Source organism: Oncorhynchus mykiss, chromosome 22, assembly GCF_013265735.2.
Source record: "Oncorhynchus mykiss isolate Arlee chromosome 22, USDA_OmykA_1.1, whole genome shotgun sequence".
NCBI classification, from domain to species: Eukaryota; Metazoa; Chordata; class Actinopteri; order Salmoniformes; family Salmonidae; genus Oncorhynchus; species Oncorhynchus mykiss.
The window spans coordinates 5022668-5166846 of NC_048586.1; the positions used below are offsets into that span (position 1 = coordinate 5022668).

Genomic DNA, 144179 nt, shown 5'->3' on the forward strand with positions numbered 1-144179 from the left:
GTGACAGCTGCGGCCTCTACTTACAGCTACTCTTTTAGGCTTTTTTTTCTGCAGCCATTCTTCTCATTGGCTTAGATTTTAACATTTCGTACATTTTTTGGGATGTTGTGAATTGCTTAAATTATCATAATGCAAGTTCAGAGTGAAATTAAAGCAGTTACATTATATCATGTATTTTGTATATGCACTTTTACCTTGCATGAATTATTGGCAGCCTGCATAAACTTCCCAGAATTAGAGGTTGGAATAAATTATGAAATAGTATTTGGAGTATTGCAGTCTTTTTTAAATTGTCAAAATGGGGCCCTGGAGGTTCTGCCCTGTCGTTTCAAGAAGTTGCAACAAAAACATTACAAAGCATTATCAGGAACTTGTGTACCAGTATATGACTGTATTTTAATTAGGTCCATGGCATTGTATGGTTCTTTTAGCAGACTTTCACTAGCAGCAGTATTGCATTTCCATCTGGTGCCATACTATTTCATTAGTGCTCAACACTGTCTTGCACATTCCTGAAGAACATCTTGACACTAAGCAAGTGTAATCATCTAATTTGTGGGGGCTCCAAACCAAGGTCTTGGCAGACCAACAAATCATCCATCCACATTCTGAAATGTTGTGCACAGTCAATGGCCCTGGAATCATTTTCACAGCACGGGACCTGTTTATTCTCTCTTCTTCTCTCTCCCTATCCCTCTCACCCTCTCTCTTTTACAGAGTGAGAACCAGCTGAACCAAGACCCAGAGGTAAGACTCTGTCCCAAGTTTCAAAGAGCCTTGTCATTCCATTTATCATGGCTAAATGAGAGGGAATCGCTAGTGGTGTGTCACATTAAAACCACATGCCAGTTACTTAAACTGCTTGCAAACTTGACTCAACTTTGACATCAAGAGAAAAAACAAAAGAGTAGAGTGATAACTTAATGATGCTGTTTTGGTGTTGTTGTTTTTTCCTTTTGAAACAAATATCCAGATCTCCAGGTTGCCAGGTTAACCAAAAGGGCCCTGCAGCGTTGGAGGAAGAAAAGAAAGGAAGGAGGGGAGGGGAGAATCCTGCTCTAGGTTTGTGACATCACATCTAGATCAAACAGGGCTGTGCATCTGGTTCTTGTTTAAGACTCCTTTTTCTCTCCCCTACCCCTCCTCAATATTTTCATTTTTTCCCTCTTTGGAGAAAGTGGGAGGAGGAAAAGAGGGGTGGCAGTGCTCCAGTAGGTTGGGAGTTTGTTCCATCTCAACCTTAGAGTCAGTGCCACAGTTCCTCTGCAGAGTGATCGGGAGGGTGTCAGTCTGTTTTTGAAGTGCTGAGTTTCAGTGTGTGCCGATAACCAAGGCTCCTCTGCGGTCTATCAGCCCATCTCCACCACGCTCATCCGCCTTCCTTCGGGGGAGCTGGACAAGCCAGCTGCACAGAGAGGAAATACCAGGAGGATAATGACCTAAAGGCCTTTGTCATTTTGCAGATTTTTGTTTTTACCAAAGGCTGTGGAATACAGCTATTTCAGCTCAGGGTAAGTGATAATTTTGAACTTATGTTTGCCTGAAACTGGCCATGGTAGGTTGCCTCATTATAACATGTGAGCATGCAAGCACATCTTGCATAATAATAGGTTTTGTCTGACATGTTGAGTTTATCTCTCATAAATATCAGACACCATGTATTTGAAGGCAGAGTGATAGCTACACTTAGAGTGGTTGAAGAGTGGAAGGTTTAGACGTGAGCTGCAGTTACAGTGGGGCAAATGAGGAGTGCTTAAAGGGCAATTCCGTCACTTCTCAACCTCATATTCATCATCTCCTGCACCAAACCAGTGTCTGCATATGTGGAAACATAACTTTTCTATGATCTATAGTCGAAAAGATAAGGTCATAACATTTTTTGAGACATCAAAGGGTAGAATTAAAAGTAAAAACTGTGAATTTTCAATCTTTACAGCCCAAGGGGGGGGTATTTTCTTGTTCTCCACATCACCGTGAATCTCATTGGGTAGAACTTTTTAACTTTATATATTTGTTCTACAAAACTTTGAAATTCACCATTTTCACATATGTTGACATTGGTGTTGTGCTATATATAATGAAAATTAGGTTGAAAAGTGGTGGAGTTTCCCTTTAATGATAGGGCAAAATGTAGATTTCTGCCTAAATATAATTGGAATGTTACTATATTTAGAAAGCATTCCAAACAAATTATTGTTCATGAGCTGGCCATAAACAATAACTGCAATAACTGGTAATGATGAATAGTTTTAGAAAAGTCTGGAATTCACCTTTCTGGTATTTAAAAAAACATATTTAAATTAGAGGTGTAGTCACTTTTGAGTACACAAGCTCAAGTTTATAGTACAAATATTATGAAAATTTAAAAATCATTAGATTTTTTTTTCTATTCATCAAAAGTGGAGCAATTGTTCTCGAAATGACTGAAATGCTTTCTAAATATATTAACATTCCAATTATAAACAATTTACTATAAGATTCCACCTTTCTTATAGCTGTAAAAATAAATATGATCATACTTAGTGACAGTACAATATTGGCACCATTTCATATAACTGACAGATATTTTTCTTCCAAACGCCCACTGAGTGGAGCAGAGACACATTTCAAATGTGTGCAGACTCGTTAGAACGTCAGCTTTAAGCTGAAGCTTTGTCCATCTGTGAACATGGAGAAGTTAACTTGTTTAAAATTATTGAGTATTTTTTCATGTTGAGAGCGCTAGAACCAGATGTGAATATCACAGGATTTGCTAGACTGACACATTTCATATGCTGTCTCCCAAGCTGGGCTCCATCACTCACAGGAAGAGCAAAACAATTATTTGTATGGCACTCCCAATGCAAATGTGTGGTCTAAAACCTGACACTTCAAGTCTGCTCCGCAGAGAGAGTAGTAGTGGAGAGCAGCCAGATGGATCTTTCTGGCACTATAAGGCTCAGGACCCTACAACGTTCACAGATTGCTTTGTTCACCAAAATGTCAGTCGGAACTGGTCCAGAACCGCTAAAATGCATAATCTCTGCAACTCGACATTGGGTGCTTGTTTCAAACTTGTTTTTTTTGTTGCTCACATTGGAAAAACCCTGAAATACCTGCATCAAGATGAAATCCAAGTCCAGATCATTTACCAGACCAGAGTTGTGAACATATAAGGGACTGCATTCCACAAAGTTGGGCAGTCACGCTCTCCTCCACGGACGTGTGGTGTATTTGAGAAGTGTTTGACCTAATTCCAATGTAGTGTTCATTTAAGGCTTTATTGGAGCCCTGTGTAAACAGGCATATCACAATAGCAGCACTGAATTAAATGTGTTCTCCAAGAAGCTCATGTCAAAGTGTCCCAGAGTCACTTGTTCATTGTTTGCTTTTTTTAATATGCATATTATTTTAGCATTTGTCCATTTAGCGTAACATAAGTGTCCTCCAATAGCTGTTAGTATAAATAAATACACTGTATTCCAGACTGATAGAACTGGCTTGACATGGAAACGTCTGGAATACGTTTCACAATCTATTACTGGAATAGATTGTGTCCCTACACTGGCGATTCAACACCACCGATCGGTGGCGGTTGAGTGTAGAGATGTTTTCAGCTCCAGCTCCAAACCACACCCTCTGTAACGAATGGGATAGTGGAAAGTGTGAAGAAAGAGCATTTTCCACACTACCAGCCAGATGGACTGAGAAACCTGGGGGAGTTTGGTCCTTCCATATGAAATCTAGAGTCGGGGAAAACCAGGTGTACATCATTAATCTTTACCCTCACATCCATGGCTGTCCAAGTGTAGACACTGGAATTCAGCTCTGCCTTCATCACAGTGTTTTATGACTTGCTGAGGGATATGGTCCGAAAATACATTTTATTCCTTCCCGCAAGTGAATGCAGAATTGAGTTACACTGAAAATAGTCATAAATAGTTGTGTTATGCGCTACTGCACTAGGACTGTTTGATGCAACCATTTCTATGATTTAAGAAGCAACATATTGTTGAAAATGTATTTCAGCAGAGGCACGAAGAAAAAACGTATTGCTGTATTTCAAAAGTGAAGTCAGTGAAGTTAGTCATGAGTATGTTTTTGTAAGTGCTTAATCTTTTCCATTTCACTCCCGAAAATGTACTCCCTACACAGTTGTACTCCCACAGCCAGGCTTTTGGAGAAGCTCTTATCATTAAACACTGGCAGAGCAGCAATAGGAAAATATTTTTGAAGGAGTTGCTTTGTAAATCAGGCTAGCTGTACTTTATTGCTCCTCTGTGCTCTCCAACAAGGTCTTAGTTTTTTTTCCACGCTGCAGCACAGACATTTGGGGGGGTTTGGAGCCATTTTTAAGGCACATATGAAAGAGTTTGTCCTCAAGGGTAATTTATTTCAGAGTGAGCATTTTCTCCGAGTTTCATGACTTCATGATTCACTACAACTGATGCCATTACTCATCCGAATGGTTAATGTCTAGATCCATGTGTGGCTAATTAGTTGTTCCATCAATGCTTTGGAACTCTTTGAAACTATACTTAGTTGCTAGATCATGTGCTGCGCTTTTGTGTCTTGTGGAAGGGAGTGTCGTTGTAATGTAAACTTTGCAGTCATCACAAAGTCTTGAGAAACCATTTGCCAATGCCTGTATTCACAAAGAATCTCTGAGTAGGCGTGTTAATCTATTATGATCTCTATAAAACATAACTTGTTCTAGATTAGCTTTCCTACTCACGTGTTTGGGAATACGAGTCCAGATTTTGATAATGTGCAAAGAACATGGAGTTTCTTGGTGATTATCACCTACTTGAACATGATGGGACTGTTTATTTCTATCATACTTTGTTCGATTTCTCGTACAAACTTAGTTTGTTCAATAGCAGTGGCTGGGGTAAGGGGTCAAAGTCAGCGAGCCTGAAGCATTAGGATACACATCTGCTAGGTGTCAGACAGGCTAACAGGGACCATCTGTGTGAAACTCGCCTGCCTGCATGCCTGGCGCCTGTCCTCTTTTAACTTTAATTGATACTTCATCTGCAGCACATACTGTATGTCATATCCTGCCAGATGGTTGGAGAGGCCTTTTGGCCAGTGTGCCCCTTTGATTGGCTCATTCACAGGGGACAAACTTCAGGTGTTCTTAGTTGGCACAGTTTGAGGTTAATGTTGAGAAATAGAATGCAGAGAAGACATTTAATTTGGAAAGTAGCAATGTCCATTCTAGACCCTCAATTTCTACCTGAAACTTTTCTTGTTTTTATTTTCTGTTGTGCCAGCAGAGTACACCTCAGAACTCATTGTAGCCAAGAGGCCTGATTAAGCATGGGGCTCTGTCCTAGAGTTATAGGTTCTATACAGTAAGATCACATTTGGATAGCTGCTGGTGTAGTGTTAATGTGTGAACCCCACGTTACATTGACCTTGCATCATGATTTGTGGGAGACAAGCAGCATGTGGGAGCAAGGCCCTGTATTGCACAGATCATGGCCATTTAGTGTAATAGAGCCCCGTGGGCCGCTTAGCTCCAAAAATCTGAAACAATCATATTTTTTTGTGAAAAGCACAACATTGTAAATGTAGATGTATGTACCCTGAAAAGATTTAGATATGGAGCCAACCCAGATTTGGCCCCAGAGGGGGTGTTGCCGCAATTTTTCTAAATTGTAACTAGAGCTGTGTGTTCAAATACCCATACTAACTGCACTATTTATGCTGTATATTGAGTATGTGGTATGCTTGTTGGTCATAGTATGGATATGGTTAGTATGCCAAAAGATCCCGGATGTCGTACTACATTCACCAAAGTAAACAAGCAGTGGACCCTATTGCTGTGCTTTTAGGGCCGATAATGCATATCCTCAGAAAATGACTACACAACATTTTCAGATTGAAGAATGTGGTGGAAAATATGCAGCCGAAGTCCAATGAGAAAGGATACAAATTCATTGCTTTAACTAATTATGACAAATGTAAGCAATATAATAAAGTAATGACTTCAAATAAGTTACGTTACATGTTGTGTTGGCTGACAATTGTTAGCTACGCTGGCTACATAGCATATCATTACAGCAATTGCTGGTATGTTCCGGTAATATAGCTAGATACCTAACGTTAGTTGGCTATTAATATATAAAACTTGACAGTATTGTAACTACTGTATATGCTATCTAACTAACTACCCAACGTTTATTGACTTGATTATTCACGTCATTCTTAGCATAGCCAAGTTGTATATTCATTGTGTGTTCTCAATGGACATTGTTAATGAAGTTGTAAGATGTCTAGTTCGTAATTTATTAGCTATGCTAACAAGCTAGCAAGATTTTGCCTAGCAACATCATCTACTTCCGGTAGACAGGCAAAGCGCTAGAACACTCAACTGAAAGGATACTGTTTGTTTACATTATACTAAGATGATAGTATGTGGTGTATACTCATTTAGTATTTAGTATACAGTATATTAGTATGGGTATTCGGACACAGCTACTATATTTTGGTATTCAGGTATCCAAATTTCACCATTAGGTAGATTTATGGACCCCGAAAAGATTTAGACATGGAGCCCCCAGAGATTTGGCCCATGTGGGCCTTGGCAATTATCTTACGAAATGGCCACAGACTGTGTTGTAATTTGAAGTTCAGAAGGAATATTTTGAGATTAATACACCATAAACGGCCACGGTTGGTAATACAATTTTAGAGTTCTGAAGGCTTTTTTTGAGATAAACACACAAAATTTGTCACATAGGTAGATTTATATAGCCTGGAAAAAATTACATATGGAACCCCCAGAGATTTGGCCCATGAGGGTCTTGGCAGTCATCTTATGAAATGGCCACAGACGGTGTTATAATTTGCAGTTCAGAAGACATATTTTCAGATTAACACACCATATTTGGCACAGAGGCAGATATGTGGAGCCACCACAGATTGGCCCATGAGGGCCTTGTCAGCTATTTTACTAAAATGCTGCAACCTGAGCCACTATTTTGCAAACTTTTAATCTACAAAAAGTAATTCCTATCATTGTTTGATTTTAAAAGTAATGTATTTCTGCCATATACAGTACTTCTTGCCATGAATCACAGAGTATATTCAAATTAGTACAGAGTGAAATGTAACATTTCTGGGATGAGTGTAGCGGAGGGGAGTTTAAATGTTCTATTGATGAGGTAGCCCTGCCTGCGACTTAAGCCACCCTCGGCCAAAGACGGAATATTTTTGGGGTCTAATTGTTAAGACGTTTGGTTATGGAGCAGGAGACTGGGGGGTTCACATCCTACCAGTTACATGAGCATGTAAACAAATGGCTACAAACGCTACTTTGCAATGCCCATATAAGGAGCAAATTCGGACTAACTACAGCTGTAACTGGGAGAATATAGCAGCCATTAGGGTGGAATAGTTCACAATTGCTGTGGAAAATCCTCTCAAGCTGTGTTTCAGTTAGAACTGTGCCTAGCAGACAGAATGTTTTACTTTCAACCTGTTTCATGAACAAAGGTATGAAAACTTATAATCCTGTAATTGGAAACAATTAAAGGCCATGTCACAGTTTAGTATAGAACCAACTCAGTGGCATTGTGGTGTGTCTGCCCTGAGATTGTAAGTTTGGGAGTTCGATCCACAGCGGAATCATACCAAAGACTGTAAAAATGGGAAATGGTCCTTTTGAATTCCACAATAGTGTTACCGTTTTGAAAATGTCTGCCCTTTTAGTCAACTAAATGGCCTTTAATTTTAGAAATGCCATGAATAGAGTCGACACTATTCCTTATTCAACATGTCAGAAAGGCATGTTTGTTCTACATAACATATTTCTATCTACATATTTCTATCCTGCTGAACGAGCCCCAGGTTGTTAGCTATAGCTAGCTAATGAGGTAACATGACTGAACAAGGTGTAGCCTAATGGGCTGGTCCGTAAGTAGCCTAGTTTTAGTACGGCCCGTGATATGCTTTATGAATGTAAAATGCGACCAAAATCTATAGTTAGATTGAAGACATTTTCTCTGAGGACAGATGGAGACTAGGCTAGTACGTTGGCTACAGAACCTGTCTACAAAATACAACGGGGAAAGTGCGAGGGTTGAGCGAGATTACAAATTCAAAAAGGGGAGAAAAACATAGCTAGACGGTTGTTTTACTATTAAACTTAAAGCTACATTACTAGTATGTAACTTTTTGGGTGACCAGGCCAGATTCCCATAGAAATGTGAGTTATTGATCTTTCGTTCATGTTGAAAGCAAGTCTATGAAGCAGTAGATCTGTGTGTGCGATTTTTATTCTTCCCGATCAGAAGTTTAGTTTTTTGCGTCTTATACTTTCGATTTTGTACACCAGCTTCAAACGGTTGAATAGACAATATTTTTGCTTGTGGTAAATATATTCCACAGCGGATTAGATGGTACAATGACTGCTTGTTTTGTCACATAAACTGAAATTAGGCAAACTACTAAACTATCAACAAGGAAATGTTGGAGTGATTTCTGCATGGTGCATCTTTAATGTTTTTTTTATTTTGTAAAGCAGCTTGTGTTTCTTAATAAGCAGGCACATTTTACTAGAAGACTGGTGATGACTGGATAGCTATGGGGAAGCAAGAGAGTTGCGTGCACGATGTGTATAATCAGAGGCAGAGCTGAAACGGAGCCTGTCTGCCCACACTCATCGCTTGCTCCCCTACAGTTCACCAGCTGATGTAGGCTAGGCTGTGTGTCGGATCCTTCCCTCTGCTGAACAGAACTGCACAGCGCATCTGTGCTGCTAATATTAATTGTGCTTATCACTGTAAAGCTCTCAATCTCTCCAAAAATGATTGTCCAGTTCATTTAATGGTCAGATTTTAGTCACAGAGATAATTTAGTCTCAACTCTTTTTTTAATAAAATTAAATAAAATCATTTTTGTTTAGTTATAGTTTTTTCTGGGTCTATTTAGTCAGTTATAGTCTAGTCAATTGCCACTGAAAAATAGGTGTGTTTGACTCATCCTGAAAAACATGAAAGGTCACTTTTTGCTCTCCACAATACGGTGCACTTATCTCAAATTGAAAGCTAATTTGAGCAATCTGATTATGTCAGTTAAGTGGTTATGAAGATAAAGTATGAGCCAAAAGTTGTAGAGGCACTAAACATCAGTTTTGAACTAAAAATGGGTTTCGTGGCAGAATGAATCAGAGACATGTTTGGGAACTGGTTTGTGAATGAAGGCAATAATTGTGCTTTTTTTCTATCCCACACTGTTTTATCTCTATATTCAGCTTGTTGTGTTTCTGGCTCATGATGACCTGTGCAATATGGAAATGAGTGTGCTCCATGTTTTTCTTTGTGCAGCTAGGCAGAGTGAAAGCCATAGTGATGACATGTTGGTCAGCTTAGCTGCCTCGGCAGAGACACTTCTCGGCAGAGACACTTCTCGGCACAGAAGTGGCTTTCGAGTGACCCTGAAAAAAAGACTTCAGCACATGAATGGAGAGCACAGCTTATAAGCCTTTTTCTCAGTATTTTTATTTGAAGTTGGAAGTGTTTGACCTTGTCTAGACAACTTTGTCTGCTTAGACTGGAGGCCTCAGAACACACTGTAGTTGTAGTATGTATTGTAGTTGAATACTGTACCTACTGATCACTAGTACCGGACAATAACAAATTAGACTTCTGTGAGATCGCATGTATAGCAAAAAGCATCAATCACAAAGCACTCATCTTTTCTGTTACCCATCACTACAGCGAATTCCTTTGAAATGAAAAACAGCCTCTATCTCAAGGCCATCAGACTGTTAAATACTCACCACTAACCGGCCTCCGCCCAGTACCCTGCCCTAAACTTTACTCACTGTTACTCACTGGCTACTACCCGGTACTGAACCTTGCACCTTAGAGGCTGCTGACTATGTACAGTGCATTCGGAAAGTATTGAGACCCCTTAACCCTTAATTCCATTCTTTGTTACTTTACAGCCTTATACTAAAATGTATTAAGTAGGTGCTTCAATAAAGTATTGCATAAAGGCTCTGAATACTTATGTAAATGTGAAATTACAGTTTTTTTCATTGTAATAAATTAGCAAAAATGTCTAAACCTGTTTTCACTTTTTCATTACTGGGTATTGTGTGTAGCCTGATGAAGGATTACAAATATATATATATTTTAGAATAAAATTGTGGAAAGAGTCAAGGGGTTTGAATACTTTCTGAGTGCACTGTATGCTATTCTATACTACTATTATATGCTATTCTATATTACGTATTCTTGAGGTATATTACACCCCCTGCTATAATGTGGATAAAGAGTTACTTGCCTAACAGAATACAGAGGGTGTTCTTTAATGGAAGCATCTCAAATATAATCCAGTTAGAATCAGGAATTCCCCAGGGTAGCTGTTTAAACCCCTTGCTTTTTTCAATTTTTACTAACGACATGCCACTGACTTTGAGTAAAGCCAGAGTGTCTATGTATGTGGATGACTCAACACTATACACGTCAGCTACTACAGTGACTGAAATGACTGCAACACTCAACAAAGAGCTGCAGTTAGTTTCAGAGTGGGTGGCAAGGAATAAGTTAGCACTAAATATTTCTAAAACTAAAAGCATTGTATTTGGACCAAAACACTCACTAAAACCTAAACCTCAACTACATCTTGTAATAAATCATGTGGAAATTGAGCAAGTTGAGATGAATAAACTGTTTATAGTAACCCTACATTGTAAACTGTCATGGTCAAAACATATTGATGCAGTAGTAGCTAAGATGGGGAGAAGTCTGTATATAATAAAGCGATGACTTCATCACTACTTTTATTTACGAGAGGTATTGACATGTTGAATGCAATGAGATGTCTGTCTAAACTACTGGCACACAGCTCAGACACGCATGCGTACTCCACAAGACATGCCGCAAGAGGTCTCTTCACAGTCCCCAAGTCCAGAACGACTATGGGATGCACACAGTATTACATAGAGCCATGACTAAAAATAACTCTATTCCACTTCAAGTAACTGACGCAAGCAGTAAAATAAGAAGGGCTATATAAATACATTTGATTTGATTTGATTATGTCTCCTAGAGATGAATGTACTTTGGTGCGAAAATTGCAAATCAATCCCAGAACAACAGCAAAGGACCTTGTGAAGATGCTGGAGGAAACAGGTACAAAAGTATCTATATTCACAGTAAAACAAGTCCTATATCGACATAACCTGAAAGGCCGCTCAGCCAGGAAGAAGCCACTGCTCCAAAACCGGCATAAAAAAGCCAATCTATGGTTTGCAACTGCACAATGGGGACAAAGATTGTACTTTTTGGAGAAATGTCCTCTGGTCTGATGAAACAAAAATGTAACTGTTAGGCCATGATGACCATCGTTATGTTTGGAGGAAAAGGGGGAGGCTTGCAAGCCGAAGAACACCATCCCAACCATGAAGCACGGGGATGTCAGCATCATGTTGTGGGGTTTCTTTGCTGCACTTCACAAAATAGGTGAGGAAGTAAAATTACGTGGATATATTGATTTAACATCTCAAGACATCAGTCAGGAAGTTAAAGCTTGGTCGCAAATGGGTCTTCCAAATCGTCAATTAGCATACTTCCAAAGTTGTGGCAAAATGGCTTAAGGACAACAAAGTCAAGGTATTGGAGTGGGCATCACAAAGCCCTGACCTCTATCCTATAGAACATTTGTGGGCAGAACTGAAGAAGTGTGTGTGAGCAAGTAGGCCTACAAACATGATTCAGTTACACCAGCACTGTCAGGAGGAATGGGCCAAAATTCACCCAACTTGTGGGAAGATTGTGGAATGCTACCCGAAACGTTTGACCCAAGTTAAATAATTTATAGGCAATGCTACCAAATACTAATTGAGTGTATGCAAACTTCTGACCCACTGGGAATGTGATGAAAGGAATTGTGAAAAACTGATTTAAATGTATTTGGCTAAGGTGTATGTAATTTTCCGACTTCAACTGTATATTAATTGAAATGCTAATCCTTTGCACATGAACGCTCACTCATTCGGGAGTATTTGCAATCAATATATATTTACGCCCAGTGTGTCGTTGTGATCTCTGTTGGAATCGTCAGTCTGCGGAGAGTCCGTTCATCAGAGCGTCTCTCTCTCTGCTTCCCTGAAGTCTTGGGTGGTTAGAATGAATACTTCAGAGTACCGTTCTCATAGAATAGATGTTTCGGTGGTTGTCGGTCTTCGCATCCCAGGTTGACATAATTTCTAGCTGCAGACTAGTAATTATTATTTATGATTTGTTCTTATTCGGTACGGATCGATAGTCTCAGAGTTTAACCATTTCCAGCCATGTAGCCAATGCTCCACGTATGGTATGGTTAGGAATTCGACAACCATTACAACCTTAGCTAATACTGAGGTGTTCCCTCAGTGTCCATCGAGGTACACGTGGTCTGAAGAGGATTTCCTCAGGAGGGGTTTTTATTCGTAACAGTAGAAAAGGGATGTTCCATGACGCCAGATCATGTCTGTGCTCATGGCGGCGGGCCAGTGATTTAGTCAAACTTTAAAGGGAATACAATTCTCTCACATTAAAGGTTTAACATCACATTACATCATTTCACAAATAGTTTCATCTTTACTCATTCATTTTATACAATAATTAGATGCAAACACCATAATTGAGAAATGTACATATTCAGAGGTTTAGTCATGTGTGTTTCCTGTCCTCTCTGAGGTCACCAAATGAAACACACTCATCATACCTGTCCCTTAAGTGTCCACGGACCATTCCCACCTTCTCACAAGTGGACATTTTCTATCAAATCCCTATTTTGTGGATTTAGGAGTTCACCATGTGAAATCCTTTGTTCTCTCTTTGTGTCTCTTTCTGCATGGCCAGGGGGAGAGAGTCTCCTCCAGAAATAAATGTATGATCTGAGATAACAGAACCTGGGTGTAGGAGAGAGAGAGGGGGGGAAGCCACGAGCTATACACAAAAAGGGCCACGTCATGACACTACTTTGAAATATCTAAAATATTAAATATTTTTAAATTTGTTTTACACTTTTTTATTTACTAGATGTTTCTATGTGTTATTTCATAGTTTAAATTATTCTTTTAAAACCCTTGAATGAGAAGGTGTGTCCAATTACTTTACTGGTACTGTATAAATACTGTGTATATATACACTGCTCAAAAAATAAAGGGAACACTAAAATAACACATCCTAGATCTGAATGAATGAAATATTCTTATTAAATACTTTTTTCTTTACATAGTTGAATGTGCTGACAACAAAATTACACAAAAATTATCAATGGAAATCAAATGTATCAACCCATGGAGGTCTGGATTTGGAGTCACACTCAAAATTAAAGTGGAAAACCACACTACAGGTTGATCCAACTTTGATGTAATGTCCTTAAAACAAGTCTAAATGAAGCTCAGTAGTGTGTGTGGCCTCCACGTGCCTGTATGACCTCCCTACAACGCCTGGGCATGCTCCTGATGAGGTGGCAGATGGTCTCCTGAGGGATCTCCTCCCGGACCTGGACTAAAGCATCCGCCAACTCCTGGACAGTCTGTGGTGCAACGTGGCGTTGGTGGATGGAGCGAGACGTGATGTCCCAGATGTGCTCAATTGGATTCAGGTCTGGGGAACGGGCGGGTCAGTCCATAGCATCAATGCCTTCCTCTTGCAGGAACTATTGACACACTCCAGCCACATGAGGTCTAGCATTGTCTTGCATTAGGAGGAATCCAGGGCCAACCTCACCAGCATATGGTCTCACAAGGGATCTGAGGATCTCATCTCGGTACCTAATGGCAGTCAGGCTACCTCTGGCGAGCACATGGAGGGCTGTGCGGCCCCCCCAAAGAAATGCCACCCCACACCACGACTGACCCACCGCCAAACCGGTCATGCTGGAGGATGTTGCAGGCAGCAGAACATTCTCCACGGCATCTCCAGACTCTGTCACGTCTGTCACGTGCTCAGTGTGAACCTGCTTTCATCTGTGAAGAGCACAGGGCTCCAGTGGCGAATTTGCCAATCTTCGTGTTCTCTGGCAAATGCCAAACGTCCTGCACGGTGTTGGGCTGTAAGCACAACCCCCACCTGTGGATGTCAGGCCCTCATACCACCCTCATGGAGTCTGTTTCTGACTGTTTGAGCAGACACATGTACATTTGTGGGCTGCTGGAGGTCATTTTGCAGGGCTCTGGCAGTGCTCCTCCTGCTCCTCCTTGCACAAAGACGGAGGTAGCGGTCCTGCTGCTGGGTTGTTGCCCTCCTACGGCCTCATCCATGTCTCCTGATGTACTGGCCTGTCTCCTGGTAGCGCCTCCATGCTATGGACACTACGCTAACAGACACAACAAACCTTCTTGCCACAGCTCGATGTTCCATCCTGGATGAGCTGCACTACCTGAGCCACTTGTGTGGGTTGTAGACTTCGTCTCATGCTACCACTAGAGTGAAAGCACCGCGAGCATTCAAAAGTGACCAAAACATCAGCCAGGAAGCATAGGAACTGAGAAGTGGTCTGTGGTTATCACCTGCAAAACCACTCCTTTATTGGGGGTGTCTTGCTAAATGCCTATAATTTCCACCTGTTGTCTATTCCATTTGCACAACAGCATGTGAAATTTGTCAATCAGTGTTGCTTCCTAAGTGGACAGTTTGATTTCACAGAAGTGTGATTGACTTGGAGTTACATTGTGTTGTTTAAGTGTTCCCTTTATTTTTTTTGAGCAGTGTATATATATATATATATATATATATATATATATATATATACATACATACACACACATACTCCGGACTCCGACATTGGTCATCCTAATATTTCTTAATTCCATTTGTTTACTTTTTTAGATTCATATGTATTGTGCATTGTTAGATATTACTGCACTGTTGGAGCTAGGAACACAAGTTTTTCACAACACCCACAATAACATCTGCTAAATGTGTGTATGATACCACAAAATGGGATTTCATTTGAGGACCTGACCAGTTCACCAGCATTGACATTATCAACACTGAGTGTTAGACTACACTGTCAACTGTGCAGTGGGGTCTGGATAAACAGTAGGCAAAGTTGAGTGTAAACAAGTCATCCAGATCCTTCCCTCAACGCTCAGTGTTGCATTTTTTTATGAGAGGGTAGTGTTTATGCTTTCCTTATTGCCGGGTATTGTGGATGGCTTAGATTCAAAACTCTGCTGACCTAGGCTTTAGGTCTCTGTGAAAGGGAGTATTTTAGCCTATTTTACAATTACAATTCATTTAAATGGAATTGTGGATCAGATTTTGTGGGATTGGATGGAAACTGGGTCCAGAAATTAAGACGGCAACTTTTTTTCCATGAACAGTGAGAGCCAGAATGGAAACAGTGTTTTCCAGTACTTTGGCCCAGATTTACTTTGTGTTTCTTTAAAGTGCATTTCAGCCTTTAGCTCACCCTGATTTTAACCTTTTGAAAGAGATAGGTGCTAAACTAGAGGATAACAATTCCTGTGTAACAAAAGTAGCTCCACTGTAAGTCTGTCTTCGCATTACCTACTTTGAGTTTCAGGTTCTTTATTTGCTCTCTTCAGAATTTCCTCCTCTTTATGCTTCGTGCTTGTAGGTATAAATTCCTCCATGTTTCAGCAATGAAATGCTTAATTAAATCAAGACAGGAAACTTGAGTATTGGCATCAGCTGATATTGCACCATTTATATTAATCCCTCTGATTTAGTATGGCATTCTATTTAGTCATTCAGGTTCTGCACACACATTATCTGATGAATGCGCTTTTGTTCCTGGTAGCATGCTATGGCAGTAACGTATATGTACACTAGGAAGCAGGTGCGTAAGGGGAGTTTAATACAGAAAATAAGCAGCTAAAGAAAACAGGAGAAGAGTACTGAACGTGAACAAAACCAATACTGCCTGAAAACAGAGGCTACTGATTTCTCAATAAAGGGAGAGTAATCAAGGTAATGATGAAGTCCAGGTGTGCATAACAATGTGTAGCAGGTGTGCGTAATGATGGTTGCCAGGTGTGCGTTATGTGGGTTGCCAGGACCGGAGGTTAGTAAGACCAGCTGCCTCAAAAGCTGGAGAAAGGGAATTGGAGTAGGCATGACACTAGTTTCTGGTGTCCCCACACATTGACTCTGTACCGTTACCCCCCCTGTATATAGTCTCGCTGTTATTTTACTTCTACTCTTTAATTACTTGTTACTTTATTTCTTATTCTTATCTCTATTTTTTAAAACTGCATTGTTGATTAGGGGCTCGTAAGTAAGCAGTCCACATTCCACCTGTTGTATTTGGGCGCATGTGACTAATACATTTGATTAGATCACTGTCACCTGCTTTTACATGCAGATGTGCACAGGTTTTCCAGGTGGAAATTGATCAACAGGGTTTATGTACTGAGGCGTGAAATCCAGGCATTTCTAACCCAAAATAAATAAGATCTAGCTCTGCACCTGCATGCAAGATGATGAATGATTTCCGAAACTGGCATACTTCTCTGATATACTTGACAATTTCGACCATTTCAACCAACACAACCTATCTATGCAGACATTTTCCCCAAAAACTATCAAATTGGCAATTTCAAGCATAAATTGTGGTGTCTGGAGAGACCTTGTAGATAGAGGCATGTTCCCCCTATTCTCAACTCTGGCTGACGAGGGTGATGTGGACATGGATCACATGCGTAAATTGACTGGGTCACATCTGAGACAAACCTTTCCTCAAATTCGAGGATTACTTTCTATCACAATCTGCCCCACACCTGAGGAAAGCAGTGGATGTGTACAGTTGAAGTCGGAAGTTTACATACACCTTAGCCAAATACATTTAAACTCAGTTTCACAATTCCTGACACAATTCCTAATCCTAGTAAAAATTCCCTGTCTTAAGTCAGTTAGGATCACCACTTTATTTTAAGAATGTGACATGTCAGAATAATAGTAGAGAGAAGGATTTATTTCAGGTTTTATTTTTTTCATCACATTCCCAATGGGTCAGAAGTTTACATATACTCAATTAGTATTTGGTAGCATTACCTTTAAATTGTTTAACATGGGTCAAACATTTTGGGTAGCCTTCCACAAGCTTCCCACAATAAGTTGGGTGGATTTTGGCCCATTCCTCCTGACAGAGCTGGTGTAACTGAGTCAGGTTTGTAGGCCTCCTTGCTCGCATACACTTTTTCAGTTCCTCCCACAATACCTTGACTGTGTTGTCCTTAAGCCATTTTCCCACAACTTTGGAAGTATGCTTGGGGTCATTGTCCATTTGGAAGACCCATTTGCAACCAAGCTTTAACTTCCTGACTGATGTCTTGAGATGTTGCTTTAATATATACACGTCATTTTCCTTTGTCATGATGCCATCTATTTTGTGAAGTGCACCTGCAGCAAAGCACCCTCACAACATGATGCTGCTTCACAGTTGGGATGGTGTTCTTCGGCTTGCAAACTTCCCCCTTTTTCCTCCAAACATAACGATGGTCATTATGGACAAACAGTTCTATTTTTGTTTCATCAGACCAGAGGAAATTTCTCAAAAAAGTACAATCTTTGTACCCATGTGCAGTTGCAAACCGTAGTCACCTTCCTGAGCGGTATGACGGATGTGTGGTCCCACGGTGTCTATACTTGCGTATTGTTTGTACTGATGAACGTGGTACCTTCGGGTGTTTGGAAATTGCTCCCAATGATGAACCAGACTTCTGGAGGTCTACCTTTTTCTCTGAGGTCTTGGCTGATTTCTTTAGATTTTCCTGTGATGTCAAGCAAAGAGGCACTGAGTTTGAAGGTAGGTCTTGAAATACATCCACAGGTAAACCTACAAATGACTCAAATTATGTCAATTAGCCTATCAGAATCTTCTAAAGCCATGACATAATTGTCTGGAATTTTCCAAGCTGTTTAAAGGCACAGTCAACTTAGTGTATGTAAACTTCTGACCCACTGGAATTGTGATACAGTGAATTAAGTGAAATAATCTGTCTGTAAACAATTGTTGGAAAAATTACTTGTGTCATGCACAAAGTAGATGTCCTATCCGATTTGCCGAACTTTGTTTGTTGACAAGAAATTTGTGGAGTTGTTGACAAACGAGTTTTAATGACTCCAACCTAAGTGTATGTAAACTTCCGACTTCAACTGTAATTCATTCACTAGCACAGAAGATACTTTCATCTTGTTCTTGCAACCTGGTCTCAGTGCATTTTTCATTATTTTGTATGTTAATCTGAGACAACCATTTAGTATGATATGTTATGTTTCATATGATATGTATTAATTTAATTTGTGGATTACCCATTCCGTCTGATATGTTACAAAGTACAATTCATATTATGTGTTACGGATTTGCAAAACGTAAAATACATTCCATAATTACAAAATGTATGATATGTTACAAATTCTAGCTAGGTAGTGAACATCAGATAGTTGGCTAATATTAGCTAGACTTGGGGTTAGGGTTTAGTTTAGGATTTAGGTTAAAGGGTTAAGATAAGGGTTATCTAAAAGTGTTAGGGTTAGAGGAAAGGTTTGCTAAAATGGTTATGGTTATGGGGAGGGTTAGCTAACATTCTAAGTTGTTGCAAAATAGCTAAAAAGTAGTTAAGGTTGCTAATTAGCTAATATGCTAAAGATGTCGGTGATGAGATTCAAATTTGCAACCTTTGGGTTGCTAGACGTTTGTTTTAATCCAACCCCTCCACCTTGACCAACCACCCTACTTTTGTTTTTGCCTTAAGTAACCATCTGTCTTATGTAACCATACCAAATGTAACATACTGTATCATACTAATTTGAGTGATGCAGATTTATATTTAATATGTTACGTTTAGTCTATGAGACCAGGCTGGTTCTTGAGAATGACCACTATGACCATGGTCTGTGAACATGTTTTAATGAGACAAGCTTTCCACATTCTGGCTGTTCAGCATTCGAGATTACCCGCAACACCGCAAGATGGCAGTGAAGTTGTTAATATCTTTCCAATCTACCTACTTACTCTATGTGAGACCAGCTTCTCCTCTCTTGCTGCAACATAGTCTAAATATTGCAGCAGACTGGCTACTGGCTGCTGAAAACACCTTGAGAGTGTCCCTTTCCTTCTTTCCGAGATTTGACCTGATGGTGTCCGAGAGACAGGCACACCCATCTCATTGATTGTGTGAGTCAATCATGTACAATTCCATTTTTTTATAATATATATATTGAAAGAATTAAAGATTATTTGTTCATAAAGATTCAGTTGTTGTTATAGTTTTTTTACACTGACAGACCGACCATGAGTTCAACAGACAGACCGACAGATAGATAGACAGTCTAATACATAAAGTAGAAAGTAGGAGTAAAAGTTGTTTTTTTTAAAGAAAACGTGATTGTCAGTTATTTTTTACCAAAGCGGTCCATAGAGGATGAAGGTCATGCCTTGCTGGTCCCTGGCACAAAAAAAGTTTGAGAAAGCCTGGAGTAGAGTGAAGTAGGGTTCAATACATTATTCTATTGTATTGTAATACAATACATTTTTCCTCACCGTAATGTACAGTACTGTGATGTACTCTATAGTCCCGAGAACTGTGATATGCCTTTCTCTGCGCTCACCACAAAAAGGAAAAGCAATTGCCCAGCACTGGGAGTGAACTTGTGATGCTCAGAGCCAGAGAGCACTGCTGAGACCACTGTGCTACAGTAGTCCTCAATGCTCAAGTAACCTGCGAGAATACTGACAATACCTGATGGTAGTTTGGACTTAACCACTTGGAATTAATACCTAAGCGTAACCCTTTGTGTCGTTTCTTTTTTAACGCAGAATTAATGGCGTCAAAAATTAACCATCCATAATATGTCATATGATTGGTTCAGATTCGATTAGGTCAGCACCAAATATCAACGTCTGTGGACATTGAAATCGAAGCTGTTACTGACCACACCAAATAAGAAAAGGGGGAAAAATGGCAGCTGGTCAGGATGGCATCGGTCCATGATTAGTGGGATCAGTAATGACTTGCTCAGACTTAACCAGAAATCACATCTGATTGGGGTGAGAGTGTTTGACCTTCTAAAATGCATGATTATTTCCTTAAATGTCTTAATTTTCACACTTAAAGAAAAGTATGAATTCCCCAACTCCTGAATTTTGCCCCATTGTGTAACTGCCCTATATACCAATACATTTCAATTGTTCTTAATATCCTCACGCACACTTTTCCTTCTGTAATCTGTAATCTGTGGATCATTCAGCTGCCGTCCGATGTGAGTTGGCTGCAGTTGCTGCCAGAGCGCTGTCTGAGGGCACTTAGGACTGTAAAAAGAACTCAACTAAGGGCATATGACTGCGATCACCTTCATCATTATGTTAATGTTGGATACCTTTCCAGTCATGGGCCATCTATGCCAGCCCGAAGCGATAGCATTTTTGGGGCCCTTTTGTTTGGTGACAATCTTTATTTGTCTAGGCGAGAATTTCCGTAATTACAAAACAGCTCAGTTGCCAGTTGGGATTGTAAATATTGGTTTCTGGTTGGATTTTACAGTGAAAGGGGGCTGAGGTTGGGTGTCATGCAGAAAACAGCAAAGTCAGCATGGTGCTGTATATAGCTCTTTCTGTCCCTAAATGTCCGCAGCATGAACGTGACATTATCGATAGAAGTTCCAGAGTTTAGAATACCTCTTGAGTTTGCTAAGGTTCCCCACCATGCAGTATCTATGCAGGCCTTCTATTAAAAAGGAACTCTGCTTTTAAAAAAATATATATATATTTTACCTTTATTTAACTAGGCAAGTCAGTTAAGAACAAATTCTTATTTTCAATGACGGCCTAGGAACAGTGGGTCAACTGCCTGTTCAGGGGCAGAACAACAGATTTGTACCATGTCAGCTCAGGGGATTTGAACTTGCAACCTTCCGGTTACTAGTCCAACGTTCTAACCACTAGGCTACCCTGCCAACAATAATGGATCGACAACACCAGCTCTGTGTGAATGGTGCTAAAATGAGACCCTTGGTGTGAATGGAAGTGCTCTGACAAGTTATCCACTGCTTGGGGGATGTGTGCGTGTGTGTGAATCTCGGGTTGGTCAGCAGCCTACAAGGCATATGATTACTGTGTTTGTAAACACATTCTCAGAGATCCAATAATTCCTGAGCTCAGCCAATTTGGCATATGTCCTTCAGCCATGGCATTTTCATGATGGGCTACTAGAATGCAGACCTGAGTTCAAATATTGTTTGAAATCATTTCAGATACTCTGTCTGTGCTTGATTGAACTTGTTTGGCTTAAGGGACCAATATAATAGTTACAAAATGGTAAACACCGCCCATCTGGCACTGTAGACAGGCTAGAGCAAATGCTCAAAGTATTTGAAAGATGTCAAATAGTATTTCAACCCAGGTCTGCCAGAATGGTGGCTGGATGACTTATCACTGGCAAACACAAGGAGAAGCCAAGTGTGCATGAATACCCTTTTTGGTTCCAGGTAGAACCCTGTTTAGTTCCATGTAGAACCCTTTTCACAGAGGGTTCGACATGGAACCCAAAGGAGTTCTACCTGGAACCAAATTTCTTTCTTTAATTTATTTTATATTTAACCTTTACTTAACTAGGCTAGTCTTACTGTGAACACTGAGGCTGTACCAGTTAAAGTTGCAGTTTTAACAGGGGTCAAGTAGGCTACTGTGGCTATGTGATCATAACATAGCCTACCAGAGTGGCTTAGCATCAAAAACAATGGAGAAAGTTCATCCCATGATTTTATTTATTTTTCCCCCCTTTTTTCTCCCCAATTTCATGGTATCCAATTGGTAGTAGTTACAGTCTTGTCTCTTCGCTGCAACTCCCGTACGGACTCGGGAGAGGCGAAGGTCGAGAGCCATGCGTCCTCCGAAACACAACCCAACCAAGCCACACTACTTCTTGACACAATGCCCATCCAACCCAGAAGCCAGCCATACCAATGTGTTGGAGGAAACACCATACACCTGGCGACCGTGTCAGCGTGCACTGCGCCCGGCCCGCCACAGGAGTCGCTAGTGCACGATGAGACAAGGATATCCCTGCCGACCAAACCCTCCCTAACCCGGACGTTGCTGGGCCAATTGTGCACTGCCCCATGGGCCTCCCTGTCACGGCTGGCTGCGACATAACCTGGACTCAAACCCAGAATCTCTAGTAGCACAGCTGGCACTGTGATGTAATGCCTTGACCACTGCGCCACTCAGGAGGGTCATCCCATAATGTTTTATTCACACCCCTTGGAATGTTCCTATTTTGTTGCCTTACAACCTGGAATTACAATCGATTTTTGGGGGCTTTGTATAATTTGAGTTACTTAACATACCTACCACTTTGAAGATGCAAAATATATTTTTTGGTGAAACAAACAAGAAATAAGACAACAAAACCTGCATAACTATTCACCTCCCCCCCAAAGTCAATATGTTGTAGAGCCACCTTTTGCAGCAATTACAGCTGCTAGTATCTTGGGTTATGTCTCTATAAGCTTGGCACATCTAGCCACTGGGATTTTTGCCCAATCATCAAGGCAATATTTAAGTCATAATACATATTCTCAATTGGATTGGGGCCTGGGATTTGACCCCTTAACCACTCAAGTGTTGCTTTAGCAGTATGCTTATTGTCCTGCTGGAAGGTGAACCTTTGTCCCAGTCTAAAATCTCTGGAAGACTGAAACAGGTTTCCCTCAAGAATTTCCCTGTATTTAGCGCCATCCATCATTTCTTAAATTCTGATCAGTTTCCCAGTCCCTGCTGATGGAAAAACATCCCCACAGCATGATGCTGCCACCACCATGCCAAAACGCTTAATTTTAGTGTCATCTGACCAGAGTACCATCTTCCATATGTTTGGGGAGTCTCCCACATGCCTTTTGGCAAACACCAAATGTGTTTGCTTATTTCTTTCTTTAAGCAATTACTTTTTTTCTGGCCACTCTTCCGGTAAAACCTAGCTCTGAGAAGTGTACTGCTTAAAGTTGACCTATGGACAGATAGTCCAATCTCCGCTGTGGAACTTTGCAGCTCCTTCAGGTTCATCTTTGGTATCTTTGTTGCCTCTCTGATTAATGCCCTCCTTGCCTGGTCCACGAGTTTTGGTGGGCGGCCCTCTCTTGGCAGGTTTGTTGTGGTGCCATATTCTTTCATTTTTTTTATAACGGATTTAATGGTGCTCCGTGGGATGTTCGAAGTTTTGGATATTTTTTTACAACCCAACCCTGATCTTTACTCTCCACAACTTTGTCCCTGACCTGTTTGGAGAGATCCTTGGTCTTCATGGTGCGGCTTACATAGTGGTGCCCCTTGCTTAGTGGTGTTGCAGACTCTGGGGCCTTTAAGAACAGGTTTTTAATAAATGTGACACTTGGATTGCACACAGGTGGACATTGACAAATTATTTGACTTCTGAAGGTAATTGGTTGCACCAGATCTTAATTAGGGGCTTCATAGCAAAGTGGGTGAATACATATGCACGCACCACTTTTCCGTTTTTAATTTTGGAGAATTTCTTGAAACAATACATTTTTTTAATTTCACTTCACCAATTTGGACTATTTTGTATATGTCCATTACATGAAATCCAAATAAAAATATATTTAAATTACAGGTTGTAATGTAACAAAATAGGAACGCCAAGGGGGATGAATACTTTTGCAAGGCACTGTAGCAAAGGATATGAACAAATGTGCACACGTCGCTACATGTAGCTCTCGCTTTGATCTCAAAATAAGTGCATCTACTCACGACCGCTCATGCTGTAAACACAATCAAGTTCAACGTGAATGGCACAGATCCATATATGGCAATTCTATTCTATTTGCATATAGGCCTGCAGATCTGATTGGTTATGGAACACCCGTCTGTAGAGTACGGGCCTGAGTGTTCCTGTCAATGCTACTACGATGCGTTCCTCCTACAACAAAATCTCTTGCATAGTTCATTTTGCATACTAAATCTTGATAATTTGTTTTGTTTCAGTATGTTGCATCTAAATTGACAAATATTGCATTGACTTGATCACAATTCCCACAGTAAAAGGAAATGTTGATCGGTGTTAACTAATGGGGAAAACTCTAGAAAGTTAAGTGATGTTCAGGTCAATCTCGTGCTTCTCTGCGTGGACTGATATTCCTTCTGCATGGCATTCCCATTGAGCTAGAGGGATAATTGCACACACTTTTTCCTATGAATATTTGGTTGAACGTTTCGGTCAGTGTGACTTTTTCATTTCCCTCGACATTACGTATCCACTTAAGGATTGGACCCTTTTTTTCAATTTCTGCCTAAAATGACATACCCAAATCTAACTGGATATTATTGATACCATTTGAAAATAAACACTTTGAAGTTTGTGGAAATGTGAAATTAATGTTAGAGAATATAAGACATTAGATCTGGTAGAAGATAATACAAACAAACAAAAAATGTTTTTTTCTTCATCATGAAAGAGAAAGGCCATACGTTCAGATAGGAGTCTAGGTGTGATTTAGATTTTGGCCGCCAGGTGGCAGCAGCAAATGTGCAAAGTTTCAGACTGATCCAGTGAATAATTACATCCTTACACAATATGTTATATCAAGTCTGCCGGGAGTTTTCCCAAATGTGCCAAATTGGTCAATTGATACATTTTCAAGTACATAACTATAGAGAACATGCATAAATGCTATGGTAATAAAATGTTAAGTTTACACACTCACAGGAATGTCATACATGATGGATAATTAGCTTCCCTACAGAAAAGACACTGACCTTCACATGTCTTGATGGCCGGGCCGGGCCGGGCAGGGTGGGTGTGTGGCCAGAGACAGCACGGGTTCAAACTGTAGAACCCAGTTCCTACATTTGAATATAAAATTGGTTTTATGTAGCTATGCTATATTTTATCTCTGGGAACCTTAGGATGACAAATGAGAGCAAGATTACTCAATGTAAGTACATAATTTACTTTCAGAGGTGAATGTATCAAACCAGTTTCCATGATTAAAGTGTTTTGTTGTTGTGCACTCTCCTCAAACAATAGCGTGATATTTTTCACTGTAATAGCTACTGTAAATTGGACACTGCAGTTAGATTAACAAGAATGTAAGATCTCTGCCTATATAAGAAATGTCTGTCTCAGAAAGTTAGCTGTTGTTTACAACCTCATTCTAGTCACATTAGCGCAGGTTAGCAACAACCGTCCAGGTTTAGGGACACCAATTCCGTTAACATCAATCTTAGTAGCACCTGGAAGGCCTACTTATTTTTGTATTTTTGGGGGGTACTTTTTACCGGATCATCCTTGTTGGTTTCAGCACAAATAATAAAATTGTCAAAACATTTCAGACATTCAGTCACTCAGGCCGGGGGCTGTCGAAGCCAAAGAAGTGCCTCGAGACGTGACAGGTAATAACAGGGGGCCTGTGTCTCTACCATACTAATGCCCACATTATCATAAGAGAAGAAAGTAGCTACACATGTGTGGCCATGTCTGGATCGAGTCCTCTATTAACACAATTAAGGGGTATTTAACACGATAACCCTCATTTATCATCCACTGTCCGGCACCCATTAACATCACTGTTTCTCATCATATTCTCAACACACAAATAAAGGTAAAAAAAAAAATATATATATTTTATTTGCCCGTAACACTTTAAGATCACCACCCAGGTTTGCATGTGATTGACACTGAATGCTTCTCAGAAGAGGGCTTCTGATGGTTGCTATGTCTCTTCCAAGCCAGATTGACCAAATTTATAAAGCTTGCGCATGAACTGAGAACATACCATCTCAGTCAATGGGAATATCCATTGCTTATTTGATATGGTAAAGACATATCGCTCTTCGTGTGCCAGTTTAGTTTGTTACAACAACATTGACTATGTAACAGTTACAAGCCGGATATTCAAACAATTCAACGTTCGTGACAGACTGCTACAGAAGGATTATCATCTATTTACATGACAAAGTAACAGGATATTCAATTATATAATCTATTTTTTCTCTATAATCAAATAAAGACAGATATGCAAAACACCTTCAGTCCATTATATGTGCCCTACAAAAATCACAAATGCTTTTGTCTGATTTTAAACAAATCTCCAAGTATCAGCGCCTTATAGCTTAGATCTTTGAAAAAGCGAATCAATAGCGGTGACAAGCTGTTCCAATACGGCCTCCCGAAACACGGCACAGCTTTTAACAATGTCTAACCACCCACCCACTGCTTGTGTGTCTTGTTAATGTTTGTTTGTGTTTAGTCTATGTTTTATCAGTAACTGTCAAATATGTGCTTACTATTCTACAACTGAAACAGTGATGAACCTGCCCTGGACTCATCCTTGACTTTGCAGCAGAGCCTAGATCGAGAGATTTAAAAGACAACAGCTTAGCACAATGTATGAAACAAATGTTATAGAATAGTTATTTATTCTCTTGATTAGTGGTAAGGGCTCTTAAGCATCAAGGATGGGCCACAGGGTCATGACTGGTACTTATTATCTCTGAGGTCTGGTCCCTGCAGGAGCTCAGAGGGATTTTCATGGCATGAATGAAAAAAGGGGTCTACTCAGGAATCACTGTTGCCTTAGAACGCAAGTCCAGTGTCATTTTTGAGCCCTGTCCTCACAGTTCTGCCTAGTTAAACACAAACCTCTAAGTGAATCTGGACTTTCCAGTCCAACAACTCTCCTATGAACACAACAGTAGATCAATACTAATGTGGACTGGCTTTTTGAAGGTGGTTTCAATCATGTCATTCTAGGCTCTGCAAGTCAAAGTTCAAGCTCCAGTTCGAGCTCAATATCGCCCATGCTGCTACTTATTTGGACAGAGAGAAAGTAAACACCAATGACAGCACTCTGAGAAAGACATAAGCTGTCGCTGTTGATTTGAACCCTGAACTGGAGGTATTCGCTGGCAAGTGCCTGTTGTTGATGTGGTTAAGGGAGAAAGCCATTGAAAAAGCCAATGTTAGAGTCTTGGCAAGCCCTAGCTGACATTGTGGTAGCAGTGGATCACATATTTCTGCATATAGCTCCATGTGATGGTAGTATGAGGTATTTTTTTCTCCAATGGTGTGTTAAAGAGTAAAAATAACTCTAAACATGCTGTTGACATTAGGAATTTAACTTCAAACCATGTGATGACAGTGGGAAAGGGTGGAGAACGAAAACAAGAAGGAAAACAGATATTTGGAGCAACTCCAGAATTCTGGAAGATTGGATTTGCAGGCGAAATGGATTTAATCTGAAATACTACTTTACACTTAGTTTGCTTCAATTGCCCTGAGTTCTTCTTCCAAAAGTTAATATGGCAAGGACATTGCAGACAAGCCTTAATTCTTTGCTCAAACTGATTTGGGATGGTATGTGTGTGTCAGAGTTTGTGTGTGAGATAGTGGTCTATGCCAGACCTAAAGGTCACAACTTAATTTAGAGTATTCAAGGAGCTTTATAATGTCCCTGTCAGAATTAAACTAACTCAGTCATTTGCCTTTATAAGTCCTTTCATTTTGAAATATATGCCAATTTCACAATGATGATGGATGATTATGTTGCATTGTATTTCATGAATTAATACTGATGTTATAAAGTTTTGATGATGGAAATGTTAAAGGGAAACGGACACATTTAGCACTACTTCGCAAAATTGCAACATTCAAGTCTTTCATTGCTTTCCCTAGTGTGATGTCATAGAAATGATTTTTTTTACATTTTTTATACCTGCCATAGATACTGTTACCTGTTGTGATGCTGAAAAGAGCATAAACATTTTCTGTTCTATTTCATTTGCAGGTGTTCTTTTTGGTGCTAGGTAGAAGATGAGGAAACACCGGCTGTTACCGCTGTGCGCTCTTCTGGGTGTCCTGTTCGCAGGACTGCTGCCCAAACTTGATGCCCAGGGTCAGGAAGGTAAGCTTGACTCACTGTTTTTGTCTTCAATTCAACTTGCAGGCCCATGTGGGCCACTCTTAAGCCCTTTTCAAAAATTATGTTTTCTTAGCCATGCTCAGTATCGTTTTTTATTTCACACTTCAGATATCCATTACTCTTAGTAGCACCTGGAAGGCATACTTATTTTTGTATTTTTGGGGGGTATTTTTTACCGGATCATCCTTGTTGGTTTCAGTACAAATAATTAAATTATCAAAACATTTCAGACATTTAACGAAAAGTAGGAATGACAATGCTAATATTGCTGTTAAGCTGGAGTTGTATTGATATTTATGGGTTGATTTTCCGCCTTCCTTGAAACAATAAACGTTTGGGAACAAGTCAAAAGTGTTTAGTTCCCTGCAGGAACTCAGAGGGATTTTCATGGCATGAATGAAAAAAGGGGTCTACTCAGGAATCACTGTTGCCTTAGAACGCAAGTCCAGTGTCATGTTGGAGCCCTGGCCTCACAGTTCTGCCTAGTTTATGGTAGCATTTTGGCAGGTGAGGTGAACTAAGGTGTAATATTTTAGCACAAGTTAATTGGCCTAGTTTCCAGCGGTATTGTTGTTCGGTACATTAACAGGTTACAGCCATACCACTGGACTTGCCTCTGTCTCGGCACGGTGAGAGTCCTCAAAACCAGGTTTCTTCTTTTGAAGATTGCGCACAAGGCCTGGCTGCCGATATATACTTTCTTGTGGATTCGTCCTGGAGCATGGGACAAGAGAACTTTGAGCACATCCGACAGTTTCTGTACAGCGTGGTTAAAGCACTGCACGAGGGTGGCGGTGGAAGATTTCAGTTCGCCCTCGTCCAGTACAGCGGCTCGCCCAAAACTGAGTTCCAATTGAACACATACCCATCTCCGCTGGGGGCCCTGGCCCATATCCGGGCCATGGCGTACCGGGGGGGTGGCACCCGGACGGGTCTGGGCTTGGACTTTCTCATCCGGGCCCACCTGAACGCAGCGGCTGGTAGCCGCGCTGGCGAGGGTGTGGCCCAGGCGGTGGTGATCCTGACAGACGGGCGCTCCCAGGATGACGTGGCTGAGCCGGCGCAGGTGCTGCGGCTAGCAGGGGTGAGCATGTTTGCGGTGGGGGTGCAGGACGCCGTGGACTGGGAGCTCAGGGAGATGGCTAGTGTGCCACAGGACATACACATATTCAGCGTAGACTCTTTCCAGGCCCTGAAGGGTATTATCCAGGACTTAGTGGTGGGCTTGTGCGGTGCAGTCACTCAGGCCGGGGGCTCCCCGATGGCTGTCGAAGCCAAAGAAGTGCCTCGAGACGTGACAGGTAATAACAGGGGGCCTGTGTCTCTACCATACTAATGCCCACATTATCATAAGAGAAGAAAGTAGCTACACATGTGTGGCCATGTCTGGATCGAGTCCTCTATTAACACAATTAAGGGGTATTTAACACGATAACCCTCATTTATCATCCACTGTCCGGCACCCATTAACATCACTGTTTCTCATCATATTTTATTTGCCCGTAACACTTTAAGATCACCACCCAGGTTTGCATGTGATTGACACTGAATGCTTCTCAGAAGAGGGCTTCTGATGGCTGCTATGTCTCTTCCAAGCCAGATTGACCAAATTTATAAAGCTTGCGCATGAACTGAGAACATGCCATCTCAGTCAATGGGAATATCCATTGCTTATTTGATATGGTAAAGACATATCGCTCTTCGTGTGCCAGTTTAGTTTGTTACAACTACATTGACTATGTAACAGTTACAAGCAGGATATTCAAACAATTCAACGTTCGTGACAGACTGCTACAGAAGGATTCTCATCTATTTACATGACACAGTAACAGGATATTCAATTATATAATCTATTTTTTCTCTATAATCAAATAAAGAAAGATATGCAAAACACCTTCAATCCATTATATTTGCCCTACAAAAATCACAAATGCTTTTGTCTGATTTTAAACAAATCTCCAAGTATCAGCGCCTTATAGCTTAGATCTTTGAAAAAGCGAATCAATAGCGGTGACAAGCTGTTCCAATACGGCCTCCCGAAACACGGCACAGCTTTTAACAATGTCTAACCACCCACCCACTGCTTGTGTGTCTTGTTAATGTTTGTTTGTGTTTAGTCTATGTTTTATCAGTAACTGTCAAATATGTGCTTACTATTCTACAACTGAAACAGTGATGAACCTGCCCTGGACTCATCCTTGACTTTGCAGCAGAGCCTAGATCGAGAGATTTAAAAGATAACAGCTTAGCACAATGTATGAAACAAATGTTATAGAATAGTTATTTATTCTCTTGATTAGTGGTAAGGGCTCTTAAGCATCAAGGATGGGCCACAGGGTCATGACTGGTACTTATTATCTCTGAGGTCTGTAACATGAGTCTGCATGGGGTGGCTGAACTCAATGGAGTTGGCAGGAGGTTATGTTTAGGTGCATTATCATAGAACCCAAACTGATATAAGACAGATAAAAGGAGAAACGGACATTTTACAATGCACATTATACATTGTGTTATACATATGTTTAAAAAAAACCCTATGAGTATATTATGAGTACAGTGCTAAATTGGTAATGTTCTGTTGGTGTAGTTCATTTTCACACCGCTCTTCAGTTTTTTTTAGATAATCATAAATAACACATTTAGCAGAAAAATACATTTGTGGGGTATTTTAGCAAGCTACAGGGTCATGCTCAGAATAATTTGCATCCATCATCCTTTGAGCTCCAGATCTAATCACTCCTTGGTTCAGCCTACATGCAGTATAATGTGCTTTTGTGATGTTTTTTTAATGATTGATTGTGTTCATCATGAATGTCACATGCAATGATGCGCCAGCACTTTCTCTTTCTCTCTCTGTTTCTCTGTTTTAACGCTTTCACGTTGCATTTTGTTTCTGTTTTGTTTCTCTCTCTCTCTCTCTCTCTCTCCCTTTTAAGCACAAGAGTCAGCTGACCTTGTACTCTTAATTGACGGATCTGAGAACGTTGGAGCGGCCAACTTCCCCCGCGTGCGCGATTTGGCTATGAAAGTCATTGAGGGCCTCGATGTGGGCAGGGACACAATTCGGGTGGCTGTGGCTCTGTACAGCGCGGACCTAGAGATTCAGTTCTTTCTAAATAGCTATGACACCAAAGCCGCTGTCCTGGACGCTGTGAAGGCCCTTCAGTTCACAGGCGGCGATGAGGCTAACCTTGGAGCCGCCTTGGAGAATGTCGCTGGGAGCCTGTTGAGTCCAGCATCAGGGGGCAGGGCAGAGGAGGGGGTGCCCCAAGCTCTGGTGGTGATCAGTGCCGGGCCGTCCAATGACGATTTCAGTGCGGGTGACAGGGCTCTTAAGGCAGCAAGCGTTATCACGTTTGGCGTGGTGGTCGGTGGCGAGGCTACAGCCGAGCTGGAGACTATCGCAACAGACAAGAGCTTTGTTCTGTCGGCCCCCGATTTCAGGGCAGTGGCAAGCATGGGTGACCAGTTGCTCCCATATGTTAATGCAGTGGCCCAGCGCACCATTGTCATTCAGAATGAATTCACAGAAGGTAGGTAACTTCAATGCAAGGTAGGATTGGGTGGGGATTCATGAAACAAATGATTAAGTGTGTCTTCTAGCTGCTTCCATGCTTGAGGTAAGAATAATACATCGCTGACACCTAATTTGAAGGGGGTATACTTTTATAACACCTTAATTACACATTCATCATTGTTCAAGAGACATTTAAAAAATGAAAGTCCCTTTGAATAGCTCTTTAGTTTGTTCAACTTACCGACGCAGTGCCCAACTCCCTGGCACCACACACACAACAGGCTGAGAGCAGCACAGGGTCAGCCTCAGAGCATTAGGCTGCCCGTTGATATTGCTTTGCTCAAGGCCACAAATGGCAACACAACAAATAGTAATTTAAAGGTGTAATATGTAGACATAGCCCTGCCATTTCCTGGTTGCTAAAATGTGCTTGATTTCAGTTTGTGCCAAAACAAGCAATATAGTATAGTGTATATAGTGTAAGGAATCATTGTCATATCTTAACCGCTGTGAAATATATTTTCAGCTGTTTGAAGCTGGTGTATAAAACCGACAGTAAAATGACAAAAATAGTTTAAAATATTGCACATGGAACGGATCTACTGCTTATCAGCTTTGCTTTCAATGAGAATGACAGATTAACTCACATTTCTATCTGAAGTCTGTCAGGTCCTACATGAAGTTGAATAATGGATCTGTAAATGTATCAAATATTTTTGTTGTGCTTGATTGAGCTATCCTGGCAAAATGGAACCAAGAGAATAGTCCTAAATGTGGCACACATATAACATCTACAAACACCTGGCTCACTTCCACAAGATCTCCTATTAGCCATTGTATTTGAACCATCAACATTCTACTTACTGGTTTTAGGCTACCTGACACACTTTGGTTCTCATTATTGATTTATCTATTTGGATGGAAAAATATTTTTGTACTGTAATGGAAATTGACTTTTCTTTTAAAAACACATCTTGCATAGATGTGTTATGAATGTTTTGGTCGTTATGAATACAGGTGTATACCCTCTTCAAGTAAGGCGTTAATAAATCATTGTACTTAATCTAATTGTAAGACAGCACGTGCTTGAAATTTGGGGGTTGAGTGTTGATCTCAATCTAATAGTTCAAGATAATACACTGATCAAAAAAATAAAGGGAACACTAAAATAACACATCCTAGATCTGAATGAATGAAATATTCTTATTAAATACTTTTTTTTTTACATAGTTGAATGTGCTGACAACAAAATCACACAAAAATTATCAATGGAAATCAAATGTATCAACCCATGGAGGTCTGGATTTGGAGTCACACTCAACATTAAAGTGGAAAACCACACTACAGGCTGATCCAACTTTGATGTAATGTCCTTAAAACAAGTCAAAATGAGGCTCAGTAGTGTGTGTGGCCTCCACGTGCCTGTATGACCTCCCTACAACGCCTGGGCATGCTCCTGATGAGGTGGCAGACGGTCTCCTGGGGGATCTCCTCCCAGACCTGGACTAAAGCATCCGCCAACTCCTGGACAGTCTGTGGTGCAACGTGGCGTTGGTGGATGGAGCGAGACATAATGTCCCAAATGTGCTCAATTGGATTCAGGTCTGGGGAACGGGCGGGCCAGTCCATAGCATCAATGCCTTCCTCTTGCAGAAACTGCTGACACACTCCAGCCACATGAGGTCTAGCATTGTCTTGCATTAGGAGGAACCCAGGGCCAACCGCACCAGCATATGGTCTCACAAGGGGTCTGAGGATCTCATCTCGGTACCTAATGGCAGTCAGGCTACCTCTGGCGAGCACATGGAGGGCTGTGCGGCCCCCCAAAGAAATGCCACACCATGACTGACCCACCGCCAAACCGGTCATGCTGGAGGATGTTGGAGGCAGCAGAACGTTCTCCACGGCGTCTCCAGACTGTCACGTCTGTCACATGTGCTCAGTGTGAACCTGCTTTCATCTGTGAAGAGCACAGGGCGCCAGTGGCAAATGAGCTGCACTACCTGAGCCCCTTGTGTGGGTTGTAGACTCCGTCTCATGCTACCACTAGAGTGAAAGCACCGCCAGCATTCAAAAGTGACCAAAACATCAGCCAGGAAGCATAGGAACTGAGAAGTGGTCTGTGGTTATCACCTGCATAACCACTCCTTTATTGGGGGTGTCTTGCTAGTTGCCTATAATTTCCACCTGTTGTCTATTCCATTTGCACAACAGCATGTGAAATGTATTGTCAATCAGTGTTGCTTCCTAAGTGGACAGTTTGATTTCACAGAAGTGTGATTGACTTGGAGTTACATTGTGTTGTTTAAGTGTTCCCTTTATTTTTTTGAGCAGTGTATTAGTATTGAAATGGTTAACATTTCACAAATATGTTGTGAGGACTATGCATTGTGAGGACAGTTATAACAATAGAAAGACAAGATAGCATCTTGACCTGATTTCTAACATTAACCAGCTTGTTAACAACATACCTGCATTACAAAACTAACAAAATGAACTGAATACTGAAAATATTTTATTAAATTTGCTGACATGAAATTTGCTGACATACAAAAAAGCAACATGATATAGTAGGTTTGGTATAGTTTTGTTATCTTGCTGTCTTACTTATATGTAGATGTCTGTGTATACGGTTTTCTAGATTTACTATTAATCTTTTCATCTCTTCCTGTGAAGCAGAAACTTAATTTTATTGCATCAGGTTTTCATTTCATTGGTGGGCCCTATTTTAAAGTAGAAGCTATTCATTTTTTAAAGTAAATTACAGTTACCCCCTTCTCCTAAACAAGTATCATAAAATGCCATTAATTTTCAACACCTCCAAATTAGCACCATTCTTTAATTCCCAGAATGCCACACAGTTGTATTTGTATAATTTGCAGCAATTCAGATGCCATTTCATACTTCTTCAGATGTTACAACTTTACTAATATGAATAACTGTCCTAAAAAGAAGTCATTTGTTAGTGCCTTTATTAAACATGGAATGCTTTGTGAATGCATTCAGTCATGTTAAATATGGCATTAATTATTAATTAAGTACATTTGTAAGAGGCTAAGCACAGATGCAATTAATCCGAGAGTATCACAGCTTTAGTAGCTTTTTATAGCTAATAATAGCTAGCTTTTACATAGATTATTCTAACACGTTACTGTATTTTCTCTTTCAGCCTTCGAAGTGGGAAAAAGGGATATCATTTTTCTCGTTGACAGCACTATGGGTGCCACATTGATCAACTCTCTTCGTGAGTTTATCAAAAGGTTTGTTGACACCATGCCGATCGGACCGGATCAAGTGCAAGTGGGTGTGACCCAGTTCAGCAACACTGCCAGGGATGAGATTGAGCTGAACGCATATGGATCCAAGGAAGACCTGAGTGCAGCCCTGGGCAGACTCAAGCCAAGACCAGGACAAGTGGTGAACATCGGGGCGGCCCTGGACTTTGTGAGGACCAATACACTGAGGGCTGACAAGGGGAGTCGTATTAAGCAGGGCGTGCCCCAGCTGGTTCTGTTGTTGACCAGTAAGAAGTCCAGCGACAGTGTGGGGCAGGCTGCTGAGGCACTGCAGCGCATGGGGGTTCTGACCCTGGCTGCCGGCTCTAAGACGGCCGATGAGCAGGAGCTGAAGCAGATTGCCTTTGATGAGAGCTTGGTGTTCATGCTGAAGGACTTCCGCGCATTGATCCGCAACCCCAGGTTGATTGTCTCTCCCCTCTCCACTCTATCGGGGACTGTGGTGATTGAGGGACCGACAGAGCCAGGTAATGCTCCTATCCTATCGTCACTATGCTTGATACTAGCTACTTAAATGTAATTTACCCCTAACATGTAAGGTGATATTTTCTTATCCCAAGACTCCATAAGGCATTTAAAAATCATTGACATCTAATATTTGTGACTTGAACATTAGAATAGATGTAATGATGTTTTTTCCCTCCTCTGTTTTCCTCAGTGGTTGAAATTACAACAGTGCAGACCCAGCGAGTAGTCAGAGACATCGTCTTTATGGTGGATGGCTCTAGCTACATTGGGGGTGCCAACTTTCCGTACGTGCGGGATTTCATTGCCGGTGTGGTAAACCAGCTGGACGTGCGGCCCGACAGGGTGCGCATCGGTCTCATGCAATTCGCAGAGAACCCAAAGATTGAATTCTATCTGAACACGCACAACACAAAGCAAGATGTGCTGGCTAGCCTGGGTGAGCTCAGGCTAATGGGAGGGTCTGCTTTGAACACGGGAGCGGCAATGGATTACGCACTTACCAACATGTTCCAGGCCTCGACTGGGTCACGTAAGAGGCAAGGTGTCCAACAGGTGCTTCTCCTGATCACTGGAGGCCCATCCCAGGATGAGGTTAAAAGGATAGCAGACAAAGTGGCCGTGGCGGGTGTACTGACCTTCACAGTCAGTGCTGGCCAGGCAGATGAGGACTACTTGAAGACGGTCGCTTTTGTTCCAAACTTGGCTTACCATGAAAGCAGATTTGCTGACCTGCCAAGTGTTGTTGAACAGATCATGACTCCTTTGACTACTGTGGTTGGAGATACAGACATCACAGAAACAGAAATAACCGAGGAACCTGGTGAGCTTTATGTTGTATTTTAGCTTTGTTGCTACATGTTGGGTTAAACAGTGGATATTAAGTATTAAAACATTTTAAATAGAACAAACTGCATAATAATGCTATTGACTGAGAGAACTGAAGGTGGTGTTCCCTTTCCTCTTTTCTTGCAGCAGTCGTTGGAGGCGAGAGGGATGTTGCATTCCTGATTGACGGCTCTGATAATGTCCGAGCAGATTTCCCCTACATCCGGGACTTTATCATCAAAGTCATTGAGCCTCTTGATATTGGACAAGATAGAGTGCGGATTTCAGTTGTCCAGCATAGTGAGAGGCCAGCTCCCAATTTCTATCTGAATACATATAAGGATAAGGCTGAAGTTTTAAGGGCTGTTAATGATCTAAGACTGTCTGGTGGACGGAGTCTGAACACCGGAATGGCTTTGAAATTCATGAAGGACACCATCCTGTCCCCAGTTCATGGTAGTCGGGCGGCTCAAAATGTACCCCAGTTTTTGATTGTTTTGACCGGGGGCAAGTCTAAGGATAGCGTGAAGGAGTCTGCTGGTGCTTTAAAGACCGATGGAGTGGTACCGTTTGGCGTTGGTGTCAAGGATGCAGACCCTAAGCAAATCGAGGCTATTTCTCACAACCCATCCTTTGCTTTCAACGTGAAGGAATTCAGCCAGCTCAGTACGGTCCAACAAAAGCTCAATAGCTATGTGAGCCTTTCCAAGGAAAATCTGAAGGTCGTCTTGGAGGAAGGTAAGCAAAAGCTTTTCTCATGTTCTATGTTGTGTGACACGCCTGTCATTGTCTTTGCTCTTGATGATGCTCTTTGTGCTGTGCTGTTTGTTTCTTCTAAATGTGCCTTATTGTTGTGTCTCAGCCTCAGTTCATGCTGATGCTGTGAAAAGAGATATTGTATTCCTGCTGGATAGTTCTGATGGCACAAGGAGTGGATTCCCAGCATTGCGAGACTTTGTTCAAAGTGTAGTGGATAAACTCTCTGTGGAGGAAAACAGAGAAAGAGTTTCTCTGGTTCAGTACTCTGACAAACCAGAGGCCCATTTCTATCTGAACTCGCACAAAACAAAGGATGCCGTTATTCACGCCATAAGTAATATGAGGCACAAGGGTGGAAGGAGCCTAAACACTGGGGCAGCTCTCCAGTTTGTGAGACATAACATCTTTACTGCCTCCTCTGGCAGTAGACGACTGGAAGGTGTACCTCAGGTCCTGATCCTTTTGACTAGCAAGAAATCCAGAGATGATGTTACGGGCCCTGCTGTAGCTCTTAAAGATCTGGAAATTGTGTCAATAGGGGTCGGAGTTGGGGACGCCAATTTCCGTGAGTTGGAAACAATTTCCTTCCAACCTGGTTTCACATTCCAGGTCTCTGAGTTGTCTGAGTTGCCCTCAATCCATCCACAGTTTGTTGCTCTTCTTAAAAGACTGTCAAAAGACACAGAAGAAGCTGTGGCTCCTGTGACTCATGGAATTCCTGATTTAGTAGGTAAGAACTACAACTTGGATATGAGTATGCTAAATACAAGAAACATACCGTATTCTTTTTATTTGGAACAATGCTGAAATTGAAGCATGATAGATACATGGATGCCTAAGACTTTGGTCAACATAGTCTCAGTAGAGTATTTCCTACAATGTCGATACATTGTGCATTTTGGTAGAAAAGTTCTAGTATTTAGTTGCATGGTTGAGAAAACCTTTGATTCAGAGCATTTATTGACTTTTTATTCTGTTAAAACAAAATCATTTCCCCCTATTTCACTCTATTCACTCTATTCCTCTCTTACCTCAACCATGTATGGATAAACTATGCTAAACTTCACATTTTTTGTTGAAAAGATGGTTCCATGTTGTTCTGCTTGTGATGATACTATCTCAGAACCGCACTCACAAAACCTGCCTACAGTGTTCCAGCATCTCATTCACCCTTGCAGATATGCATGCAAATATATACAGACAACTAACCACAAGCATAATCTTGGATTAATTTATTCTGTCATTTATATTTTTTCACTGTCTTGTGTACATATTCAGCTTCAAACATTCTTAACAATGTTTGGTTGTTTTTTACATCTTACATTCCTTTTCTATAATATAATTGTTAGTCAATGTATCCCATTTTTATCTATCTTCACCACCTAGTGGATACAGTGAGCAGCAAAAGGGACATAGTGTTTCTCCTTGATGGTTCAGACGACTCCAGAAATGGATTGCCTGCCATTAGAGAGTTTATACGAAGAATGGCAAATGAACTTGACATCGATGGGGACAATGTTCGAGTTGCTGTTGTGCAATACAGTGACGACGCTGCGGAGTACTTTCACCTGAAAGCTCACAAAACAAAAAGGGCTGTCATCTACGCTGTTAGAAGCCTAAGGCATAAAGGAGGAAGACTCCGCAACACCGGGGCAGCTCTTCAGTATGTTAGGGACAATGTTTTCACTGCTTCGTCCGGGAGTCGACATCTGGAAGGGGTTCCTCAGATTTTGTTTTTGTTAATTGGTGGAGAGTCCAGTGATGACGTCACAGCTGCTGCATCTGATCTCAAACGCCTTGGGGTTCTTTCGTTTGCCATTGGGATGAAAAATGTCAGGCAAGAGGAGCTGCAGAGCATTGCCTACTCTTCCAGATTTATTTTCAACCTACCAGTCTTTGGTGAACTTTTGTCCATACAGCCAGAGATCCTTGCCTTTGTCCAGTCAAAAATGGGAATTGAGCCCCCCACTATTGTCGGTAAGAACCACCATGACTCTGAGTCAACAATTAAGTTGACTTTCCCAGATGTCATTAATTTTTCTTCTATCAAATATTGGTCTTGACTGGTTTGATTACTTATGTAACTGCGCCATTCTTTGAAGAAAGTTTATGGATCAGTTTTACATTCCCTCAAATTGTCTGCTTTGAATAGAGGCCAGCATCTTTGAATGGTTACGCTATAAAATCCTACTTTTATGAACAAAACACCAGAGATGGTGCTGGGATGGTTACTGTTCTACTTGCATCAAATACATTTCTATTGGCATAAAAATGCCAAATCCTCTCTTTCTTGTTCCACATTCCAGAAATGTAATTCTATTCTTGATTGTTTAAAATCAGGAAACTATGCTTTTCTGGTCCTTTCAGCTTAAGCTCTTTTTTGAGCCAATGATACAGTACATCATTGTCTAGTTATTTTAAGCTAGTTTAGATTCTCATCTGACTTATGCATACAATCTTCCCCTTTCTTCATGGAAGGAGTGTTTGATTTCACATCTCAATTTTTTTCCTTAAAACTCAAGCTCTTTATCTACAAACTTTCTTAAATGTTTTGACATTTGAGACCATTTGAACTCACTTTACTTTCACTTAATATTTCTTTGCATGTTGCATAGAGCTATGTAATGATGTGATAGTCATCGTAGTTCAAATATATTATGGAGAATATTTCAGACCATTTTGCAATGTTTTGGTCTACTTTACAACATTCTATTGATATGCTGCCCCTGTGAATGCATTAATGCATATATTTATTGGTGTTATTATTAAATAGGTCCTTCAATGTTTTCTTAGTTGAATTAGATGCTGCACAGAGAGACATAGTGTTCCTATTGGATGGGTCTGATGATAGTAGGAGTGGATTTCCAGCCATGTGTGGATTTGTTCAAAGATTGGTGGAGAACCTCAATGTTGGAGAGAACAAAGATCGAGTTTCTGTGGTTCAGTACAGCAGAAATCCAGAGGCCCATTTTTTACTGAACACATATCCAGAAAAACAAAGTGTTCTAGGTTCTATTCGAAGCCTACAGCACAAAGGGGGTAGACCCCTCAACACCGGGGCAGCCCTCCAGTACGTAAAGGACAATGTCTTTACTGCCTCCTCGGGAAGCAGAAGTCAAGAAGGCATCCCTCAGATACTGATACTGCTAAGTGGTGGCAAATCTCAAGATGATGTTGGAGGTGCTGCTGCTGCTTTGAAACAGGACAGAATTGTACCATTCAGTATTGGTACGAGGAATTCAGACATTCTAGAGCTCCAAATGATAGCACATATTCCCTCCTATGCCCTTTCTGTCCCTCGGTTTGATGACCTTGAAAGCATTCAACAGCAGCTTTTGTCATTTGTTAAAAGGGTCCCTCGTCAGCCAAGAGTGTATCAACCAACTGTAGTAGGTAAGGAGTAATTTTTCTACCTCTCTTCATTATGCACTTTAATCTGTTACATTTCAGGTTACTACATTCTTGCTGAAAATTCAGCACATTCATGATACTGCTTTATGCATGCCTTTTGAAATATGTTGGTATCATTTGCTAGTCACAAATATACATGATCTTTCTTGATCATTTTACCTGAGAATTTCATTTAATTCATGTGCATTTCTAGATAACACTGAATCCAAACAACTTGATGTTGTATTTTTACTGGATGGCTCTGATGAAACTCTAAATGGATTTGAGGCAATACGTGACTTTGTTCAAAGAGTAGTGGAGAAACTCACGGTGCAGGAGACTAGAGATCGAGTCTCTGTGGTGCAGTATAGCAAAGAACCAGAGGCCCACTTCTATCTGAACACTTACACAACAAAGCAAGACATTGTTGACGCTGTAAGACAACTGAGGCACAAAGGAGGGATCACCCTCAACACTGGGGCAGCTCTCCAGTATGTCAGGGATAACATCTTTACTGCCTCCTCTGGAAGTAGACGCCAAGAGGGCATCCCTCAGATTCTGGTTTTATTGAGTGGGGGAAGGTCCAATGATGATGTCAGAAATGCAGTGAAAAACTTGAAAGCAATTGATGTGATGGCAATAGTGGTGGGAATGAGGAATGCTGATACGCTTGAGCTTCAAACTATTTCAGATGAACCCAGCTATGCTTTCTATGCTCCAAATTACAATGATCTTCCAAACATTCAACAGCAAGTGTTCTCTGCTGTTCAGAAAGTTGCAATGACTACTCCTAACTTGCCAACAACACTAATAGGTAAGAATGCAACCAATGCAACAGTTATGCTGTAGTTGGTCATTTGAGTTAGCACTTAATTGATGTATTTCATTTCACAAAACACAGAGGTGTTTGTTGAATTCTTTATATATATATTTTATAAGTTATTCTTTACCATTAACCCATTTTATGAATGGTTATAGATGCAACAACGGACGACAGGAGGGACATTGTATTTTTACTTGATGGTTCTGATGATTCCCGAAGAATATTCCCAGATATTCAAGACTTTATGCAGAGAGTAGTGGAGAAACTCAATGTAGATGGGAACAAAGATCACGTGTCTGTGGTTCAGTACAGTGACACAGCAGAGGTTAATTTCAACTTGGGTATGCATTCAACAAAAGATTATGTTATTGATGCTGTTAGAGGTCTGAGGCACAAAGGAGGAAGCCCTCTAAATACTGGAGCAGCTCTCCAGTATGTGAGGGATAATGTCTTTACTGCCTCCAGTGGAAGTAGAAGCCTGCAAGGTGTTCCACAGATACTAATACTGCTGAGTGGTGGAAGATCTACAGATGATATCAGAACTCCTGTCACAAAGCTCAAAGAAATGGGAGTCATTTCAATCGGTATTGGCACAGGAGATGCAGACACACTTGAATTGCAAACAATATCTCATGAACCCAATTATGCTCTTTCCATTACTGATTTTGAAGACCCCACAATTCAGAAAGAATTGCTGTCATTGTTAACAGAAGCATCCCATCAACCAGAGCCAGGTGCTCCTACCATGCATTTTGGTGAGCTGTGGCCATTTGTATTTTGCTGTAGTGTCACGTGTTTTCTGCATTTTGGTAAATTATCTTATCTATGTTATTGCATGTCTTTTGAAGAAACCATATACTTGCGTCCAAGATATTTCATCTTTAGAGAATAAGATTATTGAAATTTCAGTTGGACAATGGTTTTATGCTAGCAACGACCTTGATATCACTGCAGTTGCTTTCTGTGCCCTCTCTGAAAAAAAGTGCCTTTCCCTTTGCAACTTTTCTTTACCTTCATTTCAGAATCTGACAAAAAGGATGTTGTATTTCTCATTGATGGATCTGACAACTCTAAAACTGGTTTTGAGGGGATTCGTCGCTTTGCAGAGAAAGTAGTGGAGATTCTTAATGTGGAGGAAAATGGCGACCGGGTGGCCCTTGTTCAGTACAGTGGGAACGCCACACCCAATTTCTATCTGAATTCATACTCTTCTAAAAATGATGTGCTTAATTCAATAAGATCCATGAGGCACACAGTTGGAAGACCTCTCAACACTGGCACAGCCCTGAAATTTGTGAGAGACACCGTATTTACAGCTTCAGCTGGAGGCAGACGTGCTGAGGGTGTGCCTCAATATCTATTTGTCTTCAGTGGTGGGAGATCTAGTGATGATATAATGGGACCAGCACAGTCATTGAGAGGGGATGGAGTAAGAACATTTAGCATTGGAACAAGGAATGCTGATACGTTGGAGTTACAAATGATATCTTTTAAACCAGGAGACTCTTTTTCTGTTTCCAATTTTAACAACCTTGACAGCATACACTCTTCAGTGACAGCTGTAATAAATGGTGTTCAGGAAACACCTGAAATGTCAACTGTCATTGGTAAGATTATTAAGATAAAAGTTTATATCACTTAATGCCTTTTAAAATCACAAATTCACAGTCATTCACTGAGAATCTATTCCAAATCTTACTATTAGAGGGCAGCGTTGTCATACAATTGAATACAAAATTGTGATTTCAGTACAGATGTGCAGTATATATGGACCTGTTGGTTGTGCAATTATTATTTTTGCTCATTTCAGACAATTCCACTTTGGTGACATCTGATATCCAGAGGGTGGATGGGGTTGATGTTGTATTTCTACTTGATGGATCTGATGAGATGCAAAAAGGTGTCCAATCAATCTGTGATTTCCTTGGCCAATTTGTTGAACATCTTGACATCGGGCCAGACAAAGCACAAGTTGCTATGATCCAGTACAGTAACAAACCTACCACTCATTTCCTATTGAACACGTACTCATCGAAGATTGATATCATGGCAGAAGTACGCAATATCAATCTTGAAGGAGGAAGGTCCCGCAACACTGGGGAAGCTCTTGATTATGTTAAAAACAATGTCTTTAATACCTCCTCAGGAAGTAGACGCCAAGAGGGCATCCCTCAGATACTGATACTGATAAGTGGGGGAAAATCACAAGATGATGTTCTGGTTCCATCTGAGAGTCTGAAGGCAGAAGGAATAGTGCTTTTGACTGTTGCGGTCAAATATGCAAATGGAGCGGAGATGCAGAGCATTGCATACAGTCCTAATCATGCATATTTGCTAAGAGAGTTTTCTGACCTTTCTCTTGTTAGACAACAGTTGCTCTCAGCAGTTGTCTCTCATAAAGACACAGTAAGACCGGGCTTAGGTGAGTGAAAAAGAATACAATAATAAACAATTTAATTGAAAATATGTATAAAAGAGAAGTTATATTTTTCAATCATTTTCAAAATGTGTAGCTTATACTGTAGCTTGAAATGTGTATAATGTACCATGCACAATTAGCTGATTTAGTTCAATTTTCATCCTAGTTCAAGGCTCCAGTGTGAAAAGAGACATTGTTTTCCTCCTTGATGGATCTGATGATGTAAGGAGTAGATTTACAGATATACGAGAGTTTGTTGCGAAAGTGGTGGAAAAGTTTGATGTAGACAAGGGAAAAGATCAAGTTGCTGTTCTGCAGTACAGCAACAGTGCAGCAGTGAACTTTAACCTGAATGCGTACAAGACAAGAGATGATGTGCTTTCAGCAGTCAGAAATCTGAGGCCAAAGGGTGGGAGGCCACTATATACTGGCACGGCCCTCCAGTTTGTGAAGGACAATGTCTTTACTAATAATGCTGCAAGTCGACGTCATGAGGGTGCTGAACAGATCCTAGTGCTTCTGACTGGTGGCAGATCTAGAGATTCGCCTCGAGGTCCTTCCAGGGCCCTCAAGACTTTGGGGGTTGTAACATTTGCTATTGGATCAAGGATGACCGATTTGGAAGAAATGCAATCAATATCATCTCTTCCAAATTATTCTTATTCAGTCCATGATTTTGCAAACCTTCAAAACATCCAGCAAAGTTTGGAGACAAATCTTGCTCAAGTAAGACCACAGGAGGTAACTAGAGTTGGTAAGAAAATATTAAACTTTTATACTGGAAATGTTGATTCCCGACTAGAATTATTAATAAAGAACCAGATAGTTTATTGACATAACAGGTCATATGTTTTTACATATATTAATTTTTTTATTGTGTATTGGACAGTGGAAAGTGATGGAAGTAGGAGAGATATCGTGTTTCTTCTGGATGGATCAGATAACACCAGAACAGGATTCCCAGCTATTCAGGAGTTCCTCCACAAAATCATTGAAAATCTCAATGTGGAACAAAAGAATGACAGAGTGGCTGTGGTTCAGTTTAGTGACGGTGCAGTGGCAAACTTTTATTTGAATTCATTTCTGAGAAAGAATGACATGTTGAATTCTGTGAGGGCACTCTCACACAAAGGGGGAAGACCCCTTAATACTGGAGCAGCTCTTAAGTTTGTGAAAGAAAATGTATTCACAAGATCCTCTGGGAGTAGACAATTGGACGGTGTGAAACAAATGCTAATTCTCCTCAGTAGTGGACGGTCAAGAGACAATGTGGATGCACCAGCCTCTGCTCTCAAGGAGCTCGGGGTGTTAGTTTTTGTAATTGGAACAAGGAGCTCTGACAGCAGAGAATTACAGAAGATATCCTATGACCCCAGTTATGCTCTCTCCGTGTCTGAATTTACTGACCTCCCCAACATCCAACAGCAGCTTCTTTCTGCCATGAACACTGCCATTATACAGGAAACAACCATGACACCAACAGTACCAACAATACTTGGTAAGGAAAAGGTCTTGATAATTTCCATTTCCTCTTTTACATTAGCATGGAGTAGTTGACAGCTTTTACATTTTTGGTACATGCCCATAAGGTCTTTCATGTTCTTTTCACTTTATAAATATGTTGCAATTTTCGCAATAGCTCTCCACTCACATATAACCTCTTACTTTGAATAGCTGTTTCAGATTAGGGAAAGGAGTGGCATGCATGTGACAGAAGCAAAAGTGTCCTGTTTTTTCCCTGTGTATACAACATTCAACATTACTCTCTTTTTTTAACCTCATATTCCCTAGTTAAGAGTCGGGCTCTCAAAAGGGATGTTGTGTTCTTACTGGATGGATCTGATGGCACTAGGAGAGTTTTCCCAGCCATGCGTGACTTTGTTCAAAGACTGGTGGAGACACTCAGTGTGGATGAGAACAAAGATCGCGTTGCGGTGGTCCAGTACAGTAGAGATCCAGCCGCCCAATTCTATCTGAACACATACACAACAAAGGGAGAGATTCTCAACACTGTAAGAGGTCTGAGACACAAAGGCGGGAGACCTCTCAACACTGGAGCAGCTCTCCAGTACGTGAGGGACAATGTCTTTACTGCCTCCTCCGGAAGCAGACGCTTGGAAGGCGTTCCACAGCTACTGATTCTGTTGAGTGGTGGAAGGTCCGTTGACAATGTTGACACGCCAGCCTCTGCTCTGAAGGAGCTTGGGGTTTTGGTCTTTGGAATTGGAACAAGGAGCTCTGATAGCAGAGAATTGCAGAGGATATCACATGATCCCAGTTACGCTCTGTCTGTCTCAGACTTTACTGACCTTCCGAGCATCCAGCAGCAACTTCTGTCCTCGGTGGAGGCAGTGGTTATTGATGTTACTCCAGAATCACCAACAGTTTTAGGTATGTGTTATCACTGTGAATTAAGAGTCAGGATGTGTTAGCAAAATGGCCGCAGAGTCTTAGAAACGACTGTATAATTTGGCCAAAAACACCACATTTGATCAGTTTGATTGACATAATCTATTTATTTTCTCAGTTGATCATGACACCGCCAGAAAGGATGTGGTATTCCTTCTGGATGGTTCTGATGGCACAAGGAATGGATTCCCAGCAATTCGTGATTTTGTTCAGAGAGTAGTAGAGAAACTCAATGTGGGAGGAGACAAAGACCGCGTTTCTGTGGTCCAGTATGGTAGAGATCAAGAAGTTCATTTCTATCTGAACACATACACCACGCAGGGCGACATTCTTGACATCGTCAGAGGTCTGAGGCACAGAGGAGGTAGACCCCTCAACACTGGGGCAGCCCTCCAGTATGTAAGGGACAACGTCTTTACTGCCTCCTCAGGAAGCAGAAGCCAAGAGGGTGTCCCTCAGATGCTGATACTGCTGAGTGGTGGGAGGTCCAATGATAATGTTGATATACCAGTTTCTGCCCTCAAAGAGAGTGGGGTCTTGATCTTTGGCATTGGAAACAGAAATTCTAGCAAAGAGGTTCAAAGGATTGCCTCTGACCCCAGTTATTCCCAGTCTGTTTCTGAATTCTCTGATCTCCCCAGCGTCCAGGATAAGTTTTTCTCCTCACTCATTACTGTACACGTTGGCGCCACACCCATTTCCCCAACAGTCATAGGTAAGACCGGATGCATTATCTTGGAAAACTAAAGCAACAAACACATATTTCAGGTTTGATGAAGCAATGTTGACATACGTTTTCTGTTTTGTTTCTGATACTCTTAGTGGACCTAAGCATCGCCAGAAAGGATGTAGTATTCTTGCTGGATGGTTCTGATGGCACTAGGAATGGCTTCACAGAAATGCGTGACTTTGTTCAAAGAGTAGTGGAGAAACTCACTGTAGGGGAGAACAGAGATCGAGTCTCTGTGGTACAGTATAGCAGAGAACCAGAGGTCCACTTCTATCTGAACACTTACACAAGAAAAGAAGAGGTTGTTGACACCGTAAGAGGGCTGAAGCACAAAGGAGGGAGACCCCTCAACACTGGAGCAGCTCTCCAGTATGTCAGGGACTACGTCTTTGCTGCCTCCTCTGGAAGTAGGCGCCTTGAAAGTGTTCCACAGATTCTGATACTGCTAAATGGTGGAAGGTCCTTTGACAATGTAGATAAACCCGCTTCTGCTCTCAAGGAGCTTGGTGTCTTGGTGTTTGGAATTGGAACAAGGAGCTCTGATAGCAGAGAGTTACAGAAGATATCCTATGACCCCAGTTATGCTCTCTCCGTGTCTGAATTCACTGACCTCCCCAACATCCAACAGCAGCTTCTTTCTGCCATGAACACTGCCATTATACAGGACACAACCATGACACCAACACTAATACCAACAATACTAGGTAAGAAACATATGGTTTTGACCTGTTCCATTTCTTCTTTTACATTAGGATAGAGTAGTTGACAGCTTAGAACACTTGTGTAGAGTCCCCTGAGGCCTTTCAAGTGGTTTCTTTTCATACATCTGTACCAATGTTCCCTATGATATAACTCAGGGCAATGCACAAATTGTCACTTTCTTTGAATAGTTGTTTGTGATAAGTGAAAGGGATGACTTTCATGTGACAGAAGCAGCTTTGTCCTGTTTTCCCTTACCTATGCCACATGTAATATGACTCTTTATCTGAACCTTCACATTCCCTAGTTGAGAGTCAGGCTCCCAGGAGGGATGTTGTGTTCTTGCTGGATGGATCTGATGGCACTAGGAGTGGATTCCCAGCCATGCGTGACTTTGTTCAAAGAGTGGTGGAGACACTCAGTGTGGATGAGAACAAAGATCGCGTTGCTGTGGTCCAGTACAGTAGAGATCCAGCCGCCCAATTCTATCTGAACACATACACAACAAAGGGAGATATTCTCAACACTGTAAGAGGTCTGAGACACAAAGGCGGGAGACCTCTCAACACTGGAGCAGCTCTCCAGTACGTGAGGGACAATGTCTTTACTGCCTCCTCCGGAAGCAGACGCTTGGAAGGCGTTCCACAGCTACTGATTCTGTTGAGTGGTGGAAGGTCCGTTGACAATGTTGACACGCCAGCCTCTGCTCTGAAGGAGCTTGGGGTTTTGGTCTTTGGAATTGGAACAAGGAGCTCTGATAGCAGAGAATTGCAGAGGATATCACATGATCCCAGTTACGCTCTGTCTGTCTCAGACTTTACTGACCTTCCGAGCATCCAGCAGCAACTTCTGTCCTCGGTGGAGGCAGTGGTTATTGATGTTACTCCAGAATCACCAACAGTTTTAGGTATGTGTTATCACTGTGAATTAAGAGTCAGGATGTGTTAGCAAAATGGCCGCAGAGTCTTAGAAACGACTGTATAATTTGGCCAAAAACACCACATTTGATCAGTTTGATTGACATAATCTATTTATTTTCTCAGTTGATCATGACACCGCCAGAAAGGATGTGGTATTCCTTCTGGATGGTTCTGATGGCACAAGGAATGGATTCCCAGCAATTCGTGATTTTGTTCAGAGAGTAGTAGAGAAACTCAATGTGGGAGGAGACAAAGACCGCGTTTCTGTGGTCCAGTACGGTAGAGATCAAGAAGTTCATTTCTATCTGAATACATACACCACGCAGGGCGACATTCTTGACACCGTCAGAGGTCTGAGGCACAGAGGAGGTAGACCCCTCAACACTGGGGCAGCCCTCCAGTATGTAAGGGACAACGTCTTTACTGCCTCCTCAGGAAGCAGAAGCCAAGAGGGTGTCCCTCAGATGCTGATACTGCTGAGTGGTGGGAGGTCCAATGATAATGTTGATATACCAGTTTCTGCCCTCAAAGAGAGTGGGGTCTTGATCTTTGGCATTGGAAACAGAAATTCTAGCAAAGAGGTTCAAAGGATTGCCTCTGACCCCAGTTATTCCCAGTCTGTTTCTGAATTCTCTGATCTCCCCAGCGTCCAGGATAAGTTTTTCTCCTCACTCATTACTGTACACGTTGGCGCCACACCCATTTCCCCAACAGTCATAGGTAAGACCGGATGCATTATCTTGGAAAACTAAAGCAACAAACACATATTTCAGGTTTGATGAAGCAATGTTGACATACGTTTTCTGTTTTGTTTCTGATACTCTTAGTGGACCTAAGCATCGCCAGAAAGGATGTAGTATTCTTGCTGGATGGTTCTGATGGCACTAGGAATGGCTTCACAGAAATGCGTGACTTTGTTCAAAGAGTAGTGGAGAAACTCACTGTAGGGGAGAACAGAGATCGAGTCTCTGTGGTACAGTATAGCAGAGAACCAGAGGTCCACTTCTATCTGAACACTTACACAAGAAAAGAAGAGGTTGTTGACACCGTAAGAGGGCTGAAGCACAAAGGAGGGAGACCCCTCAACACTGGAGCAGCTCTCCAGTATGTCAGGGACTACGTCTTTGCTGCCTCCTCTGGAAGTAGGCGCCTTGAAAGTGTTCCACAGATTCTGATACTGCTAAATGGTGGAAGGTCCTTTGACAATGTAGATAAACCCGCTTCTGCTCTCAAGGAGCTTGGTGTCTTGGTGTTTGGAATTGGAACAAGGAGCTCTGATAGCAGAGAGTTACAGAAGATATCCTATGACCCCAGTTATGCTCTCTCCGTGTCTGAATTCACTGACCTCCCCAACATCCAACAGCAGCTTCTTTCTGCCATGAACACTGCCATTATACAGGACACAACCATGACACCAACACTAATACCAACAATACTAGGTAAGAAACATATGGTTTTGACCTGTTCCATTTCTTCTTTTACATTAGGATAGAGTGGTTGATAGCTTAGAACACTTGTGTAGAGTCCCCTGAGGCCTTTCAAGTGGTTTCTTTTCATACATCTGTACCAATGTTCCCTATGATATAACTCAGGGCAATGCACAAATTGTCACTTTCTTTGAATAGTTGTTTGTGATAAGTGAAAGGGATGACTTTCATGTGACAGAAGCAGCTTTGTCCTGTTTTCCCTTACCTATGCCACATGTAATATGACTCTTTATCTGAACCTTCACATTCCCTAGTTGAGAGTCAGGCTCCCAGGAGGGATGTTGTGTTCTTGCTGGATGGATCTGATGGCACTAGGAGTGGATTCCCAGCCATGCGTGACTTTGTTCAAAGAGTGGTGGAGACACTCAGTGTGGATGAGAACAAAGATCGCGTTGCTGTGGTCCAGTACAGTAGAGATCCAGCCGCCCAATTCTATCTGAACACATACACAACAAAGGGAGATATTCTCAACACTGTAAGAGGTCTGAGACACAAAGGCGGGAGACCTCTCAACACTGGAGCAGCTCTCCAGTACGTGAGGGACAATGTCTTTACTGCCTCCTCCGGAAGCAGACGCTTGGAAGGCGTTCCACAGCTACTGATTCTGTTGAGTGGTGGAAGGTCCGTTGACAATGTTGACACGCCAGCCTCTGCTCTGAAGGAGCTTGGGGTTTTGGTCTTTGGAATTGGAACAAGGAGCTCTGATAGCAGAGAATTGCAGAGGATATCACATGATCCCAGTTACGCTCTGTCTGTCTCAGACTTTACTGACCTTCCGAGCATCCAGCAGCAACTTCTGTCCTCGGTGGAGGCAGTGGTTATTGATGTTACTCCAGAATCACCAACAGTTTTAGGTATGTGTTATCACTGTGAATTAAGAGTCAGGATGTGTTAGCAAAATGGCCGCAGAGTCTTAGAAACGACTGTATAATTTGGCCAAAAACACCACATTTGATCAGTTTGATTGACATAATCTATTTATTTTCTCAGTTGATCATGACACCGCCAGAAAGGATGTGGTATTCCTTCTGGATGGTTCTGATGGCACAAGGAATGGATTCCCAGCAATTCGTGATTTTGTTCAGAGAGTAGTAGAGAAACTCAATGTGGGAGGAGACAAAGACCGCGTTTCTGTGGTCCAGTACGGTAGAGATCAAGAAGTTCATTTCTATCTGAATACATACACCACGCAGGGCGACATTCTTGACACCGTCAGAGGTCTGAGGCACAGAGGAGGTAGACCCCTCAACACTGGGGCAGCCCTCCAGTATGTAAGGGACAACGTCTTTACTGCCTCCTCAGGAAGCAGAAGCCAAGAGGGTGTCCCTCAGATGCTGATACTGCTGAGTGGTGGGAGGTCCAATGATAATGTTGATATACCAGTTTCTGCCCTCAAAGAGAGTGGGGTCTTGATCTTTGGCATTGGAAACAGAAATTCTAGCAAAGAGGTTCAAAGGATTGCCTCTGACCCCAGTTATTCCCAGTCTGTTTCTGAATTCTCTGATCTCCCCAGCGTCCAGGATAAGTTTTTCTCCTCACTCATTACTGTACACGTTGGCGCCACACCCATTTCCCCAACAGTCATAGGTAAGACCGGATGCATTATCTTGGAAAACTAAAGCAACAAACACATATTTCAGGTTTGATGAAGCAATGTTGACATACGTTTTCTGTTTTGTTTCTGATACTCTTAGTGGACCTAAGCATCGCCAGAAAGGATGTAGTATTCTTGCTGGATGGTTCTGATGGCACTAGGAATGGCTTCACAGAAATGCGTGACTTTGTTCAAAGAGTAGTGGAGAAACTCACTGTAGGGGAGAACAGAGATCGAGTCTCTGTGGTACAGTATAGCAGAGAACCAGAGGTCCACTTCTATCTGAACACTTACACAAGAAAAGAAGAGGTTGTTGACACCGTAAGAGGGCTGAAGCACAAAGGAGGGAGACCCCTCAACACTGGAGCAGCTCTCCAGTATGTCAGGGACTACGTCTTTGCTGCCTCCTCTGGAAGTAGGCGCCTTGAAAGTGTTCCACAGATTCTGATACTGCTAAATGGTGGAAGGTCCTTTGACAATGTAGATAAACCCGCTTCTGCTCTCAAGGAGCTTGGTGTCTTGGTGTTTGGAATTGGAACAAGGAGCTCTGATAGCAGAGAGTTACAGAAGATATCCTATGACCCCAGTTATGCTCTCTCCGTGTCTGAATTCACTGACCTCCCCAACATCCAACAGCAGCTTCTTTCTGCCATGAACACTGCCATTATACAGGACACAACCATGACACCAACACTAATACCAACAATACTAGGTAAGAAACATATGGTTTTGACCTGTTCCATTTCTTCTTTTACATTAGGATAGAGTGGTTGATAGCTTAGAACACTTGTGTAGAGTCCCCTGAGGCCTTTCAAGTGGTTTCTTTTCATACATCTGTACCAATGTTCCCTATGATATAACTCAGGGCAATGCACAAATTGTCACTTTCTTTGAATAGTTGTTTGTGATAAGTGAAAGGGATGACTTTCATGTGACAGAAGCAGCTTTGTCCTGTTTTCCCTTACCTATGCCACATGTAATATGACTCTTTATCTGAACCTTCACATTCCCTAGTTGAGAGTCAGGCTCCCAGGAGGGATGTTGTGTTCTTGCTGGATGGATCTGATGGCACTAGGAGTGGATTCCCAGCCATGCGTGACTTTGTTCAAAGAGTGGTGGAGACACTCAGTGTGGATGAGAACAAAGATTGCGTTGCTGTGGTCCAGTACAGTAGAGATCCAGCCGCCCAATTCTATCTGAACACATACACAACAAAGGGAGATATTCTCAACACTGTAAGAGGTCTGAGACACAAAGGCGGGAGACCTCTCAACACTGGAGCAGCTCTCCAGTACGTGAGGGACAATGTCTTTACTGCCTCCTCCGGAAGCAGACGCTTGGAAGGCGTTCCACAGCTACTGATTCTGTTGAGTGGTGGAAGGTCCGTTGACAATGTTGACACGCCAGCCTCTGCTCTGAAGGAGCTTGGGGTTTTGGTCTTTGGAATTGGAACAAGGAGCTCTGATAGCAGAGAATTGCAGAGGATATCACATGATCCCAGTTACGCTCTGTCTGTCTCAGACTTTACTGACCTTCCGAGCATCCAGCAGCAACTTCTGTCCTCGGTGGAGGCAGTGGTTATTGATGTTACTCCAGAATCACCAACAGTTTTAGGTATGTGTTATCACTGTGAATTAAGAGTCAGGATGTGTTAGCAAAATGGCCGCAGAGTCTTAGAAACGACTGTATAATTTGGCCAAAAACACCACATTTGATCAGTTTGATTGACATAATCTATTTATTTTCTCAGTTGATCATGACACCGCCAGAAAGGATGTGGTATTCCTTCTGGATGGTTCTGATGGCACAAGGAATGGATTCCCAGCAATGCGTGATTTTGTTCAGAGGGTAGTAGAGAAGCTCAATGTGGGAGGAGACAAAGACCGCGTTTCTGTGGTCCAGTACGGTAGAGATCAAGAAGTTAATTTCTATCTGAACACATACACCATGAAGGGCGACATTCTTGACATCGTCAGAGGTCTGAGGCACAGAGGAGGTAGACCCCTCAACACTGGGGCAGCCCTCCAGTATGTAAGGGACAACGTCTTTACTGCCTCCTCAGGAAGCAGAAGCCAAGAGGGTGTCCCTCAGATGCTGATACTGCTGAGTGGTGGGAGGTCCAATGATAATGTTGATATACCAGTTTCTGCCCTCAAAGAGAGTGGGGTCTTGATCTTTGGCATTGGAAACAGAAATTCTAGCAAAGAGGTTCAAAGGATTGCCTCTGACCCCAGTTATTCCCAGTCTGTTTCTGAATTCTCTGATCTCCCCAGCGTCCAGGATAAGTTTTTCTCCTCACTCATTACTGTACACGTTGGCGCCACACCCATTTCCCCAACAGTCATAGGTAAGACCGGATGCATTATCTTGGAAAACTAAAGCAACAAACACATATTTCAGGTTTGATGAAGCAATGTTGACATACGTTTTCTGTTTTGTTTCTGATACTCTTAGTGGACCTAAGCATCACCAGAAAGGATGTAGTATTCTTGCTGGATGGTTCTGATGGCACTAGGAATGGCTTCACAGAAATGCGTGACTTTGTTCAAAGAGTAGTGGAGAAACTCACTGTAGGGGAGAACAGAGATCGAGTCTCTGTGGTACAGTATAGCAGAGAACCAGAGGTCCACTTCTATCTGAACACTTACACAAGAAAAGAAGAGGTTGTTGACACCGTAAGAGGGCTGAAGCACAAAGGAGGGAGACCCCTCAACACTGGAGCAGCTCTCCAGTATGTCAGGGACTACGTCTTTGCTGCCTCCTCTGGAAGTAGGCGCCTTGAAAGTGTTCCACAGATTCTGATACTGCTAAATGGTGGAAGGTCCTTTGACAATGTAGATAAATCCGCTTCTGCTCTCAAGGAGCTTGGTGTCTTGGTGTTTGGAATTGGAACAAGGAGCTCTGATAGCGGAGAGTTACAGAAAATATCCTATGACCCCAGTTATGCTCTCTCCGTGTCTGAATTCACTGACCTCCCCAACATCCAACAGCAGCTTCTTTCTGCCTTGAACACTGCCGTCATACAGGACACAACCATGACACCAACACTAATACCAACAATACTAGGTAAGAAAAATATGGTTTTGATCTGTTCCATATCCTCTTTTACATTAGGATAGAGTAGTTGATAGCTTAGAACACTTGTGTAGATTCCCCTGAGGCCTTTCATGTGATTTCTTTCATACATCTGTACCAATGTTCCCTATGATATAACTCAGGGCAATGCACAAATTGTCACTTTCTTTGAATAGTTGTTTGTGATAAGTGAAAGGGATGACTTTCATGTGACAGAAGCAGCTTTGTCCTGTTTTCCCTTACCTATGCCACATGTAATATGACTCTTTATCTGAACCTTCACATTCCCTAGTTGAGAGTCAGGCTCCCAGGAGGGATGTTGTGTTCTTGCTGGATGGATCTGATGGCACTAGGAGTGGATTCCCAGCCATGCGTGACTTTGTTCAAAGAGTGGTGGAGACACTCAGTGTGGATGAGAACAAAGATCGCGTTGCGGTGGTCCAGTACAGCAGAGATCCAGCCGCCCAATTCTATCTGAACACATACACAACAAAGGGAGAGATTCTCAACACTGTAAGAGGTCTGAGACACAAAGGCGGGAGACCTCTCAACACTGGAGCAGCTCTCCAGTACGTGAGGGACAATGTCTTTACTGCCTCCTCCGGAAGCAGACGCTTGGAAGGCGTTCCACAGCTACTGATTCTGTTGAGTGGTGGAAGGTCCGTTGACAATGTTGACACGCCAGCCTCTGCTCTGAAGGAGCTTGGGGTTTTGGTCTTTGGAATTGGAACAAGGAGCTCTGATAGCAGAGAATTGCAGAGGATATCACATGATCCCAGTTACGCTCTGTCTGTCTCAGACTTTACTGACCTTCCGAGCATCCAGCAGCAACTTCTGTCCTCGGTGGAGGCAGTGGTTATTGATGTTACTCCAGAATCACCAACAGTTTTAGGTATGTGTTATCACTGTGAATTAAGAGTCAGGATGTGTTAGCAAAATGGCCGCAGAGTCTTAGAAACGACTGTATAATTTGGCCAAAAACACCACATTTGATCAGTTTGATTGACATAATCTATTTATTTTCTCAGTTGATCATGACACCGCCAGAAAGGATGTGGTATTCCTTCTGGATGGTTCTGATGGCACAAGGAATGGATTCCCAGCAATGCGTGATTTTGTTCAGAGGGTAGTAGAGAAGCTCAATGTGGGAGGAGACAAAGACCGCGTTTCTGTGGTCCAGTACGGTAGAGATCAAGAAGTTCATTTCTATCTGAACACATACACCACGAAGGGCGACATTCTTGACATCGTCAGAGGTCTGAGGCACAGAGGAGGTAGACCCCTCAACACTGGGGCAGCCCTCCAGTATGTAAGGGACAACGTCTTTACTGCCTCCTCAGGAAGCAGAAGCCAAGAGGGTGTCCCTCAGATGCTGATACTGCTGAGTGGTGGGAGGTCCAATGATAATGTTGATATACCAGTTTCTGCCCTCAAAGAGAGTGGGGTCTTGATCTTTGGCATTGGAAACAGAAATTCTAGCAAAGAGGTTCAAAGGATTGCCTCTGACCCCAGTTATTCCCAGTCTGTTTCTGAATTCTCTGATCTCCCCAGCGTCCAGGATAAGTTTTTCTCCTCACTCATTACTGTACACGTTGGCGCCACACCCATTTCCCCAACAGTCATAGGTAAGACCGGATGCATTATCTTGGAAAACTAAAGCAACAAACACATATTTCAGGTTTGATGAAGCAATGTTGACATACGTTTTCTGTTTTGTTTCTGATACTCTTAGTGGACCTAAGCATCACCAGAAAGGATGTAGTATTCTTGCTGGATGGTTCTGATGGCACTAGGAATGGCTTCACAGAAATGCGTGACTTTGTTCAAAGAGTAGTGGAGAAACTCACTGTAGGGGAGAACAGAGATCGAGTCTCTGTGGTACAGTATAGCAGAGAACCAGAGGTCCACTTCTATCTGAACACTTACACAAGAAAAGAAGAGGTTGTTGACACCGTAAGAGGGCTGAAGCACAAAGGAGGGAGACCCCTCAACACTGGAGCAGCTCTCCAGTATGTCAGGGACTACGTCTTTGCTGCCTCCTCTGGAAGTAGGCGCCTTGAAAGTGTTCCACAGATTCTGATACTGCTAAATGGTGGAAGGTCCTTTGACAATGTAGATAAACCCGCTTCTGCTCTCAAGGAGCTTGGTGTCTTGGTGTTTGGAATTGGAACAAGGAGCTCTGATAGCGGAGAGTTACAGAAAATATCCTATGACCCCAGTTATGCTCTCTCCGTGTCTGAATTCACTGACCTCCCCAACATCCAACAGCAGCTTCTTTCTGCCTTGAACACTGCCGTTATACAGGACACAACCATGACACCAACACTAATACCAACAATACTAGGTAAGAAAAATATGGTTTTGATCTGTTCCATATCCTCTTTTACATTAGGATAGAGTAGTTGATAGCTTAGAACACTTGTGTAGATTCCCCTGAGGCCTTTCATGTGATTTATTTTCATACATCTGTACCAATGTTCCCTATGATATAACTCAGGGCAATGCACAAATTGTCACTTTCTTTGAATAGTTGTTTGTGATAAGTGAAAGGGATGACTTTCATGTGACAGAAGCAGCTTTGTCCTGTTTTCCCTTACCTATGCCACATGTAATATGACTCTTTATCTGAACCTTCACATTCCCTAGTTGAGAGTCAGGCTCCCAGGAGGGATGTTGTGTTCTTGCTGGATGGATCTGATGGCACTAGGAGTGGATTCCCAGCCATGCGTGACTTTGTTCAAAGAGTGGTGGAGACACTCAGTGTGGATGAGAACAAAGATCGCGTTGCAGTGGTCCAGTACAGCAGAGATCCAGCCGCCCAATTCTATCTGAACACATACACAACAAAGGGAGAGATTCTCAACACTGTAAGAGGTCTGAGACACAAAGGCGGGAGACCTCTCAACACTGGAGCAGCTCTCCAGTACGTGAGGGACAATGTCTTTACTGCCTCCTCCGGAAGCAGACGCTTGGAAGGCGTTCCACAGCTACTGATTCTGTTGAGTGGTGGAAGGTCCGTTGACAATGTTGACACGCCAGCCTCTGCTCTGAAGGAGCTTGGGGTTTTGGTCTTTGGAATTGGAACAAGGAGCTCTGATAGCAGAGAATTGCAGAGGATATCACATGATCCCAGTTACGCTCTGTCTGTCTCAGACTTTACTGACCTTCCGAGCATCCAGCAGCAACTTCTGTCCTCGGTGGAGGCAGTGGTTATTGATGTTACTCCAGAATCACCAACAGTTTTAGGTATGTGTTATCACTGTGAATTAAGAGTCAGGATGTGTTAGCAAAATGGCCGCAGAGTCTTAGAAACGACTGTATAATTTGGCCAAAAACACCACATTTGATCAGTTTGATTGACATAATCTATTTATTTTCTCAGTTGATCATGACACCGCCAGAAAGGATGTGGTATTCCTTCTGGATGGTTCTGATGGCACAAGGAATGGATTCCCAGCAATTCGTGATTTTGTTCAGAGAGTAGTAGAGAAACTCAATGTGGGAGGAGACAAAGACCGCGTTTCTGTGGTCCAGTACGGTAGAGATCAAGAAGTTCATTTCTATCTGAACACATACACCACGAAGGGCGACATTCTTGACATCGTCAGAGGTCTGAGGCACAGAGGAGGTAGACCCCTCAACACTGGGGCAGCCCTCCAGTATGTAAGGGACAACGTCTTTACTGCCTCCTCAGGAAGCAGAAGCCAAGAGGGTGTCCCTCAGATGCTGATACTGCTGAGTGGTGGGAGGTCCAATGATAATGTTGATATACCAGTTTCTGCCCTCAAAGAGAGTGGGGTCTTGATCTTTGGCATTGGAAACAGAAATTCTAGCAAAGAGGTTCAAAGGATTGCCTCTGACCCCAGTTATTCCCAGTCTGTTTCTGAATTCTCTGATCTCCCCAGCGTCCAGGATAAGTTTTTCTCCTCACTCATTACTGTACACGTTGGCGCCACACCCATTTCCCCAACAGTCATAGGTAAGACCGGATGCATTATCTTGGAAAACTAAAGCAACAAACACATATTTCAGGTTTGATGAAGCAATGTTGACATACGTTTTCTGTTTTGTTTCTGATACTCTTAGTGGACCTAAGCATCACCAGAAAGGATGTAGTATTCTTGCTGGATGGTTCTGATGGCACTAGGAATGGCTTCACAGAAATGCGTGACTTTGTTCAAAGAGTAGTGGAGAAACTCACTGTAGGGGAGAACAGAGATCGAGTCTCTGTGGTACAGTATAGCAGAGAACCAGAGGTCCACTTCTATCTGAACACTTACACAAGAAAAGAAGAGGTTGTTGACACCGTAAGAGGGCTGAAGCACAAAGGAGGGAGACCCCTCAACACTGGAGCAGCTCTCCAGTATGTCAGGGACTACGTCTTTGCTGCCTCCTCTGGAAGTAGGCGCCTTGAAAGTGTTCCACAGATTCTGATACTGCTAAATGGTGGAAGGTCCTTTGACAATGTAGATAAACCCGCTTCTGCTCTCAAGGAGCTTGGTGTCTTGGTGTTTGGAATTGGAACAAGGAGCTCTGATAGCGGAGAGTTACAGAAAATATCCTATGACCCCAGTTATGCTCTCTCCGTGTCTGAATTCACTGACCTCCCCAACATCCAACAGCAGCTTCTTTCTGCCTTGAACACTGCCGTTATACAGGACACAACCATGACACCAACACTAATACCAACAATACTAGGTAAGAAAAATATGGTTTTGATCTGTTCCATATCCTCTTTTACATTAGGATAGAGTAGTTGATAGCTTAGAACACTTGTGTAGATTCCCCTGAGGCCTTTCATGTGATTTATTTTCATACATCTGTACCAATGTTCCCTATGATATAACTCAGGGCAATGCACAAATTGTCACTTTCTTTGAATAGTTGTTTGTGATAAGTGAAAGGGATGACTTTCATGTGACAGAAGCAGCTTTGTCCTGTTTTCCCTTACCTATGCCACATGTAATATGACTCTTTATCTGAACCTTCACATTCCCTAGTTGAGAGTCAGGCTCCCAGGAGGGATGTTGTGTTCTTGCTGGATGGATCTGATGGCACTAGGAGTGGATTCCCAGCCATGCGTGACTTTGTTCAAAGAGTGGTGGAGACACTCAGTGTGGATGAGAACAAAGATCGCGTTGCAGTGGTCCAGTACAGCAGAGATCCAGCCGCCCAATTCTATCTGAACACATACACAACAAAGGGAGAGATTCTCAACACTGTAAGAGGTCTGAGACACAAAGGCGGGAGACCTCTCAACACTGGAGCAGCTCTCCAGTACGTGAGGGACAATGTCTTTACTGCCTCCTCCGGAAGCAGACGCTTGGAAGGCGTTCCACAGCTACTGATTCTGTTGAGTGGTGGAAGGTCCGTTGACAATGTTGACACGCCAGCCTCTGCTCTGAAGGAGCTTGGGGTTTTGGTCTTTGGAATTGGAACAAGGAGCTCTGATAGCAGAGAATTGCAGAGGATATCACATGATCCCAGTTACGCTCTGTCTGTCTCAGACTTTACTGACCTTCCGAGCATCCAGCAGCAACTTCTGTCCTCGGTGGAGGCAGTGGTTATTGATGTTACTCCAGAATCACCAACAGTTTTAGGTATGTGTTATCACTGTGAATTAAGAGTCAGGATGTGTTAGCAAAATGGCCGCAGAGTCTTAGAAACGACTGTATAATTTGGCCAAAAACACCACATTTGATCAGTTTGATTGACATAATCTATTTATTTTCTCAGTTGATCATGACACCGCCAGAAAGGATGTGGTATTCCTTCTGGATGGTTCTGATGGCACAAGGAATGGATTCCCAGCAATTCGTGATTTTGTTCAGAGAGTAGTAGAGAAACTCAATGTGGGAGGAGACAAAGACCGCGTTTCTGTGGTCCAGTACGGTAGAGATCAAGAAGTTCTTTTCTATCTGAACACATACACCACGAAGGGCGACATTCTTGACATCGTCAGAGGTATGAGGCACAGAGGAGGTAGACCCCTCAACACTGGGGCAGCCCTCCAGTATGTAAGGGACAACGTCTTTACTGCCTCCTCAGGAAGCAGAAGCCAAGAGGGTGTCCCTCAGATGCTGATACTGCTGAGTGGTGGGAGGTCCAATGATAATGTTGATATACCAGTTTCTGCCCTCAAAGAGAGTGGGGTCTTGATCTTTGGCATTGGAAACAGAAATTCTAGCAAAGAGGTTCAAAGGATTGCCTCTGACCCCAGTTATTCCCAGTCTGTTTCTGAATTCTCTGATCTCCCCAGCGTCCAGGATAAGTTTTTCTCCTCACTCATTACTGTACACGTTGGCGCCACACCCATTTCCCCAACAGTCATAGGTAAGACCGGATGCATTATCTTGGAAAACTAAAGCAACAAACACATATTTCAGGTTTGATGAAGCAATGTTGACATACGTTTTCTGTTTTGTTTCTGATACTCTTAGTGGACCTAAGCATCACCAGAAAGGATGTAGTATTCTTGCTGGATGGTTCTGATGGCACTAGGAATGGCTTCACAGAAATGCGTGACTTTGTTCAAAGAGTAGTGGAGAAACTCACTGTAGGGGAGAACAGAGATCGAGTCTCTGTGGTACAGTATAGCAGAGAACCAGAGGTCCACTTCTATCTGAACACTTACACAAGAAAAGAAGAGGTTGTTGACACCGTAAGAGGGCTGAAGCACAAAGGAGGGAGACCCCTCAACACTGGAGCAGCTCTCCAGTATGTCAGGGACTACGTCTTTGCTGCCTCCTCTGGAAGTAGGCGCCTTGAAAGTGTTCCACAGATTCTGATACTGCTAAATGGTGGAAGGTCCTTTGACAATGTAGATAAACCCACTTCTGCTCTCAAGGAGCTTGGTGTCTTGGTGTTTGGAATTGGAACAAGGAGCTCTGATAGCAGAGAGTTACAGAAGATATCCTATGACCCCAGTTATGCTCTCTCCGTGTCTGAATTCACTGACCTCCCCAACATCCAACAGCAGCTTCTTTCTGCCATGAACACTGCCGTTATACAGGACACAACCATGACACCAACACTAATGCCAACAATAATAGGTAAGAAACATATGGTTTTGATCTGTTCCATTTCCTCTTTTACATTAGGATAGAGTAGTTGATAGCTTAGAACACTTGTGTAGATTCCCCTGAGGCCTTTCATGTGGTTTCTTTTCATACATCTGTACCAATGTTCCCTATGATATAACTCAGGGCAATGCACAAATTGTCACTTTCTTTGAATAGTTGTTTGTGATAAGTGAAAGGGATGACTTTCATGTGACAGAGGCAGCTTTGTCCTGTTTTCCCTTACCTATGCCACATGTAATATGACTCTTTATCTGAACCTTCACATTCCCTAGTTAAGAGTCAGGCTCCCAGGAGGGATGTTGTGTTCTTGCTGGATGGATCTGATGGCACTAGGAGTGGATTCCCAGCCATGCGTGACTTTGTTCAAAGAGTGGTGGAGACACTCAGTGTGGATGAGAACAAAGATCGCGTTGCGGTGGTCCAGTACAGTAGAGATCCAGCCGCCCAATTCTATCTGAACACATACACAACAAAGGGAGAGATTCTCAACACTGTAAGAGGTCTGAGACACAAAGGCGGGAGACCTCTCAACACTGGAGCAGCTCTCCAGTACGTGAGGGACAATGTCTTTACTGCCTCCTCCGGAAGCAGACGCTTGGAAGGCGTTCCACAGCTACTGATTCTGTTGAGTGGTGGAAGGTCCGTTGACAATGTTGACACGCCAGCCTCTGCTCTGAAGGAGCTTGGGGTTTTGGTCTTTGGAATTGGAACAAGGAGCTCTGATAGCAGAGAATTGCAGAGGATATCACATGATCCCAGTTACGCTCTGTCTGTCTCAGACTTTACTGACCTTCCGAGCATCCAGCAGCAACTTCTGTCCTCGGTGGAGGCAGTGGTTATTGATGTTACTCCAGAATCACCAACAGTTTTAGGTATGTGTTATCACTGTGAATTAAGAGTCAGGATGTGTTAGCAAAATGGCCGCAGAGTCTTAGAAACGACTGTATAATTTGGCCAAAAACACCACATTTGATCAGTTTGATTGACATAATCTATTTATTTTCTCAGTTGATCATGACACCGCCAGAAAGGATGTGGTATTCCTTCTGGATGGTTCTGATGGCACAAGGAATGGATTCCCAGCAATGCGTGATTTTGTTCAGAGAGTAGTAGAGAAACTCAATGTGGGAGGAGACAAAGACCGCGTTTCTGTGGTCCAGTACGGTAGAGATCAAGAAGTTCATTTCTATCTGAACACATACACCACGAAGGGCGACATTCTTGACATCGTCAGAGGTCTGAGGCACAGAGGAGGTAGACCCCTCAACACTGGGGCAGCCCTCCAGTATGTAAGGGACAACGTCTTTACTGCCTCCTCAGGAAGCAGAAGCCAAGAGGGTGTCCCTCAGATGCTGATACTGCTGAGTGGCGGGAGGTCCAATGATAATGTTCATACACCAGCCTCTGCTCTGAAAAAAATAGGAGTTATGATATTCAGTGTTGGATCTCGAGCCTCAGACATTAATGAGTTACAACGCATTTCCTTTGATCCAAGTTATGCTCTTTCAGTGTCTGAGTTCAGTGATCTTCCAAACATCCAAGAGCATCTACTCACAAGAGTTGAAACTTTCAATGTTAGTCTTATGGGTAAGATTCATTAAATGAATGAACATGAAGCCAAATTCATAGTTGCAATATTAATTGTTCTGGAAAATATACCAAATGTCTTTTTCTGAAATATTAATCTAGGGAATCTGTTTAAAATGGTCAAAATTCACTTGCTGCATATATTAAACTATTAATACCTTACACTGCTATTTTTTGTTTTTAAAATCTTTAGTTTAAGATCATAATTGCTATTCATACATATTTTATTATCTCGTATATCAAGGTTTGCTTCATTAGGCACAAATGTAATCTTTAGAAATAACTTCTTTATTCATGTTTTACTAGGAGAAACTATGATGGGACATAGAGATGTTGTATTTCTTCTGGATGGTTCTGATGGCACAAGGAATGGATTCCCAGCCATGCGTGATTTTGTACTCAAAGTAGTGGAGAATCTCAATGTGGGAGGAAACAAAGACCGCATTTCTGTGGTTCAGTATAGTAGAAATCAAGAGGTACATTTCTATCTGAACACATATACCAAAAAGGAGGACATTCTTGACAGCATAAGACATCTGAGGCACAAAGGTGGTAGACCCCTCAACACAGGGGCAGCACTCCAGTTCGTTAAAGACCACATCTTTAAAGACACCTCTGGAAGCAGACGTTATGAAGGTGTCCCTCAGATATTGATTTTGCTGAGTGGTGGACAGTCAAATGACGCTGTTAGCCAAGCTGCCTTTGATATGAAAGGTCAAGGAATTCAGAGTGTTGGCATTGCCATTAGACAGGCCGACACTAGAGAAATGCAGTCAATTACGTCTGATCCACAGCTCATCCTTGTGGCACGAGACTTTTCAGATCTGTCAGCAATGCATCTGGAGCTTTCATCATCAATTGCTCAGGTTTCCAGTCCTGGTTTGATAGGTAAAACTTTATTTTGTTCTCTCAGTCTATTTAACCAATTGATTTCTCTGTGATGTTAAAATCTGTTAGATCTACTGGTATAGTCATCTACTCTTTCCTAGCAAGATGTTTGCTACATTCTACACAATAATGTGTTGAAATATTTGAACAGTTTTAGAAGTGTTGAAGCTGCTCATTCATTAAAGTGTCATCAATGAAAATGGGTGACCATGGATTGTTTAATAGCATCCTCACCTCATTTGTCAAATCCTACAACATCTTGATTAACCCTTCTTTCATATTGCTCTCTCATTCATTTTTGCTTCTACATTTTTCTTTCAAAGATTTTTCTTGAATATTCAGAGTGAATCCTTCCACTTTGCATTCATGCTTATGCTTGGTATTATTACCACCTTTTTTCCTAGAAAACTTTTTCATTCTTTATTTAATTGTTCTCTTCAAATTCTTTCAGCATAGTCTTACTAAGGGTCTCTTTTTTGCAGCAATTGAATTTACTTCAACTCTCTGGAATGCATTCGCTTCAATCAGCTGCAGTTGCTTACCAGCGATATAGTATATTAATGTATTATCTTATAAAAACATCATTCCTTCGTAAGTTATATTTACATTCATTGAATATCTGTTCCCCACTTGAAGTAAAGTACCAAAAAGAGGCATTGTATTCCTTCTGGATGGTTCTGATGGCACCAGGAGTGTATTCCTAGAAATGCGTGATTTTGTACAAAAAGTTGTGGACAATCTCAATGTGGAGGAAACCAAAGATCAAGTTTTGGTGGTCCAGTACAGCAGAGATCTAGAGGTCCACTTCTATCTGAACACTTATACAACAGTACATCAAGGACAATGTTTTCACTGCTTCAGCTGGAAGTAGACGCTTGCTTGGTGTTCCACAGGTTTTAGTCATTTTAAGTGGAGCATGATCCAGAGACCCAATTAGCAATGCTGCTCATGCTCTGAAACAACAGGGTATCATGGTCATCACCGTCGTTTCAACAGCTACAGAAATCGAAGAGCTGCAAACTCTTTCTTTCGATCCTTCTTTGGCATTTACATTTTCAGAAAACTTTGATCTTTATAGATTGGATAATCAGCTTTTATCCTCAATGAGAATCACAACTTTGAAATGTTCTGGCATTCTGGGTAAGGGATGTCAGAAACACTTTTCCGATAATAACTTATTGAAACTCGTGAATCCCATGTGAATAATGTAATTGCCCCGCCTTTGATTGGCATTGTTCTCCAACGTAAGAACAATGTGTAATTTTCTTCTCCTTAGGAAAATCAGGCTCAAATTGTTTATTTTCTTTTGATGATATCACTTTTCCCTAAGACAAGACAAGATTGTAGAATCTTGGTGGTGTATTTAGAGACTTAATTTGCCACTGTCCTCAACACAGAGGACAATGTGCTCTGTTCGCCTGCAATATATAGCATGTGATGGTAATTCATCTGTGCTCCTTTCTTATTTGCTTGACTTTTTGCTGCATTTTAAAACAAAATGCTGCGTATTTTAAGATTCGTGCATCACATCTTTTAAAGTGTCAATCCTCGCTTGACTCTCACCACTCTATGCTGGAAAAAAAAATTATTCATTTGTTTCACTGGTTCTTTTTTTGCTATGCCAAATGGTTATAGCATGTCAACCCCCTGTCCCCCTTTAGTACTGATATGACGAGTTGCATCTTGTTAAATCCACATGTACTATTCTCCCTAGTGGAATCGCGGATTGGACGACGTGATGTTGTGTTCCTCATCGACGGCTCAGACAGCAGTCGGAGTGGGTTTCCTGCTATGCGAGACTTTGTACGAAGAGTTGTGGAAAATCTTGACGTTGCCAAAGACAGAGACAGAGTAGCAGTGATCCAGTTCAGCAGTGACGCTGTAGTGTACTTCTACTTGAGTTCCTTTTCATCCAAGGACACTGTCATCAGCAAGATACGATCATTAAGACATAAGGGAGGAAAATCACGCAACACTGAGACAGCTCTACAGTATGTTAAGGACAATGTCTTTAGCACCATCTCTGGAAGCCGCCACCTTGAAGGTGTTCCACAAGTACTGATACTGCTCACAGGAGGACCCTCCAGCGATAGTGCTAGGCAGCCGGCTTCAACACTTAAAGATCTTGGCATTTTGAGCTTTAGTATTGGCACAGACTCAGTTGGTCTTCCCACCACTGCTCATAATTTTGTTTTTCCAATCACTGACTTTGGAGAGCTTCCAGACATCTTATTAGATGTACTGTTCACTTTAAAGCATACCACTCGTATTGGTAAGTAACCTTATTTTTCTAAGTGTCACTTGTCTATTCTTTTCATGTTGGAAAGACAATTTGGTGACATCCAAAGAACTATGGAATAATCGAAAGTTAGTCAATTAGTTAATTTGAAAATAAAACATGAGTCGTTATGCAAAACACAGCCTATATTTATTGTAATTTCTAGCTCAACCTGAAGAAACCACCAAGAAGGATGTTGTCTTCTTATTTGATGGATCTGATAACATTATAAATTAGTTCCCAGTTATACAAGACTTTATACTGAGAGCTGTTGAGAAGCTCAATGTGAATGAGAACAAAGACCGAATTTCTGTGGTCCAGTACAGCAAGGATGCCATGGTCAATTTCTATTTCAACACTTATGCATCCAAAAACAAGGTTATACATGCAATCAGAGGCATCACACTTAAAGGAGGGAGACCCCTTAACACTGGAGCAGCTCTTCAGTATGTCAGGGACAATGTCTTTACCTCTTCCTCTGGCAGCAGGCACATGGAGGGTGTTCCACAAATACTAATTTTGATTAGTGGTGGGAAGTCTAGTGATAGTGTTGAACTCTCAGCGATTGCGCTAAAGCGTATTGGTGTGGTCACTGTCAGTATTGGCCTTAGAAATGCTGACAACAGGGAGATGCAGTCAATCTCAAATTCCCCTAACAAAACATTTTCTGTCCGTGCCATGCGGAACCTCCAAAACATCCAGACAGAGCTCTTTTCTGCTTTGTCAAGACTTGTCAAAGCCAGGTATCCTGATCCTACCATATTCGTTAGCTCGGGAGGTAAGACACTTAGAAGCAAAGTCCTTCAGCTGAAGTGTTCAATCATTGTTTGCAAAAGGATATTGAACATTGTTTTAAAAAATACCTTTGAAATGTATTAGCCCACCTACTACAAACGGAGCAGTGGTTTATTAAAAATGTTTGTTCTCCCTTCCTTTTAGCTGAGTCTCAGGGTCCCAAGAAGGATATCGTCTTCCTTGTTGATGGCTCAGATGGCGTCGGAAGGGAGTTCCCCATCATCCAGGAGTTCATCAGCTCAATCGTGAAGAACCTCAACGTGGGCGAGAACAAGATCAGGATTGGTGTGGTGCAGTATGGTGACTCCCCCAATGCAGATATCTACCTAAACTCCCACACAACCAAGGAGGGTGTTATGAATGCTGTCAAGGGACTGAGGCAGCGAGGCGGCCGGGAACGTAACCTGGGTCAGGCAGTGGAGTTTGTCAGCAGTGAAGTGCTGAATGTTCGACGTGGCGGCAGGAAGGAGGAGGGTGTCCCACAGTTCCTGATTGTCGTTTCTGGTGGAAGGTCCACAGATGATATCCGTCGACCTGCGACCTCACTGAAGAAGTCAGGCGTTTTGCCCTTCAGCATCGGGACCAGAGATGTAAACTCTCAGGAGCTTCAGGTTGTTTCCTATGTTCCCAACTTTGCATACACTGTGGATGACCTCCCTGGCCTGTACACAGTCCAGGACAAACTGATCTCCACGCTCACAGAGATGTCCGATGACGACATTGCCAGGCTACGCCCTGTTTTCCCAACTCCGGATGGTAATGCCCTCTCTTGCTGTCATTAATGTGTTTTATAGGATTAATGTCTGACTGAATTTCATTCACAATATTTTTGCACATTTTATGGAATATTTGGACAACACTTCACGGTAGTGGCCAGTGGTTGGCTAATTATCAGGTCGCGTATGTGTCAAATTGTCATAAAAGCATCATGATTGATTGTTGCTCTCATGAACCCAAAGCAATCTGCCTTATCCCAAGGGTTCTCAGCTATAAGCACCTCTTACCGGTGGGACCATGTGAGCAACAATCCTGACTCTCATTTAGAAACATCAATAATCATCACTTGCGATAGTTTTTAAAACATATGTATCTTTCATATCAGTGAGAAATAATCTTTAAAATAAAAAGATACACTTACTTTAGCAGCTTTGCACAGATCCATACGGCTGTCTCTCTCCATCCGAAAAAATACACTTCCTCCCCAGTTACACTTACACACAGGTGTTTGAGCATGCTAGATAACTAATTAGCACAGGTGGTTGTCTCTGTCTTCCATCTGTCTTCCGTAAACAAACGCTGTAACATGGCAGTGTGGGAACACTAAACCTATAAAAGTGTAATTTAGTTTTTTTTTTTTTAAGATTATTTCTCGATGATATGAAAGATACGTTCCTTATGTTTCCAAAACCGTACTGCAAGCGATGCGGTCAGAAGATGTCTTCATGAATAATCGCTAAAGGGAGTTAGCTTCTATGAATAGGCTAGATGGATTGTACATAATCAAACATTTTTTTTGCCAAGTTTTCAAACTTTCTTGAGAAGAGGCCTATTTAACACCTCATGAGTACGCATATCACTGTAAAGTCCACAGGTGTTGTATTAGGGGTTGTGTTCGGTGCATGTGACCAATACAATTTGATTTGACTGAATTGACGAGTGCCCAATTACATATATATTGTATATTAGATTTTTTAGCAATTAAACAAACACTTTACATCTGAGTGTATAAGGTATTATTGGAAATGCCTGGGTCTTGTGCTTCGAATGAATACAATTTAGCTGCCCTCCAGGGGATAGTAGGGGTACTACACCCCAAAATGATGTCACCAACCATGCTACATTTTAACTGGTTTAAATGGACCTACACTGACTTTAGCATTACTTATGTCTTTTGCTGTATTGTTTTTCCATGTCGGACAGAGGAGGCCAACGCCACAGTGGAATTCATGCATGGAGTAGTACAGAAATTGCACCATTTGGTGATTCTTTTTTTTTTTTTACCACCACTCATAACTTCATAATACATACTATTGACTTCTATCCCGGTATAGCAAATATTGGTGAATAATTGCTTCAAGGTGGTCAGCTGAGAGGTTTTACATTTTTGCATGGGAAACCCTAATCCACTAATTACTGCACGTGGCGCCACTTTGTTCTGAACAGGATAACTGTCCGTTTAGAACAGGCTCATGAGGTATCGGCAGGGGCACAAAAATAATTATCTCTTAGCTAACACACAAGTTCAACCAAACAAAGTGCTGGTACAATACTATTTCTTGAAGGCAATACAGTCTCCAGAGACCCAAAACAACAATTCTGCTAAATGTGCTCATGTGGTAGAGTGTTTACAGCTTTGATTGATGTTAGCTACCAGTGGGTTAAAATGGAAAACAACAGGTTATTTTACTGGGGAGTTTGTCAAAACAGCACTACAGAGCTAGCTGTTTTTCATTCGGATTCACTGTTAACGGGTTTCAGTCATCGGCATCACCACCCGTGATACTGTAGTCTAGTTGAATATCAATTAAAACTGTTTCTCAAATGTTACCACTAATAATGTATTAATAATAATAATGATAGATTAAAACTAGATCATATCTTTTGACTCATACAAACAGATCCGTAGTCAAAAGGATCGATGCAAGGTGAAACCATAGTTATTATGAAGTACAATTAGAACATAAAATATCACCATAACGAATTTGGTTTATATCTATGCCCTAATGCAGCTCAATTTGTGTTGCTAACAAACACATTTGATGTGCTTGTCTTCTCCCACAGACATAGTACCCACTGGCGGAGAAAAGAGGGATGTGGTTTTCCTCATTGACGGCACAACAGCTGTGCGCAGCGAATTCCCCGCCATCCGTGACATGATCGGGAGGGTCGTGGAAAAGCTGGACGTGGGTCTGGATCGGGTGAGGGTGTCAGTGGTGCAGTACAGCGACGATGCCAAAATGGAGTTCCTCTTGAACGAGCACTCCACCAAAGACGAGGTCCGCCAAGCCACGAGGAAGATTCAGAGCAGGGGTGGAAACCGTCTAAACACTGGCCGTGCCCTCGATTGGGTCTCCAAGAACATCTATCAGAGATCAGCCGGTAGCCGCATCGAGGAGGGTGTGCCTCAGTTCCTCATTCTAGTCACGGGGGGAAAGTCCAACGACGACGTCTCTGGACCAGCCAACCAGCTGAAGACCAACCTGGTTGCCCCTCTTGCCATTGGGGCAAAGAATGCCAACCCCAGCGAACTGAGGCAGATCTCCCTGAAGCCAGAGTTTGCCTACTCCATTAACAACTTTGGGCAGCTTCCAACAGTGGAGCAGCAGCTTATTGCTTCAGTCAACACCATGACCACCACTGACATCTCCAGTAGTTTTGTTCCTCCTGTTTTGGATATTGGTAAGAGATTCTACATTATTTAACCCAATGCAGTTTCTAAATAGTGCTGATCCATCAAATATATTTTTGAATGTAGCTAAGTTTCCATCCAATTGGTGACAGATTTGAATTTTCTAAAATCTGCATAAAACAATATGAAAATGTTCACACCCGAGTGTGGTGCAGCAGTCTAAGGCATTGCATCTCAGTGCTAGAGGCGTCACTACAGACCCTGGTTCGATCCTAGGCTGTATTGTTTTGTAACAAAACAAAATGCATTATATAGTGAATGTGCCCACTTTGGTCTTGGCACGTGCGCTCTAGCCAACAGCTCCCAGATACAGTGCGGGTATAGCCAGTGCGGGTATATTTTTCAAATGGCAGCCAAGACTCGATCATCATGTCACCAGAATAAGACTCTCAATATTTATTGGAAAGGAGCATCAAGCTCATCACTGTGTACTTTCACCACCATGTGAAGTTCATCATAATTTATTTAATCTGTAGCTTAATAAACAACATGCTTTCCCGAGTCATAGTGGAAGGACTACACAACATATATAATCGCGTGACTCCAAGTTTACTTTTGGTATGATGGTTATATCAATACTTGCGCGTAAAGGTCAACTTCCACCTCCTTTTCTCAAATAATACATTTTACAGACAGAAAGATCCCACCCTGACTAGCGTATTTTGTTTTGTCGACATTTGGAAAGTCTACCGACAAAATAGCTGTTTCCATCAGGCCTGTTGTGACATGTTTTATCCAACATGTACTTTTCCCTGAATAAAAAGGTTGGATGGAAACCTGTTTTTTATGTTTTGTATGGTAACTGTTACAATCCCCTTTGTTTACATTTTTAAATACGTTTTTGCCAACATAAAAAGTAAAACCCCACTTGCTTGACCTTTTTTTCTATTCTACTTCTCAGCTAACCTCAACATGGGGAGGAAGGACATCATCTTCCTCATAGACGGCTCGGACACCACAGGGTCCAGTGGCATCGCCCACATCCGTGACTTCATCCTAAACATCGTTCAGCAGCTGGATGTGCAACCTGACCAGGTTCGGGTCGCTGTCGTCCAATACTCTGACAAGGTCAAGACGGATTTCTCTCTCAATTCCCACAACAACAAGCCAGCTGTGCTCTCTGCCATCAAAAGACTACGCCAGCAGGGTGGCAGATCGTCCGATCTAGCCAAAGCCATCGAGTATGTGATCAGGAATGAGCTGAAATCCTCAGCGGGTGTCCGACTTGCGGAGGCCTCCCAGCATCTAGTGGTCCTCACCGGCGGAAGGTCCCCCACTGACGTGTCTGTGTATGGCCCTCTGCTCAAAGGCTCTCGGGTCAACTGCATTGGCATTGGGGCTGGCGGAGCAGACTCCAGGCAGCTCAACCAGATTGCCACCAGCTCTGCCGATGTTCTTCAGGTACCTACTTTCCCCGGCTTGCCTACCATTAAGGAGAGGTTCATTGCCAGGCTCAATGGGACAATCCCCGAGGAGGCCCCTACAGAAACTGATCTCCCAAGTAAGTGAAACCACAAAGAATGCATTCTCGCCTTATTCTGTATAATAAATGTACTGATAAATATTGAATAATAGCCAAATAAATACTGTGAATAGGATTCAACATGGCACCTCTCTTTTACTCTATCCCTCTCCGTCACTCTCTCTCTCTGTTTTCTCTCAGCTTCAGGACTCCCGAAAGCCAAGGCTGCTGACATCGTGTTCTTGGTGGATGGCTCCATCAACCTTGGCAAGGACAACTTCAAGGAAGTGATGGAGTTTATCCTGAACCTTGTAGACCTCTTCTTCACCGAGCGTGACAACCTGCGGATTGGCCTGGCCCACTATGCCACCGACGTCACCGACGTCTTCTACCTCAACACCTACAAGACCAAGGATGACATCATCAGCGCCCTTAGTCGCACAGAGTACAAGGGTGGCCGCAGGATCAACACGGGTGCTGCCATTCGCCACGTGCAGGAGAACCACTTCATCAAAGATAAAGGCAGCAGGAAGGAAGAGGGCATCCCCCAGATCCTGATGATCGTCACTGGCGGAAAGTCATCCGACGATGGCAAGACTGCCGCTCTGGGGTTGAAGGCCACCGGTGTCCGTATCTACGCCGTTGGCGTGGGCGACATTGAGGACGAGTTGAACAACCTGGCAAGCGAGGCCTCCACGGTGGCCAGGGCGAGCACGTTCATGGAGCTCTCTGAGCTCAACGAGCAGATCTTGGAAACATTGGACGACGAGGTGAAGGGAATCAAGCTGTGCACTGGCGTGAGCCAGGAACCCTCAAAAGGTGAGGATCACAGATATTTGACCCTATCTTTCCCCTAGTGTTGGTGTTAGGAGGACATATCTTGGCAGATCTATGTCAATTACTCATGCTTGTTTTACTTACATCCTTTACTTTCATATAGAACATTGATTTAAAAAAAATTGCTATGCTTTAGAATGACTCAGGTAATAGCAGACCGCATATAGATTGTAAACATCTGGTAAACATCTACATTACAAAACATACTACAGAGAAGCTCCAAACACCAACCACCAATCAACCTCCCCGTATCTTCTCTCTCTCTCTCTCTCTCTCTCTCTTTCAGCCTGCAGTCTGGAGGTGTTGGTGGGCTTCGACGTGTCCTCGCAGAACATCTTCCAGGCCCAGAGGATCCTGGAGTCCAAGATGGGTGCCATCCTCCAGAGGATCACCAAGATGACGGGCATCAGTTGCTCATCGGGACAGATCCCCTCGATCCAGGTGGGCATCCTGGCCATGGATAGCGCCTCGGAACCTGTCCACCTGGAGTTCACCGACAACGCCGACATGCTGTTTGAGGCATTCCGGGCCCTGCGCAATCGCGGCCCCTATGTCCTCAATACCAAGACCATTTCCGCATACGGTTCGAGGTTCAAAAGCCGAGCCGCAGACGCAGTCAAGGTGTGTCTGCCTGTCTCTTTTTTAAATAAATGTAATGAATATCTTCACACACAGGGAAAGGTATGAGTAGAGTAGATTGAAGTCTGTCATTTATCTTTTTTGGTTTAGTTCGACTTGAGAGTGAAGCAAACTTATTGAAATAAATGCCATTCATTATTAGTAAAATTAAATTATATGATTGCATACCCCCCAACCACGCATAGGTTGTGATCCATCTGACTGACGGTCTGGATGGCCAGTATAACGAAATGAAGAGAGGAGTTGAAGAACTTAAGATTTCAGGTGAGGATACGTCTTATGGCTGGATTATTGGATTGCTATGGCTGTTGAAACTACTGAGAAAGATCCTGGACAAAGATTATTAAACATGTGTTTTGTGCCATGTTAGGTGTGAACAGCTTCATCCTGGTGGGTCTGGAGCGGGTACCCAGGTTTGAGGAGGCTGTGCTGCTGGAGTTTGGCCGAGGCTTCAGGTACACCAGACCTCTCCGAGTCAATGTCATGGACCTGGACTACGAGCTTCTGGAGGAACTGGTGAGTGCTGTCACTGTCACTCACTACAGAAACGGTACATGTTCTCGTACTTGTACCTGTACCATACAGTCCAACTCAGCCATGTAACCCAACTGTGCCACACACATGCTTTTAGGAATGAACCTGGAGAAAGTCTAAGGACTAATCTACTGTACAGTATGACCACGTTGAACATTAGGAAGATACTTGAAGTCGTAGTCAAGTCACAGATATGCAGTTTTGGATTGAGTGGATAATCAACCAATTTTGGCTGTACACAGAAAATGTTTTGTCCCATCTTAAATTCCAACTTTATATTTATTCCAATTTACAGGACAACATTGCTGAGAGGGAGTGCTGTGCAGTGCCATGTAAATGCACCGGCACAAGGGGAGACCGAGGAGCAGTCGGGCTTGGAGGATCCAAGGTTACTAATGTGCTTTGTTATTATTACTTGAACTTAACTACGGTACACTAAGACACAATCTTAGGAAAAAGGGTTCCAAAAGGGTTCTTCAGCTGACCCCATAGGATAACTATTTTTGGTTCCAGGTTGAACTCTTTTGAGTTCCATGTAGAACCCTCTGTGGAAAGGGTTCTACATTCAACCCAAAAGGGTTCTACCTGGAACCAAAAATAGGTATTCAAAGGGTTCTCCAATGGGGACAGCAGAAGAACCCTTATTGGTTTTAAATGTACCTTTCTTTCTAAGAGTGTACTTAAGTGTGTAAAAATGTCTTGGGAAATATAAATGCCTTGTGAAAGACTATTGTGATGAGTTAGTTATACAGTGCAGATTTATGCATAATACGCTTCTTATCTTGCAGGGCAGCCCAGGTGGAGCAGGCGGAGCAGGACATCCCGGAGATGAGGGGGGACCCGTAAGTCAGATTTATTTTCATATCTGAAACAACTTTAACCTCACAAATATCTGTTCAGCTTTCTTCCTGTCTTCTTTAGTAAGACTGTACCCTCAGGCCACACTATGCACCTGCTCTGAAGTTTAAAAATAATAATAGTTGGATTTCTAGTATATAGAGCCTTTCCGGTGCTCAAAGTGCTGTAACACATTGCTACACATTTCACCACCAATGTGTAGCACCTTAGGGTGATGAACGGCAACCATCATCAACCTCAATGCTATTCAATATAGTGTAAATGTTGTGTAACAGGACATCTCTCTCTCTTCTCATCCTGTGACAGGGAGACAGAGGTCCTCCTGGTGTCAATGGAACACAAGGTTTCCAGGGCTGTCCTGGACAGAGGGGCATCAAGGTAAGTACCCACTTAGCACTACTGTATCAATCAAAAGGCTAGCTGATGTGAAATCAAAACAGAATGTAATATATTTTTGCATAAAATATGTAAGAATGTATCTCCTTTTTCTCAATTGATCAGGGTGGTCGTGGATACTCTGGAGAAAAGGTGAGTTTAAAAAAAATATAAAAATCAATACTTTACTTCAAATGATAATAGATAATATATTGATCACATAATAGCTTGTTTAAATGTTAGTGATGAGCATTACCCTCAATAACCCTTGTCTTCTGTCAGGGGGAATATGGAGAGATTGGCCTGGATGGCATAAACGGAGAAGAGGTAAGAAAAACACAATTTATTTTACAATAAGATTTGTTTTTCTATGGCATTTGCTGAAAATGTATCCTAAAGTTAGAAGGTCATACAGAACTTTACGTGAACAGTTACAGCTTTTGACATATTGGCCTCATGTCAGAAGTGCTTTTGAAATCCTCCCTTTAATTCACAACTTTACAAAGCAAAATGTACAGTAAATCTAGCTTTGAATGCTTACGCTTACAAGACAGACCCACAGTAGTAAAGGCGAATATAATGACTTACGATTGACTTTTAGACCACTCTTGAATGTGTGGCTGACTGATGTATTGCTTTCCACCAGGGCAAGAGTGGAGTCGCTGGACCCCCAGGAGACAGAGGGCACCCTGGGAGAAGGGTGAGTCCTCATGTGGTCATTGCAACCTCATAAACATCATTTTCTGGCTACTTTTCCATGCATTCATTCATTTTAATTATTCTGATGTGCTTACCACTCACAAATGTTTGTTTCTGTGTTCAGGGACCCAAAGGAACTAAAGGACATGCAGGAGACATCGGGGATACAGGAATCAGAGGAGATCCTGTAAGCATCTGTTAACATCTGAAATACAGTACAGCCTTATTCCAGATTACATTTTACATTTCAGTCATTTAAGCGATTTACAGGAGCAATTAGGTTTAAGTGCCTTGCTCAACAGATCAGTGCTTGTTTTCATTACAGAATGATTTAGTTCAGGGCCAGGGATGGGAAAACTGATACTGGTTCAGTCTTCAGTTGGTGTTACCTTATAATGATAGCAGGAATCCCAATCATTGGGATTCATATGGTAGATATAACAGAGAAACCAACCAAATTTGTCAACAAAGTATTTTGTACTACATCATTAACAGCCAAACTGATTCTGAATCTGATTCCATTTGCTTTCTGTTTGCTAGGGAACCACAGGTCAAGATAACAATGTGGCTGGACCTAAAGGAGACCCAGGCGATGCCGGCCCAGTGGTAATGTCTTCCTCTCACCAAGCTAGTGTGTTAACTGCCTGTGGGGATTACAGTGTTTGTATAGGAAATTAACCATAAAGTAACCTTCTATTCTTAATGTTTTGAGTGCTGATTTGCAATTGCACAGTGAGTAGGAGTGAGCATCTTCACACCTCCTTTCCTGTTTAAGCCATCACTCTGTTTCTTTCACTGGTGTCACTTCCTGTTATTGTCATTGATGTACTTTGTCTTGAATCCTAGGGAGAGCCAGGGGAGGATGGTAAGAAGGGAGGCCCCGGTGAACCAGGCAGGACGGTATGACTACTCTTCTTCTCTATTACTAAAAACGGTGTTATCTGATATTTGGCTTAATATTTCTTTATACCGAATAGTTCACTTATCTATGCCCCACCACATTATGAGGGAACTCAGTAATAACTGTATCTGTATAATGTATTTATTCCCTGTTTGGATTGTATTAGGGTTCTGATGGTAGAAGAGGCCCACCTGGACAAGCTGTAAGTGAACCCTGAACCTTACCTCTGAACATACCCAGTCTTGATGCCTTGCATTAGCAGGCCTAATGTTGCATAACCAGGCTACATTACTGTGCCTGATATCAGGGTAACCAGCCCTTCCACACCCAATTACCCATTGCCATCTGCACATTGACAGCACTTCCCATGCAGTCATCAGACTTAAATCATGGCCACTGTTAGGGTTCGTTCCTTTCGTCCTTGTCAATCATTATTGGCTCATTGGTGAAATTAGCATTATGACAAGATCTTTAATTAAATCATTCAAAAACCTTTATTAATGCAATTTCAGACAGAAGTTGACAATCAGGAACATAGCACGCATGTTTAAGAGTTAGTTCTGCATCAAACAAAAGGTCTCCAGTTGTTTTATTAAACCCTCAGTCTAGCCTGGTGGTCACTACCATTTTACTCCTGAGAACAAAACCCTGCCTACCAAGCTATATAAACAATGGCTTTTAGTGCTATCTAAAAACTTAGCAGTAAACGTCCACTCCCCAAAGTTGATTTATTGTGGAATGTTTGACTAGTCTTATCTCCTTCACTCCTCTGCAGAGCTCCTTCTTCACAGTCACACATTTCTCAGAGGGACCTCTTTATAATGAGGCAGAGAGAGAGAGAATTAGAAAATAACTGTGGAAAAATATTAAAACCTCGATGCATATGTATTGTTAATCTGTAGTCTAGGACCCTATAAATGTAAGGAGAGAGGGGTTTTATAACCCTTAATACAACATAAGTATAATCAATTATTCTAATACATCAAACATTTTGGTACAACCCTTATCATGACCCCTAGGTGAACCCGACACCAGCATAATACACATACATGTACTATAGTGTGGGGCCACCATAATTAGCAGACATAGCATCCCCCTCTCCATTACTTTCTATGATCAAACTTAGCATATATAGCTAGTGACTGTCCTTTAAATACACTACTCATTTATCTACAGTAAACTCACTTCATCTAATCTCAATAAACTGATCATGTTTACTGAGGTCTAATCGCATATCGTATTTAACCGAGACATGGGTTTCTCCTGTGTCATAGGGAAACCCTGGCAAACCCGGAGGCGATGGTGTGCAGGGAGAGCCTGGTATTGGAGGATCCAGAGTAAGTGCCTCCATACACTGTGTTTCTAGACTTGTTGACAGAACATTGTGTAGTTTGCGTTGTGCATGTTTATCGTCCCTTGCCAAAAAATCCATTACTGTCATTACACTTTTATTGGTATCAGTCATTACATGGGCTTTCATAGTAGCCATGTTTATACTGAAGCTAAGGGGCTGAACTAAGTCCAACAGGCAGTTGAACTTCAGATTCAAATCACACTCACTCTGTAACTAAACACAATTTTTTATCCACCAAATCTATTGGTCACTTTGATTCTACAGGAGACCCGTCTCTGATGTAGACGTGTGTTTGTGATGCTTTGTCCTATTCAGGGCCAAGCTGGACCAATCGGTGCACCTGGAACCAGAGGTGAGGACGGGAACCCTGGACCAAGGGTAAGTGCACTACCAGCGCCATTTTAAATGTGGCACACTTCTGATATTGAAGGTTCTGCAGCATGTTAAGACCTCAGTCTCTTCTTTGTATCAAGACATACAGATAGATGTAGGATCTTAATTTGAGACAGTTTGCTACAGCAGAAAAATAATCCTTTAGCAACAGGAAATGTGAATTATTATGTGGATTATAATTAATGGACTTTTTTTTGTAGGGGTTGAAACATTTGTCGTTAGGGCAAATTAAGTCTGACATTTTAAAGTGGAAATTCCGAATGTAAAAATTCTCAATAACAAAAGATTGAACACATGTAGGCTTCTCAAAGGAACAGTGCCAATATAAACCCCTAAAACTTTGGTCCTAGTTATAGTGGATCTATCTAATCATTCATCTTTAACCTAATTGTTTGTGCCACAGAGTGATGAATTACCATAGGGTTTCGTGTCCTCTTTGATATAAGACGTTTTTTTGTTTGTTGACATTTAAGTTTGGACTTTGAGATGTACTGCACAGCGCCATATAACTTGATGAAAAGGCATCTAATTGGGAATCACAGTAAACACAAGCAATATGCGGTTGGAAAGAAGTAACACATGTTCTGTAGGAAACGCAGACAAAATGAATGCATGTGCTTCCCAGCTGACATACAGGAAAAAAATGCTGACACTGTTAGAGCACATTTCACATGTAGGTTCTGTAGGAGTGAATCTGCTTTGTAATCATGACATACGACAACACGCGTTGCTTCAGCATCTCTGTAACCTGACAGTGCCATGGTGTCAATGGTGAGAAGATTTTCTCTGATTTGTTTGTTTTATTCCAGGGTCCAGGAGGAGCCCAGGGAACCCCCGGAGACAAGGGCAGGAGAGGAGCTCTGGGTCGCAAGGTACAGAACTGATCATCATTGGCAACGCTCTAGTCTAGCCTATGCCTCACAGTCATCCCAGCCTTGTTTAGGTTACAGTATATTCACAATGGCCTAAGCCTCCCACTCTCCCGTTACTGGACACACATACACGGCCTATTAGAGTCAACACAGAATGATCCCTAACAAAACTTCCAGGCCCTGTGTCACATTTACTTCAAGTAAAGGGGGTGAATGCAATTAAATCTGGAGGAAATCTCTGCGCGACTCAGAAGGAATGTTTTTTTGAAGTGTGCTCTCTCTCTCTCTTTCTCTCTCTTTCCCTCTCTCTGCTTCTCATTCCTTGTATATCTGCATTATAGGGTGAGCCAGGAGAGCCCGGACCAAAAGGCATCGTGGGACCTCTGGGACCTCGTGGTGAGCCTGTAAGTCATTACATCACATTCTGTCAGCTAAACGCAATTGACACCTAGGGAAGATTAACAAACAGACTGACTATTAATCAGATCGTAGACTACACACGTGCAATACATCATAATTTACAGTATGTTATTGGAGTTCGAATCATCTTTTCCCCTTCTTATCCTATTTAGTGGATACATTTCTGAGATTAATTGTTTCTATTGTAGCCCTATGACATTTTGTTAATATGAGCCCAGGCTTGTGACAGTGTGAGACACAGATTCTCTACTCTTCTCCTGAAGTGTGCACTTGCACACTCCCCACTACAGATTTGAGCATAGTGTAAGTAAGGAATAAACATTGGTTGTAGGGAGTGTCCATCAATGTTAAAGGGATAGTTCACCCAAATTACAAATGTATATATATTGGTTTATTTACCCTGTAAGCAGTCTATGGACTAGGTAAGACAGAAATCCATGCTTTGGTTTTGTTAACCTGGTCACGGTCCAGTGTTAAATCCATGAGAGGGAATGTGCAAGGAGTCAACTTTAGACATGCTCCAGTCTCTTGGGCTTTCTGATGGCAATCTGGACATTATCATCACGGCCAGTTCAAAGAGCGGCACGATTTATGTCTGTCTCTGAACTCCTCTCACTTCTTAGAACCTGGAGCATGTGTCTTTAATCTCTTAACTGGTATCATTTTGCCGAAGTGCTCGTACGTTCTGTCTCATTTCATTAGCCTCATACATGATCATGTCCCAATGCAGTGACTTAGTACATGGTACTAGTGCATAGTGTCCTGGTACTGGAATGATCATTTTAGATCAGTGCATACAGTTCTACTTCTCAACTATTATCTCAGTCTGTACATTAGACCTGGGTTCAAATAGTATTTCACAGCTTTCAAATAGATTGAGTGTTTGCTTGTGTCTGCCTGGAGTGCCAGATGGGTGGGGTTTGAACTTTTGGAACCATACCATTGGACCGTTCCTTTGTGCCAGGCAAGCTCAATCAAGCACAGCTTAAGTATTTGAACGATTTTTAATACTATTTGAACCCCGGTCAGCTGTACATAGTGACATTGTTCATTGTTTAGCACACATGGTACTGTTAACTAAGATTGGGTCATTCGCTTTGCGGTAAGCTCAGTATTCTCTTCTTACAGGGCGAAGATGGTCGAGATGGATTTGGTATCGCAGGGCCCAAAGGAAGAAAGGTAAATTATCATACATTTGACAAAATACAATGTGTCTGTTTGTCCCTCATATTCATCTGTACTGGTCCAATCTGCACCTACATAATTAATGCAATCACTAATATCCAACAAATTCAACCAATACATCAATGTTCGATGTTATAACGAGCTTGCATGATGTTAAATTGCCATTACCAACCCATGTTCAAATGAACTGACAAATGTCTTCCTTACAGGGTGATGAGGGCTTCCCAGGATTCCCAGGACCAAAGGTAATGTCAAGTACATCATCACCGTCACAGCTTACTCAGTTCAATTCAAGGATTGCTGAAATGAAGAAAAGCGCATCATTCAAATGATCTCAGGTGGAAATATAACATTTTCAAAATCACCAATTTTCATATTGGTCAAATTCAGATAGGTGTCTGTCTTATTGTTCCATGTGACAGTTCCCACACTGATGTTTCTGTCACCATGCAGGGGGCGGCAGGTGATGGAGGAAACAATGGCGGACCAGGACCCATAGGAAACCGTGGCCAGAGGGTGAGTGCTTTTGCTGGGATGGGAGACTGGGATGAGGGGTGCTGTGTGCAATGGGTGTTTCTTAACTGATAATATTACTAAAACAACCACTGTGGTATGTGTTTGTTTCACCTAACTGAGTTGAATGCACTGACTGTAAGTAACTCTGGCTAAGAGTGTCTGCTAAATTGCCAAATAGAAATGTAAAAATATCAAGGTAGAGTGTACCATACAGTATGGGTAAATTGATGCATACATTTGGGATGAAATCAATCTGACTTTTAATGCTGCTGTTGTTTTGCTTTTTCTAGGGTGTTTCAGGTGAAATCGGTACTCCGGGTCAAAAGGGAGAGGTTGGATACCCCGGGCCTTATGTAAGTACTGACTTTTACAGTGGGTCCCTTTCTCAGACCCATATTTAATCATGGTCCTGGACTAAAAAGCACGTCCAATTGAGATTCTCCACTTATAATGCGTTTTAGTCCCGGCTTAATCTGGATCCAGGAAACCAGCCGCATGTGTTCACAACACTTTATAAACCTTATATTTTCTCCTTGGCCCTGCATAATAATCCATAACTGTATAGATATTCATAGTCATGACTTTATAGTCTAAGACATTGCTAGCAGTTTAATTCAGCTCTAGGAAGAGGCTATCAATATTTACCCATAAAATTAAATATCTTGACCTCCCACATAATGTCACATTATAAAATCTCCATACGTAATTTTGTAACATTCACAGTCTTTGGAGGTATTGTATATAACGTCATTACAAACTGTTCACTGTTTATATAATGGACACAAATAATGGTGTTGTTATCTGGAGCGGTGCCAGGCCTGAGAAAGTAGCCTAGTGCTTTGTCTCCTTCCAGCTGTGTCCATCTGTTCAACTCTGCTGTTTGTCTTCCCACAGGGCCAGAAAGGACCGAGAGGACCTGGCGTTGTGGTAGGAATCCATTTATCAGACAGAAGACATTTTGTATAGGAAAATTGACCAAAGTTTACATGTGTGGAATATGTACTGTACAATGTCTTAACATTGGTTTGAAATTGTCTGTTTTCTCCTTAGCAATGTGACCTTGTGAAGAAAATCAGAGACAACTGTCGTAAGTACAAAATGTTTACACTGTTCACCATGTAATATACAATATTTAATGTATTAATTGGCACTAGAAGGGGAGGTAAGGGGCACCCACAACCGTATGTCGTGTAAAACCACCTCAGATACACACTGCATAACCGACCTCCCTCCCTAGCCCTAAAACGTCAACATTTATTGACATATGAGTACGAATGCCCCTAAAATTGTTTTTCTTTTTCATTTATTCTCAGCTTGCTGCTATGGTCAACAGGAGTGCCCTCTCTACCCCACTGAGCTAGCCTTCGCCCTGGACGCCTCAGACGGCGTGGGTCGGCCCGCCTTCAACAACATGCGTGACGCCGTGCTCCGCCTGGTCGGCAACATCACCATCTCCGAGAGCAATTGCCCACGCGGTGCCCGCGTGGCCCTCACCCTCTACAACAACGAGGTGACCACCGAGATCCGCTTTGCCGATGCGCTGAAACGCCGCTCCCTGGTGCAGCGCGTGGAAGGCTTGCAGGCATTACAGACGCGCAAACAGCGCAGCCTGGAGACGGCCATGAACTTCCTGGCGCAGAACACCTTCAAGAGGGTGCGCAGCGGCTTCCTCATGAGGAAGGTGGCCATATTCTTTGTCAACGGGCCAGTGAAGGATCAGCGGGCAGTCAGCGCCGCGGCCCTCCGTCTCTATGACTCCGGCATCGCCTCGGTGTTTCTGGTCAACAAAGAGGATGGCCAGCTTACCAGAGCCCTGAAGGTAATGTAAAGGATGCCGAAATAAACCCCTCTTCCATAGAGTAAAGTTTTGCTCTGATACCATAACACAAAGTAGGGAATAATTTTGGCTTTGCTCCATTATCTACACTACCATAATATTTAGAAGAAAGTGTTGGCATGCAATATGGAAGTATAGATATTGGAATGTAGCTATTGCTCTGGTACCTGAAAGCAGTGTACAACACTTAAAAATGAATTTACAGAGCTGTCTTATTGTCAGCTGACCTGGCCATGTTTTTGAATTGTCATTGCTTCCTCCCTGTGTGTCAGATGAACAACACTGGGTCAGCACTGGGTCAGGTGATCGTACTGCCTAATCCCGGAAGTGCACAGTACAACTCGGCTATCCAAAAGGTCATGAGCTGCCACATCTGCCTGGGTAAGAGCTTTTCTCATATCTTCAGAGATTGACTTCACACAAATGCTGCATTGAATTGTTATTTATATTTATATTCAACACCCAAGACATTGTGCGTTCTTGTGTTCTACATTTTTTATTTATTTATGATGGTGTAACTGATTTGTCCACACTTTCTTTCTGATCATAGTTATTCTATTGTAAGCTTATTGGATGCACATTGCCTCTTGGTGCCATTGACAGTTACATACAAAACGAAAATAGCGTTCCAAACAAATCCAGTAAGACATAATGAAAACCATAACAAGTCAAAATGCTTGAGACAATTTCTGTGTTAATTTATTCTCCAGACTCCTGTGCTCCAGACCAAATGTGTGACTACGTCCCCCCTCAGCAGTCGAGAGACAGGAGGTCCTCCACCACTGACGTGGACATTGACATGGCCTTCGTCATGGACAGCTCCGAGACCACCTACCCCACTGTCTTCACCGAGATTAAACGCTATGTTGCTCACATTGTAGAGCAACTTGAAGTCTCGTCAGACCCTATGGCATCCATCCACCACGCCCGTGTGGCTGTGATCCAGCAGGCACCCTACGAGTTCCTGCGCAACAGCAGCGGCTCTCCGATCCGCGTGGACGTGGGTCTGACCGACCACCGCTCGGCCCAAGACATCCGCAACTTCCTCCTGGACAAAACGCCCCAACTGGAGGGTGGGCGGGCGCTGGCGGCAGCCATCGAGCACACGGTGGAGCAGGTGTTTGAAAGGGCGCCCCACCAGCGTGACCTCAAGGTGCTGACATTGTTCGTGACAGGCCCAGTGGAGGAGGATGAGGAGCGGCTGGTTGCCGTGGCCACCGATGCCAAGTGCAAGGGCTATTTCTTGGTCATCCTGGGCGTTGGCGAGAAACTTAGTGCTGGGGACGCCCGCGTGATGATGCGCATGGCCAGTGAGCCCTCCGACGTCTTCTTCAAGAGGCTGACCAGCACCTCACACTTCTACGACAAGCACATTCAGAACTTTGGCCGACTGCTGCCCAAGTATCTCAGCAGTAAGTGCTTTATTTCACACTGTTGCCGTATTTTGAGTACCTCTTAATGTCCACCTTTTATGTCCACCTTTTATTCACTGATAACAGGTTTTTCATAGAAAAAGCTAATTCAATAATTCGTTTGAATGCACATACTTGTTAACACATTGACAGTCGTTCAGGTTGACATTGTGGAAACCACTTACAAACACGTGGTAAGGGCCTTTTAGTCAGGTTGACACTATAGGTGAAGATTGTCCTTTTCCTCTTGTGTCTGCAGTTGAGAACGCTTTCTACATGTCCCCTGAAGTCTCCAAAAACTGTCATTGGTACCAGAGTGACCAGCCATTCCCCAAGTTCCCCTTCCCCAAATCACACCACAGCCAAGAGTGAGTATTCAGATCATGTTACATGATACATTTGTATCATATTATGACATTGCTCATCATGATTGTCATGTAAATCACTATAGTTTATGGGCTGGAGACCCACGGCATAGGCGCGGACCACACGGAGACAACAAAGCGTGTTTCAAAAATCGTCTAATTTAATAAAGACATTTGTAGTAAAATATAATGGGGAAAGGGAATGAGAAGGCTCATTACAGTGTTGGGAAGGGATCACAGAGGTGATTTAATGAGGGTATGAGGCATGAGTTGGTGTTCAGAGGCATGACTTCAGTGCAGGACATGGGGTTGAGGTGTTGAGGCTTCAGTGCAGGACAGGCTCATCATGGATTTTACGGTGTTGGAGAAGAGCTCAACTCTTCCACTGAGGGCAGGACAGGATTTGACTGAGAAGACAAACAACAATAACACAACACAGACAAAAGAGCTAAGAATGAGTTTGTCCAAGCAAGGAGTAAAATCATTGATGTGTATGATGTCAGGAATCATGAATTTGCCCAAGGTGTGGAAATGCTGGATACAAGGATTAGGTGAACAAATTCTATATTTTAAAATGTTTATTAGACAAACATACAGACAGACAGACAGGTGCACCAAGAGACAGACATGATCCTCCGAAGTGTCTCGCATTGATGTGTAATAATGTGAATGTGTTTGTCTATGTGATTGACTCTATGTACAGTAATGAGAGAAAAATGACAGGGCTACTCACAGGGCTTGGAAAGGAAACATTCAATGTGCTAGTGGATGAGAGGGAATATGAGACATGACTTCTGTTCATAACAAAGAGTTGACACTGGTAGTGGAGTGGTCATACCCTCTTAATCAGGGAACAGAACTTAGAAGTAAATACAAATAGAAGATTAATTCCATTGCAGTAGTGCCATCATAGGTTTGGGCAACACGATTCACCATGAAGTTAAACACAGACATTTAAGAATTAACAAAGTCAAACACAGACTGCACATTTCACCCACTTGACACTTGAAAGTAGCCCAACAAACTGGATGAAGCCCTGATCATCCACATACTTAATGATAACTAACTGTGAGTGACAGGTGATGTCTGTGGTCTCATCCATTTGCCACTTTCAATAGTTGATTATTGGGAAGATTTCAAATCATTCTGAATTGATTTTGAAAATCCAGAGAAGACTGTAGAAACGTCTGTATGTTCACCAAGTAAAGCACTGTAATGTGAAATTATCTTTGCAAGCTCCTTATCGTTGCCCTTGTTAGCGGAACTTTCCCTCTTATTGTGCCCCCTTGCTTCATCCCGTAACGAGCCATTGTTTACAATGGCCAACTCTTACATGCCCCAAAATGCTGTATCCCTGTTTCTTCTTACCTTCTTGTTGTGTTGCGCAGTTTGAAGATGCAAACCTTCATCCATTACATGATCGATGCAGGTTTATTCCAGAAGCTTGAAACGGATCTGGGCACGAAAGGGGTTCTTCAATAAGAAATCCACTTCATTTTCATTAGCGTTAGCTAGCCATTCTGGCAGAGAAAACGACACTCTGGTAGCTAGCTAGCTAACTACCTGCTTGCTACTAAAGTTTTAAAAAAATAGTTTTAAAACCAAGAAAACAATATATAATCTACCTCCTCCATCTCCTAATTTGAATTGAATAATATCCCCCCCAAAATCAACTCTCAATCTCAATCTGTCCAACAATGTCACCAACTCACCAAGCTTCTAAACCACACATACATAGTACTAAGTTCACTCTCTGATGGACAACATGTCAGTTCATACTGCAAAGGCTTTGATTGGTTGGAGGACGTCGTCTGGAAGTCGTCCTAATTACCATAGGTCTGTGGAAGGGGGTGAGCAGCATGAGCAATATATGTTTTGTATTGAAGTCAATGTAGCCAGAAGAGGATGGAAAATAGCTGTCCTCCGGGTACAACATGGTGCTACCCTAGAGGGTGCTGTTGAGACTACTCAAATCAAAGCAAATCAAATGTATTTGTATAGCCCTTCGTACATCAGCTGATATCTCAAAGTGCTGTACAGAAACCCAGCCTAAAACCCCAAACAGCAAGCAATGCATGTGTAGAAGCACGGTGGCTAGGAAAAACTCCCTAGAAAAGCCAAAAACCTAGGAAGAAACCTAGAGAGGACTACTGTAGACATTAATTTCAAAACAGTGTCTTTTAATCAGGTATTTGGCAACATATATTTTGTATAGTTTTATCTTAAAAGGATAACTTTTTAAGGTTTCATTATATTACATTTTTTAGAAATTCACTGAGTAGCATGGTCCTCCCCTTGCTCCTTTGAGGAGCCTCCACTGGTAGAATGTTATATATTCTGTGTCAATTATCCACTCTATGTGTAGGAAACATCAAAAACACCACGAAAATCACCAGGCAGTCCATCCAAGAAAGCACAAAGGTAAGTCACCTGTGGTGGTTCAAAGACTAATCAATTGTCAATGTGTCTTTTGTTTATTGACTGTGATTTTATTGTCTGCTTGTGTGTAATTTTTGCGTGTGTGTTAATACCACCCGGTTTGACCACTAGACCAAGAGGAGTTGCACGTAGCCAACACCACTTCCAGTGGCCTGACCCTGCGCTGGGCCAGCCCGGACCCCAAGCTCATAGCCTACTTCGAGGTGGTGGTGACGCGCCTGCGCGACCACACACTGGTGCTGAGGAGGAATGTGACAGGCACGGAGCTCACTGTAGGCGGCCTGGAGAGCGCCCAGACCTACCACGCCGTGGTGACCACACGCACCGCCCAGGGCCACGTTGCGGCCACACACAAAGGCATTATTACCACCAGTAAGTCCATGAACACACCACAGGGATTGTCTGGTGTGCTTAGGTTACCTGTTTTACTCTGCAATGGTGATGTCAACCTGAAATCCATAGTCAATGATCACAGTTTCGCCAGAGCGATTGATTGTTATGTGTATACTGTACAGTAGGCCTTTATTATTCTGAAAAATAAGATTTCAAAATGATTGTTATTATGATAATTAAATGACTATTGGTTTATTGTTGTGGGACATCCAAGCAATGATTAAAGGGGCTTTTCCTGTTTCGTCAATATCTTTTTGGCGTTCATATATTTCATTGGAATTTGTACCTTTTTGTAATGTAGGACAAAACAAAACAAGTCACCTGTTGGCAGACAAAGCCACACAACATCCATAAATATTGTTTTAAATGAATCCACTGACCATTATTATGTAATGTCTGATTGGACAGAAGCAGCAGCAGAGCATAATATCGCTGCTCCCATGGAGGTGACTGGTATCATAGCCACTACACCACTGGACAAACCAGAGATTGGTGAGTGACACTTGTCATGTGTGTGTGTGTATTTGTGTGTGTGCGAGCGAGCGAGAAAGATGGTTGGCGTAATTTAAACCAGGATTTCTTTAAACAGTTAGCTGATTTATTAGGCGTTGAGGATAATTGATTTGTCCCATGGGAACTTGCAATTCAAACTCTAAAAGAGCCAGCCTCTAATTTTGAGAAGCTTTCCACTTTGTTTCTATCTAATGGTCTCTAATGAGAATTCATTGTGTTTGGATTTTCATTGGCAGCATTGTTGTTACTACAATTAATCCAACAGTATGGAGCAGCATCACTCTTCAAAGCACATTAAGCTTTATCACACATGATGCTCCATTATTTTCAAGTTAAAAGCCCACTCATATATGATTAGTTTAAAATATGAAATATGTCTGTAAATATCACAGAGTGGGCCTTAAAGAAAATAACAAATGGGCTTTTAATATACACGGAATGTACAAAACATTAGGAACACATTCCTAATATTGAGTTGCACCCCCTTTTGCCTTCCGAACAGCCTCCATTCATCGGGGCATGGACTCTACAAGGTGTCGAAAGCGTTCCACAGGGATGCTGGCCCATGTTGATTCCAATGTTTTCCACAGTTATGCCAAGTTGGTTGGATGTCCTTTGGGTAGTGGACCATTCTCGATACACATGGAAAACTGTTGAGCATGAAAAACCTAGGAGCGTTGTAGTTCTTGACAGGTGACATCGATAAGGGATCATAGATTTCACCTGGTCAGTCTATATCATGGAAAGAGCAGGTGTTCCTAATATTTTGTATACTCAGTGTGGAGCCAAGAAGTCCAGAGGAGAATATTACTTAATAAACAACAGAACTGTTCACTGACAGACAATATCTTCAGTATTATTTTAGTGCCTGTAGCTTTTACTGTGAGAGACTGAAAACGGTCTTAAAATAAGTAGGTTGCAGGACCATCAGAGCTGTAAACTTGCAATATCTGCAGTCTATTTTTCAGTGCAAAACCTACAAAGTCTAACATGTCTTGTGGAAAATAACTTCATTGATGAAGATTTATTGCTCACATGTTGAGCCTTGGTGTGAGGCCACTGCAAGCGCTCCCTTATGGTATAAATATAAGGTAGTAATAGCTAAGAGGCGAGGAGGTCATCTACAATAGTTGTCATAGTGACTGCTGATGTTTTATTTATAGACATACTGTATATATTAATGATCTATGTACATGTCATATGATATATACTGTATATATTATATAAATACACTACCATTCAAAAGTTTGGGGTCACTTAGAAATGACCTTGTTTTTGAAAGAAAAGAAATTGTCCATTAAAATAACATCAAACTGATCGGAAATACAGTGTAGACATTGTCAATGTTGTAAATGACTATTGTAGCTGGAAACTGATGATTATTTGTATAATATCTACATTGGGGTACATGGAGCCCATTATCAGCAACCATCACTCCTGTGTTCCAATGGCACGTTATGTTAGCCAATCCAAGTTTATAATTTTAAAAGGCTAATTTATCATTAGAAAACCCTTTTGCAATTATGTTAGCACAGCTGAAAACTGTTGTGCTGATTGTCAATAGGAACATGCTATACTAGTACTAAGTAATGTGCAAAGCAGAAAGGACTTTATCGTAGCGTGGTTTTGACAGGTTCGCTTGAGTCCAAGACTGTGGATCAATTCATGTACTTTCTCAGCATTACCCGAGAGGTACTTGTGGAGTTGGCTCAACAGGATTAGGTACAGATGGTGGTTTCGCAGCATATCACGGAGATCACACAGCCACAGACCTAATAAATGACTAAAATCTACTAACATTAACATGTATTAACTCTGATAGCAACATCGTTAATGGAAGAGCAGTTTATTGATTATGGCTATTATTCTTTCATCTCAACAATTCACCAATAGAAACCTATGCTACTGTACAACTTCTACCTTTTCCACTCGACTCACAATGAACAATTTACTGTTCAAAACTACTCACAATATTAATTGCAGATGTTCAACCACTGTAATGTGCAATAGTCCCACTAATTGATTTTCACGAGTTTCATTTACCAGCAATGAGATACATTTAATTTCCTAACAAATGTTCTGCTTTCACTTTTCAAACACTTCTAGCCATTAACAATTTCATTACTTATGAATTACTTACTGTTTAGTGATGGCTGACAACTGGCTCACAGTAACTCAAATATGCTTTTAGATGGGTGATGTTCATCATAACCATACTAATACCTCTCTCCTCTCTCTTACCCCTCTTGTGACTGGTCTTGTTTTTGCATGTTCTAGCTAACGAGCTCACAGACCCATGCTCTCTTGACTTTGACCCTGGATTGGCGTGCAAAAACCATCAGGCTAAGTGGTTCTTTGACAGAAAGAATGGGATCTGTACCCAGTTCTGGTATGGTGGTTGTGAAGGCAATGGCAATAGGTTCGAGACTGAAGCCCAGTGCTTGAAACGCTGCATGAGGTCAGGTGAGTGGTCCTTGTTGCCAGGTTTTCTGAAAGCTTGTAGAGGCTCTTTGCACCTGACTGGTCTAATTTGACAAACTAACTAAGTAGCCAATTGTTGATTGTCTTTTGCCTAATAACAGCTGTTTTAAGCAGTCCTGATAGCTCATGTCATGCTTTTGAAAGCAAATGCATATTATGTTACCTGGTTAGCTAGCTGATAAGCTAACCATGGTACTTTTGTATATTGTTACTTGAGTGTTATTTCATGTGACATACACCAGTCACCTATCATGACTGTACACAACATCTATTATATCATGCTATCACACTGTAAAAACAGCTCCATGACATATAGTTCAATTAAAGTGTTATGGGTTGTTGTAGATCAGTTGGTAAAAGGTTGACTTCAGAAACTCTTTTTTTTCTTATTCTACATCACCAGAACCTCAGCAACAAGTGGAACAGCTTCAGACTGAGATCCTTTCAGCTCCCGGTAAGTAAAGCCATTAATATACACTGAAAAAAATATATAGAAATGCAACAATTCCATAGATTTGACTGAGTTAGAGTTCAAATATGGAAATCAGTCAATTTAAAAAAAAAATGAATTAGGCCCTAATCTATGGATTTCACATGACTGGGAATACAGATATGCTTCTGTTGGTCACAGATACCTTAAAAAAAACAGGTAGGGGAGTGGATCAGAAAACCATGCAGCACACAACACATCTTCTTCGCATAGAGTTGATCAAGCTGTTGAGTGTGGTCTGTGGAATGTTGTCCCACTCCTATTAAATGGATGTGCGAACTGGATATTGGCGGGAACTGGAACACACTGTCATAAACGTGGATCCAGAGCATCCCACACATGCTCAATGGGTGACATGTCTGGTGAGTATGCAGGCCATGGAAGAACTGGGAGATTTTCAGCTTCCAGGAATTGTGTACAGATCCTTACGACATGGGGCTGTGCATTATCATGCTGAAACATAAGGTGATGGCAGTGGATGAATGGTACGACAATGGTTCTCAGGATCTCGTCACGGTATCTCTGTGCATTCAAATTGCAATTGAAAAAATGCAATTGTGTTCATTGTCCGTAGCTTATGACTGCCAATACCATAATGCCAACACCACCATGGGGCACAAATCACTCGCCCACATCACTCGCCCACATCACTCGCCCACATCTGCCATCTGCTCGGTACAGTTGAAACCGGGATTCATCTGTGAAGAGCACACTTCTCCAGCATAGCCATCGAAGATGAGCATATGCCCACTGAAGATGGTTACAACGCCGAACTGCAGTCAGGTCAAGACCCTAGTGAGGACTATGAGCATGCAGATGATGGTTTCTGACAGTTTGTGCAGAAATTCTTTGGCTGTGCAAAGCCACAGTTTCATCAGCTGTCCAGGTGGCTGGTCTCAAACATTCTACAGGTGAAAAAGCTGGATGTGGAGGTCCTGGACTGGCGTGGTTACACATGGTCTGCGGTTGTGAGGCCAGTTGGACGTACTGCCAAATTCTCTTTAAATGATGTTGGAGGTGGCTTATAGTAGAGAAATTAAAAATACATTACCTGGCAACAGTTCTGGTGGACATTTTTGAGCTGCCAATGTTCACGCTCAACAGTTTCCCATCTGCTATCAAGAATGGTCCTCCACCCAAAGGACACCCAGCTAATGGCAGGCCAGTAGTCAAAGAGGGTCATTGAAGAAAGAGGAAAAAATAGGCTGAAAAAGCAACAGACTGGCTACAGTTAGTCAACTGACAGTCCAGTACAACATTGGTGCCCAAAGACCCATAAAATAATATCTTTACACAAAAGCGGTATGGCAGCCCACGACCTTACATAGTTCCACTTTTTTCAGCAAAAAACAAGGAATTGCAGTTGCAGTGGATCGAAAACACTGGACATGGAGGTGTGTAAAAACATTGCCTGGTCTGATGAATCCCGGTTCCTGCTGTTTCATGCTGATGGGAGGACTAGGCTATGGAGAAAACCACATGAGTACATGCATCCATCATTCCGCATGTCAACATTGCAGGCTGGTGGTGTGAGGGTGTTGGGTATGTTTCCATGGCACACATTGGGCCCCTTGATAAAAGTGGAGCAACGTTTGAATGCCATAGGATATCTGAACATCACTGCCAGGTGCATCCTTTCACGGCAGCAGTGTATCCATCTACAAATATATTTTTTTTCAGCAGGATAATGCCCCATTCCACAACGCTAGGATTGTCCAGGAATGGTTCCACGAAAATGACAGTGACTTCAGATTACTGCAGTGGCCTTCCCAGTCACCAGATCTCAATCCAATTGAGCATCTGTGGAATGAGATGGAACGAGCTATTCGGAGTAGAGATCCACAACTAGCCAACTTGACACAACTGTTGGAAGAATTGGAGTCAACATGGGCCAGCATCCCTTTGGAATGCTTTTGACACCTTGTAGAGTCCATGCCCCGATGAATTGAGGCTGTTCTGAGGCCAAAAGTGGGTACAACTCAATATTCCTATTGTGTTGTACATATGCCATTTAGTAGATACTTTTATCAAATGCAACTTAGTCGTTAGTGCATACAATTTACACATGGGTAGTCCCAGGAATCGAACCCACTGCCCTGGCATTACAAGCACCAGGCTCTACCAACTGAGCTACAAAGGACCACTATTCTCAGACTATGGTGGAAAAAACATGCCTCACATTTAGTTGTGGTCTCTCATCTTAATACATTACAGCCTGATCCATTCCAACTACCTCTGTAGAACATATGACCGGCTTTGATCGCTGTTGAGTGCGTCATCCAAATGCTTTGCGGTTCAGCTGACATAAACATGAAAGCATTTCCTCCTAACCAACATGTCTAGGTTTCAGGCAGACAACTCTGACTCTCAACTGAAACATGATTTAAATTCAGTCCTTTTGCCCAGATCCGTTGAAAACAGTGATATATAATCTCTACTGTAGCAGGTTATATACATTGCGTAACACAATTTCCTCGGTCTGTGTTCACTTTGGAAACAAAGATTCCCTTTGTGTCTGGCTATAAACCCTCCATTGCCTCTGAATGAAGTATGGAATGAGTGAAAAGCCAAGCATGGAGAAAGGGAAAGTTATACTTTAGTCTTCCCTGAGACTGGGCCAAGTCATAAGCGTGGAGCAAATTAATGAAGAGGGCTATTCTTTGCATGGTTCATTGTGTTTTGGACTAGAGAACTTTGCAAAAATGAGCCTGATTAAGTGGTTCATTGTCAGACTTAGTTTTCCTAGGTCTTGGCCTAAATGGGCAGCAGAGAGTTCTTATTATGATCTGTGGTACTGTAAACTATATTCGAGATCTTGAGTTTGAAGAAGGAATGGCTTGTGGTGGCTTTCTCTCAAGTTGTATGTCATATTCACCTCTATTATGTTGCAATTAATATCCATTGGATCAACTATTGGATCATACAGGCATCCCCAAAAACACGTGGACAAATATTCAACATAAACAGATGTCATGTCAATGGATAACAGATGTCCCTGTTTTGTGTTATCCTGAAATGAATTCCAACATGTCTCCACAAACAAAAACTGACAACATGTTTATTGACGTTGGATGTCATTCGATGTTCATTCCCACTGCATGAAGCATGTTCTGTACACACTACACCTGCAAAAACATGTCCTTAGCTACACCATTGTATTATATCCTAACAGTGTACCTTTTCAGAGCAGAGTGTTCTGCGGTGTCCTTGCTTTCCTATGTGCACAATGCATAGGCTTTGGCTAAACGGCTTAACCCTGGTTTTCGAACCATGTCGGACACATATTCATTGGCCTGCCTATTCTCGCCTCCCTCACAGCGGCCTTGACAGGAGTGGAAATCTGTCAGCTCCCCAAAGAGGAAGGCGCATGCGCAAAGTTTGTTCTCAAGTGGCACTACGATGCACTCGGCAAGAGCTGCACACGCTTCTGGTACGGAGGCTGTGGCGGCAACCAGAATCGCTTCGAAACTCAAGAGGAGTGTGAGAAGACCTGTGGAAAAGCAGGTGGGTCTAGCTAGTCATCATATCTGTGTGTGTCTTTGTCTGTCTCTGCTATTGCCTGTCCATCTATTTTTCCATTCATTCATCTAGTCTGTCTATTTGTACAATAATTATATTTAGTTGCTGGTGTCTGTCGAACTGTCGATATGTCCATCTATTTAGTCATTGGTCTGTATACACTGAGTATACAAAACATTAAGAACTTGTTAAATCCACTTCAATCAGTATAGATGAAGGGAAGGAGACAGGTTAAAGAAGGATTTTTAAGCCTTGAAACAAGTGAGACATGGATTGTGTGTGTGTGCCATTCAGAGGGTGAATGGGCAAGACAAAAGATTTAAGTGCCGTTGAACCGGGTGTGGTAGTAGGTGCCAGGTGCAACTGTTTGTGTCAAGAACTGCAACGCTGCTGGGTTTTTCACACTCAACAGTTTCACGTGTGTATCAAGACTGGTCCACCACCCAAAATGCAACACCATTTTAGGAAAGTGTTCATAATGTTTCGTATACTCTGTGTATTTATCTAGTAATATAACCGTCGGCTGTCAACTCACCTCCTTGTAGTTAGATATACACTATATATAAAAAAGTATGTGGACACCACTTCAAATTAGTAGATTTGGCTATTTCAGCCATACCCGTTGCTGACAGGTGTATAAAATCGAGCACATAGCCATGTAATCTCCCTAGACAAACATTGGCAGTAGAATAGCCTTGCTGAAAACCTGTTCCATGTTCCATCTGTCAATCCACCTAAAACTCATTTCTCAGGGACAGACATGCTATTGCAAATATTCTGTATGTGTAAATAAATGCTCAGTGGAGTTTTCCTTCAATCTTGTCCTGAGGGCAGCTCTGCCTCGAGGGCAAAAGGCATGGGATTGGTTGGATGAAAGCCGCGCAAACCCCGAGCGGCACTCACAGCGACGAGTGAGAATGAAAGGAAAGAGAAGAAAAGGCTCGCTAGGTGGTAGGTTGGTGGTAGAATGGGGGCGTAACAAAGGTTTCTATATGCAAAGTTGCTCTTTCGAATCTTACCACAACCCCTAACCTTTACCCATAACATTTATTTTATAAACTTAACCCAACACCTAACCCTAACCTTAGCCAATTGGGATCACGTTCCTAAACTTAACCAGTTACATTTCATGACTAACGTTAACCAATCACATTTGATTCTGCCCTCGAGGTAGACCTGCCCTCAGAACAAGATCAAATAAGGGAAACTCCAAAATGCAGGGAGAATTGGTGTTGTTTTAAAATCATGTTTGTGTTCTTTCCTGCTTTTCACCGACAGCACCTGTCAACCAAGGAGTCATTGCCGCAATACGAACATAGGAGGACATTGATTCATTGTCAACGTATTCCTCTTCTGAGATTCGGAAGAAAACCAATTCAAATGGCCAAAGAAAAGCTATACCAAAGGAAAGGTGGCTGCACTGGATTCCATGAACAGGATTTGATCAAAAACAATCTTGAAGTCTTTTTCACAAAATGAAAGCAACACAATTTGCTGCATGATTTTTCCTACTGGTGCTACATAGTGTTTTTTAGTTCTCTGAAGGAGTTGCAGAGTACATCCAGTGTTTGTAATGTAAAAAATTCTGCAACAGTTACACCATATGTTTATTAACATAAAATAATAAACTCATGAGAATAAGGTTTTATAATTAAAATGTATGTGTATGACCATCTTGGGACAGAGATCATCAATAAATCGTTATTTACACACACACACACACACACACACACACACACACACACACACACACACACACACACACACACACACACACAGGTCCACAATGACTTTGAAAGGGTCATCATAGGTTTATTTTACTTCACTATAGAAGTAAGTAAGCATTTCACTGTTAATCTACACATGTTGTTTACAAAGCATGTGATGAATAACATTTGATTTGATATATCCCCCAATTTACTTTCCCTCACCATGCCAAATACTCTCCTAGTTGCAGAGTTCACGCTGATGCTAACACAAGTCCTACCTGGCAGTGTGTATATAATGAGTTAAACCAATTTCTCAGCGTCAAAAGGAATTCATCATGTAACGTCAATGCACTTCTGGAACCACTGCCTCAAACACATGTTCCAGTTTTTGAATATGGAATGTACTTGTCAAGCTGTTTTTTGTTTTGTTTTACTAAACTTTGTGTTTCATCTGGGAACGGGGGAAATAAAAATGAATTAGACTTTCTAATAAACTCGAGCATTGAATTTCTTCTTTTTGATCTCTTGAATCACCAACTATGCAACACGCTGTGTATCTAACATCAAAACATAGAATCAAAGAGCAAAAGACTGGAGAAAATGCAGAGGGAAGGAATTAAACCAATGAAACTCTATTTGTGAACATGGGAATGAAATGGACAGGACTGTGTAAAAGAGGAAATTCTGGGCTGTAAGGCTGAAGGAAATCTGGTACATGACTCAGTTTGAGAGCAAAGCCCTTGTAAAGTACTGACTGTTCCTTCGGGGCCTGTGAAATGTCAGAGTGACCAAGAAAGAGACAAAGGCCAAAAGTGAAAAAGGAAGATCTTAAGCCCCAACAAATTCTAGCATATTGCATGATTTGGATTTGTAACATATCACACAATTTGCAAAATGTGTATGATATCATACAAATTGTTACATTCATATCACACCAAATGAATGGTGTAGTACACAATTGGATGACTTAGTAAACAAATAAAGGGGGCTAGTTTTGGCTCGTGAGCACCCCTTTCAAAACGACTGTCTGAAATTATACAAAAGTTTGAGAGTGCATCTTTAACAGAGTGAGAGATCCTGTACTGACAGTATGTGTGTGTGCATCTGATACTGACACAACATAGGGTCATTTTGTATAATTTGTGAGAGGAGTAGGAAAAGGTCAAGCAAAGCACTTACAGAAGTCACTTGAGTTTAGGGATTGATCATCTAACCAGAAAAGAAGTTGAGATGGGACTACTAGCACCATTTAAGTATTATATTTCACTGTTGAAAATAGAATTGCCGTGGTATGATTGGCTTACTACTGTACTCATTAAGTTGATGCATTCATCTTCTAAGTGATCAAATGCACGTTCATTGTAACGAGAAAGTATTTATCTGTGGTCTATTATTGATCTTCATTACAACATCAACTTGTCTTGACCTGTCTCGCTAAGTAGGACTGGTACACCATACTTTTTATGTCTCTGTGTCCAGTATGAAGGAAGTTAGAGGTAGTTTCGCAAGCTAATGCTAACTAGCATTAGCGCAATGAGCAGATACCCATAGACTTCCAGTCACTGGGCAAATGCTAGTTAGTAATCCTCACGCAGAGACATAAAATTGGTATCCACGACTTCATCTGACTCCTGGAAAGTAGATAAAAACTGCCAAAATCCCGAAGTATCCCTTTGTGTGTATGAAAGCGACACTGACCCTTTCATGTCATAGTCAGGGATAATGGTGGCCTTGTCCAAATAGTTTACAGTGAGCCTCTCACCTTTGAAACACTGTAAGTCTGCACATTTTGTCTTGCACTTTCATGCTGGCTATAAAGAATACCCTGAACATTCACAAGTCACGTCCAAGGAGCTCAAACTGTTCCGGGGACTGTGGAGGAAGAGGTGAATTATGGATTTGGACTTAGTACTGTTAGGGGGTCACTGGCCCCCTTCTCCAGCACAGTATCTCCAGATGTCCTGCCTCTGCAGTAGTTTTGATGGCCAAGACAGGACTGTACCCTTCACAACTACGTTCCTAAAGTCATATGCAAATGAGACATTTGGATCAGGGAGGGAGAGAAAAGCATTTAACTACCGCAATCTTTTTAATGTTGATCGCCATGCTAACTCGTATCAACAAGCAACAGCGTCCCAACTTTTTGACTGAACGTTCCTTGAACCCCTTTGGGAGTATTTGCTGTATCAAAAGACAACCACTTTTTTGATTGGGCCATGCAAGACTCAAGACAAGCCCATGTTTGATTACGATTTTTGACTAGGATGACCACATTTAGACTACCCGAATGTGGGACAACAGGATGATTTTGTGGGACAGTGAGTGAATACATTTTTTGGGAAGCATTTCCATAACTTTAGAAAACATTCCCTTAAGAGGGAATTTCATTACAGTAGGTCATTTAATAACGCTATCTTTGGAATGTTTCCAAGATGTGCAAGGAATGCTTCCTAGAGATCATCCCCTTAATGTCAAATACATCTTATCCAGAACACGGTTACCATGTTCTCAGAATTTAAGATATTAATGTTCTAGAACGATGTTAATGTTCATGGGAACGTTGCAAGAACAGTCATGTGTCCAATTTTCTGTGGGTTGGGAGAATATTCCATCGACACCCCACCAAACATACACAGAACATAGTTGCCATGTTCTCAGAACATATTGTCAATATTAACGTTCTAGACACATTTCATGGGAATGTTGCAAGAACATTCAAGTGTCCAGTCTTCTGAGGGTTAGGAGATTATTTCACCAAACATACACAGAAGATAAAATACGAATGTTCACACATTTTATGGGAACATTTCTGTGTATCAGTTGTCAGGACATCGCCTAATGGTCCCAAAGACACCCCCCCCCCCCCCCCAAGAAGTGGTTCATTACACATTGTAACTGTTGCTAAGCCAGTCAAGACCCTGATTGGTGAACCAGTGACATCTCTTTGTCTGTTGGCAAGGTTAGGGATACCCTCACACACTATATATTTGACACACATGTTTACATTGTGCATGTATACAGTAATTATTATTCAACATCCTCACCTGGGATTTGAACATCAAAACCACCCGGTTCAAGGTATTCCGATCTTCCCACTACACCACAATGTCTGTGTCAGGTATTGGTTAATCTGATTATTCTCATAATTGATTTGATTTATTTATTTCAGCAATTGAAGGGCTGTCTGTATAGTTGTCTAATGTTGGTGGGAAATTGTAACCTGTTTTAATTATACTCCTAATTCACTATGATCAATAAAATAGCTTTTCTTCAGTGTACTTTTAACAGAGCAGAGATTTACTTCAAAGTGCATTCACTCTACTCCTTACACCTCTCAAGTAGTTATACGTACATAAGTGACTAGGGATGAGGGGTTAGGGTTTATTCTGGACAGGGCCTAACTATACTGCCCCAATAAGCACATCCCCGAGAGATATTGTCACACCCTGAACATAGAGAGTCTTTTTAAATCTCTATTTTGGTTAGGTCGGGGTGTGGCTAGGATGGGTAATCTAGGTTGTTTTATTTCTATGTTGGCCAGGTATGGTTCACAATCAGAGGCAGCTGTTTATCGTTGTCTCTGATTGGGGATCATATTTAGGCAGCCATTTCCCCACTGTGTTTTGTGGGATCTTGTTTATGTGTAGTTGCCTGTGAGCACTCCATAGCTTCACGTGTTGATTGCTCTTTATTGTTTTGTTGTGCGGTTCACTTCTAATAAAAAATGACGAACCGATTTCACGCTATGCTTTGGTTCGAATGTTCTTACGACGATCGTGACAGAAGATCCCACCACACCAGGACCAACCAGCATGCCCAGGAGGAGAAGGTATCCTGGACTTGGGACGAGATCATGGATGGGAAGGGATCCTGGACTTGGGAGGAAATCCTGGCAGCAGACGCAAGGAGAGAGGGAGGACAGCGACGACACCGGTGTTCGCGGCCACAAAGAAAGCCCAAAAGACAGCCCAAAAAATGTTTTTTTGGAGGGGGCATACGGAGACGAGTGAACCGGAGCCAATCTGGGAGAAGATGGAGAAATTGGAGGAGAGTGAACGGAGAGAGTCAGAGACCGTCAGTGGGTTGATGGAGAAATTGGGAGGGAGAGAAATGAGAGAGTTGTTGTGTTGGTGACTGAGGCACGATATTCGCATTAAGGAGCGTGTTATCAGTCTGATGCCACCTGGGTCAGCTCTCCGTACTCATCCTGAGGAGCGTGCTCTCAGTCTGGTAAAATCTGTGCCGGCTCCACACCAGGTCTCCAGTAAGCTTCCCCAGCCCTGTACGTCCTGGGCCAGCTCTGCACACTCGCCTTGAGGTGTGTTTCACCAGTCCTGTACCACCTGTGCCAGCTCCACGCACTAGGCCTCCAGTGAGCCTTCCCAGTCCGGTACATCCTGTGCCCGCTCCTCGCACTTGCCCTGAAGTGTGTGACACCAGTCTGGTACCACCTGTGCCGGCTCCACGCACAAGGCCTCCAGTGCGCCTCCCCAGTCTGATACGTCCTGTGCCTGCTCCTCGCACCCGCCCTGAAGTGCGTATCACCAGTCCGGTGCCACCTGTGCCGGTTCCACGCACCAGTCCAGAGCTCCCTGCGACGGTCCCCAGTCCAGAGTTTCCGGCAACGGTCCCCAGTCCAGAGTTTCCGGCAACGGTCCCCAGTCCAGAGTTTCCGGCAACGGTCCCCAGTCCAGAGTTTCCGGCAACGGTCCCCAGTCCAGAGATTCCGGCGACGGTCCCCAGTCCAGAGTTTCCGGCGACGGTCCCCAGTCCAGAGCTCCCGGTGACGGTCCCCAGTCCGGAGCTCCCGGCGACGGTCCCCAGTCCAGAGCTTCCGGCGACGGTTCCCAGCCCAGAGCTTCCGGCGACGATTCGCAGTCCGGAACCTCATACGACGGTCCACAGTCCGGAACCTCCTACGACGGTCCACAGTCCGGAACCTCCTACGATGGTCCACAGTCCCGAACCTCCTACGACGGTCCACAATCCAGAACCTCCTACGGCGGTCCACAGTCCGGAACCTCCTACGACGGTCCACAGTCCGGAACTTCCTTCCTCTGCGCTGATGTCCTGAGTCATTAAAACTTGTTTTTCAACTACTCCACACATTTTTTGTTAACAAGCTATAGTTTTGCAAGTCGGTTATGACATCTACTTTGTGCACGACACAAGTAAAATAGAACTGTTGGGCCATAATGACAATTGTTATGTTTGGAGGAAAAAGGGGGATGCTTGCAAGCCGAAGAACACCATCCCAACCGTGAAGCACGGGGGTGGAAGCATCATGTTGTGGGGGTGCTTTGCTGCAGGAGGGACTGGTGGACTTCACAAAATAGATGGCATCATGAGGAGGAAAAGTATGTGGATATATTGAAGCAACATCTCAAGACATCAGACAAGTTAAAGCTTGGTCGCAAATGGGTCTTCCAAATGGACAATGGCCCCTAGCATACTTCCAAAGTTGTGTCAAAATGGCTTAAGGACAACAAAGTCAAGGTTTTGGAGTGGCCATCACAAAGCCCTGACCTCAATCCCATAGAAAATGTGTGGGCAGAACTAAAAAAGCGTGTGTGAGCAAGGAGGCCCACAATCCTGACTCAGTTACACCAGCTCAGGATGAATGGGCCAAAATTCAACCAAACTTATTGTGGGAAGCTTGTGGAAGGCTACCCAAAACATTTGACCCAAGTTAAACAATTTAAAGGTAATTTAAAGGTAATGCTACCTAATACTAATTGAAATTAGAGCTGAAATAAATCATTCTCTCTACTATTATTCTGAAATTTCCCATTCTTAAAATCAAGTGGCGATCCTAACTGACCTAAAACAGGGAATATTTACTAGGATTAAATGTCAGGAATTGTGAAAAACTGAGTTTAAATGTATTGGGCTGTACTTGTGTAATTCTAATGGCATGGAATCAGACTTGCACAAATACACGAACACTCACAAAAAAACGTTATGCACTCTGACACATATACACATACTGGATACAAGCTCCATTCTGTTTTTCGCGCTTGCTCGGCATGCTCTTTGTTTGTAAAACGATCACAACATATCCATCCCCGTCACAATTACAACCCATTAACCTGCAATCCACTGTTTGCATTGATTAACACTTTAAGCTGTGATAAATAACCAGCACACATTCCAAGTGTCACCTCGTATCACATATCTAAGAGGGGCTCACACAGCTTAACATTAACATGGCTCCCAGTGCGGTTATGTGAACTTGATAAGCGGCGTGTGGATTTTAACACCTTCTCCTCTGCTACCACAGCCGAGTTAGGTAGCTTCTCCATGATTCTCCAAGAGGTGTGGTTCATCCTGGGAGAGAAGAACTCTGGCAGTGCAAACTTCTAAGTTGTCAGCCATCCATGTACAACAGAAACGAGGGCCAGGCCAGACTGGCACCAACTGTGTCAGAGTTTCCGTTGGGCACGAAGAGTGACTAAGTGGCGTACTGCAGGGCATTCAGCATGGGCCAAAGAAAACGTCCCTTTCCTTGCCACTATGATACCACCATCTGCCGAATTAATTAACTCCATTTACCACACAAATCATGGTATTGGTTTCCATTTAACAATAAAAGTGACAGGGGTCACAAAGAACCCTGTCTAAAACCATACATTTAGTTTAAAAAATTATGTCTAAAACCATGTAGGTGTGATGAGTTTGTGTATTCATGCTGTCACAGAGCTCCACATTTTGGTAATTTGGTAAAGGCTGTGATTAACTTTGGTAGGGGACAAATGACACTAGGCTACTAAGTAGTTACCAACCTATTGGTTAATCAACAGAGGCAGTAGCTAGGCAAGTCCTGTAATGATACAAACCTGGCATGAACAGACTCAAGTCAAGTAAAGAGAGCGCGGATCAGTGGAACAACATTTCTGGGTTTGTGAACCACTTGTATTTGCCTCATTACTATGTTGTGTTTGAAGGCTTGTGGCTCAGCGTGTGATGTCACATGACTGAGACTAGGAAAGGACAGGGCTTTCTCACAAATTGAACCAAAGAAATGACATTGGTCATTCAGTTGAAGCAAGGGAATTATTTTATGTATAAGTATGGTTCCAAGTTTTTCCTGACCATGTGACCTGACCAGGAAAAATTATGGCACCTAAATATAAGTATGCTCAGTGCTCAAGTTCTGTCTGCACGTGTCGTTTTCCTTTTGTTCACCGTGACAGATTCTTTATTGAAACCATTTAGACTGAGTATAAGAGAGATCTCATCAAACTGACTCTGTTGGCTCTGCAGTATGCTGGCTATGCCAACACAGTGGTCTGTTCCCCTCTGCTCAGCCTGATGAGTCATAGAGTGTCATGAGACTGTGTAGACATTGTTAGAGGGAGGGTCAATGATATTTCAGTTATAGGCCAAGAACTTACAGTACTGAAGCAGATCTCTAAGGTTACGTGACTTGTGCAAACCTAAGGTTTGATCAAACAGTGTCTTTCCTCAACTTTTTGATTGAGGCTGGAGCATCCACATAACACTCCTCTAGGGCGCAGAAGTGGAAAGAAGCAATGTCGTTGCACTGAAGGAACTTGCGTCAAAAGGCCATTAAGCAATACCGTGCAGCATCAAGGTAAAAGTCCTCGTGCACTTGTGGTATGTCAGTGTCAGTCCATGCTCCAGATGATGAATGTGTCGAGGTTAAACGGAGAGTGTGGGAAGAGATCTTCTGCCTTGGTAGTAATGTCTGTGGTTGAGTGGGAGTGGGAAAGAGAGAAATAAAGAAAGGAGGAGATAGCTCTCCACCACTATGCTCAGCAGCACCACACATGCCAAAGCTACAACGGTCGGTGGTGATTCATTCCTCTGGCTCGCCGTCTTTCCAAAGGAGCCATAAAAGCCTGGACCCTTAATGGGTTTCACATTGAGCAGCCTAGCTGTAAATACACTTAATTTATCTGCAGGGCTGAGTCACAGTGGAAACTCTCTCTAGACTCCAAACTGTTTCTTTCTCTCATCGATCCCCTTGAGGGCAGGCATCCTGTGGCACAACCAAAAACAGTCGGTCAGCCGCCATTCTCCTCCTGGACTTCCCCGATGCTGAGTGTGCAAGTCGGCAAATCTCCCAGGACTGGCCACTGCCATAACTCTGCCAAGTAAAACAGTAAGATGTGGGGAGGGCTTGGAGATCTGAGGCAAACGAGGCAGTGAGGGCCACTGTACTGTTAAAAGTCAAGTGAAAGAAGATTCTGACTAGAAACTTCATACAGAGAAAAGGAATGCTATATTCCTTTGTGAACGTACAACTTTGTAATAGTAATAATATATGCATAAATACAATGCAACCATACACCTGGAATGATATGTAACCGTGACACTTGTTGCAATTGTGTCAAAATAAGGTAACATTTTTGTCATTTTGCTCACCCCCGATTTTGGGGGGTTTCAAAAACGTAATCTCAGGCTGAATAAAATGAAGAACAGATGTTTTGTCTGTTCTTCATTTTATTCATCCTGAGAGTTTCACCATAGCAGGTTAGGTATTCACTTAGGTTTTTGAAACAGTGTACTGCCCCAAAATCGGGGGTGAGCAAAATTACAGGTATTCATTCACCTGTTGAGTAGAGCTCAGCGAGAGAGAGAAAGAGAGGGAATTGTATCAACCATAGCAAGTTTTATCATTGAAGAACCTTGAGCTTCAACTAAGGTATCGTATCTTGTCATCTGGGGAAGAATCCTGCTGAATCTCTAGAGCCAGGGAAAGAGTTTAAAAACACATTCTGATAGGAGGAAATCATTACTCATTACATTCTGCAGTGTCTCCTGAGAGAAGCTCAAATGTTTCCACTCAAATGGTATTCTTATCATCAGACCACCTGAAATATTACCTAAAACGTGGAATTATTTTAGAGCCTTTGTTTATTTTGAAAAGATTCACAAACTGTACAGCCTATGAATAATAGTAGACAGAAGATTTAATGACAATGGATGTTGGCTGGTGTTGAATAATTTGTTAATAAAGGGGGTGTAGGGTCCTTTCAACGCATATACAATGCTTATTTTCAGCTGAATCCATTCCGCGTACATGTTCTGACCCTAATAATCAGAAATGCTGATCCAGGCGCATCCCAAAGCTATAAACCCACATCATAGGTCTGTGTTTTTACCCCAAAGCCTAGGTTCTGTAAGGGAACGAGACCTACTTAGCATTCCTTCCAGATTGAGTCACCCAAGGGTTTACAAGCATACTCAGACTTGATTTGAATCAAATTGAAGACATGACCAGACACAGATAATCTGATAAATTCGTATCTCCTCTCATCAGAGGGACAATATTGGAAGAATTGTTGTTAGTATAACAATACTAAAAAAACATGTTAGCTCATAGGATATTCATAGTACAATGTGTATTATGAGATATACACTATATATACACAAAAGTATGTGGACACCCCTTCAAATTAGTGGGTTCGGCTATTTCAGCCACACCCATTCCGGACGGTGTACAAAATCGAGCACACAGACATGTAATCTCTATAGACAAACATTGACAGTAGAATGGCCTTACTGAAGAGCTCAGTGACTTTCAATTTCCATTATAGGATGCCACGTTTCCAACAAGTCAGTTTGTCAGATTTCTGCCCTGCTAGAGCTGCCCCAGTCATATGTAAGTGCTGTTATTGTGAAGTGGAAACTTCTAGGAGCAACAATGGCTCAGGTTCTAGGAGCAACAATGACTGAGCCTCAAAGTGGTAGGCCACAAAAGCTCAGAGAACGGGACCGCCGAGTGCTGAAGCGTGTAGCGCGTAAAAATCATCTATCCTCGGTTGCAACACTCCCTACCAAGTTCCAAACTGCCTTTGGAAGCAATGTCAGCACAAGAACAGTTTATCGGGAGCTTCAAAAAATGAGTTTCCATGGCCGAGCAACCATGTGCAATGCAAAGCATCGGCTGGAGTGGTGTAAAGCTTGCCGCCATTGGACTCTGGAGCAGTGGAAACGCTTTCTCTGGAGTGATGAATCACACTTCACCATCTGGCAGTCCAACAGACTAATCTGGGTTTGGCGGATGCCAGGAGAACGCTACCTGCCCCAATGCATAGTGCCAAATGTAAAGTTTGGAAAAAGGAAAATATTAATGCTACTGTCACGCCTTGACCTTAGAGATCCTTATTATTCTCTATGTTTGGTTTGTTTGTTTCTTTGTGTTTTTGGCTGAGTATGGTTCCCAATCAGAGGCAGCTGTCTATCGTTGTCTCTGATTGGGGATAGGTTGTCATTTTCCTTTTGGGTTTTGTGGGATCTTTTTTTCTGTATAGTTTATTTTTGCCTTACACAACTGTGCGCTTTCGTTTTTGTCGTTGTTATTTTGCTCTTGGTGTCATCAATAAAAATAATGATGTACGCCTACCACGCTGCACCTTGGTCCGGTCATTCCACAAACGAGAGCCTTAACAGCTACAGCATGCAATTACATTTTAGACGATACTGTGCTTCCAACTTTGTGGAAAGTGCAGGCCCTTTCGTGTTTCAGCATGACAATACTCCCGTGCACAAAGTGAGGTCCATACAGAAATGGTTTGTTTAGAATGGTGTGGAAGACCTTGACTTGCCTGCACACAGCCCCTGACCTCAACCCCATCAAACACCTTTGGGATGAAATGGAATGCCGACTGTGAAAAACGCATAATCGGCAAACATCTCTTCCCTTTTCATCTGTGCTATGATCATACGGCTGGGGTTTTTCTAGTCAGGTCATGTGAATTGGAAATACTCCTGGCCTAAGGTGGATCAAACCATTCCTGAATCAGATATTGAAAGAGCCAGAGAAAACAACTTCAATGGAAAACATACTCGGTAGTATAGTGAACTACTATTGCAGGGCTGAGCATGATGCAAAGAATGGTTACACTGTCTTTAAAGGCTCAGTGCAATCAAAAACATTACTTTCCGTATTTTTTATATATATTTACAAAATAGGAAGTTGAAATAATAAATTCTGATAATGCCCTTTTAGTGTAAGAGCTGTTTGAAAAGACCGCCTAAAATTTCAACCTGTTTTGGTGAGATGTAGTTTTGACCTACCTGGTGACATCACCAGTTAACACAACAATAAGAAAGAGAGTTCCAAACATAGGATTAGGATCTCTATGGTTCCAAACCTCTTGCCACTAACAGCTAGTTTTATGTTTTCCCCTCCCCACAGACCACTCCCAGACAGTCCTAGAAAAATTATTGCATGAGAAATTGCTCTTTGTTAAGAAGCCATTCATGTTTTTATTGACCATTTAATTGAAAACAATCACAGTAAGGAACGTCCTTAATTGTTACCCAGAAATGATTTGATATTGAGATAAAAATGACTGCATTGGACCTTTAAATAGAAATTTCACTCTATACATACACAATGTTAAGTAGTGGACGTTGAAAAATAAAAAAGATGCTAGGTTTTGAATGTGGAAAAGTATTTAAATTGTATGTCATAAAACCTATTATTTGTTCATCTGATTACAGTGTATGGCAGGGTTACATTTAACACTATACATAGTACACTTTGTAACAAGGCAGGGTTACATTTAGCACTATACACAGTAGACTTTATTACAAGGCAGGGTTACATTTAACACTGTTGATAGTCAGTAGACTTGTAACAAAATGTTTTATATGTGTAAGTTATAAAACCTCTAACCTTGTGTTGTTAGGGTTAGTACAGCCGGCTGACCCTGAGCAGGACATTTCCTACAGCACTGTGAGTCACACTAGAGGACCAGCACAACAGGCCCTAAACCCTGAAAGCCACAGTGACTTGAACAGCACCCATTTCCTGATGATGCAGCGACATACAGCACTGTGGTCACCAAGAACAAAACACGAATAAATGCAGCAGAACCAGATGATGTGATCTACAGCACAGTGGCCCCACACCAGAGATAGCAGGAGAGCAATGACTAAATAAAGTCCTTGATCCCAAAGATCTCAGTGTACTACGGAATCAGAACAAAAGTGTCAAGAAATGTTATTTTATTCCTCAACCTTTGTTATTATTGATTTTTTTCTTCTCATTTGCTTGTTAATATTTATCTTGTACTTATGGTAAACTGTCCCAATTATGCCCACATTGACACAACTGTACATGTGTGTTTCTTCAATAAAGAATAAAAAATAAATAAACAGAATAAAATAAAGAAATTAAACTTTGTGTTGTTCCGGTCTCCATCTGGCCCACCAGAAGTTGGTTCCCTGGCGCTCAATGTAGGAACTGATTGCCTGTAAAATCCATATACTCAATCGTTAAATCAACTACATGTTATTCAATGTTCATTGACAATAATACCCCCCCCCCCCTTTTCATGAAGTAGATTTTATTGAGTGTCACTCATTATATTACACTCTATTCTAACCAAACCTTCATTACCAGTTCATATCAGTAGGTGTCAAAATGCACTAGCTAGTCGAAAAAGACTCCATGATGGCTGCTTGTCTCTGTATTTGTGAAAGTTATTGTAGGGATAAAATTAATAAATTATCTCTTTCTGCATTAGCCATCCATCTTACAGTTACACAAATGTGTTAATATTGTCTGTGTAGATGGCTCTGTGGCGGAATTTTCATCCCAAACATTTACGCATAATCACCAGTAGTGGAAATAAAATAATAATGTGTCAACATTACTGGACTAACAAACTGGCTAACTAACCTTTCCAGGAACTTCCAAATCCCTTGGCCTTGGGTAGCAGCAACACGCCAAAGACATTTATTCAGTGATTCTTAATTATTAATGTTAGCTGCTGGCTGCATGATTGCATCAACCTAACTAGCTAGCCAATGTTAGTAGTTTTGTTAGCTAGCTATAGATTGGCTCATTCTAGCTAGTTTTAGAGGATGACTAAGCTGCTTTTATTAACTGCTTTTATTTACACATACCTTGTTTCCCATTAACATTTGTGTCGCTCTCTCAACAGGCATGCAGTAGAGGAGTGTGAGCGAAGAAAGAAACCAGGTGCAGAGTCAAACAACGAGATGTTGGTGCAACCAAACATAGTTCTTGATAGGCATTGTTGATGAGGTTTTGTAGGCTGTAGCTAGGAGATAACTGTGACTGACAAGTGAATCCATCTGTTTCATCCAGTGTGGGAGTTACCGCGTGAAATCCCAGGATCAGGGTTGCATTCATTAGACAAAACTGGGGAAACAGGGCTGAAATTGGGGGAGGTACTATAATAACTTGTCCAATAAGAAATGCATGCTTTCTTTCACAATGCAATACGTGAACTAATGAATATGTCTGGTAAACTTGTTCTGTGCTGCTGCTTTGAAAGTGGTGCAGTGGCGGCAGACCAGATTGAAAAGTACTAGGGCAAATGTTGTCTCGTCACACATTTTCCAGCGGCTCTGTCTTTAAATGTTAACTTGGATAAGTGCAAGGTCATATTGCCTCAAGGCTCTTCGTAGATCATCAAGACAATATTATTTATTCATGTGGGTGGAAATGCCCTTGATCAGAGAGGAACCATAGTCTTTGTAGTCTTATAAGTTTCCGATTCTTACATGACCAGCAAGCACAGTTAGATTTGTTTTGTGATTATTTCTTTATTCACTCAGAATTCATCATCTATATAATTTTTTTCTGATGCAGGGACATAGATATTGCATCGGTTGTGAATAGGAACCTACCTAATACCGACTGTATTTGATGACACATTGAAAGAGTTATGGAAAGTAAAGATATTCAACAAAAGTCTGCAAAAGATGACAAGAATATGTCCGGTTGGCCATAATTGAAAAACCTTTTAAGTTCACATGACTGGACACATGGCGGTGTAGGCCTAATACCAAAAACGAATGTATGTTTACTAAAAGAATCATGTAATGAAAATTTAATCAAAACAAAGCATTCAAAGCTGAAGGTGTGCCATTGCTTCTTTCATGTGTTGGACAGAATCAGATAAGCTCAGCAGGATGCAGTTAAGTAAATATGTTACAGATACAGCACATCATAAATTACACACTCAAAGCACCTTATAAATGACTCACCACCTCTCCTTTAGACTTCCACTGGGTGCCGACTAACACAGACGCTTCAGCCTTGAAATACATGAGATTGGGTTAGGTCAGAGTTTCCCAATTCAGTTCCTGGGGAACCCCCAACAGGGGCCTTAGCACTACACACCTGATTTAAATAATGACATTTGATGATGAGTTGTTCATTTGAATCAGGTGTAACGTAATAATGCTAAGGCAAAAACCAAAATGTGCACCCTTTGGGGTCCCCAGGACTAGGACTGAGAAACGTCACGTTAGGTGATCAATGGAGATAGAGCATGGGGGGTGATGGGGATTGAAAACCTTCACAAGCCCTGAAAATATTTTCCACTCCTCTTCCTCCCTACTACAGAGCTATTCCCCACCAAAATAGGGAGCTGGTTTGCATGTGCTGGATGAGTTTTCAGTAGTTTGTTTCACAGGGCCTCAAATCCTGTCAAAATCATCCAGCTCGACAGTACCGTTTAATCTGATATAAATTAGTGTTCTCTCAGCTAATCTCCATGAGACTCTTTACCGCCAACACTGTAGACCCTGAGTGGGTTGAGTCACTGATGTGATCTTCCTGTCTGGGTTGGCGCCCCCCCCCCTTGGGTTGTGCCGTGGCGGAGATCTTTGTGGGCCATACTCGGCCTTGTCTCAGGATGGTAAGTTGGTGGTTGAAGATATCCCTCTAGTGGTGTGTGGGCTGTCCTTTGGCAAAGTGGGTGGGGTTATATCCTTCCTGTTTGGCCCTGTCCGGGGGTGTCCTCGGATGGGGCTACAGTGTCTCCTGACCCCTCTTGTCTCAGCCTCCAGTATTTATGCTGCAGTAGTTTATGTGTCGGGGGGCTAGGGTCAGTTTGTTATATCTGGAGTACTTCTCCTGTCCTATTTGGTGTCCTGTGTGAATTTAAGTGTGCTCTCTCTCTAATTCTCTCTTTCTTTCTCTCTCTGTGCCCTAGGACCATGCCTCAGGACTACCTGACATGATGACTCCTTGCTGTCCCCAGTCCACCTGGCCGTGCTGCTGCTCCAGTTTCAACTGTTCTGCCTTATTATTATTGGACCATGCTGGTCATTTATGAACATTTGAACATCTTGGCCATGTTCTGTTATAATCTCCACCCGGCACAGCCAGAAGAGGACTGGCCACCCCACATAGACTGGTTCCTCTCTAGGTTTCTTCCTAGGTTTTGGCCTTTCTAGGGAGTTTTTCCTAGCCACCATGCTTCTACACCTGCATTGCTTGCTGTTTGGGGTTTTAGGCTGGGTTTCTGTACAGCACTTTGAGATATCAGCTGATGTACGAAGGGCTATATAAATACATTTGATTTGATTTGATTTGATTTAGACCACTAGAGATGGGCAGTGTACTGTATTTTACTATATACTGCTATTGATGCACAGACCGGTTTGGGATTTTACTTGACCTTCTATAACGGTATTTCAATATTTGGTTTGTTAAATGTGATAAGCAACTCCGGCACATGTAATGTCAGTGTTTATAGTTCACTCCGTTTGCTACTTGAGTCATCTTTTCCCGCTCCTGCTGCTGCATGCTGCTTCCCAAACCAAGCCTTGCCCCCTGTCACTCAAGGAGAGCAGTTGGAGCACTTTCTTGCCGTTTACTCTGCAGTCTGCATTGTCAGATCAAATCAAATTGTATTGGTCACCTACACATGTTTAGCAGATGTTATTGTGGGTGTAGCGAAATGCTTGTGCTTCTAGCTCCGACAGTGCAGTAATATCTAACAAGTAATATCTAACAAGTTCACAACAAATACCAAATACACACAAATCTAAGTAAAGGAATGGAATTAAGAAAAAATAAATATATGGATGAGCAATGTCAGAGCGGCATAGACTAAGATACAGTAGATAGTATAGAAAACAGTATATACATATGCGATGAGTAATGCAAGATATGTAAACATTATTAAAGTGACATTATTAAAGTGACTAGTGTTCCATTTGTTAAAGTGGGCAATGATTTCAAGTCTGTGTATGTAGGCAGCAGCCTCTCTGTGCTAATGATGGCTATTGAACATGGCCTTTAAATAGAAGCAGTTTTTCAGTCTCTTGGTCCCAGCTTTGATGCACCTGTACTGACTTTGCCTTCTGGAGGTAGATAGATGCAACAAGATGTTGGTGACATGCTGGTTTCCACAAGCATTCTATAATTACACTATTTGTCTATTTGACTGTCTGTACACTACTGTAAATCAGAGAGAAATAGGCGAAGCATGAATATGTTAGCTACAGGGAGCTTGAGCAGATCGAGGAGCGTGCCCAATTTGACAAGAGCGTGGAGCGAGATTCCCAAAGGCTGGAGCCTCGGCCTTCTTGCCTGCTCCAATTTCGCACCAGCAAAGCTCCAGTAGTTCTGTCTTTAGGAGCTCAGGGCATGCCCCCCCCCAGCATGAATTTGTAGTCTACTTGTGCGCTGCCAATAGCCCCTCGCTTTAATTTCTGTAATGGAGTTTCATATAGAAACCAATTAAAAACCCAGGTGCTAGATCAAGGTATTTGTATTTATTATGGATGCCCATTAGCTGCTGCAAAGGCAACAGCTAATCTTCCTGGGGTCCAGCTAAATTAAGGCAGTTACACATTTTTTAAAACATTACAATACATTCACAACAGATTTCACAACCTATTAAGTGGGTGCCCTCAGGCCCCTACTCTACTACCACATATTGTCACACCCTGACCATAGTTTGCTTTGTATGTTTCTATGTTTTGTTTGGTCAGCTGGTCTCCAGTGTGTCTCCTTGGGCCGGCTTACATGGCACCAGCCTTGCATAGCCCAGTGCATAGCCCAGTGCGGGCTATTCCACCTCGCGGCACTGGTAGGGCGACCGGGAGCATTCAACCAGGTAAGGTTGGGCAGGCTCGGTGCTCAAGAGCTCCAGTGCGCCTGCACGGTCCGGTCTATCCGGTACCACCTCCACGCACCAGCCCTCCGGTGGCAGCCCCCCGCACCAGGCTGTCTCTCCGTCTCACCCCTACAGCTGCTCCCGTCTGTCCAGCGCTGCTGCCGGAGTCTCCCGCCTGTCTGGCGCTGCTGCCGGAGTCTCCCGCCTGTCCGGCGCTGCTGCCGGAGTCTGAGGCGCCAGAGCCCCTCAGCCCAGAGGCGCCAGAGCCCCTCAGCCCAGAGGCACCAGAGCCCCTCAGCGCCAGAGCCCCTCAGCCCCGAGGCGCCAGAGCCCCTCTGTCCCGAGCTGCCGCCCCTCTGTCCCGAGCTGCTGCCCCTCAGTCCAGTGGGGTCATTTAGTAGGGTCGCCGTGGTTAGGAGGCCACGGAAGCGGACAAGGTGGTGGACTAAGACCCTGGTGAAGTGGGGGCCACGTCCAGCACCAGTACCGCCACCACGGACAGATGCCCACCCAGACCCTCCCCAATAGGTTCAGGTTTTGCGGCCGGAGTCCGCACCTTTGGGGGGGGGGGGGGGGGGGGGGGGGGGTACTGTCACACCCTGGCCATAGTTTGCTTTGTATGTTTCTATGTTTTGTTTGGTCAGGGTGTGATCTGAGTGGGAATTCTACGTTACATGTCTCGTTTGTCTATTTCTATGTTTGGCCTGATATGGTTCTCAATCAGAGGCAGGTGTTAGTCATTGTCTCTGATTGGGAACCATATTTAGGTAGCCTGTTTGTTGTTGGGTTTTGTGGGTGATTGTTCCTGTCTCTGCACCAGATAGGGCTGGTTTAGGTTTGCACGTTTCTTGTTTTTGTTAGTCTATTCATGTATAGTTTCTTCATTAAAGAATCATGAATAATCACCACGCTGCGTTTTGGTCCGCCTCTCCTTCAACTCAAGAAAACCGTTACACATATCTACAACACAAAATCCATGTGTACATTTGTGTGTATGTTATCGTGTGTTTGTTTGCATGTGTTTGTGCCTATGTTTGTGTTGCTTCACAAAGTGTCCCCACTGTTCCATAGGATGTATTTGTATCTGTTTTTTTAAATCAATTTTACTGCTTGCATGAGTTACTTGATGTGGAATAGAGTTCCATGTAGTCATAGCTCTATGTAGTACTGTGCAACCCCTAAAGTCTGTTCTGGACTTGGGCACTGCGAAGAGACCTCTGGTGGCATGTCTTGTGGGGTATGCATGGGTGTCTGAGCTGTGTGCCAGTAGTTCAAACAGACAGCTCGGTGCATTCAACATGTCAACACCTCTCACAAATACAAGTAGTGATGAAGTCAATCTTTCCTCCACTTTGAGCCAGGAGAGATTGACATGCATATTATTAATGTTAGCTCTCCGTGTCAGCTCTTAACCAACCATGCTATTTTTTTTGTCTTTTCGCGTTGTTCTTAACTTTTTTCTACATAATGTTGCCGCTACCGTCACTTATAACTGAAAAGAGCTTCTGGACATCAGAACTGGGATCAGAACTGGGATCAAATTGGACTAGGAGTTCTTCTTCAATGAGTCGGACACGAGGGATATAGTACGGACGCCTGACCAGGCCCAGATCCCTGTGATTTGCTGGAAAGGAAATGTAGGTTTTGCAGAAAGACATCAGGATGCCTTGTGAGGATCAGGCAACGAGTGGCTAATCTGCCCGTGCCTTCTGTTCTGCTAGCTAACGTTCAATCGTTGGAAAAAAAATGGGACGAACTGAAAGCAAGTATATCCTACCAACGGGACATTAAAAACTGTAATATCTTATGTTTCACAAGGTCGTGGCTGAAAGACGACATTAAGAACATACAGCTGGCGGGTTATACACTCTATACGCAGGACAGAACAGCAGCCTCTGGTAAGACACGGGCGGGGGCCTATGCATTTATGTAAACAACAGCTGGTGCACGATATCTATGGAAGTCTCAAGGTTTTGCTCACCTGATGTTGAGTATTTCATGATAAGCTGCAAATCACACTATCTCCCGAGAGAGTTTTCATCTGTATTTTTCGTAACTGTGTACATACCACCACAGACCGAGGCAGGCACTAAAACCACACTCAATGAGCTGTATTCAAACGCAAACAGGAAAACGCTCATCCACAGGTGGCACTCCTAGTGGCCGGGGACTTTAATGTAGGGAAACTTAAATCAGACCACCGTGGCGGACTGAAGATGGTGGACTGAATGTAGTTATGTAGAGCACCTCAAGATTGAAATGTAATATTCAATATCAGTAAATTAGACTAAATATTAGCACTACACAATCTGGTGGGTGATAACCTTCAATCTGGATAACAACACAAAACAAATCTTAAGACTAGGAGAAATGTATCGACAAATATTACGAAAACAAGCAACACCCAAACATGACGGATAGTAAGACAGGGGAATTCGATTTTACCTGGATTTTGTTGGAGAGGCCTCTATTAAAGAACACCCTCTGTATTATGTTAGACAGGTAACTCTTTGTCCACAATATAGCAAGGGTGTAAAGCCATAACACAAATGTTTTTCCAGCAACAGACTATGATCGTTAATGTCAAAACCGCACTGAAGTCTAACAAAACAACCCCCACAACCTTTTTATCATTAATTTCTCTCAGCAATCATCAGTAATTTGTGTAAGTGCTGTGCTTGTTGAATGTCTTTCACTATAAATGTGCTGAAAGTCTGTAGTCAATTGTTTTTACTGTAAAATGGCATTGTATCTGGTCAAACACAATTGTTTCCAAAAGTTTCCTAAGGGTTGGTAACAGGCTGATTGGTTGGCTATTTGAGCCAATAAAAGGGGCTTTACTACCCTTCGGTAGGGGAATATATTTTGCTCCAGGCCTGAGGAGACACACTTTCTAGTAGGCTCAAATTGAAGAAATGGAAAATAGGAGTGGCAATATCGTCCGCTACTATCCTCAGTAATTTTCCATCCAAGTTGTCAGACCCCGGTGGCTTGTATTGTTTCACCTCTTCCACACTTACTTAACGGAATTCAAAATAATAAAGCTTGTATTTCATAATTTGATCAAATATACTTGGATGGGTAGTGTCAGCGTTTGTTGCTGGCATGTCATGCCTAAGTATGCTAATCTTGCCAATGAAAATAATAATTAAAATAGTTGGCAATATCAGTGGGATTTGCTTACGAATGAGCCATCTGATTCAATGAATGATTGAGTTTGCTTTTTTGCACAAAATTCTATTTAAGGTGCTCCATGGCTTTTTATTCTTTATGTCATTTATCTTTGTTTCATACTGTAGTTTCTTCTTCTTTTTATTCAGTTTAGTCACATGTTTTCTAAATTTGCAGTACGTTTGCCAATTGGTTGTACAGCCAGACCTATTTGCCATTTATTTTGCCTCATCCGTCTCAACAATGCAATTTTTTTAATTCCTCATCAATCCATGGGGATTTAACCATTTTTACAATAATTGTCTTAATGGGTGCATGCTTATTAGTAACTGGAAAAATTTCATAAATGTGTCAAGTGTAGCGTCAGGTTCTTCGTCATTACACATCACGGATCAACAAATATCCTTTATATCAACAACATAGGAATTGCTACAAAATGTATTGTATGACCTCTTATACACTATATTAGGCCCAGCCTTTGGAACTATGGTTTTCCTAGATATGGCTACTATATTGTCATCACTACATCCAATAGATTTGGATGCGGCTTTCAAACACATTTCTGCAGCATTAGTAAATATGTGATCAATACATGTTGACGATTTCATTCCTGTGCTGTTTGTAACTACCCTGGTAGGTTGATTGATAAACTGAACCAGGTTGCAGGCACTAGTTACAGTTTGAAGCTCTCTCTTGATTAGGCAGCCTGATGAAAGCCAGTCAATATTTAAATCACCCAGACAATATACCTCTCTATTGATATCACATACATTATCAAGCATTTCACACATGTTATTCAGATACTGAATGTTAGGACGTGGTGGTCTATAGCAGCTTCCCACCAGAATGAGCTTTAGGTGAGGCAGATGAACCTGTAGACATATTACTTCAACAGTATTTAACATGAGATCCTCTCTAGTCTTTACAGGAATATGGTTCTGCATATAAACAGCCTCACCTCCACCTTTGGCATGTCTGTCTATTCTGTAGATCTTATAACCATGTATTTCTACCTCTGTATCATCCAAGGTTTTATCTAAGTGAGTTTCAGAGATTGTCAGAATATGAATGTCATCTTTAACTAGCAAATTATTTATTTCATGAACCTTGTTTCTTAAACTACATATGTTAACATGGGCTATTTCTAACACTTCTCTGCAATACTTGATTGTTTTTCTTGCTTTACTGGTAAGATTAGCAGACGTAAACATGCTCAGGTTATCTATATTTGTGCAGGGTGAGCTGCACACAGTGGACTTCCTGCTAGGGCACACCACCTCAGTGCTAACAGTATAACTCTGGTTCATTGGCATATGATCACTGCAGGTTGCAGGCACTACTAGTAGGATCAGGAGAGGCAATTAGGGTAGTAGGTTACTTACATTGTGTCTTCCAACAGCCCTGGGATAATGTACATTTGCTGAAGCATAATGACAACTCAGTGACACTATGGTAGAGTTATATAAGTCATTGTCTCAACACAGCCTTATAATGCTGTGAAAAGATCCAGGAACCCAAATGACTGGGGGGATCCCATCCTCCTTATAATAGGAGCTTTTCTTCCTGAAGATATCAAAATTGTCAATAAGTGTTACACCAACAGAGCTGCAATAGTCTCGTAGCCAGTTATGGAATGCTAAAAGTCTGCTGAACTGTTCAAATCCACGATTTAGGGAGGGCAGATGGCCAGATATTATGGGACATTTGTTGGTGTCAAGTAGTGACCCAATCAGTTCTTTAAAATCTATCTTCAGCTGTTCTGAGCTGCCCTTCACGATGTAATTCAACCCCACTTGAACCATGATAGTGTAAGTCCCCGGTGACAGACACATAGCCGTCGGGAAGCAACCTGGTGATATCCTGATTTTTTGCCCCATGAAAACACAAAGTATTTTCCTCATGTACAGATATATGCCTCACCATCAATCTCCCTATCACAATAGCCGGAATGATCCAGTCTCTGCAGCAGAATACCACCCTTAGGTACAATCTGGTGGAATTCCAGAACGGTCACGAGCTACAGCATGTCGAACATGTATCCCATCTTCATTACCTACTTGGGCCCTACAGCCCACGTTGGCTTGCCTATCTTACAACTCAGAGAGATTGCAACAACTGTAAAGCGCCATCAAAATGACTACCGCTATAAACTACCTGTTCGCCACGTTCCTGTACCCAACACATGCAAAGTGTCAAAGCACAAGAGTAACGAAGGGTTAAAGGACGATAAAAACGGATACCAATGTTCTCTAGAAGTTCCTCCACGTGAAGAGCTAAAGAGAGAAAAAACTGAGAAAAGGGTAAAAGATTAGTCACAAGGACTGGACAGGGAATTGCTATACACCAGGTCCACAGTAATTAACACCCTTAGCAAGGACGTTAAAAATCAAATTCCTCCCTCTCTCATTCGAGACCCTATACAGGGCCTGCTCGATCAAGAAACAAGCCCACAGGCTTTTGACTATAGACACTGATACAAAGGTTGCGAAGAAAAAGGTCAAAAGCTTCGCTAAAGCCAAGCCCACTCAAAATCCTGAACGTCGATCTGTTTCACCTTGAACAGAACTGGTACAACACGTCGTTACGAACAACCACTCCACTTTGTGGGGAATATGTTCACTAAACGCAACTCTAAGCGGCCATACCTGGAAACAGTCCTGGAAGAATGCTTAACTTGTCATGCGCTAATTGATTCGGGCACGACAATATCGCTCATCTCTCAAACATTGCTCAATGATCTCAAAATGGCTTTGAAGTGGAACGATGTGAAACTACACTTCGAGGTTTCACTCAGACTATGTCGCCTCTCACATTGAGAATCATGCTGAAACTACACTTCCAGGACGTATCGCTCGTTTACCCTGTGTATGTTACCAGCCTCGAATCTAAACCCCTGCTACTCGGAGCAGACTTGATGGATCGGTTACTCACACTGATGGATAGGAAAACCAACCATGAATGGTCACAGTGCCTTCTCCACTGACCACACTGTCTTCCCCTAATGCTAGCTGCAATGCAGTCATTCACTAGGGGTATCAAAAGCACCCCATGGGAAAAAGACGTTTCGTAACCTCTTGGTGCAGATTCCGATCCAAGGAGATATTACGATATCTCGACACATTTCATCAGCTAACCTGATTGACCATTCTTTTCATGGTTTTGAGACAGCTGTCTCTGTGAATGAGCAACCTCCTCCTTGAAGTTGTGCAATACTGTAATTGAGATGAACTTCTCGTGCCCTTCGGACACTTCCGCAAGCACTGCAGCCGTCACAGCAAGAAAAACATTGATGCACAGAGTATACTCTACTTCCGCTTTGGGTGGGGGACTGTCACCCCTTACAATGAGACTAATGGCGTCAGTCTCGCAACTGACCCGATAATTCCCACTGGTGAAACACTTTGCAATATCACAGACAGATATCCCAGTCTCAGTTCGCAGGTACTGAAGAGATTGCCACACGCAGACGCTGTGGTGAATGACAGGCCTTGACAGCCACTGAGCGTTTTGAACATTATTCTGATGGTCAACACACATGCCACTAATAAATAGAACCCCCCATTCAGGAGAACAGTTATTAGAAGTCATGAACCATGATCACAATGCTTACGACTGGTTCAGTGCTTAGAGAGTACTTCCTTCGTGAGGTTAACATAGCTATGAAATAGACTCCTTCATACCTACCAAAGCTACAATGGTGTAAGACACATTGACGTGTAGTAAAACTACTACAGGTCCCCTTAACATATGGCTTGAGGTCGACATAAACTCTTAGCGACCTCCAGGCATTGACCTGGAAATGATCTGATGACGTCAGACTCATTCTGAACAGGTTGCAGCCTACCAGGATACTTGGTTTTCTTTCCCTTTGCATGTGCGCTTATGTAAGCATAAACGCACACCTACAACAGAACTTTTAATGAGGATTCATGCTTGGATCACTTAAGGGTCCGAGCAAAATACCAGCCTTAGTAAAGTTGAAAATGTACTTTGAGGCCTTTGACTCTACGGCTACAGTACTCACCAGTATCTCCACAGAGGTCAATAGGTCATCCCTGTAGACTGCACAAAAGCTGGTGCCTTGCAGCTGTAGACTTATCATGAAGTTATCAACTTAGGATATTGGCCTAAGCAACACACTGCAAATTAGGAACACCCTAGATAGGACATTAAACAATGCCACGATAGGATCATTTTGCCAAGACCTTGATCGTATGTAGAATACAGTCCAATTAGATGATTAACTTCTCTAGGGTAGGGGGCAGCATTTGAAATGTTGGTTGAAAAGCATGCCCAAATTAAACTGCCTGCTACTCGAACCCAGAAGATATGATATGCATATAACTGGTAGATTAGGATAGAAAACACTCCAAAACTGTTACAATAGTGTCTGTGAGTATAACACAACTGATTTGGAAGGCCAAAACCTGAGAAAAATCCATTCGGGAAGTAGGTTATTTTTTGGTTTTGTAGTTTTATATTCAATGCCATTACAGTATCAATTGACTTAGGACTCAAATTGCAGTTCCTATGCCTTCCACTAGATGTCAACAGTCTTTAGAAATTGTTTTAGGCTTGTATTCTGAAAAATTATTAAGAGCAGTCTGAATGAGTGGACCCTGCCATGTCACAGAGCTTTTTCATGCGCGAGACCAGAGAGTGCCTTTCTTGTTTACCTTTTATATTGACAACGTTATTGTCCGGTTGAAATATTATAGATCATTTAGGCTAAAAACAACGTGAAGATTGAATATAAACATTGTTTGACATGTTTCTATGAACTTAACAGATACAATTTAGATTTTTTTGTCTGCCTGTTTTGACTGCGTTTGAGCCTGTGGATTACTGAAGAAAACGCCCGAACAAAACAGAGGTTTTTTGCATATAAAGAGCCTTTATCGTACAAAACGAACATTTATTGAGTAAATGAATGTCTTCTGAGTGCAACCACATGAAGATCATCAAAGGTAAGGGATTAATTTTCATCTCTATTTCTGACTTGTGTAACTCTTCTACTTGGCTGGTTACTGTTTGTAATTTGTCTGCCTGGCTATATTCTTAAATAATCGTAGAGTATGCTTTCGCCGTAAAGCATTTTTTAAATCTGAGACCGTGGTTGGATTCACAAGAAGTTAATCTTTAAACCTATGTAAAATATGTTTTGTTTTCTGAATTTTTATAATGAGTATTTCTGTATTTGAATTTGGCTCTCTGCAATCTCACTGGATGTTGGCCAGGTGGGACGTTAATGTGGGACGCTATCTTTTGTTTATGCTTTTATTCCATTTCATTTCCTTTGCCACTTAGGAAGCAATAGAGCCATAAACAAAGTCCCCATACAACCATCACTTAGCGCCACAACACCTCTTATTTGAGAATAAATCTAATTATGTATTTTGTGAGTGTGTGTGCGTTGTTAACATCCGGACATCTGCTGCCCATCCTTGTGGCGGCTTGCTCTATTTGAAGAAATCCTACCTGGGTCGACCACCAGAGGGGGTCTGCAACGGTGATCACCAACCGGACATCCACTGCCCATCCTTTGTGTTTTGACTGCTACGCTTTCAGAGAGCCTACCAAGGTAAACCACCAGAGGGGGACCACAACGGTGATCACCAACCAGGACATCCCCTGGCCATTCCTGTGGTACTTTGCAGCTTCCAGGAAACCTACCAAGGTAAACCACTAGAGTGGGACCGCAACGGCAATCACTAACCGGACATCCACTGCCCATCCTTGTGGCGGACTGCTCCGCTTTCAGAGAGCTTGGTAGGCTCAACCCCCAGAGGGGGACTGCAACAATGATCCACAACCAGGACATCCCATAGTCATTATTTTTATGTTGGTTTGCAATTTGCAGGATAATTACAAGATTGAACCCACCAGAGGGGGACTGTCATAACTCTTCTGTGACGATCTGAAGGATCAGGTTACAGTGGCTCCGCTCTACAGCATGCTCTCTCTCGTAGAGGGGGAGACAGGGAAGTCGGCTGTTTTATGGCGGTTGTAAAATATGCTGCCTCTATGCTCTGTAGTGTTTGAGTTTGGAATGTAAACTGTGGAACACAGAGAGACATTTGGACAATCAAAAGTTTGAAAAATTAAACAATATTTCAATTTTTTAGAATGTGTGAATGGTCTGTGGGTATTTAAATAACAATCCTGTCGAATTGGTTTGATTGTGTGACACCAGGGAAAACAGTGGAACAATATATACTGCGTCTTTGGTTGTGTCCTCTTCTCAATTATGGGGTTTACATCTAAATGTTGTGTAAAATATATGATTGAATACGAAACTATTTGTGAGAAGATGTAATGTGATGTTGGCCTTCTAAACAAGATACTTGTTAAGATGCAAAGTTTTAACTAGTCAGTGGCCACGCCCACGTGAGCGTAGACTTGGTCGGCGTCATGGAACGCACCCTTCTTCAACAGAGTATAAAACCAAATTCCTACAAAATGTACATTAAGTCAGAGAACACAGAGACATGACGGGCAGATGGACCGGCGACCACAGAGAGAGACAACAAGACATACACTCGTAAATATGTAAATTGCAATTTATTTTTGAATGAGAGGTTGTTCATATTCAAAGTATTAACAATTTCTATGAGCGTAGTTATCAGCTATGAGTCTCCCGCTCTTGAGCAGTCCCCACCCAGTTTCCTTTGTCTACCAAGCCGTCATATCGGTTTCGTCCGCGAGGGACTTTTTCTTTCATTAGTTATTTAGTAAATAAATAGTTGAATTGCGTAATTAAATTACACATAGAGAATTGATTTGTTAATATACAGTCTTCACATTTAATGATAGTCAACGACATGACAGTGACCGTGATGATATTCCTTGTCATAATCATTCTATTTCCATGATTCCAACAGTTCACCAATTCTCTAGGCCTAGATTTTTTGCCCGTATCATGCAGCCCTGGCACAGTGTGGAAATCCTAACAAAAGTGCAGGAAATGCAGAAATTTATAAATTTAGAAAATTTACGCTGAAAATAAGTTGGATTTAACTCATAATATATGTGTTGCCACCCTAAGGTAATACAACACTCATGAAGAATATTTAGAACTTGTATTATTAAAAAAAACATAAAGTATGGTCAAAGAATTGAAAAATATTGTGATACAGTATGATATTTTGACCATATCATGCAGCATTATACTACACTGCTTCAGACAACAGAGGTAACTGTAGCACGTATACCTGTGGATGAATGAGTGACTTGTTTTATCATGGTGGTCAGAGTACTCCAACAAAATGAACCAGCATATCGTATCGCTACAATATCGATAATCACAATATCAGCATATCGTCTTATAGCATTATGACAGTTTTCCAAACATAATGTGTATGTACATGTATTTGTACTGTACGGTATGTATGTACATGCACTGTACAGGGCTTGTTGAGTTTATTGGGTGATGTTGTGCCCTACACTTCTCTGTATTCCAGACATGATTACAGAACATTAACTTGGTTCTAGCACTTAACGCTCACTGTCTAACACTGTGATAGAATGCAGTTAGAAGGTTCACTCTGTAAACTTTATGGGCCAGTTTCCCAGACAAAGATTAAGTGTACCCCACAACAGCCGCGAAAACAAATTTTCTGATCATTACCACTTCCTATGGTACCACCAGTGTTACTGCACCACTAACACCATTAACAACCACAACTAAAAACGTAGCAATAGTGATGGTAACATATATTCTATAGTCGTAGTATACTACTGTTACAATCATCTTTTTTTAGGTTGAACCTTGCAGTCTCTACCTGGAATGAACCTGTCATTCCTCAACTGAAACCTATTTTCTTCCTGTATTTTTCCGGTATTTTGCTGGAATTCTCTACCGGCAGCATAGCATTACCTCAGCCACCTCCAGCTGTTTGGAACTGACAGACTTGCCCAGTGTCCAGGACTAAGTGACAGAGCAGGCGATGAGCTGTGACCCTCAGATGAATAGCCTCTGTACTGGTCAGTTCTGTCTCAGTTCCAGCTTATTACTACACTGACTGTAGAGACATAGAAGTAGAGAAGCACAAAGGGGCAGATCATATTATACTGGATTGTGATTAGTAGGCACGTAAAGGAAGATAACTCTCTGCAATGGAGTGAAACGGGAAAGTACTATGTGCTTTTCCAATAAGAAACAATTGTTTCCGTTGCAAAACATTTTGCTAGGGTGTGCCCTAAATTTTACACATCCCTGGAGTTATACTGGAGCAGGATCATTTGAAAAACAGCCAACACTTCTATGTTGATTTTCTTTTCCTTTTTTCCACTATTTGGTGAGGTAAGTCGGGGAGCGGTCACTTTTTTCATCACAGAAATTTCCTGAAGGACCCAGGTCTGGCTAAAGCAATGAACTGGGCTCTTGATGCAGACCGGCAATGTTTCCACTGTATCCATGGTAACCTTGTACAGTATGAGTAGGCGAGTTAGTATATTATGTGAGTGGGAGGACAGGTTTCAGGACCATTGACAATAATGTGTCATGCATTTGCTTGATTGTTTACTTTTTTGTTGGTTGTCCTCTCCACTCGACATTTACAGGATGTGGTTTAGTAGGATAACATTTGATTATAATTTCAAGGAACAACTTAAATCACGTGCCATTGTCAGGTCATTTCTCTGACTCTATTTCTTATAGTGTACAGATTGTAGTTGTATGAATTGGCGTTAACAGACAGTACATACAACACTAGCTGTAATATTACAACTAAATGGAATGGTCTTCCTTCTAATCGTAATGAACATATGCCAATAAATTTGCTCCTCGGGGAACTTCAAGTGAAGTGTTTTGAAAACATACAGTACCTCTATCCAGGCATGGAAGGTCTCGTCACACTCAGGACCGGTCTCTAACCTTTTGGTGGCCCTAACTGAGATTTGGATGGGGGGCCACCTCGAGGCAAAGCATTTTAGTGGCCCCTCTATTGGCTGCAAAATTATGCTTTTTTAAATACATTTGAACCTTTTCACTGGTGAGTTCTGTCATGTACTGTCATGTTGTCTTGTCTCTGTCCTTTCCCTTCACCCTGTCTCCCTCTGCTGGTCGTGTTAGGTTACCTTTTCTCCCCCGCTTTCCCCCAGCTGTCCCTTGTCTCCTCTAACTACCCATTCACCCCGTTCCCCACCTGTTCCCTTTTTTCCCTCTGATTAGGTCCCAATATCTCTCTCTGTTTCTGCTCCTGTCCTTGTCGGATTCTTGTTTGTTTGTGTCATTCATGCCTGAACCAGACTGTCGTCATGTTTGCTGTAACCTTGTCCTGTCCTGTCGGAATCTGCCGGTCCATCTGAGCCTACCTATGTTTGGTAATTAAAGAAGCTCTGTTTAAGTTGATTCGCTTTTGGGTCCTCATTCACGCACCGTAACAGAAGAATCCGACCAAGAATGGACCCAGCGACTTCGGATCCTCTCCACTCAGCCGTCGAGATCCAGGGAGCGATGCTAGGCAGACACAAGCAGGAATTGTCTGCTGCTCGACATGCCGTTGAGACCCTGGCCACCCAAGTCTCCAACCTCACAGAACAGGTTCACCATCTCCGCCTCGATCCACCGGCCACTTCCAGGGCTTTCGAATCTCCGGAGCCCAGAATCAATAACCCGCCGTGTTACTCTGGGGAGCCCACTGAATGCCGCTCGTTCCTCACCCAGTGTGATATTGTGTTTTCTCTCCAGCCCAACACTTACTCCAGGAGCACTGCTCGTGTCGCCTACGTCATATCTCTCCTTATTGGACGGGCTCGTGAGTGGGGCACGGCAATCTGGGAGGCAAGGGCTGAGTGTACTAACCAGTATCAAGACTTTAAGGAGGAGATGATACGGGTTTTTGATCGATCTGTTTTTGGGGAGGAGGCTTCCAGGGCCCTGTCTTCCCTATGTCAAGGCAATCGATCCATAACAGACTACTCTATTGAGTTTCGCACTCTTGCTGTCTCCAGTGGCTGGAACGAGCCGGCCTTGCTCGCTCGTCTTCTGGAGGGTTTCCGCGCAGAGGTAAAGGATGAGATTCTCTCCCGGGAGGTTCCTTCCAGCGTGGATTCCTTGATTGAACTCGCTATTCGCATTGAGCGACGGGTTGATCTTCGTCACCGAGCTCGTGGAAAGGAGCTCGCGCTCTCCGTCGCCTCCCTCTCCGCATCACTACCATCTTCCTCTGCCGGCTCGGGTGCTGAGCCCATGCAGCTGGGAGGTATCCGCATCTCGACTGAGGAGAGGGAACGGAGAATCACCAACCGCCTCTGTCTCTATTGCGGTTCCGCTGGTCATTTTGTCACTTCATGTCCAGTAAAAGGCCAGAGCTCGTCAGTAAGCGGAGGGCTACTGGTGAGCGCTACTACTCCTGTCTCTCCTTCAAGATCCTGCACTACCTTGTCGGTCCATCTACGCTGGACCGGTTCGTCAGCTTCCTGCAGTGCCTTAATAGACTCTGGGGCGGAGGGCTGTTTTATGGACGAGACCTGGGCTCGGGAACATGACATTCCTCTCAGACAGTTAAAGGAGCCCACGGCCTTGTTCGCCCTGGATGGTAGTCCTCTCCCCAGGATTCAGCGTGAGACGCTACCTTTAACCCTCACTGTTTCTGGTAATCATAGTGAAACCATTTCTTTTTTAATTTTTCGTTCACCTTTTACACCTGTTGTTTTGGGCCATCCCTGGCTAGTTTGTCATAATCCTTCCATTAATTGGTCTAGTAATTCTATCCTCTCCTGGAACGTCTCTTGTCATGTGAAATGTTTAATGTCTGCTATCCCTCCTGTTTCCTCTGTCTCTTCTTCACAGGAGGAGCCTGGTGATTTGACAGGGGTGCCGGAGGAATATCACGATCTGCGCACGGTGTTCAGTCGGTCCAGGGCCACCTCTCTTCCTCCACACCGGTCGTATGATTGTAGTATTGATCTCCTTCCGGGAACCACCCCCCCCCGGGGTAGACTATACTCTCTGTCGGCTCCCGAACGTAAGGCTCTCGAAGATTATTTGTCTGTAGCTCTTGACGCCGGTACCATAGTCCCCTCCTCCTCTCCCGCCGGAGCGGGGGTTTTTTTTGTCAAGAAGAAGGACGGGTCTCTGCGCCCCTGCATAGATTATCGAGGGCTGAATGACATAACAGTGAAGAATCGTTATCCGCTTCCTCTTATGTCTTCAGCCTTCGAGATCCTGCAGGGAGCCAGGTTTTTCACTAAGTTGGACCTTCGTAACGCTTACCATCTCGTGCGCATCAGGGAGGGGGACGAGTGGAAGACGGCGTTTAACACTCCGTTAGGGCACTTTGAATACCGGGTTCTTCCTTTCGGCCTCGCTAACGCTCCAGCTGTCTTTCAGGCATTAGTCAATGATGTCCTGAGAGACATGCTGAACATCTTTGTTTTCGTTTACCTTGACGATATCCTGATTTTTTCACCGTCACTCCAGATTCATGTTCAGCACGTTCGACGTGTCCTCCAGCGCCTTTTAGAGAATTGTCTTTTTGTGAAGGCTGAGAAGTGCACTTTTCATGCCTCCTCCGTCACATTTCTCGGTTCTGTTATTTCCGCTGAAGGCATTAAGATGGATCCCGCTAAGGTCCAAGCTGTCATTGATTGGCCCGTCCCTAAGTCACGCGTCGAGCTGCAGCGCTTTCTCGGCTTCGCGAACTTCTATCGTCGTTTCATCCGTAATTTCGGTCAGGTGGCAGCTCCTCTCACAGCCCTTACTTCTGTCAAGACGTGCTTTAAGTGGTCCGTTTCCGCCCAGGGAGCTTTTGATCTCCTCAAGAATCGTTTTACATCCGCTCCTATCCTTGTTACACCTGACGTCTCTAGACAGTTCGTTGTCGAGGTTGACGCGTCAGAGGTGGGAGTGGGAGCCATCCTTTCTCAGCGCTCCCTCTCTGACGACAAGGTCCACCCATGCGCGTATTTTTCTCATCGCCTGTCGCCGTCGGAACGTAACTATGATGTGGGTAACCGCGAACTGCTCGCCATCCGGTTAGCCCTAGGCGAATGGCGACAGTGGTTGGAGGGGGCGACCGTTCCTTTTGTCGTTTGGACTGACCATAGGAACCTTGAGTACATCCGTTCTGCCAAACGACTTAATGCGCGTCAGGCGCGTTGGGCGCTGTTTTTCGCTCGTTTCGAGTTCGTGATTTCTTATCGTCCGGGCTCTAAGAACACCAAGCCTGATGCTTTGTCTCGTCTCTTCAGTTCTTCAGTAGCCTCCACTGACCCCGAGGGGATTCTCCCTGAGGGGCGTGTTGTCGGGTTGACTGTCTGGGGAATTGAGAGGCAGGTAAAGCAAGCACTCACTCAAACTCCGTCGCCGCGCGCTTGTCCTAGGAACCTTCTTTTCGTTCCCGTTCCTACTCGTCTGGCCGTTCTTCAGTGGGCTCACTCTGCCAAGTTAGCCGGCCACCCTGGCGTTCGGGGTACGCTTGCTTCAATTCGCCAGCGTTTCTGGTGGCCCACCCGGGAGCATGACACGCGTCGTTTCGTGGCTGCTTGTTCGGTCTGCGCGCAGACTGAGTCCGGTAACTCTCCTCCTGCCGGCCGTCTCAGGCCGCTTCCTATTCCCTCTCGACCGTGGTCTCACATCGCCTTAGATTTTGTCACCGGACTGCCTTCGTCAGCGGGGAAGACTGTTATTCTTACGGTTGTCGATAGGTTCTCTAAGGCGGCTCATTTCATTCCCCTTGCTAAGCTTCCTTCTGCTAAAGAGACGGCACAAATCATCATCGAGAATGTTTTCAGAATTCATGGCCTTCCGTCAGACGTCGTTTCGGACAGAGGTCCGCAATTCACGTCTCAATTTTGGAGGGAGTTTTGCCGTTTGATTGGGGCTTCCGTCAGTCTCTCTTCCGGCTTTCACCCCCAGTCTAACGGTCAAGCAGAACGGGCCAATCAGACTATTGGTCGCATCTTACGCAGTCTTTCTTTTCGCAACCCTGCGTCTTGGTCAGAACAGCTCCCCTGGGCAGAATACGCCCACAACTCGCTTCCTTCGTCTGCGACCGGGCTATCTCCTTTTCAGAGTAGCCTCGGGTACCAGCCTCCGTTGTTCTCATCTCAGTTCGCCGAGTCCAGCGTCCCCTCCGCTCAGGCTTTTGTCCAACGTTGCGAGCGCACCTGGAAGAGGGTCAGGTCTGCACTTTGCCGTTATAGGACGCAGACTGTGAGGGCTGCTAATAAGCGTAGAACTAAGAGTCCTAGATATTGTCGCGGTCAGAGAGTTTGGCTCTCCACTCAGAACCTTCCCCTTAAGACGGCTTCTCGCAAGTTGACCCCGCGGTTCATTGGTCCGTTCCGTATTTCTCGGGTCATTAATCCTGTGGCAGTTCGACTTCTTCTTCCGCGATACCTTCGTCGCGTCCACCCGGTCTTCCATGTCTCCTGTATCAAGCCCGTTCTTCGCGCCCCCGCTCGTCTCCCCCCCCCCCCCCATCCTTGTCGAGGGCGCACCCATCTACAGGGTCCGCAGGATTTTGGACATGCGTCCTCGGGGCCGTGGTCACCAGTACCTCGTAGATTGGGAGGGGTACGGTCCTGAGGAGAGGAGTTGGGTTCCCTCTCGGGACGTGCTGGACCGTGCGCTGATCGAGGATTTCCTCCGTTGCCGCCAGGTTTCCTCCTCGAGTGCGCCAGGAGGCGCTCGGTGAGTGGGGGGGTACTGTCATGTATTGTCATGTTGTGTCTTTCTGTCCTTTCCTTTCACCCTGTCTCCCTCTGCTGGTCGTATTAGGTTACCTTTTCTCCCCCGCTTTCCCCCAGCTGTTCCTTGTCTCCTCCTAACTACCCATTCATCCCGTTTCCCACCTGTTCCCTTTTTCCCTCTGATTAGGCCCCTATATCTCTCTCTGTTTTTGTTCCTGTCCTTGTCGGATTCTTGTTTGTTGTGTTTCATGCCTGAACCAGACTATCGTCATGTTTGCTGTAACCTTGTCCTGTCCTGTCGGAATCTGCCGGTCTGTCTGAACCTACCTATGTTTGGTTATTAAAGAAGCTCTGTTAAGTTAATTCGCTTTTGGGTCCTCATTCACTCACCGTGACAAAAAGAAACAACCATTATTTCCAATTCACCAATAGTTTAGTGGGTTGGATTCAATTAACCATGACACTGGGTACTCAGATAAGGAGATCAATGCAAACCTTTCTGAATATGACAAGATGCTTCTCATCTTGAGAGTCAGACACCTTGCCAGGTCTGTTGCAGCCTAGTGATGAAGGGGGGGATCAAATGGAGCAAGAGGAGGATAGAGAAGAGGTCACTGTCCCATCCTAAACACAGAAAGATACTTAGCAAAATGTAATACAGTAGCACAATAGTTATGAAACTGCCAAAGCAATCAAACTCCATTTTTTCAATCAGGAGAGGATGCTGATAAGGGGATGCTGTTAGAAATGTTGAATTTGAAGAGCTGATCAGGCCCTTCATATCCATGAACCGTAGAAATTCAGTCAGCAACTCGCAGCATTTTCTCATCTTCCGTCTCTATTCAAATGTCCAGTGCTGGAAAAAGTATGCAATTGTCATACTTGAGTAACATTAAAGATACCTTCATAGAAAATGACTCAAGTTAAAGTCACCAAGTAAAATACTACTTGAGTAAAAGTCTAAAAGTATTTAGTTTTAAATATACTTAAGTATCAAAAGTAAATGCAATTGCTAAAACATATTTAAGTATCAAAAGTTGAAGTATATATGATTTCAAATTCCTTAAATTAAGAAAACCAGATGGCACAATTTTTTTACATTTTTTTTCACAGCTAGGCAGGGGCATGCACCAACACTCAGACACCATTTACAAATGAAGCATTTGTGTTTTCGTGAGTCAGTAGGGATGACCAGGGATGTTCTCTTGATTCATCCATGAATTGGACCATTTTCCTGTCCTGCTAAGCATTCAAAATGTAAGGAGTACTTTTAGGTGTCAGGGAAAATGTATGGAGTAAAAAGTTATCCATTTTAAAGTGTTGTGAAAACTGTATGCCCTTGAACCGATATATATTTATAATCGCACACAGAAGAAGTTATGAGGATAATTTAGTTTCTAATGGCAGCCTGCAATACGTTCAACTTGAGTTACGCAATGAGAGGGTTCAGCACTGAGCTAACCTGCAATGTCAATTCCTGAAGTAGCTCAAACTGTGAATGTTATGTCTCCATGAGACGCCATCTTAACCGACTTCATTGGCTTCAATGTGCTATTGAGTCTTCACATAGGAATGAATGGTGTGAAACGTGATCAATGGATTTGTCCATTCATATATACAGTCATTGTGGCATAGCCATGGTAGCCAAAATAATGGCCTGCCAAGCATTTTTATACATGACCTTAAGCATGATGGGAGGTTAATTGCTTAATTAACTCAGAAACCAAATCTGTGTGGAATCACCTGCTTTCAGTAGACTTTGTTTACATTATTTTGACAGTTACCTGTATGTTGTAATGACAAAAACAATATATACAAAATGCCCCTTTAGTGAAAATCACTCTCAAGAGTTTGGAAGTATAACCTGCTATTTCAACGCCCTTTAGCAAGTCCCTCATACTCACTTTTTGTGCTACTACCGGGCTTCTACCCAAGATTGTGCTCTGTTACCCTGTAAACAATGACTACAGATGTTAGTAAAATAAAATTAACAAGGCATAGCCGTTTTGGCTAAAAACTATTTATTTTAGTTTTGCTTTGTGCAACATCTGCATTGGTTAAAGTGGAACACTTCAAAGATCCTGTTCCACACAGTGCACAAATTTCCCCAGTCAGAACCAACAGCTCCCTCGGATTACAGCCATATAAAACTGACCCAGCTGCAACTCTGAGACCAATGAAGTCCTGCTACTCCCACTCCCTCTCTCTCCATTTCTCATTCCCCTTCCATCATTCCAATCAGTAATGTTCTCCCCTGCCTCTCGCCACTCATCCATCTCTCCCCCTCTTCCACCCACTGCTTTCTATCTCTCTCTCTCTCTCTCTCTCTCTCTCTCTCTCTCTCTCTCTCTCTCTCTCTCTCTCTCTCTCTCTCTCTCTCTCTCTCTCTCCTAACTCTAGCCTTTCTTTTCTCTTACATTCTTTCTTTTTTCTCATCATCTCTCCATTTCCAATCTCCCACATCCTCTTGGACTCTTTGTGGTCCCAGTCTCAGTGTAACCTATGACTCACCATCCCACATGGAAACAGTTTCACTTCGGATGTGCAGGCTCTTTTTTATGATTAACAAAAATGTTGAAGGGGTGTGTCGTCTACCATGTTCACATCCCACCATTCACCATTCACTTTCTGAAGTTCTCAAAAAATCAGTGAACCCTTACTCACCTAATTTTGTTATAGCATCTTTGGTCCGACAGACGATTACGTGAAACCCAGAATGCATTGTATGTCAACAAACATGGCTCCACACATAGCTGTAATGAGCTAAGCTCATCATAATCAGTACAACCTTCAAATAAGTATTTTACACACATAGTCCGTACCCATTACAATCTCTGCAAGAATCGGAATGCATGATTTATCACTGGTAATTGAAAAACGTGAATAAAACAGTAAACATATCAATAATTACCACACAAGACATTTTCTGATAGTGATTTATTGATACAAATGGTGCGTGCAGGCAGTCAATCACGTAACCTCAAACTCCCACTCTGAGCCATTCAGTGGTGTTGTTAGTATGTAGCTAGTGAGCTAAGCTGTAACATTAGCAATGTCTTTCAAAAGTTGACAATTCACAAATGCGGAAATTCTGGAGATTAAAAAAATTCTGACAATGAGTCTGAAAGTCAGGAATCAGATTCTGACAGTGACAGTGAGGAGCTTCCCCCCAGCCCGTGAGAACCCTGAATCTGAGGACCCCTTGTCCACAGACAAAGTCCCAGTTCCCTTTGAAGATGCTGGTGGTGATGGAGGCAGACCGACAGTGGATGAAGTACAGGAGTTCTGTGGTAGCTGGAAGGCCGCCAGCCATTTCACCCCTCCTGGCCCTGCGGTTTGCTTTGATGAATCTCAGTCTGGAGTGCAATGCCCCTTGCCATTTCCATCTGACACAGAGTACTTCAAGATGTTTCTGACAGAGGAGCTGGTGGGAGACACAGTAGAGGAGACCAATCGCTATGCCTTGGAGCTACAGGAGAAGAGAGAGCCAGGAGTGAGGGGGACAACCACAATTAGTGAATTGTATACCTTCCTGGTGACAGTCCTTCTCATGGGGATAGTAAAGAAGAACTCCCTAAGAGAATACTAGAGCACAGATCCTATGTTTGCAACTCCCTTCTTTGCCACCCTCTTTTCCCAAGTCTGCTTCCTAGTTCTGCTGCGATGACTGCATTTCATCAACAATGCTACTGCCATCCTAAATGACCCGTTAAACAAAATAAGAAATGTCAACAGCTAAGAGTAAAGTGGCAGGACAAACGAGACATCCATGTCCTCTCCACTGTCCATACAGCAACCATGTCGGCCATAGGGAAGGTGGACCACTTGACGGGAGAAAGAAATATCAAACCAGACTGCGTTCTTGACTATAACCTCAAAATGGGGGCAGTGGATAAGGCGGACATGATAAACAGCTTTGTGGAATGCACTCAGAAAACGACCTAGTGGTATAAGAAGATATTTTTCAATTTTTCCAGGGTAGCTTCAAAATACAACAAGCCAATACTTCTCTGACGCAATTAGCATTGTTTTACAGCGCTAATAGTTGAATGTAACTAGCTACATGAGTAACGTTACCTCTCGTGTATCTGCGGTTATAAGGAATATACACAAATATATTATGCTCCATACACACAGTGAGCTACGGTAGAAACAGTATAACACGACATACAGAAACTATTATAACATAATAAGGCACTTACTTTGATAGAAATGCAGTCTGGATTGTAGTGTCTGTAGTGACACCTCTAGCACTGAGACGCTGTGCCTTAGACAGCTGTGCCACTTTGGAGTCATAAGGCCATGGTAGCTTCAAAATATAACACATGCTAATACTTCTCTGACGCAATTAGCATTGTTTTCCAGAGCTAATAGAAGAATGTAGCTAGCTACCTAAGCATTGAGTATAACACCATAAAGGTTATGAAATGAGTAACGTTACCTCGCGTGTCCGCGGTAAAAGGAATATACACGAAAATATTGTGCTACAGTAGAAACAACATAACACGACATGCAGAAACTATTATAACGTAAAACGGAACTTACTTTGATAGAAACGCACACACACGTTATTATTGGTAACGAAAACAACTATGACTGCGATGATGGCAACAGACGGAAATGTGGAACACGTGTGTGCAGGACAGGAGATGAGCAAATGTCTGCAGACTTGAACTGCACAAACAATTGGGAAGTGTTTGGGGAATTTTGTCCGGGTCAGAAATTTAAAAAAAACTTTATTGGTCCGCAAAAGTAAAAATGACTATTTTTATGTGAATGAATGAGGCGGAACACACCTCAATTCAAACTTCTCTTAGAAAATAAAAAACTTGTTAGAAAATAATTTAAAATTGACAAGTAGAAAACGGCTTATAAATAACAACAGGCTGCGTGCCTTGGTTTGAGGGCAGTTCGGATTAAATGTACCGTTGCGTAACAATCACATTCTGGAATGGAGAGAACATTCCAACATCACGTGCATAAAAAAACTCACGCTGGGGCGACCATTAGAGATATTTGGAACTTGCGCATGAAAGGGTTAACTAACTATGTTTACTTCTGAAGGTAATTGGTTGCACCAGATCTTATTTAGGGGCTTCATAGCAAAGGGGTGAATACATATGCACGCACCACTTCACCACAATTGAGCACATCTGGGACATCATGTCTCGCTCCATCCAGCAACGCCACGTTGCACCACAGACTGTCCAGGAGTTGGCGGATGCTTTAGTCCAGGTCTGGGAGGAGATCCCTCAGGAGACCATCCGCCACCTCATCAGGAGCATGCCCATCAGGAGCATTGTAGGGAGGTCATACATGCACGTGGAGGCCACACACACTACTGGGCCTCATTTTGACTTGTTTTAAGGACATTACATCAAAGTTGGATCAGCCTGTAGTGTGGTTTTCCACTTTAATTTTGAGTGTGACTCCAAATCCAGACCTCCATCGGTTGATAAATTTGATTTCCATTCATAATTTTCGTGTGATTTTGTTGTCAGCACGTTCAACTATGTAAAGAAAAAAATATTTAATAAGAATATTTCATTCATTCAGATCTAGGATGTGTTATTTTAGTGTTCCCTTTATTTTTTGAGCAGTGTATATATATACATATATTTGCAAAAAAAAATATATATATATATATATATATATATTGCAATTTGCAATGAAATGTGTGGTTTGAATGTGTGTGTGTGTTGGTATGTCTGTGTGTGTGTGTGTGTGTGTGTGTGTGTGTGTGTGTGTGTGTGTGTGTATATATATTCCATGTCAAATATAAATATTTTCCATTTTTTTATTCAAATGGAATGGAGTAGAACAGCAAACACACACATGGCCTCTGCGCCTGATACTCCTCTCCATTTCCATATGAAATAGCCATTGGGTGCTGTTCAGGGGAGGGCAGGCCCACAACAATGGCCGGAGTTGAATGGAACAGCACTTCACCTTAGTGACTGTTTCCTCTGCTCTATACAATACATATCTGTTTATTTTATGGCATGATAAAAGGCTCATACAATACAAATATTTTTTTTATGTTTTCTTTCACAGTGATAGCGACTCCGACTGGGATCCCCCGGTGCCAAGCTGCCCGCTCTACCTCTGCCCCCCCTACTCCTGCCTCCAGTGGTGTTCATATGCCACAGTTCATTACTGCAGGCATGACTGTGCCTCAGAGCCAAAAGGGCACAGCATGGAGGCGTCGTTGTGTTCTGTGTCGCATAAACTGCACCACTTGTTCAGTTTGCCTCTGCTTTACATCAGAAAGAGACTGCTATGGGACATGGAACAGGCAGCAAAATATTGTGTAGAGGACTTCCAAAGGGTGTACTGTTTAAAAAAAAAAAAAAGTCTAACATTAAAAAAAATAAATAATTGTGTGTGTGTTAGAATTGCTTTTGATATGTTGTATATAGTTATTTGCACTGTTGTATATAGTTATAGGTCATTTCACCAATTCGGCCACTTGAGTACATTTGGTCAACTTGTGTGGGACACCTGGGTGACTTCATGTCATGTAGCTCACCCATTCCTGAAGTTATCAGTCTGGAACTTTGCACACCTGCAGTTGCCCTATTGTGTTATTCATCAAAATTATCTCCAGCATCCTATCTGACTGTGTGGCTATTCTAGTACATGTGAAAGATGATGCTACAACAATAAAAAACAGAAAACATTATTTTCTTCCACCAGATCTACTGTGTTATATTCTCCTACATTCAAGTAACATTTCCACAAACTTCAGAATGTTTCCATTCAAACGATAGCAAGAATATGCATATCCTTGCCTCTGGGGCTGAGCTACAGGCAGTTAGATTAGGGTATGTCTTCAGGCGGAAATTGAGAACAAGGGATGCAGCCATAAGAGGTTAAAATCTGGACACAGAACCATTTTGGATTTAAAGACCCCTCTTTACTAGAATGCATTTGAAACAACCATTCGTTCCACCCTTGTGCTTTGGATTCTGCCTTTTCTATCTGGAAAAACATAGGCTTGATAGGGTTTATCTCATACATGTACTTGTGTCTTATGTGCTTCGAAATCACCTCCCTTAACAGAACTAGGGAGAAGTGGGGAGAAGTTGAGTTAAACATAGAACTTGCAGAGGATTGGTGGGGAAGCGTTATAAAAAGAGTAAACTCATCCTCTTCCTGTGCTCGATTTAGACCCATCCAGTTTAAGGTGCTCCATAAAGTGCTCCATAAACAAGTCCAGATTAGTAGAGATATACCATGATTTAGACGACACACATGTTCTGGTCTTGCTCCAAACTGATAATCTTCTGGACTTCAATCTTTGAAACCTTGTCACAGGTCTAACCTATTCAACTTCAACCACAACCCAATGTTGCTATTTTTGGAGCTGTAAAAGACTCCCTCTAATATTGTGTAAACACTCTCATATTATTGCATTCACAACTCTTCTGGCTCATCACTGGAATCTGGAAATCCGCATCCCCTTCCATCCCTGGCTGTGTGTCTCAAAGACATATTATTTCTTAAATTAGAAAATATACAATTCACTTGAGAGGATCAACAGTCAGGTTCTGCTCCTTTTGGCAACCCTTTCTTTCACTCGCATCTACTACTTTTTCTTCTTTCTTCTTTTCATTATCATAAACTTTTACGGTCTGTTTAATAAATATTTTTGCCTGCAGATGTGTATTTCTACTTATAGACCATATATTCACTCATTTATCACATGAAGATTATTTTTAAACCATGATCCAACATCTAGCACATTATATAAATTTAAAAAAGTATAGCATTATTCACTGTGATGGAAAGTGGGTGGGATTGGGGTGTGTGGGGTGGGGGTTTGGAGCTGTTCTTTGTGAGAGAAAAAAAACTAACAATTCTGCAATTGTATATTTGTATTCTATAATAAATATATATATACTGTATATAGAAAAATCTGTGATTTGATATTGAGATAAAAACAACTGCATTGGGACTTTAAATATTGGAAAATTCCTTTCAATTAAACCGAGAGGATCTTTGTCAGGCCGTGGTTGCATGTAATTGCTCTCCTCTGAACTTAAATTAACTCAAGCACACTCCAACTCGAGAGTAGCCCTTGCGGCAAGCATTTCTAAAGCCCCTGTTAAAAAGCTCCTCACTTTAAGCAAATGAGTCAGGTTTACAAAAAAAAAAAACACGGCCAATGTGGCCAAGTGACGATTTATGTATTCTGTAATTGCCTTCAAATTGTTTCATCATGAAGGTGAATGTTGCCTTCCCACTGTGACTAAAGTCTCTCCGAAATGCATAATGATGTACTTTAATGCAAAGTTAGCACCCTACAATCTCATGGTCCATTCTAAATGCATTAGACCTAGATCCATTTCTGAGGATGTTTCTTTCGATCCACCTATTACTATGGGGCGGCAGGGTAGCCTAGTGGTTAGAGTGTTGGGCTAGTAACTGAAAGGTTGCAAGTTCAAAACCCCAAGCTGACAAGGTACAAATCTGTCGTTCTGCCCCTGAACCGACAGTTAACCTACTGTTCCTAGGCCGTCATTGAAAATAAGAATTTGTTCTTAACTGACTTGCCTAGTTAAATAAAGGTAAAATAAAAAAATAAAAAAACTAGGAATCCATTTAAGTTTGATGAGCTAGTATAGTGAGATTTCAGTCTCAACAACAGTTACAAGATTACATTGGGTGGATTATGAGAGCAGAGAACAGAAGAGGAGAGTGAGACAGTATCATGGCATACAGATCAATGGAAGCATTTAACGACCACCAAGACACCCTGACAATTACAGAGACAGAACATTTGACGATATCAACAACACCACAATGCGTATCCAGACAAACTGTCTGACCATGCAAACATAGACCTCAAATACCTCAAAGAGATGCTGGAATGAATGGATTGGAGTAAAAGTCCGGGTTGGTTTGATCACGTGAGAAGATCACTTACACAGAAATTGGAGCGAAATGAAACACTGCACTCTAAAAGGTGACAAACAAACATTCGATGGCTTCAGAAGTAGGGGAGGACTACTTTCTTATATAGATATCATGTTTATGTGAGTGCAGAATAACAGCCAAAAGACTATAAAACATTCTGGTCAGTGTCTTGGTCTTCCATCTACTCAAACATCTAGAAAATGTCATAATTCAAAAATCGCAGACAGTGCAAGAACAAGATGTAGGAGTATGTCAGTCCTGGCTTGTTTCAAGCAACAAGGAACTGTTTTGATTAACCCGGCAAGAACAAAGCTAGAAGGTCAAATTTCCTGTGGAAGAAAAACTGACTAGTTCAGGTCACGTGACAGCCTTTGCACAGTATTACTTCACTTCTTGTGGTCAGCAATATTTGTGTTGGGGTAATTGAGGAGCGTCCAGCAGAGGGTCTATTATTTTTCTACATGAAGCAGACACCCTGAAACAAACAACTGAATACCCCATATACTTCATGCCACGCCTTCTCAAAGACAGTCTCTTGTAATGACTGGTATACACCCAACCAATATTCCAACAAAGAATGATGCTTTCAATATCATTATTTGTACAAATTGTAGGGGAAAATACTTCACTCACATTCACAGAAATCCGTAAATATTGGGCAGGTATTTGTAGTTGTCCACATATTCTAAGTCAGAACCGTCCAGAGTAGTGATGCTAGTCGGGCGGGAGGGTGCGGCCAGCAATTGGTTGAAGAGCATGCTCTTAGTTTTACTAGCATGGAGGTTTGTTAGCACAGTCTCCAAAGAAGGGCCAGATGTATACATAATGGTGTCGTCTGCGTAGAGGTGGATCAGAGAATCACCAGCAGCAAGAGCGACATCAATGATACAGTGCCTTGCGAAAGTATTTGGCCCCCTTGAACTTTGCGACCTTTTGCCACATTTCAGGCTTCAAACATAAAGATATAAAACTGTATTTTTTTGTGAAGAATCAACAACAAGTGGGACACAATCATGAAGTGGAACGACATTTATTGGATATTTCAAACTTTTTTAACAAATCAAAAACTGAAAAATTGGGCGTGCAAAATTATTCAGCCCCTTTACTTTCAGTGCAGCAAACTCTCTCCAGAAGTGCAGTGAGGATCTCTGAATGATCCAATGTTGACCTAAATGACTAATGATGATAAATACAATCCACCTGTGTGTAATCAAGTCTCCGTATAAATGCACCTGCACTGTGATAGTCTCAGAGGTCCGTTAAAAGCGCAGAGAGCATCATGAAGAACAAGGAACACACCAGGCAGGTCCGAGATACTGTTGTGAAGAAGTTTAAAGCCGGATTTGGATACAAAAAGATTTCCCAAGCTTTAAACATCCCAAGGAGCACTGTGCAAGCGATAATATTGAAATTGAAGGAGTATCAGACCACTGCAAATCTACCAAGACCTGGCCGTCCCTCTAAACTTTCAGCTCATACAAGGAGAAGACTGATCAGAGATGCAGCCAAGAGGCCCATGATCACTCTGGATGAACTGCAGAGATCTACAGCTGAGGTGGGAGACTCTGTCCATAGGACAACAATCAGTCGTATATTGCACAAATCTGGCCTTTATGGAAGAGTGGCAAGAAGAAAGCCATTTCTTAAAGATATCCATAAAAAGTGTTGTTTAAAGTTTGCCACAAGCCACCTGGGAGACACACCAAACATGTGGAAGAAGGTGCTTTGGTCAGATGAAACCAAAATTGAACTTTTTGGCAACAATGCAAAACGTTATGTTTGGCGTAAAAGCAACACAGCTGAACACACCATCCCCACTGTCAAACATGGTGGTGGCAGCATCATGGTTTGGGCCTGCTTTTCTTCAGCAGGGACAGGGAAGATGGTTAAAATTGATGGGAAGATGGATGGAGCCAAATACAGGACCATTCTGGAAGAAAACCTGATGGAGTCTGCAAAAGACCTGAGACTGGGACGGAGATTTGTCTTCCAACAAGACAATGATCCAAAACATAAAGCAAAATCTACAATGGAATGGTTCAAAAATAAACATATCCAGGTGTTAGAATGGCCAAGTCAAAGTCCAGACCTGAATCCAATCGAGAATCTGTGGAAAGAACTGAAAACTGCTGTTCACAAATGCTCTCCATCCAACCTCACTGAGCTCGAGCTGTTTTGCAAGGAGGAATGGGAAAAAAATGTCAGTCTCTCGATGTGCAAAACTGATAGAGACATACCCCAAGCGACTTACAGCTGTAATCGCAGCAAAAGGTGGCGCTACAAAGTATTAACTTAAGGGGGCTGAATAATTTTGCACGCCCAATTTTTCAGTTTTTGATTTGTTAAAAAAGTTTGAAATATCCAATAAATGTCGTTCCACTTCATGATTGTGTCCCACTTGTTGTTGATTCTTCACAAAAAAATACAGTTTTATATTTTTATGTTTGAAGCCTGAAATGTGGCAAAAGGTCGAAAAGTTCAAGGGGGCCGAATACTTTCGCAAGGCACTGTATATACAGAGAAAAGAGTCGGCTCGAGAATTGAACCCTGTGGCACCCCCATAGAGACTGCCAGAGGTCCGGACAACAGGCCCTCCGATTTGACACTGAATCCTATCTGAGAAGTAGTTGGTGAACCAGGCGAGGCAGTCATTTGAGAAACCAAAGCTGTTGAGTTTGCCGATAAGAATGTGGTGAAAGCCTAGGCCATATCGATGAATATGGCTGCACAGTATTGTCTTTTATCGATGGCGGTTATGATATTGTTTTGGACCTTGAGCATGACTGAGGTGCAACCATGACCAGCTCGGAAACCAGATTGCGTAGTGGAGAAGGTACGGTGGGATTCGAAATGGTTGGTGATGTGTTTGTTAACTTGACTTTCGAAGACCTTAGAAAGGCAGGGTAGGATACATATAGGCCTGTAACCATTTGGTTCTACAGTGTATCCCCCTTTGAAGAGGGAGATGACCGCGGCAGCTTTCCAATCTCTGGGGATCTCAGACGATACGAAAGAGAGGTTGAACAGGCTAGTAATAGGGGTTGCAACAATTTCGGCGGATCATTTTAGAAAGAGAGGGTCCAGATTGTCTAGCACAGCTGATTTGTAGGGATACAGATTTTGCAGCTCTTTCAGAACATCAGCTATCTTCTGGATTTTGGTGAAGGCGAATCAGGGGGGGGGGGGGGGGGGGGGGGGGGCAAGTTGTTGCAGGGGGTGCTGCGATGTTGGCCGGGGTAGGAGTAACCAGGTGGAAAGCATGGCCAGTCATAGAAAAATGCTTATTGAAATTATTGATTATCGTAGATTTATTGGTGGTGACAGTGTTTCCTATCTTCAGTGCAGTGGGCAGCTGGGTGTAGGTGCTCTTATTCTCCATGGACTTTACAGTGTCCCAAAACTTTTGGGAATTAGTGCTACAGGATGCAAATTTTTGTTTGAAAAAGCTAGCCTTAGCTGACTGAGTAAATTGGTTCCTTACTTCCCTGAAATGTTGCATATATCGGGGGCTATTCGATGCTAATTCAGAACACCACAGGATGTATTAGGGCAGTCAAGTCTGGGGTGAACCAAGGGCTATATCTGTTCTTAGTTCTACATTTTTTGAATGGGGAATGCTTATTTAAGATGGTGAGGAAAGCACTTTTAAAGACCACCATGCATTTAGCCTGAAAAAGTACCAAATACACAACAACAACCTATTTGACCACATTTCAGCTGAAGTTTTTTACCACGGCAATGTCCATGAATCAACTTGAGAGCTAGTGATAAGCAAGTTAGTACTCCCATGACTAGTATTACAAATAAAACAAATCATATTTGAACTCAATATTTCTGCTTTAGTGTATCTATCTCTAAGCTCTGCAACACATGGACTTTCCTTAACCTCTCAAAATGTGTCTTGTACACAGTTGTCGGTATGAAAGTGTACATCCTGTGCAGCATCAGATTGTAAGAGGTCCCAAACACAAAGTGTGTCTTGAAGAGCTCATCAAAGGCACCAAGAGTGCTTGTAGAGTTGCATGGCAGAGCTTGCTTGTCCAGGATGACGAAGTAATTATGGATGCTGCTCCTTTTGGTCCCGACAGCAAGGATGTAGACTGCTTTGGACAATGGCAGAAAGGTGTTCCTGGATACTAGTTCAGGAGGTGTCTCACCGTGTACGCTGGATGGGCATTCATGACACAGGGAGGAGAGTTGGTTCTGGAAACAGAAGACAAAGAGCTGTGAGACACGGGCTTAATTATAGACACATGGAAAGTAGGGTGAATGCAGAGGGTATGGGGTACAAAAGATGAACAGCAGTGGAGCTAATGTCCCCTACAGAAGGGGAACGGGCCGATGAAACTGGGGGAAAGTTTACGGGACGAGCCATACCCTCTGCGAGCCATACCCTCTGCCAGAGCCGATAGCGTGGAGCAGGAGTCCGGTGGCGATCCGCTTGTCGCCTATACCTGGAAGTGGTCTGCAAAAGAGCGGCCCAGGCTCTCTTCCAGGTACGGCGACAGCGGTGGATGAACATCTGGGCAGAGGGATTGCTGACTTCCTCCTCTTGCTCTGGGAAGAGTGGAGTCTGATATCCTATGGAACACTCAAAGGGCGAGAGACCGGAGGCAGAGCAAGGAAGGGTGTTGCGGGCGTACTCAACACATACCAGTTGCTGTGATGACAGATGAAAGGCAAGCCTGGAGGAATGGGCCCACTCCAGGACTGCAGAGCGGACAGCGTCAGGCACAAACACCCGGTTATCTCACTTGCCTGGAGTTGAGGTGCTTGGTGGTGCGGAGATACTCTAGGTTTTTGTGGTCTGTCCACACAATGAATGGATGTTCCGCCCCTTCTAGCTAGTGCCTCCATTCCTCCAAAGCCCACATTGTAGTTCCTCTCTGTGGCATTGAGGCGCAGGGATGCAGCTTAACATCACTAGGGTAGGGGGCAGCATTCGGAATTTTGGATGAAAAGCGTGCCCAAGTTAAAATGCCTGCAACTCAGTCCCAGAAGATAGGATATGCATATAATGACTAGATTTGGATGGAAAACACT

General features: G+C 42.6%; 1 protein-coding gene across 7 annotated transcripts; it reads left to right on the forward strand.

Annotated features, from left to right (window-relative positions):
- Positions 1 to 1232: 1232 nt before the first annotated feature.
- Positions 1233 to 97045, forward strand: LOC110501275 (collagen alpha-3(VI) chain). Of its 7 annotated transcripts, none has more exons than XM_021578698.2 (46): positions 1233 to 1511; positions 27759 to 27875; positions 28559 to 29194; positions 30830 to 31426; positions 34580 to 35173; positions 35365 to 35994; positions 36147 to 36737; positions 67079 to 67690; positions 69716 to 70333; positions 71245 to 71844; positions 72007 to 72624; positions 72929 to 73263; positions 73467 to 73545; positions 73652 to 73797; positions 74111 to 74203; positions 74604 to 74657; positions 74980 to 75051; positions 75175 to 75201; positions 75331 to 75375; positions 75695 to 75748; positions 75872 to 75934; positions 76288 to 76353; positions 76594 to 76647; positions 76815 to 76850; positions 77923 to 77985; positions 78318 to 78380; positions 79205 to 79267; positions 79609 to 79671; positions 80816 to 80866; positions 81082 to 81117; positions 81326 to 81388; positions 81679 to 81741; positions 82283 to 82315; positions 82439 to 82475; positions 82702 to 83207; positions 83498 to 83606; positions 83936 to 84637; positions 84897 to 85005; positions 87368 to 87423; positions 87553 to 87813; positions 88243 to 88326; positions 90625 to 90810; positions 91232 to 91282; positions 94637 to 94822; positions 95672 to 95788; positions 96116 to 97045. In XM_021578698.2, exons 2-46 carry the CDS (start codon positions 27785 to 27787, stop codon positions 96154 to 96156), a joined length of 9654 nt encoding a protein of 3217 aa, XP_021434373.2. In that variant the 5' UTR covers positions 1233 to 1511; positions 27759 to 27784; the 3' UTR covers positions 96157 to 97045. The 7 variants fall into 7 exon arrangements, with proteins under 7 accessions (XP_021434373.2, XP_021434374.2, XP_021434375.2 ...); XM_021578699.2 differs by having other exon boundaries at positions 36150 to 36737; XM_021578700.2 differs by lacking the exon at positions 95672 to 95788.
- Positions 97046 to 144179: the final 47134 nt, after the last annotated feature.

Excerpts from the sequence above, each read along its gene's own strand:
- LOC110501275 (XM_021578698.2), top strand. The coding sequence starts at position 27,785 with ATGAGGAAACACCGGCTGTTACCGCTGTGCGCTCTTCTGGGTGTCCTG. Across the intron at positions 79,268-79,608 it reads GAGGAGCTCTGGGTCGCAAG|GGTGAGCCAGGAGAGCCCGG; the intron begins GTACAGAACTGA and ends TCTGCATTATAG. Across the intron at positions 81,742-82,282 it reads TTGGATACCCCGGGCCTTAT|GGCCAGAAAGGACCGAGAGG; the intron begins GTAAGTACTGAC and ends GTCTTCCCACAG.